The following is a 144,179-nucleotide window of genomic DNA, read 5'->3' as shown; positions in this document are numbered from 1 at the left end:
ATGTCTGTAAAAGGAGTACAGAGTTTCCTAGGGTTTGCAAACTTTTTTTTTTCTCTTGATGATTTAGTTTGTTTGTAAACTTTCTCATCATTTACTTCTCTTCTGTAAGTGATCAGAGTTCATAGTTTAAAATAGATTTCATGGTGTTTTTTGTTAAGTCCCAGTATAGAGGTTAGGAAGAGAGCAATTGTATATGTATATTTATTGCTATGGCCACTGAGCAGAGCTGCCCATCTTTCTTGCGTGGTCATTTGTTGGGCCGAGAGTTGGAAGAACGTTCCGGAATTGTTTGGGTTGAGAGGAAAGTGATTGGCATTCCATGACCATATTTAAGATGGTTTCCGGAATTGCTTGGTCCTTACAAAAGTGGCAGTAGTTGTTTGTAGCATCAATCTGCTTCGTAATAGCTAGATATGATTTTGTAGGAAGAATGTTCAAGCGTATTCTTGTAAACGTTGTTCTGATCTTCTGATCTGGGAAGATTTGAAGGTATGCTGGTGGTTCATGAATTTTTCTGTTATCTTTGATACATTGAAGATTCTGTTTGTAAGTATTCTTTTTTTGGATGGTCTTTATCCAGTCGTTATGAAGAAGCTTTATTTTTGCATGTTGTGGGCGAAGCGTTAGAAGTTCTTCCGAGATGTCTTCGTTTTCCATTTCTTTCCTCATTGACTGTTTCCATTTTTGTAGTATCGTGGTGCTAAAGGTGTTTGCCTGAGCTCGTAGAATTTGAATAGCTGGGTTTTTTTGATCAGTCAGTATTTTCCGGAAGATGTCTAATCTTTTCCATTGTACAAATGATTCGATTGACTGGGTTGCCAATTCAAAGCGGATTCTTGGCATTGGGTATGTCTGTGGTAGGTGAAGAATTTTGCGCCAAAAGATTGATTCAAATTTCATCCAGTCGATTGTCCGGGCGTTTAGCATTGCTTCTGTTCCGTAGGTTAGTATCGGGATGTATTTTTGTCTGTAATAGGCAATGATGGGTTTAAAGGAGAACTTGCCATATTTTCTGTGAAGTAAACATCCTTGTCTCGATAGTGATTGTGCTGTTTGTTCAATTTTGTCGATCCATAGCTCTTCTGATTTTGATTGATTTATTTGGATGCCGAGGTATTTGAAAGTTATCACGTTTTCTATTTTGCTCCCGTTGATGTAGAAGCTCGGTTGTTGTGGTTTTTTGGTGGGTGGTTTGGTTAGAGTCATTGGGCCTCATTACACGGAAGGCGGTGAGCCATGGCGCTATTAGCGCCATGGTTCATGCCGGTAAAATACCGGCACCGCCTTGGCGGAAAGGGGATTTACCGCCCCATTCCAAGGTTGGTGGGGCGGTAAATCCCCCTTTCCGCCATTGCCCTTCCCCATTCCCATTTCTGCCCCATAGGGCTCTATGGGAATGGGGAAGGCGCTAATTACGGCACCGCAATTTTGCGATGCCGTAATTAGCTCCGAGGTCCCTTAGCGGGTTGGTTTTTAACTCCTGCAAAAAGCAGGCGTTAAAACACCAACCCGCTAAGGGACCTCGTAGTAAGGCGGTAATGGTTAACGGCCACCGTTACCATTAACGGTGGCCGTTAACCATTACCGCCTTCCGTGTAATGAGGCCCATTGTCTTGGTTTTTCCAGTGTTAATCGTTAGTTTGTTTTTTTCCATATAGCTGTTCAAGGCTGTCAGGGAGGCTTGTAGTCCAGTTGGTGTTTTGTCCAGCAAGACGATGTCGTCTGCATATGCCATGGCAGGCACTGATGTCGCATTTATTTTCGGGGGATTAGTTTTGTTAGATCTTAGGTGTTCTTCGATGTCGGCCGTGAAAAGGTTGTACAGTGTTGCTGCTAAAGGGCAGCCTTGTTTTAGCCCGTTTGTTGTCGGTATAGCGCTGGTTGTGACTCCTTGCTTCGATAATCTCACTTTTATGGTGGTTTCTGAGTAGAGAAGGATGATCGGTTCGAGGATGTTCGATGGACAGTTCCAAGCTCTGATTTTAGACAAAAGTTTTTGTCGTGAGATTGCATCAAAGGCCATATTTAAATCAATAAATGCTGCATATATTGTCGTGTGGGAGTTGATAGCTTCATGCTTTATTAATTGAAGTAATATCAGGTTGAGATTTCTTCCGACATTTGCTGTGAAGCCTGTTTGCCTGGTCGAGAATTTGTCGTTTTCTATGGCCCGAGTGGTTAGCTGTTTCAAGAGCACTGCAGCGAATAACTTCCCCAACGGGTCTAGTAGGGCGATTGGGCGGAAGTTTTGTGGTTCTTCTCTTGGTCCTTGCTTGTGGATTGGGACGATTATCGCCGACCTCCAGGAGTTTGGTATTCGGTGGAGTGTATTTACCAAGGTTGTGATGTGACACATAAAGTTCGCCCAAGCAGCTGGGTCTTGTTTAATGTCAGCGTTCGAGAGTCAGTCAGGACCTGGGGCTCTCGAAGTATTCCGTTTTTTGATCAGCTGCATGAAGTCTTCAAATTCTGCATTTACTTGCCAGGTTGCTTCGGATGAGGGGAGTGCGGTTTGTGAGTCCATTCGTTTCGGCCCGTATATGGTCGAGAAGTGCATTATCCAAGTTTCTTGCGCGACATTAGTTTATGTTCTTGGCTGTTAGTTTATGTTGCTTTTGTTGGTTATCATTGAGCAGGTTCCAGAGCTCTCTGGTATTGTGGGTTTTATGCAATTTCATTATGTTTTCTGCGTCTGCTTGTTGGAGGACTTTTTGTTGAGATTTTGTCCAATTTGCATGTTTTAGTTTCAGGTTTTTGATCTCGTTCTTGTTCTCCGCTGATGTTATTTTCTTTATCTGTCGTATTGTTCGGTTTAGGCACTTTTTCCTCTCGGCTATTTCTTGGTTATATGTGTGGCGATGATCCATATGAAGGCGGTTTTTGGTGGTTTGACGAAAAGGAAGAAGAATCCATTCGTAATTAAGTTTCTCAGAGTCTGTCAAAGTGGCATCATGGAGTTTCTTCTGTAGTTTTGCCATAGCTGTTTGTGGAATTCTTAGCCTTGATGCTGTACCGTCACGTTCCATGGGGGGCGATGGTCTTGGTTCACTTCGTTGGCTTAGTGACTCGGATTGGACAATGAGTTGGTTATGATCACTTTTGTCGGTTGATACCGTTTGTGCTTTTGTGACTGATTCATGTAGGTTATAAGATAGAAATATATAGTCAATTATTGCATGTGATGATCCTCTGGTCCATGTTGGCATGTAAGTTGGGGAGTTGTTCTTTGAGTGGTTCAGGAGGATAAGATTGCGTATCGTAGTTTCCTTTATCCATCTCTTTGCTTTTGGGGACAGATCTGAGATTGTTTGAAGGGAGCCATTTTGATTATATAGTTTGATGTTTAGATCTCCGCAGATTATAATTTCTGGTAATTGGTGTTTTGTCATGGTCTGTCTATTGCGAGAAATGCGCCATCGATAAAGGCCTCCGTTGATATTGCTGCAGGGTTCCAGTATAGATTTAGGATTAGAATTATTAGATCGTTTTTACTTTCGTCGTTTCGATGTGTCTTGGTACAGGTTACTTTTGTAAGTTGAGTCCAAGTGTTGATATTCTCAGAGCTTAGTACTGTAAAGTGGGGGCTTATCTTAATTAAGGTGAGGAGGCCAGACGCAGGCCTTCCTTGTTTTTGAACAATAGCAGGGTTGAGAAATGTGAGAAAGCCATTGCAGGCTGGGGGTTCACTAAGCAAGGTTTCCTGCAGGCATATGATTTGGTATTGTTCTAGGTTAGGGGAGGGGTTTGTGAAAAGATGCATGTTTCCTCTGGGGTTCCACGAACAGAGTGACCACGTTTAACCCAGGTTCGTTGATTGTTATGAGTTGGATATCGTTGAGTCTTCTATGGATGCAGTTTCCGTGAAAGAAGATTCTGAATCGTAGGTTCTTCTGATCGGTCGTTCGTCTCTGTCTGGTTGGTATGATTGTGGCGATTGGCTTCGGCTTCTTTCAGCTCTGGTGTGGTCGGAGGTATAATTGTTCGTATATTGTCTTGTTTGATGTTGGCTGTTTTCCTCTTTGTCTGTGGTTAGTCTGTGTTTCGGTTTGTTGGGTAGTCTTGTGAATGTTGTGGCCCAGCACGTGAAGCCAAGTTTTTGAAGTTGAGCGCGTCTTGATAGAATGAGTTCTTGGTTGTTAGGATCAGGTAATTCTATGGCAATCTTATCTAGATTTAGATCATCTTTGAATGTTACAAGGTTGATGTCTTTTGTTGTTATCTTTCTCAGCAGTGGTATTGCTCAAAAGAGACGTAGTAGATTGGTTCTGTTTAGGATTATGGGTTCAGATCTGTTGGTTTCATTTTCAATATGAATTTCTCAGATTTCATTCTGTCGTAGTGGGTTGACAAATGTTGGGATGGTGTGCCTGTGTTCGGTTGATTCTTGTAATGTTCTTGTTAGCGAGTCCGTTGAGATTTGATCATATGTTTCATCTTTTGTTTTGTCTATTGTATCATTTTCTAGCGATGCATCTGAGATTTCTTCTAGAGAGAGATCTGATGTTTCGTCTTGGTTGTCATTTATACATTGTTCCTGGTCTATGGAGTATTCGTCGATTATTATGAAACTCGTATGAGTTCTTGGTTCAGTAGTTTGTGGTCTAATTGCTGAGATTTGGTCTTCGTGGGTAGATAGATTGAGTAATTCTTCGTCAATGAATGGTTCAGGTGACGTCCTTTGTAGCACTTGATGGTGTATCTGATTTGCGGGTTTATGGTCTCTCTGGATGTTGGTAATTGATGATGTTGCCGGGGTTTGGGGTTTGATTGTTGTGGTTATAGTGGAATGATCAGTTATTTTTACAGTTCTTAGGAATGCTCTCGAGCCCGTTTGTCGTTTTTTGGTATTTTTTGGGTGTACTAGTTTTGCCTCCTTTGTGGTTTTTTTCTTTTGTAAATATGTGGTATTCTTCGGTAGCATTCTTAGTTAACTTTTTCGATTCAGTAGACTCCGGTTGTGGAATGGTGGTAATATGAGCTCTGTGTTTCAGCGTCTGTTGTCCGTGTGTCGGGATTGCAGCAGTTGGTTGTTGTGGTAGGTTTGTGACGGTTGAGGTGGATTTTTCTTGATCGTTTGGTAAGTTCGCTTGTTGTTGGTGGTTTGCTTTAAGCATCTGTATTAGTTCTGCTGTAAGTTTAGTTTTTTCTTGGCGGTCGCCTCTTGCAATTTCGGCCAATCTTTGTTGCCAACGATGTGATTCTTCAGCTTCAACGGTCAGGCGGGATTCGATTGCCGAGACAAAGTGTTCCATGTGAATCTGTTTCGAGTGAATTAGGGCGAGGAGGGTGGCTTGGTCCTTCATGTTGTCTTTCATGTCTTCATGTAGTTTCAAGAAAGGAATCATTGCTTGTGAAAGTATGGCAATGAGATCTATCATCGTGGTCGGGATTCTCGGGTTGTTGATTTCCTCCGAGTGATCATCTTTCTGTATGGTGTTGACGTTGTTGTCTTGTGGGTTGGTCGGTTTTGAGCTCTTAGTTATCGGGTCTGGAGTATAATATGATTCATCTGAATCAAAGTAAAATCGTGCTGTTGCAGTTTTTTTCTCAGTGAAATCGGGTTGTGGCTTTTACAGGTGGATTCATACTGCGATGCGGAATACACGGCGTTGATGTTAGTTGAAGTTGATGTATCTCTGTTGTGTTTCCACATATTTCTTTTCTTTTTTCAATGTTTGTCATAATTGACTCACTTTCAGTAATGTCCATTGAGAGTCTTGCTGGTTTAGTTTTTGGTTTAGGGGCTGTGGTGTCCAAAGGCTGTGTGTATTTTATGGCGTTATGGGTGTGTAGCCACGCAAGTTTCGCTAGTCTTGCTTTTTCTTTCTTCATTTGTTGGGATGTTGTCCATGCTGATTTTTGAGAGTTTGTGGTCTCTCTTGGCTCAGTTGTTTGGTGTAATGATGTGGCTTTTCCAATGGAGTAGTTAGTTGAGTCTTTTTCTGCAGGTTTGGTGTTGGTTTCTTGCGTTATGGTGGTTGGTTCACTGGGCAGCGTATTTCGTTGGTCGTTTATTGTTTGCACTTCTGGTTTTGTAGTTTTGGGGTTACTAATCGAGTGGTTCAAGTTTTTTTTTGAGGTTTCGATATGTTCCAATTTAGTTGATGTGGATTCTTGTTTGCTGGTTGCGGGTATTAGTATTGCTTCTTTTGTCGAATTATGAGGCATATTTTGGCTTAAATTTCGCTCCTTTTCGGTGGACTGAGCGAAGATGTCATGGTTTTCAGAAAGTAACTGGGGGTGCATGTGATTAAAGACAAAGGGTCTTCTTGTTGGTTTCTAGTATGGGGGTTATGAACCTGTACTTTAGTTTGAGAGGGTATCAGTTCTTCCGGATTAAGTTGATTAGTGTCCTCAATATTTTGTTTCTCATCCGCAGGTTGGAGGGATTCATGAAGGGTTATGTTTGTGCTTGAAGTATCTTCTATGATGAGGTGTTCTTCTTGTTTGAGTTCAATATTTGTTGGACGGTCTTTTGGATTTTCTTTGGATTTTATTGTTCTTTGGAAGGATTGTTCCATGGTTAGCTGTGATGAGTCTTGCTTGGAAATGCTAGTCATTGCAAGTTTGGTTGTTTGTCTTGTTTTGGGACGTTGGATGATTTGATGTTTCGTGGTTCGATTTGTTGACATCTTTCGTAAGTTGATATGTGTTCCGTTGGGATCCAAGGGACTAGCCCTTTCGGTCTCCCCAGCCGAGTTAGCTGAAATTTGGTATGATATACAGGCTCCAAGGGACAAGCCCTTTCGGTCGCCCGGGCGATGATAGTTACAAGAGTTTGTTTATCACTTTGGTGTACAGTTGTGGATTTTCCTTTTCTTTGGCTCCAAAAACTTCCTGGTGCACCCCAGTGCGCCTAACAGTCGCTCAACAGTCACCGGACTTTACTCCTGCTAGGCTTAACGCCGCAAGGGTGGACTGGCTCTGTTTTTATGGCCAGAGAGTGTCACGTGAGCAGTCACGTGAGCGCCACAATGCTCCGCCCCCTCCTGGAAGCGAGCGAGCGCTCGGGAAGCGCGAGTTTAAGAAAACTCCCAGTGCTATTGCACAGGCAGTGACACAAGGTAAGGGTCTTGCTTTCCTGGAAAAAACAGCTTCAGAACAGGGAACAGGTCCGCGCCGCTCAGCTGCACTGGCTCTGTTTTTATGGCCAGAGAATGTCACGTGAGCAGTCACGTGAGTGCCACAATGCTCCGCCCCCTCCTGGAAGTGAGCGAGCGCTCGAGATGCGCGAGCTTAAGAAAACTCCCAGAGCTATTGCACAGGCAGTGACACAAGGTAAGGGGCTTGCTTTCCTGGAAAAAACGGCTTCAGAACAGGGAACAAGTCTGCGCCGCTCAGCTGCACTGGCTCTGTTTTTATGGCCAGAGAGTGTCACGTGAGCGCCACAATGCTCCGCCCACTCCTGGAAGCGAGCAAGCGCTCGAGATACGCGAGTTTAAGAAAACTCCCAGCGCTATTGCACAGGCAGTGACACAAGGTAAGGGTCTTGCTTTCCTGGAAAAAACGGCTTCAGAACAGAGAACAAGTCCGCGCCGCTCAGCTGCACTGGCTCTGTTTTTATGGCCAGAGAATGTCACGTGAGCAGTCACGTGAGCGCCACAATGCTCTGCCCCCTCCTGGAAGTGAGCGAGCACTCGAGATGCGCAAGCTTAAGAAAACTCCCAGAGCTATTGCACAGGCAGTGACACAAGGTAAGGGGCTTGCTTTCCTGGAAAAAACAGCTTCAGAACAGGGAACAAGTCTGCGCCGCTCAGCTGCACTGGCTCTGTTTTTATGGCCAGAGAGTGTCACGTGAGCAGTCACGTGAGTGCTACAATGCTCCGCCCCCTCGTGAAAGCGAGCGAGCGCTCGAGATGCGCGAGTTTAAGAAAACTCCCAGCGCTATTGCACAGGCAGTGACACAAGGTAAGGGTCTTGCTTTCCTGGAAAAAACGGCTTCAGAACAGGGAACAAGTTGCAAACTTTTATCAATGCTTCATACCAGGATTCTCACATATTGTACATCCAATAACGTCCTTGCTGCGTAAACACCGAAAGTTTGAATGGACACCAGCGGTGGAAGAAGCTTTCCGAGCTCTCAAGGAAAAATTCACCTCAGCCACAATTCTGCAACACCCACAGTTTGCTCGTGCAAACGGACGCTTCATGCATTGCCATGGGGGCCGTATTGTCTCAACAAAATCCTGAAACCGGATTCCTTCAACCCATTGCCTTTTGGTCAAGGAAATTTTCCCCAGCAGAATTAAACTATGCAATTTCTGAGAAATAACTCTTAACAATCAAAAGCACACTGTGTGAATGGCGACATTACTTACTAGGAGCAAAACACACGCTCACAATAATAACAGATCATCGGAACTTGCAATACTTACGCTCAGCAAAAGCTCAGTCTTCTAGGCAGCTCCGTTGGGCCCTATCCTTATTGGAATACAACTTTGTAATCGCCTACCGCCCCGGAGTTAAGAACAGGAAAGCGGATGCTTTATCCCGCATTGGCACAGGAGAGGAAGTCTACAATGCCCCTAACCCAGTGGAGATCATACCCAGCCATAAACTTCTCAGCCTCTGTACCGGCCCATCTCCGTTAAATACTCTGCAGGAAACAATAAAGAAAATATGTCTGAAGAAGACCTACTGGCTTGGGACACGAAGGGAGATCAGTTCACTGTTCAAAACAAACTACCATTCTACCAAAAACGCCTCTACGTTCCAACTAAGGATCTGCAACAAGCAATCATATCAGACTACCACAACTCGCTGTTAGAAGCCCATCCGGGTATAGCCAAAACCATGAAGAAAGTAAGCAAATCTTTTTGGTGGCTAACTAGGCGAGAAGATATTGCCACCAACATAGACACCTGTGAGGTGTGTGCACAATACAAAACATTCAGGCAAAAACCAGCTGGCCTCCTTCAGCCAATCACCATTCCGCCAGTGCCCTGGCACACAGTATCATTGGACTTTGTCACTGATCTACTTCCTAACTCAGGCTATAATACCATCCTTGTAGTAGTATTCCCTCAACTCAGACCCTGGCGCAGGTTTATCTAGACCGAATCGTCAAGTTACATGGATTCCCTACCATAATCGTTTCTGACAGAGGCAGCCAATTTGTATCTCGTTTTTGGAAAAAATGTTGTGCCCTGGCAAGAGTAGAAGTCTGTCTGCCTTCTAGTCACCACCCTCAAACGGATGGCCAAACCGAGCACACAAACCAGACCATGGAACAGTATTTGTGCAGTCTATTACACCAAACAAACCTCAAGCTGGACAGAAATTCTATGGATGGCAGAGTATGCCTATAACAACTCAACACATTCATCAACCCAAGCAACACCCTTCTTTACTATATATGGTTGAAACCCCAGAACGTCGGTCTACGATCCTCCAGAAAAGATTGAAATGCCCGCAGTAAGGAATCTACATGCCAGTATCATGAAAGCAGCCAGAGAAGCCAGCAGGAACCTACAGTATGCCAAAGAAACACAGAAAAGAAACGCTGATCACCATCGACGAAAAGCCCCAGTTTATCAAGTGGGAGACTCGGTCTGGCTGGCAACTAGACACATTCTTTAAAGAGTCCCAAGAAATTTCAGCCTAGATACATCGGCCCGTATACAATAGAAAAGGTAATTAATCCAGCAGCCAAGAGACTGGCGTTACCTCAACATATACGTGTCACTATTAAAACCAGCACACCAAGGAACGCGAACTTCCACACCTCCCGCACCCATACAAGTGGGTGAAGAAGCACCAGCATATGAAGTAAAGAACATATTAGATTCCAAACAAGTACGAAAGACCCTGTATTATTTGATTGACTGGATTGGGTACAGACCCAAGGAAAGATCATGGGAACCCAGTATGCACGTGCATGCCCCCCGATTGGTGCGGAAATTCTATCGGGACCTGAGAAACTAAAGCCCTCATTCACACCATTGGGAGGGGTCTTGAGGGGGAAGACTGTCATGGGTATCAGGCAGGTAGTTGGGGCAAGCTGGGTGGAGGCTTGGCAGGCCTGGCATAGGCACACAAAGAACCCATAACAAATCCCTCCTTTCATTCCTTCCTAGTGTTTGTAGTAACTTTCTGATTACCACTTCCTGTTGCCAAACAGGAAGTGCATGATAACTCATGAGCTCTCTAGTGTTTGGGTGTGGCTGGCAATAAAAGCCACACCCAATATTCTTCCAGTGCTTTGTGTTGCTTATTGTGAGCTGTATCCTCAACACACTTGCCGTGCTCTGGATCAGCCAGCATCTGCTTACCTGCTCCGGATCACCCTGTTTCTGCTTACCTGCTCCGGATCATCCTGCTTCTGCTTACCTGCTCCGGATCATCCCACTTCTGCTTAACCGCTTTGGATCATTCAGCTTCAGTTTACCTGGTTCTTACTCCGCGACGCAGCTATCTCCAGTCAAGTGGGGACTTCTACACCGGCACCTGTAAGAAGAAAGAAGAGCAGCGTTAAGACGCGCACATCAGTAATGCTGCGCATACTCACCTAATCTTCCTGCGACGCTAGAATCCTGGTTAGTTGCAAGAGCGCACAAATCCCTGTAAGAAAGAAGATACATTATTCATTGGGCTCGCTCCAATAACGCAGACACTTATTTCACTGCGCTCTCTCTCTCTACGTGGTGCATACTTACCAAAAGCCTCTGTGCAAACTTAACTAACCACCAAGTCTCCAGTAGCGCTGAACCCGTAGTGGCGCTAATACCACATAATTGCTTCTGCAAGGGAAAGGGAGAGACATTACCAGGTGCGCTCGAATTGAAGGCGCTGCGCAAGCGCTACTCACCCACAAAAAACCGGCAAACAAAGACAATACAGACAATTTTGGACACTCGAGCGCCAAGGGACCACTCCGGTGGTGATAGTGCACGGTACAAATGTCCTTTAACATTAACATTAACACTCAACATTCTCCGCGCAACGTTCACTTGTGGGAAGGACTTTCTAGCCAGTGAAGAAACTGGCGTCTTGAACTCTCGGCCTTGCTGTGAAGGCATAGAACAGAGTTTGGTATCTGGACTCAGCCTACAGACATAGGCACCAATCACATGAGTGAATCGTGCCCCTGCAAATGCAGGATGGAGTGCACACCCTACTAAAGATCAAGGTAAGCCCATAGGGGGACATCACAGCACAGAGTAAAGAGAAGGGAAGGAGCCAGGGGAATAGGGTGAATTCAGGTCTGAATGTACACCTTGTATTTGACAGGTGTTCCTCCGGGTGAAACAGGGGAAGTGAAGACCCGGGGTTAAGGGAGGCTCGTCCATTGCTCCTGCAGAGACACAGGTGAGTGTGAGAAACACGCTGCTAGAATTCTTAATAGACACCGGAGCTATGGTCATCCTAATCAGTGAGGAGGCATACAACACCCTCACAAAGACACCGAAGTTCAAGAAGTCCACTGTTGACATGTACCCATACAGCTCTAGCTGCCGTACAGGGGCGTCATCTCCGCCATGTGCACGCCATGTGCACGCATAAGGCTCACGCAGAAAATACTCCACTGCACGTTCTCAAGATGGAAGTGAACACTGGCTGTATCCTCAGCTTCAAAACGGCAGTGGAAATGGGGTTATTACACACTCTATACCAAATGATGGCCCAAAAGTACTTTGCAAGATCTGAAGACATTGAAGCAGCATTTCCAAATTGTTTTAAAGGGCTGGGAAAGTTGAGAAATCACAAGGTCTAGCTCCACATCAATCAGGAATTCAAGCTCGTCGCCCAGCACTACAGGGGCATACCCATTAATATTCAAAGACAGGTAGAGGAGATCAACAAACTCCTAAAGCAAAACATCATTGATCCAGTGACAGGGCCCACCCAAGGGTATTCCCTACAGTAGCCATCCCGAGGAAGTCCCCGGACGGCTCCATCAGACTATGTATGGACATGAGGAGCAGGAATGAAGAAATAGAAAGAGAACGGCACCAGGCACCCCGAATAACGGACATGATACATCTACTGCATGGTGCCAAGTTATTTTCGAAGTTGGACCTCACAAACGGATACCACCAGATTGAAATTGCGCCAGAGTTACAATATATCACCAGCTTCATCACCCACATGGGCCTTTTCCAATACAAATGGCTCACTTTCGGCATCTCGTCTGCTGCAGAGATCTTTCAGGAGGAAATCCACAAGGTAATCCGCCATGTCCCAAACTGCCTGAATTTTACGGACGATGTGCTGTTTTTTGGAAAGTCAAAATAAGAACACGGAGCAGCCCTACATAAGGCTGATGCTGTCATGATCTCTGCTTCCAAAAGGTCAGGGTTTTCCCAACTCCCTTGGAAGCAGATCCATAACCCAGGTTCCGAGTGCCAACCAGTCCCAATTGGGACCTTTTGGACCCAGTCCTGGTGCCAGTGGCACCAGGCTCATAAATATGCCCAGTCCCAGCGCTGGAAGCGCCGGGCTCATAATGCTTGGGTGGACTTACCTGCAGCAGACCATGCTGCTTACTGCCTGCCAGTTGAGCCTCTGATCCTCTTCTGTTTGGAACTACTTTTCCTGTTGGGTGGGGCAGGAGCCACTCCCTAGATTCAGAACACTGGAACTCTTCTGGAAAGCAGGAACTCTTTTCTTACCTAGGCGTGGCTGTGGAAGGAGAAACCTAAGCACTACAGGAGGCTATTTAAACCACACCCGATGGATGAATCTTGCTTTGCGTTATTCTGCATCCCCTGCAGCAGAACGCTCATCGTGTCTTCTGCATCTGATCCTGGGCCTAAGGAAAAAGGCTTACCATCCTGAATCCAGTCTTCAGCAACACCTATAAAGACAAGAAAGAACAGGTTAGCATTACGGTCTTCAGTGACAGCTCTTCACTTACCTGGTCCATCGGCTGTCACCAACGCCTCGCGCTGCATTCCGGCATCTGAAAGACAAAGGCTTACCTACTCTTCGTGCGCTCCGGAGGTCTTCACACTGCATTCCGGCATCTGAAAGACAAAAGCTTACCAACTCTTCGCACGCTCCGGAGGCCTTCGGCGCTGCATCCCGCATCTGAAAGACAAAACAAGGTGCGTTTAAAGACATTAGGGAACTTTAATACTCACGTGCCATTACTCCTTTCCACATCTAACCCAGTGGGTATTCCGGCACCCTGCAGCCGCTCCGAACTTGTACCTGCAAAATAAAAAGACAGTTAGAGCGCATCGTGAAGCAGGCAACAAGCGCTTACTTACGTGCTTCCAGGCGCTTCTATTCATCACAGGAGCTCCATCTTCAACTCACTTCAGCCCGTCATCCGCCATCGCCGGAACCCTGCAAAACAAGAAACATCATTACTAAAGACTTTAAAGACATTAGAATTACTCGAAACTTACCGTTCGTGCAGTAAACGACGGACAGCAGTCCTCTGAAGTCAAGAGGCCTGCTCCCCTTATCCAGTGAAGAAACTGGTTACAGCACCCTGCCCCGAGGCAGATGGAGAGCATGGCGTTCACTTACCTAAGGTGAGAGCGTTAACCTTTGGGGTTCTACAGGAGAAGAGAAAGGGAAGAAGAGAGAGACATTCAATAACCCAGTTCCTTAATCCCCTATTTTCTATCTGCAGACATCTTACCCTTCGAGTCAGACATACAGTGCACAGAGGTCCAGCCCAAAGAGCCAGCCGTGTGTTACACATCACCTTTGAAGATACGGTATACGCCCAGTCAAGACCGGCGCCTCTACGGGAATCAGGTGAGCGTTACAGATGCTTACATCAATTATGTTATCCACCACCTGCAACCCCAGCCTGCGGATTGGGCCACCCTAGGAAGAGCATTGGAAAACGACCCAGCCTTGGAAAAAGTGACCCACTTTATCAAAACGGTTAGGATGGCGCATATCAAACAGCAAGCCAAACTGGAGCCGGAATCTGTGAGGGATGACATAAGGTCCCTGGAGCTGGTAAAAGACGAACTGACAGTGGTGGATTATCACATCGTCATGAAGGGCTGCAAGATTGTCATCCCATCAGAGCTGCGAGAAAGTCATGCTAGCACATGAAGGCCACAGGGGGGTGGTATCCACAAAACACCTTTTGCGTCAAAAGTTGCGGTTCCCCAAGCTGGAGGCCCTAGTAGAGTAGGTTGTCGGCAGGTGCAACATCTGTACGCTGGTGGCGCAACCGCCTCAACCCAACCCACTGCAAATATCCCTACTCCCAGAAGGTGTCTGGGAAATATTGGCTGTGGACTTCATTGGACTGTTAGGCAACGGAACATACTTGTTGGTGCTGATTGATGAGCACTCTCACTTCCTGGATGTGCAACTGATTGAATCTGCAGCCGGGACATGAGTCATCCCAGCACGCATGTTATCGACCTACGGTATACCGACTATAATAAAGTCTGACGATGGCCCACCGTTCATGAGCCATGATTGCGAGAACTTTTCACACTACATGGGGTTCCAACACAGAAAGATAACCATGTGCTAGCCCCAAGCAAATGGCATAGTGGAATGGTGTATGGCCAACATCAAGAGAACCCTGCAGACAGCCAACCTCATCAATAAACCGTTTGAACAGGTGTTATACCAGCTTCTATGTGAATACCGCCACATGCCACAGAGCACCACAGGAGTCAGCCCATCTGACCTCATGTTTCGTTGAGTCATCAGAAAGAGATTGCCTCAAGTCCCCATTCCAACTCAGACCACATCTGGTCAAGGCACAAGATCAGGAACAGAAAGAAAGAATGAAGGATAGAGCTGACACGCAGCGGGGGTTGAAAGACTAGGCAATTGAACCTGGAGACCAAGTGGTGGTATGCCAGCCAAAAGCAAGAAAGGAGGATCTGACATTTGCACCTGAACAGCTGGTAGTAACCAGCCAAAAGGGCACCATGATATCTGCCAGCGGAGAACACCAGCACTCCATAACAAGGAACTTTAAGAAACTGGAGGTGGAAGCAATCGCACACCACGACAAATGGCCTGTTTTCCGATGATCCTTATCAAGGTGATGGCGAGCAGTCAGAAGGAGAAGACGACAATGGAGGCGATGGGGACCCTGCCCAGGAACTCTCTCTCCACACAAGGCCTCAGTGATGCTGCATAAAAACCCAGAGACTAATTGAAGAAATGGGGTGACGGCCTAAGTGACGCTGAACATAAAATGGGGGGGGGGCGATGTCACGCCGTGGCGTGACGACCCTGCACGGTCTCCTGCATCGTTATGTGGGTGGCCCAGGTTTGGGCCCAATTGTTGGGGAAGTCACGTTGGGCTAGGGAGGTGGCGGGCAGAGAAGGGGGATGTTAAGTTCAGTTACAGTTTGGAAACCAACAAAGAAGGTTCTCCATGACACGCTGTGTGTGTTGCCTTCATTAATGTTGGTGTGTGCTTGGCAGTGGAAGCCCCACTTGCCAGTGAGCTTGGTCCGCTCACATCAACAGTATGTAATCTAATTTCAAAATGGTTTTGGGAAACTAATTTCTTGAACATTTTAGTGTTCCCAAACCGTTCATAAACATGTATCACTAGTACAGTGTTTTAGTAACTGTGGTGCTCTCTAATACACCTGAACACATCACTAGGATCACCCTAATTAGCCAGTGTTCTTATATAGATGAAAACCTAAAGACAGGCCTCCTAAAGAAGAAAAAAAAAAAAACCTGTGCATAATCTGAATTTAGCGACACTGTTTTATGTGACAAATTCCTTATCCAGCTATTGCGAAGAGATGGAGAGGCTGTGACTGCTCGGCAGAGAACCTGCCTGAAAGTGGCGTTTCCAGAAACACATGGTGCGGAGCGTATAGCGACTGCTTCCTCCACTGTACATTTTCCAGAACACCAAATGTAAGGTACAGCAACATAAGGGAGGAGGGGTTATAGTCATTCCACCGACAGCCAAAGCATCGAATGCCATACCATCTAAAAAAAGCATTAAAGAAAGCATCTAATGCATTTTCTTTTCTTTTTTATTTTTTAACGGGGGTCCCCCTTTACCCCACTTATTCTAACCTTTAAAACCCATTTTTATTCAACTAAACACTTTACCATCTAAAAAAATCCATTAGATGCTTTTTTTCAGCACATATTTTAGATGGTATGGCTGTCGATGCTTTGGTTGTCGATGCAATGACCGGATACCGGGAGGAGTGGTTTTCAGTTGTTCTTTGATCATGTTTAAGGCCAATGACATTTAATGCAACAATTTGCATTTGTCAGTAATGAAATGGGAACAGCTGAAGATTGGTGGCTTTTATTAATAGGAGGAACTCAAATCCCTCTATTAATTGTGATGGTTCAATACTATTTGAATATATTGGAGCCACTGCTGTAAAGGATGTAAAATGTTTTAATTCAAAGGAATGACTAATCCAAAGGAATAAAATAGACAAAGTTATGAATTGTATTCAGAAAGAATATTGGCTACTGATGACTGAAGATACTAAGATGGTTTTGCTAAAATGTTTAATTTGAACATAAATATGCAAATAAATAAATACATTAAAAAAATATGAAACAGCTGATGAAGGAAAAAAGCCTCAGCCTAGCAGATGACCATTAAAAATTGAAATTCTCGGAAATTGAGAATCCAGCCTGACACATTGCTGACTCGCATGCCATTTGTTATCAGTAAATGTCACTATTAATATTTCAAGTGCATCTGCCGAGCTATAGAAAGTATGTTTCTTTATTTTATCAATGTCTGCATTTTGTCGTACACTGGCCTCGTTAAATGATTAACAGGATGTTGGGAAGTATGTGCAACATCTTAATATTTACGGAGCATTCTTAATGATTATCAGCATTGCAATCGGCACTACTCATTTTCCGCCGGCTCCCAAGCAAACCTGCACACCCTATAACTGCACACACGAAGATTAATAGAGTGTGAAAGTAGGGCCGGTAGAAGGATGTAATGCAACAATTAAGCAATATGCCCCGAGCGGCATATTGCTATTAGTACCCCGGCCCGCAAGATCTGGGTAATCAGGGGACTAAAAGCATTTTTTGTCCCGAAACTCTGCAGGGTTTCGGGACAGAAAAAAGAAAAAAACAAAACCAAGAAAATGGCCATCGAGAAAGGGAAAACGGAGTTCCTTTTCCCTTTCCATCACAGCCATCGGGACTGGACGCGCTGGGAACAGAAGCGTTTGCAGCGCATCTGCTCCCGAAGAAAAAGAAGGTAAGTGGGGTTGGGAGGGCGGGAACAAAATAAAATAAAAAAAATAAATGTAGTCGTGTGGAGACTCGGAGCAGGCTGAAGGTAAGTGGGGTGGGGAGGGCGGGGAGGTGGGAGGGAAGGGAATACAAAATAAAACATACCTGAGTCCCCGGCAGGGGGCAAAGGCAGCTTTACAGCCGAGGGGAGGGTCGCAATGGGGATGGCCCCACTTCAAGCCTCCTCATTGGCTGAGGGGCTACCACGCCCCGCCGTGGAAAAGGGGGCTGGAATCCTGGCAGAAAATCGAGGGATTCTCGGCCGGGTAAAACCCTGGCGAGGGCCACTCAGATTGCTTGTTTCATTCTGATTGGCCCTCGCTGGGTACTAATGTGAATTAATGATAACACACCAATGCAGGTGGCTTGCAACAGCATCATGTTGTCTGTATTGTTTGTGGGTGCAGCAAGCGGGAAGATGGGGAAGCAGGGATGAATAGCCTGACAATGCTGCACAACAGCATCCCATAATGCAGGCAGGTGTAAAGCTTAATGACTTTAATGAGTACACAATTAAGAAAAAAGTCATCAACATTTTTTGGGGGGATTCCTTATGCAACCCCCACTACCCCCACCTATTTTTAACTATTCCAGACCCCCCAAACCCCTTATCTGCCTTTTCCCAGCCACCCCCAAAATTTCAATGAGCTTTTTTCGTAATTCTGTACTAGTAAAAGAGGCAGTCTTAAAAATGACTGTCGATGAAACGACGGTATACCGCCAAAAGAAGCTATAGCCCCCCGTAAACAATGCCCAAGGGCACTGCCATATTTGGGGCAGAGTTCGATGTTGCTAAACTAGTGAAAGACTTTCTCTTCTCCCACCTCAACCTCACTTGCTACCTCCCACTTCTTCTAATCCACAGACAGCAGAAAATACCACTTGATTCTGGGTTTGTCAGAGGGGACATGTCAAATGCTGTCAGCATTGCTATCGCTGCAACATTATTTATATTTTCGGCAAACTCCTTCACATACCTCACTCGTGCTCTAAAAGGCACTTTAATAGAGGCCTAGGTTGGTGAAATAAATGCACAGGATATTAGAAACACTCAAAGCAATATGTTCAGATTGAAATTATTGTGGAATGTTTGCACAGTTAAACCCACCCTTCAACAATGTTATTCTTAAAGTCGGCGTTTGCCCGTCTACACTCCTGGTTAATTGGTTGCAACCTTCAAAAGATAAGTGGGGCGTGTTTGTGTGAGAACCACAACGTACTATTGGTCTGAGGTAGGGACTTGGCAGAAGCATTTCCGGTCCACCTCCATTCCACTAAGAGGTGGAGCTAGCACCGGATTCTGACAGAGGCACCAATGGTGGCCGAAATGCACTAATCCACCTGCCATAAGTACTCAGCCAGGGTGGATTACCTGCACCATCAGATGGCGGCCAGTCAAGAAGACATAACAGCTCTGCGGTTTGTCACTTGAGACACCTCCTGAATAGTGCTTCCAGGAAGGAGCACATATGCATAAGTGGCAACATCACATTACTCTTGCAAACCGCTGGAAGTCACCTGTTCCAATAAGACACCTATGCTTAATTACATTATGCTGTATGCACTGGAACTGCTATGGCTGAGTTCCAATGAATCAGCATCATCTATCCTGTATTTGATGGGTTTATGCTACATCTGAGAGGGTTTAAGTTAAAGGGACACATGCCCATCCTTCTGACAAGTCATTTGCTTCTTCTTGTGCACTGAAGACATATATGTTTTCATACACACGATGCACGCGTGGTACGCAGTCTCCACAATGCAAATGAAATGCTGTGCAACATGCCAGCCAGCGTTTACTCACTTTGCACTGCAAAGTCCAAAAGACAGCATACACGCATGTACGCCGCCTTTTGCTGTGCGAATGATGAACATCTGGCAGCGCAGAGCCGCCTATGTTTAAATGTTAATGTAATGGCTTTCCGCGTCAGATTATGTTGTAGAGCAAAATGAGCCCCAATGTCTGAAAGGTGAGCTCACCATTCACTGGCTTGTCCGTATTCATTTCCAATAGAAAATCAAGGCAAGCCTGCCCCTTGCCTCTTCCTTCCTTAGGGATACCATACTTTCCTTAGCACCTGGTCTACTGACCATCAGGCCAGCTCATACAATGAGGCAATTAGATGGATAAGGGGGCATTTCAGCCAGTGGATGTCTTCAATGATTATCAATGAGCACTAGAAACAGCCTTCACTTTCAGTGCCAAGTATGGGGTGAAGAGACAAAAATGATGTGTGTTTTGAGAGCAGAGCGAAAGTGGTGCAGACACAATGAAAGAAACAAACATTAATGCTGCAGACTGATGTGGCAGCGTGCAATGTAAACACAAAAGCGCAAAGCTAGCAGTCAAGGGCAGCTCCATTTTACAATGTGGTCCTCTTGATAATGGCTACTCTCGGAGCCTCGGACTCCGCCTGCGAGCCCAAAGTTAGGCAGCTGAAAGCTTGCGAAGCCCACCATGATGCCTATTCTAATGTGGTGTTGGGAGTCTCAACCATATGCCCGGGGTCGGACTGGGATAAGAAATAGGCCCAGACACCCCAAAAAAAGTGGCCCACCTCAAAAAAGTGGCCACCCATCGCCTCACGACCCTTGCCCTTTGATGACATCACCGGAAGTGGTGTCATTTGACCCCACCCCAAAGTGACATCCCGGGAAGCGATGAAACACGACCTTTCAGGCCCTTGACACAAGAGGAAGTGGCATCAAATAGCATTGTTCCTAAGTACACTATGAAAAATATGGTTATGATTTCACTAATGTGATATACATTTCATACAAGAATGAATCACCATATGTATCATTAATATATTTGTGTGTAGATCCATATTGTACGTTGCAGGTTTTATTTATTTTTTTTAATGCTTTTTTTTTTTTCAAAACCGGCCCAGGAGTGGCCCAGAAATCGGCCCCCACTCCACAGGATGATTTCGGCCCGGCCACGGGCCGAAAGGCCGAGGGGCCAATCCGACCCGATATGCCCCTCCAAATGGCTCAGTCCAGCTGTGCTCATTCAGCAAGCAAGACATATGTTGTATGCAATGGATTATGTCCGACAAAATGATCCTTGAGTCCCAGAACCCTACCCTGTTCAACGTCTCTACAGCAACAAACCTGCATCTGTGCAATATCAGGCCACCTTTAAGGGGAAACATCCTGCTGCCGTAGGTGCCATATGCATCCCTGACACTGGATGGTAGCTAAACCTCCAGAAAGAGATGGGGCACTCAGGACCCAGTCATGATCACTGCCAATGTGCGTGAGCCGAAGGGAGGCCACAAAGGATGTGAACATCCTGGAGAATGGGTGTTTGGTTCCCCTCGGGCACTAGATACTTACATTATTTCATGCCACATGTGATGGTAATATGCCCCTGGCATGTTTTAGGACTAGTGCGTCTTAATAAACATGCTCTTAATAAACTTGATGGCAGATTTAATCATGATATTCTATCTGAGGTCTCTCGTAGTGCCTTTGGATATTGGCCTATATTTGACTATCTGTGTTATTATAAAGTATTGGACAAAGTTGAATCGTTTTGAAACAGTCTTTTAGTTGGCTGCAGATCTAGCATTAGGACTGATTATCAGTATACCTGTGCCTGTTCAATGCTTAACAAATAACTTAAAAATATCCTAAAGACTTGGAGAATTGGTTGTTTATACAAATCCATCAAACCCATATGTGATGTTTTGGGACATAAAGGAAACTCGTCAAAAACGATTTCACATGGGGTGAACAGTGGGGTTGGGGCGAGGGCGAGCAAATCCTTTCTTCTGGGAATAACTCAAGGTTATCAAATTTAATTATTTGCATGTGCTCCATGTATCTCTACTCTGCACCGTTGCTTATGGACTCTTTCCATAGCACATTCGGACTGGCACTGGTGCATAGACCAGCACCAGTGGAAAGCATCATTGCTGTGGTACATACCTGAAAGAGTGGTGGTATCGCAATGTCCGGCTCCTGCATCTTGTAGATTGGCGCAATGGCCTGCGTTTTCAGTAAGGTAGAAAGCCACTATTTTATAGATTAGCCTGAGACCCATTCTTCCATTTTTGGTACCCATTAATCTCATCCCTTTAATACAGGTCAATGACTGCTTAAATTATTTAATTGTGGCCTGTCAGGCTCTGCAGTCACACACCATCACAGTCTAGCTGATAAATACCACTCAGTTGATACTACATTGGAAGTCATTGGGCCTCTTTATGATATGATAGGTTATTTAAAACACGCTTAAGACCCAGAGGTTTCTAAGCGTGGACCCGGGGATTGCTTCGTGTAATCTTGCTTCCAAGGCGAGCACGTTGGCGCTGAGCTATCCTCCCAAGACAAGTTTATCCTCCCACTTTACAAGTTTGCCAGTCCGGAATTAGTGTGCTGGTATTTCATTTACCGGCACGTTTCTGAACCGCCAAACTCCAGGTTTGCTGGCGGGGTAGCATGATTTACCTCCAGCCAAGAGCTGGAGGTAAATCAAGCACCCCACTGGAAACAAAACAACTGGTATTGCCAACACCAGTATAACAGGGGCCTGCAGTGCCTTAAGTGGCACTACAAATCGAGCCGGGGCTCATCGAGGGAGCGTGGCCTAACAGCGGGGGTCCTGCTGGCCCATGAGGCCACGCCCCCTTGACAAGCCTCGGCTCAATGGGCTACTGGCATCCCTGCCAGGCAGCCTTTTGTAGAGATCAGCACCCTCTCCCCATGGGGGTGAGGGTGCTGATCTCTGCATTTATTTTCTATAGGCTTGCCTGGCAGGGGACAGCGCCTCGCCTATTCAGCCTTAATGGTGGCGCTGCCCTTCGCCAGCTGGGGAGGGGCAGCGTCACCATTAAGGTTGAAAGGGTGAGGCCGCTGGAAGCAGAGGCCTTTTTCCTAAATACTGAAACTCCCGCGAATCCGCGGGAGCTTCAGTATTTAGAAAGCAAGGTGATGTAAATCCACCGTACACATGTAAGTAGGTTATAATGTATTTATTTACGAGACCCCACAAGCCTGCTGCCCTGCCACCTCCAGCCAACGGCCACCGTGGAATGTTGTCCTCCGAACCATCATAACATTCCACGAGTGTCCCTGCACGAGCCCGTGCACATTACGACATATCCTCTTCCCTTGCATAACACAATTGTTAATAACCTGTGACACATACATCGCGAACATTTTGAACAATGGAAACATGAACATAACTATATATATATAACTCATCATTAATACCAATTGCATTCATGGATAAAGAAAATATTGACCACAAAGATGCATTGCAACATAACATGTAAATTTCATGTTTAACAAATATAATCTCTAAACCTTATAGGGGGGCCACACCTCCTGGCAAGACGACCCCCTTCTTGTCCTACATCAGGTTGTTGATCAGAAGCATTTTGACCCTCCACATTGCTTTCGGCACTCACAGGACCTGGAAGTGGAACACCCTCTTCCTGTTCAAGGCTGATCCCTTTTGAACTCACAGGATCATAATCCAGCCCAGTCCCGTGACACTCCCAATCAGACTCCACACCTGCCCTCTCCCCACGTTTGCAACCATCCACCACCACCCATTTCTTGCTCCAAACAGAACCATCCTCCAATCTCACATGGCCTTTTCCAACCTTAACAACGCTCCTTGAGGGCAAAAACTTGCTGTGACCTTTATTTCGTATGTACACCTCATCCCCAAGCTCAACATTCAACTCCTTTCTAAACTTTTGTGAAGACCCCATGGCCTCCTGTCGCGCCAAAATACTGTGATGAATAGCTTGTAAATCCATATCACATGGCCCACCACCACCCGTAGCCAGGGTTCTCAACATAGTACCTGCTTTCCTGCCCTTCATAAGCTCAAATGGAGATCTACCCGTAATTGTGGCTGGCGTTCTGCGATATGCAGCCAGATATTGTGTCACCACTTCCTGCCAATCCAAACCATTAGCCAAAGCTAACTCTATAGCTGACTTAATAGTACCATTGGCCCTCTCCACTAATCCATTTGCAGAAGGATTGTACAAAGCTGTTCTAAAATGGGAAATAGCATGTTGTTCCAAAAACTCTCTCATCGCTCTGGAAGTGAACTGCACCCCATTATCTGTGACTAAGGTTGCAGGTAATCCCTCACGATCAAAAATTTTCCTCAAAAAATCCATGACAGAATCAGTTGTGACGCAAGAACACGCCGCCACCTCAATCCACCTGGATGTATAGTCCACCAACACCAACATATATCTGCACTCAGGCTCTAAACACTCAAACGGACCCATGATATCTAAAGCCAATTTCGACCACACTTGTTCTGGAACCTCTACAGGATGTATAGGTTGTGTATGGAGTACTTTGCTTTTATCGCTAACAGAGCATGCCTGACAGTCTTTCACCACCTGTTCGACATCCTTGTCCATAGCCGGCCACCAGTACTCCTCCCTGAGTCTCCTCTTAGTCAAAGATCGACCCAAATGACCAACATGTGCTAACGTGACTATTCTCCCTCTCAAACTCACAGGGGGTATCAACCTACTTCCCCTAGACACACCCCATGGACCCTCGGCTAATTCATGTAAAACTTGGGCATAACCTTTCCCTTCAGGCCTGTCCTTAACCGTGTGCCACCCTTTCACTAGACCTTCCTTAATCCACTTTAACTCAAGATCGGCCTCAGACTCCTGATCCCACAACGATTTCTCCACCGCAGACGTCACATAAGCAACCTGACATTCCTGCCAGTCTTCATCTTTCCTTAAAACTGTCTGATTGCCCTCTTCCACCATAGGCAAACGGGACAGGCAGTCTGCCACAACATTCAACTTCCCCGGAAAATACTGCAATGAAAAATTGTAATCCTGTAGTTGTACTGACCATTTCGCAATCCTCGGGGATACTGCCATAACTCCCTTGGTAGAGAACACTTGCACCAACGGTTTATGATCCGTTCTGACAATATAAGGAATGCCCCACAAAAATGTCCTAAAGTGTTTTGAAGCCCATAACACTGCCAAAGTCTCTCTCTCAATTACCGAGTATCTAGTTTCAACATCTCTCAAAGTCCTCAAGGCAAAAGCCACTGGCATCCATTCACCACTTATCCACTGCTCCAGCACTGCCCCCAAACCCACTTCACTTGCATCCACAGTCAGGGCCGTTTTATTTTTCGGGTCAAACGATTTCAGGCAAGGAGCATTTTCTACATCCCTCTTAACCAACCCAAATTCCACTGCACACTCCTGAGACCATGCAAATCTTACACACTTCCTCGTGAGCGCTCTCATGGCCACTGTTTTTTCCGCATAATTGGGTATAAACTTAACATAGTACTCCGCAAGGCCCAAAAAAGCCCTTAGCTGATCCTTATTGACCGGAGCTGGTGTATCCCTCAACACCTGCACCAACTCCCTTTTGGGACTCACACCTCGTGAACTCAATACTTGTCCCAAATATGTGACCTCTTCCACACCTACCTGACACTTGATTAACTTTACAGTCAGACCTTTGTCCTTAAGAATCTGCATGACCCTCCTTACCCTGGCATCATGTTCCTCCCTGCTACTGCCCCAGATTAGAATGTCATCTTGAAAATAACTGACTCCCACCACCCCACCCAACATCTGTTGCATCAAGCTCTGGAAGACTGCCGAAGCAAGGCCAAATGGCATGCGACAGAATCTGTATGCCCCAAACGGAGTCACAAACGAAGTAAGTGGTCTAGAGTCAACATGCAGGTCAATTTGATGGTACGCTGTTGACAGATCAAAAGTTGAAAAATACTTGGCATCTCCTAATGTCAATAACAACTCATTAATATTCGGCAATGGGTGCCGATCCACCCATATGCTTGAATTCAGCTCCCGGAGATCTACACACATTCTGATGCTCCCATCCCCCTTTTTAACCAAAACCACGGGAAACAGTCACTCTGAGGACTCAATGGGCTCAATTATCCCTGCTGACTGCAATTTGGCCAATTCCTCCTTGAATGCCTCCCTCGCCGCTACTGGCACTCCCCTCACTTTATGTACTTTGGGAACCGCACCCTTCTTCAAAACAATGCGATGTGTAAAACCTCTGAGCCTACCCAGAGTGTCAGAAAACACCTCAGGAAATTCACTCATAAGCACCGTAGAAGTAACCATTTTATCATTCTGTCCTGCTCCCTCCGTGACACTGAGAACCGGTTCCTTCTCACCCGGGTGAATCTGTATTTTAAGTGCAGCCTGCTCATCCCAACCCAACACATTTGTGCCCTTTGAAGCCACATACAGCTTACCCAAGGTTTGCCTCCCTTTGAAGGAAAATTTCGACCAATTGTAGCCCAGGAGGTCGATGGGACTCTGCCCATATGCACATGGTTTGATATCTGCAGCCAATAAAGTAGAAATATCTTTACCCAACACTTCTTGATACACATCGGGGCCACCAGTATATAGGGTGACCCCGAATCCACCAGCATATCCACAGGGTGCTGATCCACCAACACCGACACCGATGGACCCTTCCGCCCACTTCCCTCCATATGTAATATGATGCTTTGATTAGATCCCCCTCCTGATGTCCCTTCTAATAACATGGTAGAGTCTTCTAATGCCACACTAGCAACCAACTGCCCCTTACACATACGTGCAAAATGGCCCAAACGCTTACACTTCCTGCATTCAACATTGCAGGCAGGACAAGATTTAGACTCAGCCGTGTGACTTGACCAGCCACAATTCTTGCACCCCTCCTTACTCTTAGGTGCTCTAGTCCCTTGCACCCCAGCTCTATCCAAACATTTCTTGTTCTTTGCTACTACAGCATGCACCATCTCCCTATTCATATCCCTCTCAGTAAGAATTTGTACACTGGTCTTAGAAGCTTCAATTGCTCTTGCAATCTCCAACACCTTCTCAAGTGAAGGATCACTCTCTATCCATAACCTTTCTCTTATTTTCTGATTAGATGTCTTCATCATAACCTGATCCCTTATGTGTTCCTCACCATTGCCAGGAAACCCACATGTAGCCATGAGTGCACGTAGTGCCGTAACATAAGTATCTATGCTTTCCGTAGAGCCTTGCGCCCTAGAGAAAAACTTATACCGCTCTAAAACCACGTTAACTCTTTTACCAAAACGCATTTGTAACTTCTTCAAAGCTGTCTCATATGCACTAATAACCATTTCTCCCTCACCTCCCCCTTGAACCATTACGTTCTCCCCTGGCAGGTGCCGAAAAACTCTCAAGCCCTCAGTCCCAATGCAATTCAGCAATGCAGCCTCCTTTTCATCGTCGTTGAACTTTGCCCCGCCAGCAGCCCTCAAATATACTTTGAAGGCATCCACCCACTGCTCCCAAGGAGCAACAGGCTCTCCAGGATTTGGCAGAAAAGCTGGTGGAGGCCTTGCAGCCGTATGTAACATTGCTGGCGGAAATCCTTGTTCCTTAAACCCCCAACAGGAACCTTTCCCCCACCCTTGTGAGAACCTCCAGACTTCTTGTTCCCTTGAGATGATCCCTCAATGGCACCTTGTGCACGTGCACCCACACGTAATTGCAGTACAACCGTCAATAGGCACCGGGTGAGTCACAACCAATCAAGAGATTTAAACTCCACTTCCAGATCACAGCCCAAACCGTATGCACAGTGCTCCACAGCAGTCATATGCCCGACCTTACCACCAATATCCTGTCTGGTGGCACGTAGAATAACTCAGTTCCAGGTGCCCGTGTACAACGTTTGTATGAGGCTCCTGCCTCCTGCGAACTGAACAACAGCAGTCAGCTGATACTTAATATACGCCGCGCAGCGCTACCGCAGCCCCTCCTTCCTCCCTCAAGCAGGCAGCAGTGATCTGCGCGATGCGCATGCGCTGCCGGGGGGGGAGCTGTCAGCCGACGTACAGTCTCTTACGCCGAACACAACACAGGGATACAGACCTCCGTGCAACGTACCGCTAGACGAGTGCTCCTCCTCCGAGACACCAACCGGATCCCCAACAGCGATACTTGTTGGCGACTTGCCAGCGCAACGATGTCGCCCTGCTGCCCCGGCTTCTTCCCCTTCGGGACACAGGAGGGCCCGTAGCCGCCTTCCGAATGGCTTGCAATGCCCCTGGTGAGCTCCTGGCCGCCAATCGCCACTGGGAACCACACGCCCACCAACAGAGCCCACCTGTGGCCACTTCCGCCCCTAACGACACAGGGGTAGGCGGCAGGCGGCTCCAACGAATTCCGGCCTTAATCCGCGTCGTCAGCTGCAACGCCAGGACGGGCAGGCAGCAGCACCAAACAGCCGGCCGATACACACGTGGAACGGGGTCACGTAAAATCCTCGTCGCCACTGATGTAAATCCACCGTACACATGTAAGTAGGTTATAATGTATTTATTTATGAGACCCCACAAGCCTGCTGCCCTGCCACCTCCAGCCAACGGCCACCGTGGAATGTTGTCCTCCGAACCATCATAACATTCCACGAGTGTCCCTGCACGAGCCCGTGCACATTACGACACAAGGCCTCTGCTTCCAGCGGCCTCACGTTTTCTCTATAATGGTGGCGCCGGCCCACAGGCATCCCTTGATTAAAAGGATGCCTCGCAGGTGCGTCGCCACCATTATGGATTAAAGGCATTTTTTTCTGAAGCCTGAAGCTCTCGCACACGAGCGAGAGCCTCAGGCTGTAGAAAAAAAGCGTTTTCGTGTAGTGGCCGGGGCTGCCAGGGGACATTAGTGGAGCCCGGCAGGGCCCCGCCTCAAAACGAAATTTCAGAGCCTGCCGGGGCTGAGCCCCGGCAGGCCCCGGCCCACTTAAAGCCCTGGGGGCCTGTAATACCAGCGATTCACACATGCAGTCTCACGGGACTCCATGGAATGGGGATTTTCTGCTATTCCTGCCAGCTTTAATATGCCAGTAATTCCGCAAATCAGGCAGCCAGATGGCAATATCGTTGGCCTTTATTCCACCAGAATTACTGTCGGAATACCAGAAAACTTGTAATGAGGACCATTGTTTTGAAATGCAGTTTACAAAAACGGCTTTTACTACATGAGATAGCAAATATTGGCAAAGCTAATGGGGAGAGCTGACATCTTGTTCGTATCTTTCTGATACCCCATTATGAGTGTGATTTGCATCTGCAAAGGTCAAAAGTCCCATTCCATTTATATTCATCTTAAACAAACTGTCCAGGCAGTGGTTGTCAGGATCAGAATGGAACACCAGTAAATTTGTTCAGATTCATTATATGGAACGGTGGTTCAGCGGCCCTCTGGAATCCTCAAGCCGATGAAAAAAGAGTTTTTGGGCCTGATTCATGGAAATGTGCGCAGAAATCCTGCTAGGGCCACGCTCCGAGAAAGACACTGCGTGAGCCTGCATGCAGAATAAAAAATACGCGCCTTGCATATTCATGGCATTCACTGTCAAAGTAACTTTATTTGTATATCGCGCCAGGAATGCCGCTGACACGCCCCCACGCTAAGCAAAAACAGCCAGAAAAGTTACCTTTGCGTGATCCTCAAGATGCAATTACACGCACCCTTAAAACAGTGTGTGGGGTCCCCCGCTAACAGGCCTACATCTTGGGGACCCCTGTGCACGGCCCCCCATATCTGTTGCCACCACCACAAAAATATGCATATGACAAATCGTAACTCGGTAATTACTCAAGAAATGTGAGTGTGAACTCACGTAAACCATTCCTGCACCCCGCTGAACTGCATACGTGCACCCCTAAGTCCGATCGAAGACTGCCTGCACACACCCCATAATCCGACTTGCGATTTTACCATCGCACAGCGATTCCACGCGCAAGTGCCTGCATGCATGTCTTCGGGTGGCGGGTAGTATGAAGTACTTGCACGGCCAATTTCCTGCCGACAGGTTGCATGCCCAAATTCATGAATACTTCTTTTGCTGTGCAATTTAGGACGTGTGAGGGACAGCCTGTGTGCCGTCTCTTGTAACGCCCAATTTTTTGCATTTTGTTTCCCATTTTCCGTGTTCCACCCCCTACTACGCTCTCTACACAGGGCTCGCCCACGGTCCGCGTGGTGTCTTGCGTAAGGTACTTGACGGCTCGCAGAGACGTGCCGACCCTGCGCAAACTGCATACAGTCCTGGAAAAAGTGCAGCGAATTCGATTCCATGAATCAACGAACACGTATTTGCGCACAGTTTGGTGCGCAAGTACCCTATTTTCCAGCAAATAATTCCATGAATCGGGCCCTTTGTGTTTGCAATGAGTTCGTCCTCGCTCAAGAAGCCAACGCATAATGATAATACTCAATCAGCAGAAAAACACCCGAGCACCGTGCTGTTGAAGGATTACAGGCATTTATGCAGATGATCAATGATCAGCTCACTTAATTTGAAAGAAAGTTGTTCAGATACAATCTCTTCAGATTATAGAAATGGAGGCTGCTGATCTGAAGAGCCACAATAAATGCATGGAAAAGAAGAAGTGTAGGAATAAGCAACAGCTTTACTGGCTACTGGGAGGAAATTAAGGCTCTTATGCAACATCTTTTCGGTGCACTTTCTTGCTTGAACTGTTTCAGATAAACACAGTCTCAAGCTTTGCTCTCCACCTTGGTTTGCCCTACTATTTGTTTAGGTTGTACAAATTCGAGGTGGTCAGCAGCCTGCACAAGCTACCTGCTAAGTAACTTTGAACTGCCTTTATTTGTCATAAGAATTCATCATGACACGGCACATTTTACAATGAGGCCTGTATCCTCCTTTCATAAAGATAAATCACCCGCAACCATGAGTTAGCGAGCTTTGCGTACCTCAGTTCCTTGGAAGAGCGTGTGAAGTCTTGAAGTAGGATTAGATGGATGGCTCAGCACCTGAAGGACTTTAGAAGTGTTTAGCCATCACTTCAAGCAGTGAGGTGGTCTCTTCTCCTTGAGGTTTGGGCTTGTGGCTATTTAATGTTACTTTATGGACTAGAGTCTTAGAGGGGAAGACTTTAGACCAGATTATTCAAACCTTTTTGCCGCAGGTGACGAGATGTGCTAGCGCATCTCATCATTTGCACCTAAAAAAGGACCAGACCCATTCTCAAAGGGCATCTGAAGGAGAACATTAAGGATGCGCTCCTTCAGATGACCTTCTTCACCACTTTCTGCATTCACACACATCAGAGTTCTGCTCATTTAGAAGTGCATGTCAACCTTCTGAGTCTGAACTTCCCAAAGCTCTGACTTTCCCTCCTCCTCTTACCCTTCACCAGACAAACAGGAGTCTAGAATTGAAGATATCTGGGGTCTTCGGGTTCGGTAGTCCTTCTTCTTCTTCTTTTCTTTTTTTTCTGAGCAAGTGTCTCGCTCCCGGAAGGAAGCCAAGTGTTATGCTATTAAAAAGCACTACCTGCGGCCCCTCTCCCGAGAGGGACAAAATGGGGAAAAAGTCCAAAGGGCACTAAAAACCCCAACAGCAGATGAGCAGTCTCAAGCATCAGACCGCGTAGGTGCAGAGTGGAATTTGGGTTCCATCGGCTTCCGGAGGATGTTAATACAAGATAGCCCAATTGGCTAAATCCCAGCACAGAATAAGGAATTGATCAGAGGCAGTGTTAAGGAACACTGCGGCGCACAGACACAGGGTAAGGCAGTGAGATAATGGCAATAAGGTAGAACGTATGGTAGAATGCAGTAGAGGCTAGAAAATTCTTAAGGAAACATGGAGCGAGGAAAGGCAACAGAATGCAAGGAGAGAGAGAGCAGGTAAGAGTTAGCATGCAGAGAAGAGGCCCCGCAGAGGAGATAACAGAGAACGTGGTGCAACGTGAAGGCAATAGCACAGAGAGGCACCGGGGCGGAAACAAAGGTAAGAGAGGTAAACACAGCGTTGTAGCAACCAGAGAAAAAGCACAGCAGTAGCCGCGAGGCTGACCGTAGAGGGTTGCAACATGCAGGGAGGGCGTGGCTAATAAGCCTCCCTGTTCATTGCTACAGCAACGCTAGACCGCTGGTCACAAAATGCTGGGAAACGTGGCAGATCCCTCAATGGCGGCGTACAAGCCGTGATCGGGACCACAGGGTCCATGGCAGGCGGCACATGACAGTATGCCCCCTGCCAACTCCAAACCTCCCCCGGCTTGCCGGGGGGGGCCCTATGGAATTTCCTAAGTAAAACAGAGGCTCTGAGATGGGAAGAAAGTTCCCATGAATCTTCTGCCCTAAAAATATCCTTTCCAATGTACCAGATATTCCAGACGACCCCGCCTATAGTGGGAATCACAAGTTTGGGACACCTCATATTCATCATCAACTGGAGGCGGGGGACGTAGAGGAATAGATCTGGCAGAAGAGCCCTGAACTGCTTCTCGGAGTAAGGAGGAATGAAAAACCGGGTGAACCCGTTGCAAGCTAGGGGGCAATCTTAAGCAGAAAGTAACCGGGTTAACCCCTGCCACAATTGGATATGGATCAATGAAGCGGGGGGAGAGTTTGGACAGGTGGGTCCATCGAGGTAGAAATTTGGTGGAGAGCCATACCCTGGTGCCCACCTTCCACTCTGGCACGTCCAACCAGTGATGATCTGCTTGAGTCTTGTACACCACTTGACTTTATACAAGACTACGTTTGGCTGTCCTGTGAGCCTCCTGAATCTTTGACAGAGTCTATTCCACTGCCGGAAGATTGGAGGTAGCTGAGACGATGGGGAAAATGGTACGAGGATGAAACCCATAAGTACAGAAGAACGGCGTGAGACTAGATGCAGAATGTCGAGAATTGTTATACGCAAATTCCGCCGTTGGAAGACGTGACACCCAATTGTCTTGTTCTCAATTGATATAACAGCGTAAGTACTGTTCGGGTGTGCCATTTAGTCGCTCCGTCTGCTCATTGGTCTGAGGGTGAAAACCCAAAGACAGTGCTCTTTCAATACCCAAATGACGGTACAAGGCTTATCAGAATTTAGAGATATATTGGCTGCATCTATCAGAAGTGATTTTATCTGGGAGGCCGTGAAGACGAAATATATCTCTAAGAAACACCTGTTCCATTTCAGTAGCTGTTGGCAATCCGGGAAGAGGAGAGAAATGTGCCAACTTTGACATGGTATCTATGGTTACCATGATGCAGGTACAGGCTTCAGAAACCAGAAGGTCCACAATGAAATCAGTGGAGATATTACTCCACGGACGTAATGGCAGGGAACTCTGTTCGAGCAAACCCAAAGGCTTGGTAGTGTGGTATTTAGTAGCCCTGGCCAATAGAAATATATTTTAATCAGGTCCACAGTACCTGATTGACCCCTATGTCCGGCTGTTTTGTGATCATGACACCACATCAAAACTTGCTGTCAGAGGGAAGTTGTGGGTTTGTATAATCGATGATCATATAACAAGAGACCATCTTTTTCTGTGAGTTTCTCCTTTTCTTCTCCTTGCTCTGACAAAATCGTAGCCTCCTTAAGTTGTTGGAGGAAGCTGGCAGCTTGGATTAACACCCGATTCCTGGGAAAAATCTTTCTGGGGCTGTAGATGTAATCCTCCCGGCACCCCCTTCCATGATAATGCATCAGCTAGTAAATTCTGATTATCAGGAATATATGGGATCCGAAAGTCATACTGGGCAAAGAAGTGTGCCCACCGGGATTGGCGTGAATTAACACAGTCCATAGTTTGAAGCACCTGCAGATTCTTAGGGTCTGTACGGATGGTGAATGGACAACTACTCCCTTGTTATAAGTGACTTCATTCTTCACATGCCAGTTTCATGGCAAGAAGCTCCCGCTCTATGACTGAATAATTCTTACTTGAGGAGGGTCCGTGACAAATAAGCAATGGGATGTTCTTCCTGATCTTGTTCTTGCAGCAATACAGCTCCCACAGCGGCTGCCGAGGCGTCTGTTTCAAGGATAAATGGTTTACTTTGGTCTGGATGGCGCAAAATGGGAGCTTTACAAAACAATTCCTTTAACTGAATGAAATTCTCTTCAGCCTTGTCATCCCAGCAAAAAGGACCAGAGGTTTTTTTCAACAGACAAGTAATTGGCAATACTACCTCTGAAAATGAGGGTATGAAACGTCTATAGAAAATAGCCACTCCCTGGAACTTCTGCACCTCCTCAACAGATGTGGGCGAGCGCCAACTCAGGATTGCCTCAACCTTACTCTTATCCTTCTGGATGCCCTGAGGTTATAGAATGTACCCTAAATAGGGTACTGATCTGATCCCAAACTGACTTTTCTCCCTTTTGACCAGGAGCCTGTGTTTCTTAAGATGATTTAGGACTTTGGTGAGATGAACCTGATGTTGCTCTGGGTCTTTGGAAAATATCAGGATATCATCCAGGTATACGATTACTGAAACAAACATGAGATCTGAAAATACATGGTCCATAAACCTCTGAAACACGGCTGGTGCATTGTCCAGCCCAAATGGCATTATGTGATACTCGAACAATCCAAACGGAGTACGAAATGCAGTCTTCCATTCATCACCAGAATGGATCCGTAAAAGGTCGTAAGCACTGCGCAGATCCAGTTTTGTGAAAATCGTAGCTCCTTGTACTGCTTCCAGGATGTCTGTGATGAGGGGCATGGGATAACGATCCCTGATGATAACCTTGTTTAATCCGCGATAGTCAATGCATGGTCGAAGATCAAGGGAATTTTTTTTCGGAATAAATAACAAAGTTTGCCCCAGTCAGAGATTTCAACGGACGTATAAGTCCATTTTGTAAGTTTTCATCCGAATAAGACCTGAGAGCCTTCTTTTCAGATTGAGATAAGGAGAACATTCGACCAAAGGGAACTAAAGCTTTAGGAAGGAGGTCAATAGAGCAATTCTCCGGCCTGTGTGGGGGTAGCTCCAGGGGGTTCCTTTCCGCAAAGAACATTTCAAAAGACGAGATGTCCATAGGAAGGGAATGTACCCCAATGGTACTGACTGGCGGAACAATATGTGCCTTTGCTTCCATGATAAAAGCAGATCTTTTAAACAAGCCTTTTGACAAAAACCTGAATCAAAACTGATACTGTTCGTGGATCAGTTGATCTGTGGGTTGTGCTTACGTAACCAGGTAATGCCTAAAATGAGTGGAAAGTGTGCTGCACAAATGAAATCAAACTGAATCGCTTCAGAATGTTGCTGTATGGACATCTTCAAGAATTCTGTAATCTGTGTGATGGGTCCAGAACTAAGCGGACTATCATCAACCCCTTCAACCTTCTGATCTTCTTTCCGGTCGATTCAACGTAAGTCCACTTTGTCTGCCCATATGGTATCTATGAAATTGCCGGCTGCCCCACAATCCAATAGGGCCAGAGCATCAATTTTGCGCTGATCAACAATCAATAGTACCTTGAGTACCATAAGTCGAGAATCCTCCAATGGGTTAGCTGGGCCAACAGATAATGACACATAGGGACTGGCAGTACTCCCTCGGCTTCCCGTCACTCCTAGGACCGAGGGTTCTCATTTCCTGATTTCCGGGAGGGAATCTTTGTGCAATTCCGTAACTGATGTTGGTCTGAAGGAAGGATGAGTGGTACCGATCTGCATGGGTTCTTCAGAGCGCATAGAAGCAGAGGATGAGGAAGGAGGGAAATTGATAGGAAGAGTCGGATTGCAGATTCTTTGTCTTTCTAGTCTTTGTTCATGAAGCCTATGTTCGATCTGTAAGGCGGCTGCCAACAATTCGGAAAAAGATGCTGGTAGGGGAGACCTGGCCAACTCGTCTTTCTTATGTCTGCACTTACTCTGCACTTGCCACCAGCTGGCCATACTTTTCATTAATTGTCTATTTTATTTATTTTACTGTTATCCTATGTACTGCACTGCCCTCCCTCCCCCACACTATTCCCCTCCCCCCTGCACTTGCGTGATCTCAATGTCATCTCGCTTAGTAAGATTGTTGTCTCTGTCTTCCCTCTGCCCCACCCCCTTGCCACGTCACTCCTTGAAACACTTGTGTACAGGCATGTTATAAATGCCATATCATATCACATCATATTTCATCAATCTCTCAACCATAAATGAAGACCAGCGTATCGGAATGCATTTCTGGGAAATTGGGTGCTATGAAAATATCTAAGGATGAAATTCAATATGGTTGACACCTACGACATACTTGGACTTAGGGGTAATGTCAACAGATCTAACCGGACTTGCCATCTCTGTGGTACACTTGAGCTGGAAAAATTCAAACGCCTTGTACTAGAGTAGTCTTTTTGCAGACAGACGGTTTTGGCCTTCGGAAACCTGTACTATTTATTGCATCCAAAGAAAAAATGGGAGGCCTTTTTCCATGGCATTGACTTTGGAATAATTTATCTTTTGACCAAAAACAGGATGTCAATCAAATCTGTACTAACAGTATTAACTAAATAACTTGATATTATAACTTATATTTTCTGCTTAATAGGTGTTTCATTCCTTTTCTTTTTTTTTACGATTTCATTTTGTTATCCTTGCATCAGGTCATAGTGCAATGGAACACATACGTGCTGCTAGAGAGGTGGTTCATAAGTGCAGATACAGTCCTTAAGTGGTTGTGAGGCCCGGAGACAGTGCAAGGGAAACTGGTTGTGCCGGAGCCTGGTCCCGTAAATTCAGTGGGTGACCAGGTAAACCAGACTGCGCAGCAGACAGGGGCATCAGCAAGGGAGAGAGAAAGCAGAAGTGAAAAGGAAGGTCTTGAGTTGCTCCTGGAACCTTAGGTGGTCCTCCTCAAGTTTGAGAGAGGCAGCAAGGCTGTTCCAGAGAAGGCCCCAGCCGAGGACAGAGATCTATCCCCCACACTCTGCCTAGAGAAGCGTCTGACCCTCAGAGAGCTGGAGGTGGATGAGCAGAGGGCTTGAGAAGGAAGATGCTTAGAAAGAGAAAGTTGGATGTAGTGTGGTCCCTGGCCCGAGAAAGCCTTGTGGATGATGCAAAGGGTCTTGAACTTGATTGTTTCAGCAAAAGGGAGCCAGTGGAGAGATTTCAGGGCTGGAGAGATATGATTCATGGATTTGAGGCCAAGGCAAGTCTTGCCGTCCTGTTTTGGATAAGTTGTAAAGGGCGAAGAGTATAGGCAGGCCAATTTAGAAAGAGGCTGTTGCAGTAGTCCAGCCTAGAAAGAACCATGGATCTGGAGACATTGAACTTCTGGGGGAAAGTGAGAAAAGGAAGAATACCTCTGAAGAGGTGTAGCTGATAGTGTGACTTCTTAGAGACATCACAGATGTGTGGAGAGAGGAAGAGGGTTGATTCGAAGATGACACCGAGGGTCTTAGCCCCACAGGTAGGTACATGTAGAGGGCCGAGGGAGGGCGGACAGGATGAGAGAGGGAAGGCTGGAGTAGGAGTCCCAATGTGGAGGGTCTCAGTCATACTGGCATTAAGGCTGAGATCATTGGAGACACACCATTCCTGCATTGCAGACAGACAGTCAAGTATGAAAGAAGGAGCAGAAGAGTCTGAGGGGATCCTGAAGGAGAGCTGAGTGTCATCTGCATATCACTGAAAGTTAGTACAGAATATAGACATGTGGTGTGCCAGAGGTGCCAGGTTGTGGTTAAAGAGCCAGGGAGAGAGGATAGACCTCTGGGGAACACTGCATGTAGAGAGAGAGAGATAGAAGAGAGGATGGACCCAAGTTGGACCTGGGAGGGTCGATTGGAGAGAAAGGAGGTCAACCAGACTAGGGTTGACCAGTGATACCCAGGCTGTCACGTAGAATATTGAGCTGGATGGCATGGTTGGCCTTGTCAAAAGCAGGGGATAATCAAGGGGAACGAGGACAGAAGGACGTTTAGAGTTTAGATTAAAGAGCAAGTCTTCATGGGTGTTGAGGAGAACAGTATCCATGCGACTGGGTGCTCTGAAGCCAGACTGACGGCCATGGTGACAACCAACAGATTAATTATGTAGATTAAGCTTTGAGATGGCCATTTTTTTCAAGAGTTATCCCAGGAAAGGGTTGATGGAGATCGGGCGGTAGTGTGCCGGAGAGGAAGTATCAGCAGAGGGCTTCTTAATAAGGGGGTGCACAAGTGAGTGCTTAAGGGGGGAGGAGAAGGTTCCAGTGGCAAAAGAAGGATTGCAGAAATCGGCCAAGGCTGGAGTAAGGGTGTTAATATGGTCCTTAATGGTTCTGGAGGAACTGGGGAGCACCTGCTTTGATGAGACTTTCATAGATCAGACTTGTCTTGAAACATTGTCGGGAGTGAACAGGCAGAAGGAGGAGAAAGGAAGAAGCAAGTGTATCTAAGAGATTCATAAGCAAGAGGGCATTGTAGTCAATCCGAAAGGGCAGTTCCTGGTGGGGATAAATAGCAAGACTCCTCTGGTGTTAAGGCACCAGTCAGACTTTTAATTTTATATCTGTTAATGAAGAAGGTATGTATTTAGTAGCATTTCTCTTGTAAAGCCGTCACTTTGGGGATCTGTGTGGGCCCCATGCAGTGTATGACTACTTTGAATAAGGCTTTGCTGTTTAGATTATACCTCATTGGTGCAGGCATATTAAGCCGACTTTGCCTCAGAGAAAATCTGTCTGTGTTGGGTGCACAGGGATTTCAGGCATAAGAGAGGTCGCTGGGATGTGGTCTTTGCACCTCTGTTTTTCAAAGGATCTGACTGAGCATTTGCTCACAACAAGTTTGGGTGTGTACCAGGCTGTGGATGGTTTGGCTTTGAAGGGACTAATCTTTAGGGGCACATGAACATCCACTAGGTATTTGCCAAAGTGGTTGAATGTATCCAGAAGGACTGAGGCATTCTCTGCAGTGGGAAATGTTGCAAAGATTGCCTGTACTGCAGGAAAGTTGTGCTGGAGCAATGCTCAATCACAGGGCATTTAGCCTTTGTGGGAGAGCATTGTGTGTGAATTCAACCTATGCTTCAATTACCCCACAGACCAAAAGTCTGCTGTGCTCACCACAGCCTTCATTGAAATGAATCTTACCCAAGCAGTCTCCACCCACCCATTCCAAAGCCAGAACCCTAGACTTCATCTTATCGACCAATATACCCACCCTAGTCACCGCCAATAACCCAGTATCATGGACAGACAACTCCATGATCCAATTGTCCATCACCCTAATGCACAATACTTCCCAAAAAACTGATGACCCACCACACTGGATCTGTCTGCAGCCTTCGACTTGGTGGATCATGCAGTTTTATGCAACCACCTTATATCTGCCGCCAACTTCACTGGAGAGGCTATAGCTTGGGTCCAATCTGTTTTAGCTAACCATACTATGAAAGTCTTCTCCACCTCAGCCTCCGCTGACCCTATCAAAATAACCTGCGGTGTTCCACATGGATCCTTTGTCTCCCCTACCATCTACAGTATCTTCACCAAGCCTCTGTTTGACAAGTTGGACAGACTGGGTGTCACCTACACTAACTATGCAGATGACACCCTGATCCTCATACCCCTTTTGGGCAACTTTGAGGTTGACTCAGCCTTGGTGAACAAGATCTACACCATCATTCAGGCATGGATGGCATCACATGGCCTCTGCCTGAATGATGATAAAACTGAGATACTAATCCTAGGCTCTGAAGCTAATACCAAAAACTACACATCCTTCAACATTGATAATAATATTATCAAGGTGATGTATGTTGTTAAAACTTTAGGATTCTATTTGGACTCCTCTCTCACACTTAAAAAGCAAGTCAACTCCCTTGTCTCTGCAACAACCTATACCTGTTAACTAATCCGAGCATGTAGACCGTATCGCTCTAATGCTAGCTGTATCACCCTTCTCTTATTATGTTGAGATTAGATTATTGCAATGACCTGTACTCAGGAGCTAACAAATATATCACAGACAAAATTCAAAGATTGCAGAATAATGCCCTGAGAGCATCGTTGGATGTCCCCCATAGAGCGCACATTACCAAATTCAGAAAAGAGGTTAACTGGCTGAAAATAACAGAGGGAATCCTCCTTAAAATAGCTTCTCTTACTTCCAAATGCCTGAACAACCTAGCACCTCCCTACTGAGCGGAAAAATTCACTAGTAGAACAGCTGCCTGCCCTACGAGATCTGCTAACACATTTATGCTGGAGATTCCCAGGTTCAAACGATCGACAGCGGGAGGAACCAGCTTCCCTGTTAAAGCTGCGCAATGCTGGAATAAGCTACCACTTGACCTCAGACTAGAACAGCCTTACCCTAAATTTAGAGATAAGGTACTCAAATGGCTGCGTACCAATGACACTTAACCTGATTTACCTTACTCCTACCACCACCAGCCTTCACATGACCTTTGCACCGTTGAGTCATACTGTAATGTAGGCGAGTATGTATCTACAATTATATATGTCAATGTGTCCTTAGCCCTCTAAGGTTACGCTCTGTATTATATGTACTTATGCACCTGTTGTACTTACCTGTATGCACCCGTTATGCACCCGTTATGCACTGTAACCAAGCTATAAGACTTCTTGTACTGCTGCGCCCAGCTACCTAAGGGTTTGGTGCACATTACCAAATAAATAAACAAACAAACAAACTCATCACTGCCAGACACACCCGTAATCTCACCAAAGAAACATTGGAACCCACCATTCTCGCCTCCCTTGAGTTACAGCCAGATAGTACCGACCCTGAAATCATCCTCAATGCCTACAATTCGGCTCTCCTCACTGTCCTAGACATGTACGCCCCTTTAAAACCTCATCTCGTAAAATAAACTCTCACCACAATTGGTTCACTGAAGAACTCATCACACTCTGCAAAAGGAAACAAGCTAAAGAACACCTCTGGAGGAAAGATCTGCCCCCCCCCCCCACAACAAGGAAGTCTTCTCCAACTCGGTCTCCTCACACAATATAGCCATTATCTCCACCAAAGCTAGCATCTATAAAACCTGCATCAGCGAAGCTAGCTCCAACACCAGAGAAATTTTCAAGATTCTCAAGGAATTCGAAACCCTATCCCCCCCATCCACCAGATTTTCCAAAGACAAAGCCTGGTGCTCCCTGGTTCAATCTGCCCTTATGAACAAAACTCGCAAACTCCAACCCAGCGCTTCACTCAACCCAAATACTCCCCCTTTTAAACTCTTCCCAGTCTCCCCCGATGTACTCAACACCATCCAATGCCTCAAAGCCTCCAACTGCGTAGGTGACATCTGTCCAGCCAACCTCATCAAAATCTGCGCAGAACCACTCGCTCCCACTATCACTAAATGTATCAACACGTTCTTCAACAACCGCTCAATCCCCAAGTCCATCAAAGAAGCCGGGGTCACAACACTCCTGAAAAAATCCACCCTGGACCACACCCTTCTCACCAACTACCATCCCATCACAACCATTCCCCATCTCCTGAAAATCCTCGACCGCACTGCATACTCCCAACTCCAAACTCATCTAGAAACAAACAACCTACTTGGCACCAGACAATATGGCTTCAGCCCAGACACAGCACTGAATCTGCCCTCCTCCATCAACTTGATCACATCTGCGACACAGGAGACCTTGCCATCCTCCTCTTACTCAACATTTTCTATACCTTTGACCTCGTTGATCATGACATCCTCTGCCACTACCTCACAGATTTGTCCAACCTCTCAGTCGAAGCAGCTCACTGGATAAAGTCTGTCCTTAGCGAATGTACCTCAAGAGTCTTTGCTGGGTCCAAATCTGCAGATCCCACCCCTTCTTCTTTGGTGTCCCCCACAGATCTGGCCTTTCACTCACACTCTATAACATGTACACCAAGCTACCCTTCGACCAACTGGATAAATTAAACATCCCTTACACCAATTTCGTGGATGACACCCAGGTCCTCCTCAAACTCAATAGCAACTACAAACTTAATTCTGACAATGTCATCCAGACCTTTAACATCATAAAGGCATGGATGGCAAACCACCACCTGTGCCTCAACGATGATAAAACAGACCTACTCATTGTCGGCCCTCCTTATTGTCTCAAAAACCAGGACTACGCCTTCACCTCCTTCTGCATTGACAGCAACATCACCCCTGTTTTCGCCCATGTCAAAACTCTAGGGGTGTACCTTGATGCCGAACTTAACATGCACAAACACTTCAAGGCTGTCGCCTCATGCGTGGCCTACTCAACGAAACTCATTAATCTATCTAGGAAATTCCTCACCTGCGACAACTGCCTCACACTGGCCAGGGCCATCATAGGAAGCAAACTTGACTATTGCAACTCCATCCGTGCAGATACCTCCTCAAAAAACCAAAGAAAAAAACTGCATCTAATAAAAAAACAATGCCCTCAGAGCAGTGTGTAGGAGGAAACGCTCAGACCATATCTCCAATGTGAGATGTGAAGCCCACTGGCTTTCAGTTCAGGCTTGCATAGAGCTTAACATCCTATCCATCACCCATCGCTACATACATAATGCTACCCCACCATACCTCACCCATTGCATCTCAAAAATAACCATCTCACGTAGCTTGCGCTCCTCCACCTCCACTAAATACCCCAGGGTCTCCAGAAAAAGAGCAGGAGAATCTAGCTTCACAGTCATTGCTCCCACCCTATGGAACATATATCCCCCAACATCAAAGAAGACCCTTCATACATGTCCTTCCGAAAAAAAACATCAAAACATTTCTGTGCAACAAGTATGATTGACTACAAGTACTTTCCCTGTATTATCTCATGCCTGGATAAACACTGTATGATACAATGCCTGTACAAGATGTCTTTAATGTACCAATTACCTTGTATCCTCTAGCACCATGATAACTCTGGGTCTTGGGCGCTGTCACCAAATGTGATAATAAATAAATAAATAAATACATAAATAAATAAATAAATAATTAAATACATACATACATACATAAATACATAAATAAGAGAAAGGAGATTGCGGCCTGGTCAGTCAAGTCAAGAGATAGATAGCTAAAGCATGAGATCAGTGGGGTGGAGGTGAAGGGGAGGTTGGACATCTGGCATGTTACTTGCTTGAGGGAAAGTACAATACGTTTAAAGTCCATGGTGTCAATCAGGGTGAATAGAGAGTCACATCTGATGTTTTGGACTCAGGGTTGTTTACGTATATGATGAGGATATTATTAGAAAAGGATACTGTGCTCAGGGAGGGAAGATTGGATGCATAAATCCAAGGGAGGAATACAATTCCCTGTCATTAAACCATATCACATGATATTTACTCTGAAACAATTCAGTTTTAGGTTCACACCTTAGATAAATTCCATATATCCTCTATCACTGAAAGTCAGGTCAAAACAGCTATTACATTTTGTTGTGGATTAAGTCTTTAGATATGAACCTTTTAATGGCATGTACTACATTAATAATATTATGGCAGTAAAGGGCGATACCATACTGATGTGTTTGCAAATTACCAGCAAGTATAATCGGTTTTAACAATATATAGAGTGCCTAGAGTTGATCATTGCTGAATTGATTCATCTCAGATCCAAGATGAGTGATAGAAAGACTGAGATCTTTTATTATTATTATTTTTTTTTTATTAAAAAAAGCAGTTGGTTATCAGTTTGATTAACACACTTTTTTCAACTGTTGTTATAAAATTTCTACATAATCGTTAATAAATAATTTTACTTAACATACTAACTAATTACATTCAAAATTTGAGTACTGTATACAAAATTAAGAAAACTTAAAAGCATAATGCAGTTATTCATTCAATCAAGTTAGGAGCCTACTTCTAAGTTGTAGGATGTAATTCCTAATTCTCTAATTCAAAAACCAATTTCTCAAGGAATCTACACAATAAGACAATCATTTTAAATGAGTATCCCCACATGAATTTACTCCAACACCATTCTCTGGATTATAGTGTCATACCTAACAAATTAGGACCAATAAGAGTATAACTCAAGGCTTCAAAGTTACTGCAATACATGGTTAGGTGTTTTAGAGTTTCTATAAACGGGTTACCATCACAAGATCAACACCATGGAGTCTGACACATCAGTGTTTGCTTGTTCCAAGTATTAGTTTTTTCCAGAGTGTGGAGTTGATTGAGCTTAAATCTCATATATAGATCACGATATGGGCTGGAAGGAAATTTTAACAAATATGCTCTACGAGGATTTCTAAGAGTAGCACATTGTGCTGCTTCAGAGTATTGTTTTTTAGAATGCATCTCATTCAACATACTTAACCAATCATGTTCATGTAATCGTTTCTTTACATGACCCACACGAAATTCGAGGTCTATTGGTTTGAGGCCACATTCACCGAGTTTGTTGATCATAAGATTTGAGAAAATAACCAATGAAGCAGGCGCTTGATTCTTAATTATAATTAAGAATTCCTGTAGAGCGATTGCGGAGGAGGCATTAACATCTTTCCATAATTTGTTAATTGTCTCCAATGGAATCTCGCTGATAAAGCTGAGATCCCTAACTCCTGTCATAATATACAGTTTGGTAAGGAGTTTGATAGCCTCAATGTAGATTTCCATAGATATCCTTGGGTTTGGTCTAGAATTGAATCAATATTGCACAAACATAAGTCAAGCCGATATAATAAAATGGCTTCTACTTTCAACATATAAAATTGTAATAGTGGTTGAATCGAAAATGTGCAGTATTTCATAAATATTATCCGCATCTGTGTCACCAAGACAGCTTTTTTCGCATTTAAATTTAGTAACCAGTTTTTCCTTGACAAAGAATCTATGACATCGTATCCCAGATATCTCATATTCAAGTTTATGGGAATAGGGATGGAATTTATGGACCAGTTCATCGTAGAGATACTCTTTTTCATGTTTTCCAAGATAAAGATACTGGATTTCTCAACATTGCTTGTTAAGTTGTGTTTGAACAGATATTCTCCAAATATTACGAGAATTTTTTGGAGACCGTATGGTGTGCGCTCAAATTTTAGGACATCATCCGCAAATGCAATCCATTGAATGTGGAGATGTCCCAACATTGCAGGGTAAGTAATCTCAGTTTTCCATATCTGTTCAATGTCAGAGAGGTAGAGATTAAAAAGGGTAGTTGCTAAATTGCAGCCCTGTTTAACCCTCACCTCAGTAGGATTGGGAGTAGTTGTCGATCCATAATTGTTGATACGAACCAAATATGAAGTGCCTTAATGTAATTTGGCCAACATCGCTATTAAGGACTGTGGGATCCCCTTTGCATCAAGTTTTTCCCACAGTAAGTTCCTGATTACACAATCAAATGCTGCGGATAAGTCGACGGATGCCATATAAAGAGCACCCGAATTTGGAATTTTTGAGTGAGCTATTAAATGTGCTAAGACAGTTGCATTCAGTGCAATTCCCATACTAGCACGAAAGCCAATCTGAAATGGTGATAGAATGGCAAGCCTATTTACAAAATGTTTTAAATGCTGTAATAGTAATATAGCAAAGGTATTTGCACTTGCATCAATTATTGCAATGGGCTGGAAATTACTAGGATTTGTTCTATCTCATTTCTTGTGTATAGGAACTATAACAAAGGGTAAATAAAGGGGTAGACCTGCACTCAAGTCCCTGATCCTTCAGGTATACTATACAAATATCTAAAATTGGAATAGTAGAATGGGATGACACTAGCTAAATTTCAATACATATCAAATTGTATTCAGTAAATTCATCACAGGAAAAATTCATCTTAATATCATAAAAAACGATAAGGAACAATCAATTCGTGCCATCAATCATAACCACATACAGGACTTATTCAGACATTTGAATCTAAAAACACCAAAGTGTTTAATACATCAATAAGCATTGGCAATATTGTTACACCAAATGTTTTTCAATTATCACATCAGACAGTGACCCAGTCCATAATCAGGTGTTGTTGTGTATCTGGTGCCAAATATCATTTTGGACTTCAAACTCGCACTATAGCCAGGGGAAAAATCATAAGGATCCGCGCCACCCAACTCTGTACCTTATGTTGCCTCATGGCCTACCTAATGTTTACACACATAAACAGAGTGTCGTGATAAACTGCTCACGCATTTGCTTAACTGGACTCTATCCTATGGAGTGATTACTGCCCGGCTTCAAGCTATTAGACAGTTTGCTCAAACTGCTTGGAAAGATTTCCAGACGCTAGCTACCTCAGTTATTTCTGCAGAGTACAAGCTAATAATAGACAGAAACCAATTGATCAAAACTGATGACCATCTGCAATCAGGTACTACTCACCACTGGTGGGATATATTCACTGGATGGTCTCCCTCCTCCACTAAGCTGCTCAATATAATACTGCACCCATTGCTGTGGTTGCTGATTTCCCTAATATTCATACTTATCGTCTTCATTGGGCTCTTGCGCAGAATGTCTTTCCTTTATACTAGAATGACTGCGCTAGAGAAACGCTTAATTGGCCTACAGCACACTGCGCATGCTTCCAGATCATGTAACTGAGTCAGCATTTTCAGGCCTCACTTCGAAAGAGGTGGAATGTCGTGATAAGCTGCTAGGCGCTTGCAGTAACCTGCATTTGCACTAACCCACTGAGCTATCTTGTGTGTATTAGAGCCTATTCGAAGCGTGGAGGAAAATGCTGACATCAACCAGGACTCTCGAACTGGGTGAGCCTGCATGCTTGCAAGGGGTTAATTGCGAAGGCCTTTTCTGAAGACATAAAACATCTAGCATTTGCAAGAGGCTCTATGCAGCCCTTGGGAGCCAGGCACAGCTTTGCTCGTCTTCGCTCTGCGAGTCAGGTGCACTGATAAGGCAAGAATGTCTGATCTTTTCAAAACACAGTGCCCGAAGACTGGAGCCAAGACTGGCTGTTTCCAGTCTTGTAACTTTCCAAGCAAAAACATGTTTACTGCCGGGAAGGGAGAGCCTAGAAGCTTCTCGAAGAGCTGACACGTCATGATGATTGACGTGCAGCTCCTAATAAGAGAACTATACTTGGACCAGGGAAGGGGGGACTCATCCTGGGCTGTTGGAAAGACGCGCGTATCAAGAAGAACAGTGCCTGGACGACCAGCTGTGCACTATCAGGGCCGAGACTCCTAACATCACATCCCCGCTCTGGTGTAGGACTGTGGGGGCTTGGCCAGTCCTCCCCTCCTCTTCTGAGGAGTGCCGGGCACCTGTAGCGGCGAGGGTCCTGGGTGTGATCAGATCGTACCTTCATCTACATTTCATTAGGAGCGTAAGACCAAATAATTGCATATTCATCTGTGATTGATAATTGGCATTATATAGCTTGCACTTTCTATTTCCACATTATTATAAATTGCTGCTTAGTTTTCATTAGCCACTGTAGATAATAAATGCAAGCATCATATATTCTGTGTGATTGGCTTTTTTCCAGACTGAGATCATCGTGTGTCTTAAACCTTTTTGTGTGGGAAGGTAATTAGGAGTGATTTACTTTGCACAAAGGGCTGGATCCCAGGGAGGTGCGGGTACTGCTTATCAGTACGCAGAGTCATGGCAGCTATCTCAGCGTTGCTTTCACAAGACTCCACTACCCCAACAACCTGCACCTTCAACTCCTGGAACATCTACTCAACAAACTATAGAGTGCAGAATATGGTAGCCAGGTTACTCCCACAAAAGAAACGGTATGAAACGGTATGAAAACACAACGGTATGAAAACACAATGCTACTGGCTAACATTCAAAATGAGGACCCCACTTCAGAACGCTATGCATCGTCGACTCCATCTAGCATGCATGGTAGGGAACAAAACCATTCAGAATAAAATGTTCACAGTACCCACCATCAAGGGACCTTTGACCAAGCAACAACAAACTACTGATAGTGTCAGACTTCAATGGCAAATGACAAGTAGAGCCCTCTTTATTCATACTAACAACTAAAGCATGGAACATATTAACTAAACATCTTCACACAGCAGAAGACCACATATCCTTTAGAAAAAAGCCAAAACTATATTTTCCAACTCACATCAATACAAGCACGAGAAACCATCCAACTCTTCAACTACTTCCCTCACCTATTACCCAGAGAAAGGGAATGTTAATTGTTAGAAATTATGAGATACCATATGTATCCTGTCAACCGAAACCTATCACTGAAGGGTCTGCAAAGGTCAGATTCCACACAGCCAAAAAAGAATTGAATTACTATCCTCAACTATACACTTCACCATCTGATGAATACTACCTCACTCATGGAGGCCACCTAATAATCAATTACACTCCTCCACTACTTTTAACCCCATGTGTCTATCCATAAATAACTAACAAAATACCCTCTTCAATTCTTCCACCACCTTGTATTACACACTCACATCCCCAAAAATGGCTGTCACTGGCCTAACCAACTCTACATATACACTATAGAACAATGACTATGCTCCCTCCCCTCTGTACTCCTACTTCACTCCCCCAAATAAGTGGGTATCACTTCTGGAATCATGCTTAGCCTCTCAGAACTTGGTGTCAACTTTTGGATAACACTGAACAAGGTTCTCAACCAAACCCATAGAAGGATACCTGCACATGGCTCAGAGGTACCCATGACCTGCACCGATCAACACCACAGGTTTTTGCATCTGCCTCTCCCACTTTCACAGTAATAAACCTCCCACTCCCACTTGTTTACAGAGGTTTATGCAGCGAATCTCGCAACACATGATAGAAGTGCTCTATACAAGACCATTTTTGTTACTTTAGACACTTACAAGAGGATTAATTCAGGTCCTGTCTTGAGGTGGCAATTTCTGATTGGAGTTCCAGCACATGGCTTACAAGATCATGAGGATGACCATACCATTTTCACTTGCTAATATATTTCTGGTAGGGTTGTTGCTAGAGTCCTCTGGTGGGGCCCATATGGTGTGATAAATTGACTGAACTCCACATCCTGATATGTGAGCAAAATAAACCACCATGGACAGGGTTGTTCTGTCCGCTAGAGAACGCTTATTTGAGACAGTGGATGAGGAAGGATACTGCCAGCTTGTTAGTACACAGCGATACAGTACATTACATTCAGGGGTAGGTATTGGAGGGATTGAACAAACAGAAGCATTGACCGTGACAACAACTGTCCACAGTTCATAATACCAAATATCTGTCATTCCACAATAGACTATACATGAACCCACACTTTTCATGAACAATGGAGGAGAGTCAACAACACCTTACCAGTAGAGAAGCAGTAAGATAGGTAAGTGCCGGTACCAAGCCCCAACACTCATATCACAGTATGCAAGTATGCAGGATTCCAGCTAAGTGAGCCTATAAAATGGCAACCAATGGGAATTGCAATGACATCAGTTCCAAGATGGTGCTGCATTCTGCAGACAGCTTTGAAATATTTCAAACATTTAACAAAATACCATATTTTGGTTAAGATGACTCTAAAACTGGAATATGAGAATAAGTAGATCAGCACAGTAGATTATCCTTTACACTTACCTCTTTATTGGAAATGCACAGACCGGTCTTCCACTCCTCTCCACTCCTCTCTGTTAAAGCCTTTTACCGAATGTGAGGATGAGGAAGTACCAGAATGACCAACGCCTAGTCTTGGAAAGGTAATTTGGAAATTGAGGTTTGAGGCATCTGTGATTCCCGTTTTTGGCATGGTTGCCTTTACATCTTGGCAGGTTACAGTCCTTCGATGGGACCTGGGAACCTGATGTCCACTTTCCAGCTCTGTGTCATATTTGAACTTTCTACAGCCAGCAACCAGTTCCGCCTCCCCTGGTACTGGTACTGGGTATACTTGCTCACATCAGATGTTCCCTCATCATCGGTGGAACTAGCGACCTTTCTGGATCATGCTGCTTCCAAGATGGAATTGTGGAGCTCCGGTTTTTACCAAGACCAAGATGGCGACACTCATGGAATGTTGCTGGGAGTTTCTGCTTCTGTTTCAAAATGCTGCTTTGGATTGCAGCAGCTGGAGCAGTAGCAGGAACTGGCACGCCTTATTAATGCATGTTTCTGCTCTCCTCTGGTTCTAGTTCCTCTTCCAGGACTCCAGTTTTCTTGATCATTCATTGCATTCTCTTGCCCCACTAGCCCTCTTCATCAGTTCACCTCTTTTGCCTCTCTTTGTTGTTCTCATCCTTGGTTTTTGAAATTCCAGAGTTTACCTTCTGCTTCTTCAGTCCTTCCTGCTGTTGTTCTACTTCTTGGACAGTCTTCTCTTTGCTTCTCCATCTGCTTGAAGACATACAGGGTTCTCTAAAATTGGTCCCTTTCTTTGGGAGTACATCATTTGGGTTGTTCTGATTGATAGACAGGGTGGCTTCCTCAGAAAGCAGGCCCTATGTATCCAAACAGAAATTACTCCAAGATGCTGGTAAGCCATACCATTGGCAGATGATGTGACAGTATTATTAGTGATTGAGAGAGATGTGGGGCTGAATAAGAGATCCAAAGAGCTACCCGCTGTGGGTTGGTAGGTTATGGAAAGAGTGGAGGGCACGGTCACTAAGAAAAGACTGACATTCAGATTTCTCAGAAGTGGTTGGAGAGGGAAGGTTCAAGTTAACTATGAGAGCAAGGTGATGTTCAGTTGAAAGAGAATCAGGTAGTTTCTCAAGTTCCACAAAGAATGGTCCAGTGGGACCATGAGGGCACTAGATGGAGATGATGTGAACCAAGTGAGATGGAGCAATAGTAGGGATGGTGAATTCAAAAGGGCTAGGAGAACATATGGTGTTCTAGATTTGTGAAGCAATTAGAAGGGAAAAGAGTAGGTATCAACCCCTCCACCTTTGCCAGTCAGAAGAAGAGAGTGAATGAAGGATAGTTTGAAGTCATGTAGGGCCACCAGTGTTTCAGTGTCAGACAGAGAAATCCAGTTTCAGTTATAGCAAAGAGATCTAGGGAAGGGGAACTGGCATAAGAGTAGTCAGTGATAAAGTAAGTTTTGTTGCATACAGACTGATCATTCCAGAGTGCAATGTTCAGTTGATGTGGTAAAGAAGAGTAGAGAAGTCAAGTCTCAATGGAAGAAATGTGAGGTGTTAAGGGAGAAGTGGTTTGATTGCTGGTATTGTTTGTTGGAAGAAGGATGTGCTAGAGAGAATGAGTATTGGTTGTTTCAAGACATGGGTTTTATGATAGGGATAGGAAAGGAAGAAGTTGTATCTAGATTGGAGCACACATAAGGTAAGGTGAGTAGAAGGAGCAGAAGCAATGCATTTTAGGTGAGTACCACACTGTGGAGAGACAGCACAGTAATTAGCAAGCTGTGGGTATTGACCAGTGCAGCAGCTAGGAAGGCAGAAGCCAAAGTAACCTATATGTACTTCAGCAGGAAAGAGATAAAAACAGGAAACAGTAAGCCAGTCCTCTTCCAAAAATAAAAGAAGCAGCTGAAAGATCACAGAATGCTGATATGAAGGTGAACAGAGGACTGCAAAAGGGCACCAGTGTAGGAAGGAGAATCTGCTCTTCCTTCCACTCTTAACTGGACACTCTAGGGCAGTAGTCCTCTAAGTGAATTGTGTGATACATCCTTTCAGTTGAAGCCTATTCTGAGGTTGGAAATCCTTCAAAGATGTTGGTTTTTGGATCAGAGATCAATTATCAGTTTCTAGATCAAACCGGGATGGTTCTTCTAGGTCCCTTGACCCCTGTAGGCAGCCTCAGGCAGTTGTAATGAGTGCCTCTGGTGGTGTTTCGCTAAGCTCAGTATTTCAATCTGCCCAGTTGAAGCACCTTCTGAAGAACAAAAGAATACAATTTTGTAAAGTAAATTACTGACCATACAGATACAAAGCTTACAGGGATATGAGCAGGGACAGGTGTAAAATGCACAGAATACCGCTCAGAATTGGATGTCTACTCAACAGGGACTGGAAGGGCCAGTGGGGGGGGCTCTGCAGAGCAAAGGATCAACAAGGACAACAAGGACCCTGTGACTGCAGGGGCCATTAGGGCCACTAACACATCCATTAGTCTGCAATTACTGTACGCATGTGGGGCATTAAAAGAACGAGTGCCCTTATAGACCCCAGCTACAATATTTACATGGCAATCAGGAACAAAATAATGCTACAAAAAGTCCCTGCTAGCAACCCTGTGTCCTTCACTGAAACAAACCAGAGATTGACAACTCTATCTGCGAATCCGAATGCTCCAACATTTGCCACTGACCTCTCTTCATTCCCCATAAAGAGGATGATCTGCACTGACTATGTCATGATGGTGAGATCCAAATGGATCTGTTACTCCCAATTGATCCAGATGGTCCATATGTACAGTGCAGTGTATAACAAATATTGATACCTTGCTTGGTAGATACTGGGGCAAGCAAATCAGGCCGGCACATAGACTACTTCCCGAATGCACCAGTATCAACTGAACCTGTAAAAGCAGTAGGCATCTCTAACACTCCCGTCATCCACCCAGTTAAAAAGAAAAGAAAAAAAAATCATTATTACCCTAGGACCTAACACTGTCATACATGCCATTGTATGAAGGACTTCAGCCCCTGTCCATTTTCTAGACAGAGATTTACTATTCACACTGAGGTACACCATGTACTTCACACCTGATAGGGTATATCTAAACAGTCCTAGCGACACTCCATGCATAGCAGGAAGAAGAGCAAACATGTGAGGGAGAATTGCCAGATGATTTCAAGTGCTTGCAGAAATTGGAACTGACTACCAAAAGCGTGGCACCATACGTCTCCAAAACAATGCGGGGAAGGCTGTACCAGCAACCCAGTAGGCACAACCTCCCCCTTATTGCCCATCTGTAAGCCTTCAGATAGACTTCCTCCTGCTTCCCCATGGTAATATGTAGTAACTGGCAATACCTTTTTGTTATTTTAGATGCATTCTCAAGGTGGGCAGAGGCTTACCTCTGCTGAAGAATGGATGTTGTGACAGTTGTAAAAATACTTTTGAGGGACTTTGTACCCAGAATTCGGGTGCTGAGTGAAACCTCCCCTTTTTTAAACAGTGTGATGAAAACCTCTTGTCTACTTTAAACGTACAGCACAATTTGCACTTCTCACACCACCCCCATCAGTAGGTGCAGTGGAGAGATGCAATGGAGTAATTAAGAATACATTGGTTAAGCTCTACCAAGAAACTGTGTTAAATTGGCCTGACGCCCTTCCCATTGTATTGTTCAGTAGGTGAAGCACCCAAAACAGAAAGACTTGCCGGGGCCCCTATGAAGTGCTCTATGTTAGATCTATGAGTTTACCTTGGCCCGCAACTGTGAACGTTTTTGATGACAACTTGCACCTGACTACTGATAGATTACTGGGGTATGTGAGGTCCCAAATATACAAGCTCTAAATTGGAATATGAATCGTCTCGATTGCAGATGGAACTAGTAAACCATAGCATAAGTGTTTGATGGGAAAGAAGGCATGTACTGGAAGAGAATGCTTTACTTTGAATTGAAGGCCTCAGATTTGACATACGTGTGTGGGAAGTACTCCTCATTTTCTACTAAGACTAGAGACTCTCTGGGGGTCATTACAACCCTGGCGGTAGGGGGTTAACAGGGCCTGTAGAGCTGCTGGCCCTGTTAACCCCCTACCGCCTCATTACGAGGTCTGCTCGCGGTACCCGCTAAGGACGCCTGGTGCAACCAGGCGTCCTTAGCGGCTCCCGCGAGCAGCCCAGCATGCTAACAACGGGCCCGTAATTAACGGGCCCGTTGTTAGCATGCTCCCAATTCCCATTGTGCCCTACAGGGGCTCGAATGGGAATGGGGATAGGTTCGTTGAATGGGGAAATAACAGTGCCTCCAATGTCGGAATGGCCCGGTATTTCCAAATTTAGGGAACGCATACCCCGTACCCGGTATGGGGGTAGCCATGCTGCAAATATCGGCATGGCTACCTCCTTTGTTGTAATGACCTCCTCTGTCTTTTTGAAACCTACCTTGGGGCAGAGATTCTTCTTCAGAAGGAAAATAAATACTTTATTTTCATGGTATGGAAACCAAAGCAAGTGTGAAGAAAAACTTGAACTGCTTACATATTATATAATTTGCAAAACAGTTTATTTTGTTATTTTGATGTAATAAACACATTCCTGGATATCATTGATAAATGCCTCTTAGAACAACACTGTGAAAAGAAGGAGAACATAATTAGTCAACTCCAGCAGAGAACATGTGGGATCTGGAGACAAAACAGCACGTTTTCTTGCCATCTAAAGTTAAAATATAAAAGCCAACATCTCAAATAATAAAAATTATTATGAATAATGAAACCAACAATATTGTAGCTGATCAGAATAAGATCCAGTTTGCATTTTCGAGAATGTACAAAAAAAAGGTCAATACTGAAGTCAAATTCCATTTAGCTGCTGACTCACACCTACATATCCAATATCCCCCCTAGGAAAATATATCTTGATTATGTTAAATTCTTTCTCAGTTAAACTGATTTGAAGAAAGTCCTTACATTTCTCTCTAAAATAGCTTACAAGACTGTGTCCTAGTTGGATAATGAATATATCTGGCAGGAGGGGCAGGCACCAGTTTCACCTGGCAAGACCAATGTCAGCCTAATCTTGAAGAAAAACAAGTAAGCTAGTAAGTGCAGGTATGGTCGGCCAATATTTTGTATAAAGTCAGACTTCCATCCTTCCAGTGTATTTTGTGTTTGGCCAAGCAATTTGCATGGTCCTGCACAAGTCTTATTGAAGGCTACTAATGTGATGAAAATGATATACCATTATTATTAATCTCCACTAATTCAGAGAAGACATTTAATTGTGTTTGATGGTGATATCTCTGGGAACTGCAAGCAGCCTCGATATACAAGAAGGATAAGCAGAACCATCATAGTACAGTAGCACTACATGCTTATGCTTGAGCAGCCTCATACACCGAGATACTTCCACTTATGCCATTAAAGCCTTACTTTGAACTAAAGTTATAATATGCAAAAAAAAAACCACCCTAAAATGGGCAGCGACTGCCATAATATGCTAGTTGCGGCCCCATATACCCAGTTAACTCCCAGGTGGTGTGCCATAGCCAACCGGTTGGCTCACAAAGTGGGTATTACCTGTTGGCAGTGGGGGTTATTCTGCACTTTAGAAAAAACAATTGCATTACATTTTGAGATTCTTACCGCTGGTATTTACATTTATTTACAGCACTCATGAATTTCCTACAGCAGTAGTAGTGGTATTAGTAGTAGTAGTAGCAGTGGTAAAGATAGTAGTTGCACTGCACCTCTGTTGCCACCATCCTCCTCCTACCAGTTTATCTCTTGGAAGGGCAACACATGTTATAACAGTTTAATATGGCACATCATCACAAGTGATGGAGCTGGGAATAGCTGCAGAAAGAAACACTATGAATCAAATGGGGTTTAACCTCCGTCGTGGAGGGAGATAGAGGCCCAATGTATCTCTTGATCATGTATGAAGGTGTGCTCCTACAAGAAGCGATATTTGTATGCGTGCAATTGTGACAGTTTTATGCACTGTAGATTGAGCTACCCTTCACTGGATGGGCAGGTTGGAGTTACACATCTATAGAAGCCCAGTTTGCAGAGGGAAAATAGTTGTGGCTGGCGGAGTGGCTATAGACTGGCAATCCAATTTAGTGAAGCATCTACAAATGTAGGTAGAGCGGGCTGATTCACAAGAAGGGATACACTCATTTGCTCCTTTACGACAAGTCACAATTAGTATCTTTTCCAAACATCATAAATCAGATCTAAGACACTGTCAAGTCTACAGAGACAACAGAACATTGTTTTCATTCCTTCCTGAAAATGTTCCACCCCCACCCACTTTGTTTTTAAACACTTGTTTAATTGTGTAAATATGTTTTTTCCCTAATGTTCACCTTCCCATCTGAAAGCTTCATGTCAGTAGCAACCTTTCTTCATGGGGATTTGCTCTTTTTTTATGGAATTTGGATACTTTTTACGAGGAATTTGAAGTAGTGATAAATTGTGCTGTTTGCAGGGGAATTGGGAAAAATGATAAAGGGATGGCTCATTTTTAGGGGATAATGATCCATGCGCAAGGTATGGCCCGATACGAAGCTCTGGGCCATGTGCTGGGGAAGAGTCACTATCCCAAGTCATAAGAGCCCTACCAAGGTCCATGAGGCTTATAGGATATTGTGGAAATAGAAATATAGGTTTTAGAGTTTAGGGGCCCGATTCATGGAAAAGTGCACAGAGATCTTGCAAAGCCTGTGCACCGAGGATAAATCTGCGCACTGATGTTTTTCTGTGTGCTTAGCATTTTCATGGAACTGTCTGCGCAAAGTTACTGTATACGGAAGTCGTAGTCTGAATCCCCCTGACACTCCTTCATGCAAAGCAGAGACAGCAGCTACCTTTGCATGCTCACGGGTGCGAATACTTGCACCCTTCAAACAGCGTTTGGCTTCTCCCACAAGCAGGCCTGCATCTCGGGGACCCTATGCGGGATCCCCCGTAACTGTTACCAGCACCCTGCCAACATGCGTATGATTTATCGTAACTCCGGTAAAACTCAAAAAATCCCCCATAAACTGTTCCTGCACCCCACTACACTGTGTATGAGCACCCATAAATTAGATTGGAACCCCAGCTGCGTAAACACACCCCTAAATCTGACAAAGATCTTACCTCTGTGCAGTGAATACTATGCACAAGTGTCTGTACACCTGCCTTCGGTTGAAGGATAGTATGATGGTTTTGCGTTCCTATTTCCCCGGCGAGAAGTTGTGTTCTCAGATCCATGAATACATATCGTTCCATGCAAGAGTCAGCCTGCAATGGACTGCCGGTGGACGTCCCTCGTAACCCCCACATTTTCCTTTGTTCTTCCTCATTTTCCAAAAGTGGAAGAAAATCTCCACTGACTGATGGGTGCTGGACACTCTCGCTCGTGGACACACTCTAGAGTTCCAGGAGAAGTGTCCCCGGATACCTCCGGTGGCCTGGCAGGAGCAGCTCATCCCTCAGCTCGTGCAGGAAGTACGGGCCATGATAAGAAAAGTGGTGATAGAGCTGGTTCCAAAGCGTCTACGGGGCTCTGGAGTCTACTCCAGATAGTTCTTGGTAAAGAAGAAGACCGGGGGATGCAGGCCCATTCTAGACCTTCGGCGTCTCAACAAATACCACAAGTCTCAAAAAACCAGGATGGTCACGTTGCAGCATGTGCTCAGGCAACTGGAGGAAGCAGACTTCTTGGCGGCACTAGATCTGGGGGACGCATACTTCCACGTCCCCATTCACGAGAAGCATTGGAAGTTCCTGTGCCTTGTAGTACAGGGAAGGCACTACCAATTCAAAGCCCTCCCCTTCATATTGAAGTTGGCACCCAGGGTATTTACAAAGTTCCTTGCATCAGTGGTGGCCCATCTGCATCTAAAGGGGATACACATGTACCCATACCTCGATGACTGGCTCGTCTGGGCCAAGTCAAAGGAAGTAGCTGTCGAACACACAGAGGGGACCTTCTGGCTGCTGACGGATCTGAAGTTCTCCATCAAATATCCAAAGTCCTGCTTGATACCATCGCAGAACACACTGTTCCTGGGGGCCAGGCACAACACTGTCTCCTTCCTGGCAGCTCCCTCGGAAGAGAGGATAGCGGCCCTGCTGGGCAAGGTGAAACGGCTGTTGGCACTGAAGACCACCACAGTGCGGACCATCAAGTCGCTGCTCAGCATGATGTTGTTGTGCCTCTACCTGATCCGGCTCTGCAGGTTGTGGATGTGACCCCTTCAGGAATCCTGGGCGCTCTGTGGATCCAGGTGTCCGGAAGCTTTGCAGACAAGATTGCTCTCGACGAGGAGATCTGTTGAGTGATAAGGTGGTGGGGAATGCGCTCCAACATCGTGGGGGGCACAGGTTTTCAGAGCCCCCATACCAGGACACGGTCACTACGGACGCTTCCCTGGAGGGCTGGGGGGCCAACACCAGACTTCTCCTCGCAAGAGACCTATTGCTGCCAGAGGAGAGGGTTTTCCACATCAATGTCCTGGAGCTGCAGGCTGTGTTCTGGGCCCTCAAGTCATTCCTTCCATCCCACGAGGGCAAAGTGGTGAGGGTCTTCACTGACAATACCACCACAATGTTATACATCAGGAAGCAGGGGGGCACCAGATCCCCAGTGTTCTCCAGAGAGACGCAGGACTTGTGGCAATGGGCCATCACCCAAGAGAGGTTCCTCATCCCCTTTCAGCTGATGGGATTCAAAAACACCATAGCTGACACCCTCAGCAAGGCGATGCACTCCTGCCATGACTGGGAACTTTGACAGGATCAAGTGAACCACCTCTTCCTCAAGTGGCACACACCCCAGATCGACCTGTTTGCGACAACGACAAATTCCAAATGTCAGAAATTCACCAGAAGGTTCCAGCAGCTGAGGAGCATGGGGGATGCATTTTCCTTCCCGTGAGAAGGCCTGTTCCTGTACGCGTTCCCTCCATTGCCTCTCCTGCTGTGTGTCATCAAACGGTGCCAATACAGGATGATCCTCATTGCCCCAGCATTGGCCGAGGTAGATTTTGTACCCAGATTTTCTTAGCATGTCAACGTCACCCCCGGTCAAGCTGCCAGTGGTCGTGGATCTGCTCGCCAGAGAAGGAGACACAATCGTATATCAGGACCCAGGGTCTCTGAACCTGAAGGCTTGGTTCTTGCAGCCTTAGAGTTTGGAGGGTATGAGCTGCCAGCGGACTGAAGGAAGGTCCTTGGCAGGGTCAGAGTGTTGTTGACTCTTAAGTGTTACAGGCACAAGTGGAAGCATTTCAAAACATATTTCTGGATGCAGAAGATCAATCCTCTGACCCCGCATATTCTTCCATACTTGTCCTTGGCCAAGGCAGGGCTGGTGCACATCCTTGGCCAAGGCGGGGATCGTGCACGCCTCTATCCAAGGGCATCTGGCAGCTATCTCCGTCTACACCAGGTCTCCTGGATGGTCTTTCTATTTGGTCCCACCGTCTCATCAAGGAGTTCCTCAAAGAACTGTTTCAATCATTCCCACCAGTGAAGGCACTTACCCCAGCATGGGAACTCAACGTGGTACTGACGATTCTCTTGGGCACCCCCTTCGAGCCTATGCATCAGGTCCCTCTCAAGATCCTATCATGGAAAATGGCCTTCCACGTGGCCATCACATCTGCCAGCAAGGTGGGTCAGATCCAGGCTCTATCCTGGTTGTTTATCTGACCTTTCAGGACTCAAGGGTGGTGCTATGGACGCACCCCTCCGTCATGCCAAAGGTTCCATCAGAATTCCACCTTAACAAGCCTTTGGTGTTGTCTGTGTTCTTCCTGAAATCTTTGTCACTAGCTGAAAGAGCTTTGCACTCACTGGATGTGGTTTGTGCTCTGAAGTTCTGTATGGCATACATGAACATTTTCTGGAAAACGTCTCAACTATTTGTAAACCTTGGTTCTGTGAACCCTGGGAAGGCCTTGTCCAAGGAATCCATCTCCAGGTGGTTCTCTGGCTGTATCACACACTGTCATCGGTATCCAAACCGACCGCTGCCCGTCCGTCCGAGATCCCATTGCACCAGAGCGATCGCTGCAACGCCAGCATTCCTGTCTGGTGTGCCCTTGCTGGACAACTACAGGGCTGCTACGTTGAGGTCTCTGCACACCTTCACAAGATTCTACTGCATCAACTGGGATTCCAGGGAGGAGTCCAGGGTTGGGCAAGAAATGCTACGCATCCTGTTTGCTTGAAGGTGAGCCTGTTCTCAGGTAAGAGTAATTGCTTCTGTTGAGCCTTGCAAAAAAACAAAAGGGGTACCTGCGGTAAATCCCTAGTCCTACAAGTCATGAAACAGAGCAAATATGGGGTTTGGACTAGTGGATCGAGGATGAGAGAGCACGTGTGTTTTTAACCTGGTTTTTATTTCCAAGTTTTTACTATTATTCAAAAAAATATTTTTAAAACATTATTAAACAAGATCATAATATCACATAGCTCATTCTCTTTTTCTCACTCACATTCATATTTTCTTTAACACATAGAGTAACAGTCATAAATCTGTTACTTTTCCAATCATTAAAGATTAATAAATGTCCCTTTGTTAGTTCGAGGTGACAAATATCTGTATGTTGTTGTTCCCACATATTTATATGTCGACATGTGTTTCAGTTGCTATGGTCAAGCATCAACAGTCATGCTCTCATGGTATCGCAACCTTCTTCAGGACAAAACAACCAATTTTCTTGCATAAATATCAGGTTGAGCCACATCATCTCCAGTATTCCGGATAGAGACAGTAAAGATGCATTGGTTAAATCCAGCACATCTTCTGTAGACTTGTAAGAGCCCATCTGTGAACATCGGTATGCATTGCTCAGACCCCGTACAGATCTTCAAAGATGGGCCGTGCTCAGGAGACTACAGATCATCATTCAGGAGCGCATAATTAAAAATTAATTGTGGATCCAAAAATAAAGAAGATTGATGAGGATCTAGATACCCTTACATACCCAATGTTAACAAGAGATTGATATTACAGCATACAGAAGAAGATACACTGAAAGTGCGAGAGGGAGTAATTCCTGCCTTTGAATAAGACGACAATAACTCTTAAGGGTCTACAGAAGATGTGCCGGATTTAACCACTACATCTTTACTGCCTCCAACAGGAATACTGGAGATGGTGTGGCTCAACCTGATATGTATGCAAGAAAACTGTTTTTTTTATCCTGAAGAAGGTTGCGATACCACAGAGAGCACGACTGTCACCTCGAACTAACAAAGGGACGTTTAATAATCTTTAATGATTAAGAAAAGTAACAGATTTATGACTATTACTCTATGGGGGTCATTACGAGTTTGGAGGTAGCCATGGCGCTATTCTTGGTCATATTGCCACTTTACGTGCTTACCAAATCTGAAGATGGCTGCCAGAGGAGGGGCTTAGGAAGAGGGCAATCATTGGCTGGGGGCAGTATGACCCAGAGCACAGTGATTGGTTTAGAGGGGAAATACAGTTTGTAAGTGAAACTGTTTTTTCTTTTACCAAGGATTCACGGCCTAGCGCCAGGAAAATTCATGAACATGTGAATCCATGCCAGACCCATGCTGGATAACAGTAGTTACAGGTAAGTAACTTGTTCCTTACCCCTTCTTTGTTATTTTTAAGCATTTTTGCAGCACCTATCAGACCATATTGCAACTACCTTTGGCTTAGGCCTGGGTGCAGCTAGAGGAACCGTTAGCACGTGTTCATGGTTCTTTATGAGCAGTCTTCCGATAAGAATATCTTATTTCCTTGCTACTGTAATGATGACATTTTCCTTGCTGTTTGCATTATCAGCTATGTGTGTTCATGGCGCAAGAGGCATATTATTAGGGGGCACAAGCCTTGTTTGCTGACTAGATCTTTCATTCTCACTCTATGTGCTCTTTGGATCTCTACTGGCTGCATATGATTCAATGGAGTATCGATGGGATCCAATCATGAAAGAATTTTACTGAATTTGATTCTTCAGCCTTCTCTGGAAATCCAAAAATTAAGATATTATGCCTCCTGCTTCTGTTTTCTGCATCAATGCAGATTAATTCTAGCTCCTTAATTTGTGTTCGGAGATGTTCTAACCCCTGTAATCTGTTCTGCACAAAGGCAATGCGCTCGTCTACGTCCATTAGTCTGTCACCCTGGCCTGTCATTTCCTCTCTTAGGCCATGCATTTTGTTTTGCACTGTTCTATGATCAACTGCAGTGGTAGTCAGTTTGATTTGAGTGAGGTCTTCGAGGACATTCATAATGTTATTTTGCCACTCTGAAAGGGGCAGATCCGTTGCAACAGTCATGGTTTGTTGCATTTGCCTGCCATTGTTTTTACCTTTCGTCTTACTTTGAAACACATCTTTGCTTGTTGCCATGCTTGATATGCAAAAGGGAGCTGGGTACTGAAGGGGTGATTTTGTTTTATAGAGACCCTGTGGACTTGGTTAGTGCAGGCAGGCCTTGTTTGAGATCAGGTTGTTTTCAAAATGCAGCTTTCCCTATTTACTACTCCCAATATGGCCACTGCAGTGGTATTGCAGAAATAACTCTATGTTGTGTCTAGTTTTCCCTTTCAACATATATTTTCATTTAATTTCATGCTGCCTTGATGTTTATTTCACTGGAGTCCAATTGACTTGCTTACTGGCTTTGCTCTGCCAGGTTGTTCTATCGTCGCCACCCTTGCCCTGCGCTCCATCTTAATAACTCTTTTCCGTCCCACACTCACCGTTGCGGTGCAGGCTGAATACCTCATGCCTCCTCTCACTGTCAGAATGGTCATGGAAAGACACCTGCAGTGTGCCTCTCCGCCTCTCTCACAGTCCAGCTGTGAATGTCAGCACCAGCACAGCCCTACTCCATTCTACTGTGAATGGTCTCTATTGCCTTCTCCACCACATCACATGAACGGACGGTTGGTCTACTCTTCATGTTACGGTGGGCCACAGTGAAGACTGTCAAAACATCCCGGGTTATTTAGCACCTCTCTTTGCAAGGTTTGAGTCAATCATCTTTCAAATTTGGAGCATTTTGTGTGTGGGAATGTTTAGCCACTTAAACGGCCATCTTCTCTGGCGATTGCCCGCACCCCCGGTTTAGATATCTTCCTGCGCGGATTGTGTATTACCTCACACTCAGGACAAATGGGTCTCCAAACATAGAGTCATATTCTGGATATTAGATAGTAAGAGCGATATTGACTGGAATAAAATGCGTCAGGTTAGGGAGACGTTCTAGCTCTCAAACAAAACTATATGCTCAGGCGTAAGAAATAAAGGACAAAGAAGGGTTTAGACATCCCTTTGGACGTATGACCTAATTTCTCGCCAAACTGAAATACAACCAAAACTCTTCCGCGTTTACTCTTCATCTAAATGCAGGAGCAGTCCAGAGATCAGATTCTGGGAGAGAATAAAGCTGTATCTGCTGGTCTGGTCTGTATAAGAGAATGATATCTTCCTCTGTCGCACCCCACTTGAGAAAAGGAAATCCTATTTGTGACTGGTCACCACCCACCACTTTTTGAGGCACTGCTGGCCCTTCAAAACTTTTACTCCATTTGCATTAAAGAGTCAGTGTTATTCCCCTGCTGCAAAATGGTAAGAAATTTAAAGTACAGTATTTTGTGCATTGCAAACAATGTTCATATAATTAGATTTCTTGATTTTTCATTACAGTCAGGCTTCATAGTATGTACGGCTCAGCGCCAAGCACATTGCAAAATAGGCCCAAAAATAACACTTGCTCAGCACTGTACAGTGTTACAGAGACTTGAGTGAGGGAGGGAGCCCTGTAGGGAAAAAAAATGTTCAGTCTCTCCTTCTCCCTGTATCTCTCAGATTAAAGCTAAGGTTAGAATTAAAATACACGTACATGGGTGGGGATGAATGGAGAATCGTAACACTACTCATCCCTCACTCATGCATCCTACCAGCTTGAGACAAAGGTGGATAGAAACACTATGGAGCTCATTTTGCGCTCTGCAACTGGGAATCAACCGTGTAAAAAGCCTTGGTAGGGCATTTATACAGTTGATTCCCATTGCGTTTGTATGGCAGAGGGGAGGGGCAAAATCGACTTTTGTTTCAGCTGCTCCCTTCCTCAACGTGATACAAATGCTTCAGCATTTGTACAAGCATGCATTTTCATGCCTTTGAAAATTCTTGGGATCCGTATGGAGTCTTCCCTTTTTTTTTGCACCAGTGCAGGTGCACGCTGTAGGGATTCATTCTAAAGTAAAGGCCGCCTGCCAGGCGTACATGACAGACAGGGTTTACACTATTTGCATGGTGCAGTGCAAAGGGGAGGGAAAAAGGCAGTGTACATACATGTACGGTGTCTTTTGCCCTCCCCCTTTTGCCCTCTGCCGTGAAAATGCAGACAATTTTATGGTAAGGAGCCGTTTATGTTGAAGTGTTAATGGAACAGCTCCCTGATGACAAATTACAAACTCATGTAAAATGAGCTCCTATGAGCAAAAAGTAAGTGTAAAAAATGGGTATGTGTATATTTATGTGAATACATGTGTGTGGGGGAGTTGTAATGAGTATGCACACAAGTGTGAGTGGTGTGTATTGTGTGTGAACATGTACATATATAATTGTAGGAAAAGGAAAAGTTGGCCTCTAGATATGAACGCTCCTGTCCTGAGCTCGGTATTGAGTCCGATGGTCTCGATATTACTGTGCAAGATCACAGGTTGGTAGAGGTGAACCCACACCTCTAGTTTAGGGAATAATGAATAGTCCTGGTTACCTTGCAGCTTTGTGTATGTGTCTGCACTACTGTAAATAAAGAATCCCACTTGGAAATACCACACCAAGCGTGAGAATCTTTGTATTTATAAGATTCACTAAGCATTTAAAAACTGCAAGGTACTATCCATCATATATAATTGTACTTTGCTTATGTTACATTGCTAGAGGAGAGGGTTATCTGGACCCTCATTAACCTATTTACATTCTTTTCCTCAAAAGATTGTGATCAAGTCTAATATTTGAAGTTAGAGGAAGTAACTTGAGCCAACACTGCTACATGAAATACTCCCCAGATAAAGTAAACAGGGTCTTCCACAGTTTTCACAGTCCATCCCTAACTTTTTATATTTAACCAGGTTCACCATCTGTGTGTGTTTATTATATATCCTAGTTTCCTTTACTCGCTCTGCTAGAGTGAAGGGGGACCTGGCCAGTCTTTATCTTTTGAATTCTTCTCCTTCTTGGACCTGCAATGGATTCTAGAGTTTGTGGATAGAGGATGGAACTGGAGAAGGCATGCAGGTGGGAATGACCACTCACCACATGAAGTAGACGACATTTTAAGCAAACAGTGGATCCTCAGGCTCTATGGTCCATCCATAACCTTTTATATTTAAAATTAAACAGATTCACTAGTGCCAGTGGCATGCTGCTCAAGTCTTAAAGATGTGAACAAATAGCCCGAAGATGTGGCAATCATGTGCCTAAGATTCATGGCCATGGAAAAGCATCCTATACCACTCTGATCATTCACAGTTACTATAACCCACAGGGTAAAAAGCAGGACCACCGACTCTTCTGAGGACAATGTCATCAGGACACAGACCAACACAGAGGAATTTTACAAGAAGACACAACTCAAAAATCAGGGCTGGTCTAACAACGTCAATGACACAAATTTCAAAGTAAGATGGTGGACCACCCTGATTTAGGCTGGTCTACTACTCTGTGCACAGCCATGGAGACCAATCAAAACATTTCACAAGATAGCTTTGAATCCCATGAACAAATCCCTCTGCTCAGTTCATCAAAACCTTTATTCGAGTTTGGAGTCATTAGGTACAAAACATCTTAACATTTCCACAACACAAAGAACAATTCATAAAAGAACATCTAGACTTAACATCCTACAGAATTGACATCCAATATAAAAAGTCAAAGTACTACAAAAAGAGACTTATGGCCTCATCAGGGGTTGGGAGGTAAGGTAAAAATGCAGCAGTAACACTATTACTGCCACATTACCACACCACCCAATTCTGAGTTTGGGGGGGAACCTCTGAGGATTCACTTCCAGCTCTGAGCTGGAGGTGAATGCACCGACTTTCTGCCCATTTTTGGCAAAAAACTGCACCGGTGTTCTGTTGTTCCCCAAACGCGGAGAATCCAATCTAGCGTTAGACAGTTCTTCAATGACAGAATTCATATAGATACAAACAATGAGGGGGCCAAAACGCATCCTTAATGGATGCATCTACCTACAGTGAAAGGTACTGTTGCATCTTCCGCTAGATTCCATCTCACAACAGCAGAAAAGTTGAATCAGGGAAACTGGTGTTTCCAGGATGTTCTTAGAAATCACAAATCCCAAAGTGATCTCCGCAGTACACTGTTGAACAGTGTTCTTAGGTCCAGAAAGTCTCTCTATAGTTTATTCGTAGTTGGGATTGCATGCTTTTGGATCATCAAATGGAGCCAGAACCCCTGGTCCAGAGTACACAGGTCAGACTTAAAGCCTGCATGTAGGTGGCTCAGTAATACTTCTTTGTCGACAGATTCGTGGAGGTGTCCTAGAAGAGCTTTGGCAAACATTTTCCCTCAGACGTCCAATAAAGATATAGGGCTGTAGTTAGCTGGATTTTCCCTACCACCCTTTTTGTAAATCAGGACAATCTCAGTGGTCCGCCTCAAGTCGGGAATTTAATTCGCAGTGAGCATTGCATTAATAACTCTCCTCAATGTGATTAGTTCTTCCCTTCAGAAGTATGCCAGGATTTTGTCAGGCCTTTTGTGATTTAAATGCTTTCTCTATGTGCTTCAGGGTGAACTCAAGACAGGGGGCACTACCTCTTTTTTCTCCCTTTGGACTCGGGGGAGTAAAATAGACTTGAACCCACTGTTATGTGGGTTTCTATACAGGTTTTCCAAAATGCACAAACCACTGTAGAGAGACAGATGTACACATCATTTATAAAGCGCACCTCCTCACCTCCGTTATTCTGGAAGAACAGCAAGAAAGCACTGTGTTTGACACCTGCTATCATCCCAATACGTCATTGAAGGTATTAGAGACGTTATGCGCTCAGGCAACCATATCGAATGTACCCTCATACCAATGCAGTAGACATGTGCCTGCAGACACCACTGAACACAGACAAACTATTTGAGTGCCTCTCATTGTTTGAGCCTCTCTTCAAGAAGGGACATTGTGTTTCCCTAAATTGATGTTTCCCTCGTAGTTATGTAACTTTCTAGTTGTGTAATCTATTAGGATGTACTTTGGTGGCTAATGGCTGAGTAAAGTTAAATGATGACATAGAAGAACTATAAGTAAAGTTTGACAGATGTAATGTGATGCCAGTAAAGAGAGAAGACACATGGATACACTGAATTAGATGTATGAATGTCTAAAGAATAAAAATGTGATTGAAGTGACGAAGTAAACATATATGCAAATATTAAGAAAACCAAATACGCAAAGAAGAAAAGTGACAAGAGATGTAGTAGATGTATTTACGCAGAAACACAAGGTAGACAAGACAACATAGAACTTTCTTAAGTAGGAAATAGAATGCAAGTAAAGCAGCCATGCTAAGAAAATAGACGTTGGCATCGTAAATTGCTATTTGCTTGGCTCAGAATCCAGTATGTCCCAGCAAGAGCAACTACATGGCTCAAAAGGAATTGAAGAGGATAAGCTATGTACGCAGGACATATTTCTCTTAGATTAAGTAAAGGAGTGAACATATGCAAGTGCCAATCATTGGTCAATTGAAGATGCAGAAAGCAAATGCAGAATGAAGCAACCAAGTCTCTAGAGGCCAATGAATGTAATAGCACCCAGTATAATGAAACTAAATAGTATTAATAGTATCCCCTCAGCTGCCTCTTCTCCTTCTCCCATTCCAGATTGTCTGATCAAAATTCAGGAATGGTGTGTCACCAATGATCTATGTCTTAATGCCAATGAGACTGAGATCCTCCTCATATGAACACCAGCTCACTCCTTTCCTCCCTCTGGAAGAGTCTCCCTGACTCTCTCAAGCTTGAGGAGAAGCACCTCCCGATCCGGAAGCAACTCAAGATCTTCCTCTTCGCTTCTGATTTCTCTCTTCCTCTCCCCTGCTGATGTCCCAACTGCTACACGCACTGGTCACCTGGCTACCCTCTGAACTTGGGCCCAAGCACCTACATATCCAGTTGCACTTCAAAATGCCTGCCGGCTCACCTAGCACTTGTTGTCTGTATCTGGAAGCCAGCAGTCCCTTCTCTCTGCAATTATGAGCCACGTGTTGGCAGCACTTTTTGAGTTACCTGCACTTAGCCACACGCTGGCTGTACTAATGCTTTACCTGTATTTCTCCCCTCCCTCCTCCTTGGCACTTCTCCTCTTCAACTTCCCCACGCTTGTGTGATCGGATTGACCCAGGGATTGGCAAGATCGTTGTTTTGGTCTCCCTATGTTTCCCTTTTCTTGTCTGGTCATGCCTAGAGACACTTGTGTACAGGAGCTTTATAAATGCCATAGCATAACATAAATTAAAGGGCAGAATGGATAAAATCATGGTCTCCTCACACGTGATCCAGGACTGGAAAACAAGGCCTATTCATAAGGCTCCAGACAAAGATAGCAATGTGCCTTCACTCCCTTTAAAGTTCTGAGGAAGAGAACAGCCAGCATGGTCAATTACAAAGAAGAAGCCCTTGCTTAGTGCCTAACTCTGAGAGATGGTAGGCTAATTAGCTAAGAAACGCAGTTGGCTGACATTGTTCCCCTGAACATGGGTTTTGTTGCTTAGGTGCTGCTAACGAGCTGAATGTCCAAGGTTGGTAAAAGAGTGCCAACCAAAAATGAGGGTCTATGTAATGATGGACCATACATTGTTGCAAGGGCCTATGTGCTGCTGGTATTACGTTATTATCTGGATTTTACATAGTTAGAGGTAGTTAAAGGCGTGCCTACCAGATGAGGCGCATCCAATGATGGTACTAACATTCTAAAAACTACATGTATTTGTTTCCCTTAACCCATCCCAGTAGATTTTTACTGTTAGCCACATAGGATGATGTTATAGCTGACGTATGTCAAGGTATAAAACCTTTTGTGTAACCGAAATGCATTGTGAGTGTGTGAGTTGCAAATTCCTTGAGTCTGTCTGTTTATTAGGGCCTGAGATAATTTATTGTGGTAATCCATTTGGCACTTGGAACGCTCCAGATGCTATTGCACACCACATATCAGGTAGAATACAGGCCTGAAGAGAAGTGCCAACTCCAAATTCTCTTTCTGAAATGATCCTCCAGAACCCTGCATGGTCATCGTTTTTGACAGCCTCCCACATAGTGGTCCAAATAGTACCCAATAATCCTTCTTTTTAGTTTTCACCTAGAGGTCGCTCTCGGCTTTTGGAGATGAATCCTATCCATTGGAGATTCCAAATGTGGGTATAAGAAGAAGGCCTGTGTTGCTTCCCTAAAGTCTTTGCCATACCAGGGTTCTTTATTCATTGCATGTTTTTTAATAGAGGGCTTAGAGCTAGTGACAAGTGGCTCTATCAGACTGACTATTTTGTAAAACTCTTGAAAGGCCTGTATGTCTATGCATTCCCCAGATCAATATGCCCAAGAATAGGTTCATACATACTAGGAATCAAGTCCTTGTCAAGCATAGTTGCCCATTTAATCATTGACAGACGAGCATGCCAAACCACAGTAATGACAGTAGAATTGGGACAGCTTTGTTGTGGAGATCTATCAATATCCTTCCAAGTGAGCGCTATAGGCTTATGACCACTTTCATGGCAGCCGATTACTTGAAAGTCTTCAACTTGGTGCTAGTCCCAAGTGAAGAGAAGAACATAGTCAATCCTAGACCTTCCATTGGGACCCTGATATTTCTCCTTGGGCAGCGGATCCTATAAGAGGCGGCCATTGAAAGCTCATAAGCCAAGATTATACAGGGTACGGGTGGTATCCATGACAGTACTGTGGGTCCTCACTGGCAGGGATGTTCCTAGGTCTGGAAAAGATCTGAGGCTATGCTAATATCGGGACTGCCAGGACTTGGGGCTAGCTAGCCTTTTGGTTGTGGCCCCTGAGCTTCTATCAGGGTTACAACCAAAAGACCCAGGTCTACAGCCCCTTCAGCGCCCCCTAGCAATGGCTGAATTTGCCGCGGCCGGAAAGTTCTCATGAGAAAGGTGCAAACCACCAAATGTTTGCACCTTTCTCATGCAAACACACGTACATACCCACACTCCCTCCCACACCCTCAACATACCCCCACCCACACCCCCAACACAAACAAACCCCAGCTACCTTTTTCTTCATGCTGAGTCCCTGCAGTGCCGGTTCCCTTTCACTTCTGTGATTGGGAACCGGCGCTGGAGGGTCCTTTTTTTTTTCTTTTATGGGGGCTGCAGGGGTTTCTCCCATTTTTTTTCATTTTTTTTCCCCGGGTGTGCTGTGGGGGTGTCCCCCGCAACACCCCGCTCAATATACCACACAGTATAGACACACAGTATAGACACCCTCAAAGCCCCCGCAGTCTTTTTTTATTTTTACTTACCTGCAATGCTACCACCAAAGGTTCGAACTTTTGGTGTTCGAACCTTTGGTGGTAGCATTTTTAGAACTTTTTGTTCATGCGACCGTTTAGATACAGTCTTTTTGTACAATACCTCTGCCACTGGTGCCTTTGCTTTGAGTAAAGGAATACCCCCAGGCCTCCTCCTGGTCATCCCATAGACCATCCAATTCTTGCAGGCATTCCCAGTTCACGAGACATTCTTCCAGAATGGCAACAGAACCAAATGTATTTTTTTGGCATTGGGTGTATTGTATATGTTAAATATGAGCAAGGGAAAGCTATTGAAAGCTTTAACAACTAATTGTTGCAAGTCGAACGAGCCAGTGTCAACATGTACGATATCCCAATTTAGGCTAGCATCCACCCAGATCAGGAGACTCCTGCATGGCCGCCACACGCTCCCTTCTGGCATTCATATTAAAGGACTGTTAGCCATGTATGGCCAAATCTTACATAGAATATATTTTTTGAATGCAAATAACATTGAATTCCTCAAAAAATAAGAGCAGGCCAGTGTCAACAAGATACTTTTTGACGCCCGCAATGTTCCAAGATACACATTTGCAGGAGGATCTAACAGTGCAAACAGGTGTTATCGATTCTGGTAGTGGTCAATCAATCTCTTCCAGCCCCTCCCTCTCAGGTCGTGATTCATTTCCAGTCAGCATATTGAAACAAGATTATTCCTTAAAAAATGCTGGTTGCCTGGCAGAAACCCCTCTCTCCCTTCTCTGTAGGTACTTGAAGACATGGTGCTATCCACTGGAATACTAGCCCTCAAAGTGATCCCCAACAACCCCTGCACAAGCCACACTTCCCATAAGAGTATTTATTTGAAATCATCTGGGCCTCTAGACATATGCTGATGTCTGCACTCAACAATATTCCCCCGAATTACGGAGAGACATTCCTTCTTGTGGCAAATCAAATGGATTACTTTATTTAGTAGCGCATCCTGGTCTTCGTAACTCCACTGTACCAAGCTTGGAAGATTGTACATAACAACAAAGTGATCATTTGGGCCTCTCCCGCTGGGCCCTTTAAGAAGATGGAATCGATCTGGGCCCCTATACTGAGCGGAATAGTTGTACCCATCCACTTGGCCTCTACTTGATGCATCATAGAGTGGGGCACAGTGAGATCTGTCCTGCTTGGTGAAGGCTTTCAATTCAATGTGCTTCTTAAGAACATAAATATTGGTTTTGGACCAGTTTGTGTGCTCCCCAGGGTTCCTAGGTTCTGCGGTTAGACCTCAGGTTGCTGCAGTTGAGGTTACCACTATCCATACATGTACTATCTAAAACCTTGCTGACTGGTGGCAATGTATGATTACCAAACCATTACTTTGTAATGGCGGGGGCCTACAGCGCCAAATTGTTTACTGCATGATTTTTCCATCTTGGTTCCCCAAATGGTTAACAGAAGCCGTTAGCTGAAGGACACCCTCTGAATCCTATGATCAAATCCCTCTGCTCAGTTCAGAGGGAGACACAGCTGAGAGTGGTGCGACATTCTGAGCGTGGGAGTTAGCAGACTGATTTTTAGCAACAGAGAGATGTGAAATTGGTGCAGCAAAGAGGTGATAGCCGCGAGTGAGGAGAAGGGCAAGCAAAAACAGGGTTTATGCATTAGAGCAATAGGTTGGAAAGATTAGGAAAGAGATTAGCAGAAGGAGAAAGATGAAGTGGAGAGAAGGTATACAACACGAGTGCTTGGCACTGTAGAAGAGTTTCTGGAGCAAAAGGAGGAGGAGGTGTGGGAGAGAAGAAAGCATGAGTGGAGGAGGAAGGAGATGAATTACTGGAGCAGAAGGAAGAGGGGAGATAAACTGGGAAACTGATCAGGTTCAGGAGCATCTCACTTCCCCCTTTGTTTGTGCTTTTAAAATGCTTTTAAAATGATGACCTTTTATCTTTGCTTTCATTCATTTTATTTTATTTTAGTTTTGGTTATATTTGATTTCCTTATAGTAACTTCGGCTTTGACAGTCAGATGTGTGCGACTGGATCCTGCTTTTTTCACTTTGCACTCAGATTTCTTTTATTTTGGTGGCCTTTGTTGCCTTAACTATTATATGCAAAACAGAGGGGGGGTCTGGGAAACTCTCTACCAGCACAAACACAGCCCATTGACTTGTTCTTGGGTGGGTGGCCCCTGGGAGAGTCTCAACCAAGTCTTTAGCTCACTGTTCTTTTCACAGAGACGAAATTTCCCCGCATATCAGTCTTTGTCCTCCCCAGGGGCAGTCCAGCACTGAAATAATAGGCAATTCTCCTCTGAACAAGAGTACCACAGCAACCCCATACACGTGTTTCAGCCTAGTTGGGCATCATCAGTGAGTTGAAGCTGTGCCTTTCTAAGAGCAGTGAGCAAGGGATCCACGTCTGGATTCCCCTGGTAACTTAGGGTGAGACCCAAAGTTACTTGGTATGCAAAACAACCATTCTTGGGTGGGTGGCCCCTGGGAGAGACTCAACCAAGTCTTTAGCTCACTGTTCTTTTCACAGAGAAGAAATGTCCTCTCATATCAGTCTTTACCCTGCCCAGGGGCAGTCCAGCACTGAAATGCTATGCAATTCTCCTCTGAACAAGAGTACCACAGCTATCCCATACACGTGTTTCAGCCTAGCTGGGCATCATCAGTGAGGTGAAGCTGTGCCTCTCTAAGAGCAGTGAGAAAGGGGTCCACGTCTGGATTCCCCTGGGAACTTAGGGTGAGACCCAAAGTTACTTGGTATGCAAAACAGAGGGGGGGTCTGGGAAACTCTCTACCAGCACAAGCACAGCCCATTGACTTGTTCTTGGGTGGGTGGCCCCTGGGAGAGTCTCAACCAAGTCTTTAGCTCACTGTTCTTTTCACAGAGAAGACATTTCCTCACGTATCAGTCTTTGTCCTCCCCAGGGGCAGTCCAGCACCAAAATGCTAGGCAATTTTCCTCTGAACAAGAGTACCACAACAACCCCATACACGTGTTTCAGCCTCGTTGGGCATCATCAGTGAGGTGAAGCTGTGCCTCTCTAAGAGCAGTGAGCAAGGGGTCCATGCCTCGATTCCCCTGGTAACTTAGAGTGAGACCCAAAGTTACTTGGTATGCAAAACAGAGGGGGGGGGGTCTGGGAAATTCTCTATCAGCACAAACACAGCCCATTGACTTGTCTCAACAAAGTCTTTAGCTCACAGTTCTTTTCACAGAGAAGACATTTCCCCGCATATCAGTCTTTGCCCTGCCCAGGGGCAGTCCAGCACCGAAATGCTAGGCAATTCTCCTCTGAACAAGAGTACCAAAGCAACCCCATACTCGTGTTTCAGCCTAGTTGGGCATCATCAGTGAGGTGATGCTGTGCCTCTCTAAGAGCAGTGAGCAAGAGGTCCATGTCTGAATTCCCCTGGTAACTTAGGGTGAGACCCAAAGTTACTTGGTATGCAAAACAGAGGGGGGTCTGGGAAACTCTCTGCCAGCACGAACACAGCCCATTGACTTGTTCTTGGGTGGGTGGCCCCTGGGCAGGACAAAGACTAATATGCAGGGAAATTTCTTCTCTGTGAAAGGGACAGTGAGTTAAAGACTTGGTAGATTTTCTTCCAGGGGGTATTCACCCAAGAACAGGTCATTGGGCTGTGTTTGTGCTGGTAGAGAGATTCCCAGTCCCCCCCTTGTTTAACTATTATATGGTTAATTTTATTTTGGTTTTCTTGTACTTGCAGCGGTCGGCAGAGGGTGCCTGGCCTCTTAGGCACCCAAGGGTCTCATGCCTGGTTGCTGCCATTGTTTGTTGTTTTATCTCCTACCGGCATGCATATTTTGAGTGTGTTCTTGCTGGTTATTCATTTGGCAGCTGGGAGCGGATTGGCTTCTTCCACTGACATGTGTCAATTTAGCGGAATACATATCTATGGGTTCAGCGTAGGTGCTTTTGCATGCCAAAGTCATGCCAAAGTTTAGCCCATCAGTGCCCAGCCGGACCTCAGATGGGGTGTGGACATCTTCTGATCCGACTCATGGATTGATTTCACGTGATCTTTTATTCAGCTTGAGGTCTTCCGCTGCTATCTTCCTTCCTGAGTGAAAGCTACATTGTTTGGGTCATACTGATCGCCATCCCGCAGGTGAAATGCTTTAATTTGAATACCCATTCACTGACTGCCCATGCTCTAGCATGTTATGATCTGCTTGAGGATTAGTTACCTGATTTGGCTTTTGTTACCAAAGCATGGCTAGAAGATAGTTCAGGCCCTTCTCTACTTCAAGCATTACCGTCTGGAAATAATATCCTGAGGCTAGATAGACCAGCTAAACACCATGGCAGCAGTGTTGCTTTGATTTACCGTGCTGCTTTAAATTGTGTGACTCTTGCACTGACCCATGATCTTAAAATGGAGGCCTTATTAAGCCGAATTTCCATTTCAGATTTTATATTTTTATATTTTTTAACAATGCATTGTCCACCACTTTCAGACCCTTCTTTTGTCTTGGCTTTCTCTGACTTTGTCTCTGATCTGAAGTTGTGGGATGCTGACCTTATTGTGGTCGGTTATTTCAATCTTGATGCCAACAACACTTCCGACATTAACGCAGCCTGACTACTTTCTGATTGCTGCATATGGACTTATGTCAGTTCATTACTGGACCTACTAATCAGTCAGGAAAACCCCTCAATTAGATTTTAGCCACCCTGCCCTAGTTAGTTCCTTTTCTACATTGCCCGTAATTTGGACAGACCATCTGATTGTTCCCTTTCAAATATATATTTTTTACCATCTGTGTTACTGGCTGTTCCATGCAATCTTTGTCGTAGATGGCAGAGCGTTCAACAATCTGAGATTTTGGCTCATATTAATGAGAGTTGTGATACAAAGTCACCTACTGAACTTTCTTCTCTTTCTGCAGTTTTTTACTTGCAGACTTACCCGCTTCACAAAAAGCCACCATCCTTCTGAGTCGTGGTTTATGGCGTTAGCAAAATAACATATGGCCCGCAGACAGGCGGAACGTAAATGTTGCGTGTCTTACTGCCTGTCTGTAAAGTAAAGCCACTGCAGTTTATCAAGAGGCTATTATCGCTGCTATTCACCTATTTTATTGAAACCAACTTGAGGTGGCTATAATCCACTCTAGACAGTTATTTAGGTTGTTTAAGACTTTGTCTTCGGATCGTTCACTCCTTCTCAAACTTTATGTAATTCTCTCTCATCTTTCCTTGTAGAAAAGATTGATACTGTTCGCCAAAACAATACTTACCTGTTGTCAAATTACTCCACTAATGCTGATGTGACTTCTATTTCTTCTGATTCGTGTTGACTCTTTCCAATTTTTACTCCTCGTGATATATTGAGAGCCACAAACACATTAAAATTGGCTTCTTCTCTGTCTGCCATTTCTCTTTCTTTTCTTAAAGTTATCATGCCTGACATTGCACCTCTTGTTACTGCTGCTGTCTAATCATTCCTTTTCATCAGGTCTGATTCTGGTGATTTCTTTATTGAAGAAACCCTCTCTTGAGCACCTGATTCCAGCTAATGTTCACCCTATTTCACTGTTACCCTTCCTGATGAAACCTGTGGAATCTCTGGCCACCCTCCTTCTTTGTTCTTTTATTGAAAATTCTCAGATTTCTTACCCTTTCCAATCTGGGTTTTCGGCCAGGCCGTGGCACTGAGTCAGTGCCGGTCACAGCCGTTGATGATATAACCGGGATAGTTGATCAAGGTGGTACTGCTCGCTCGGCTTTCTCCTGCAGGGATTTTGGGCCCTGTTCTCACATGGTTGCACTCTTTTTTATCTGGCCACACTCAATCTCTTTCATTACCTCCTTTCATATTGGACCATCTGTATTTATTGTGTTGTCCCTCAAGGCTCTGCACTATCCCCTCTAATACTTAATGTTTACTTCCAGCCTCTGGCCTCGTTAGTTCACTCTTTTGTGTTTTGGTGTTACTCCCACGCGGATGGCACACATATCCTCATGCATCTGCATCTTGCACATCATGACACTGCAGAACGTTGTCACTCTTTCTTACAGGATATCAATATATGTTGATGCCTAAATGGTGACAAAAGCCAAAGTCCTTTTGGCTGGTTCTCTCATGGCGGCATCTTTGTGGATACTGGCCATTTGACCCCCTACCATCTGGCCTTTACCTAAGCCAGCTGCCATTGTGAAAAGTCGCATTGTTAGATTGTCTGCCTCCCTATCTGTTGAGGCTCAGGTCAGTGCAGTCTGCCAAAAGAGTTATTTAAAACTCAAGTTACTGAAAATAATTCTTCCTTTTCTTGCTGCTTATCTTCATGTGCCGGTTGTTTCTTCATCTATTTCTGGTATTCTTGATTATTACAACTCTCTTTATCTCTCTCAACGTGACCATCTGCTGCAGTGTCTCCAGATATTACATAATTCAGCTGCCAGAGTTCCTACTTCTACTCCTGTCCGGGCTCATATTTTACATGTACTTTGTCATCTACAATGACTTCCCGTCATCAAGCGGGTGGAATTCAAAGCACTTTGTATTGTTCATCATGCTTTTTATCAGGCTGGCCCAGAGTACTTTGAACACACATTTTGCCATTATACTCCATCTTGTTCTCTCAGGTCTTCTGAGCAGCTCTTGATTCAAGTTCCTAGGTTTAACAGGGCAAGACTCGGCGGCCATTCTTTTTCCTTTGCAGCTACTTGGTTATAGAATAAATTACCTTTGTATATTTGTGCTATCGAACATTATTTATCTTTCCGTCGGTTGTTGAAACATAAGTGTTTTAATGAATCTTATTTTTAGGTTTCTGCTCCCTGTCTTCAGTTTCTAGTGCTAAAATGACCTTATCAGTGGTTTTTGTGCAGTAAAAATATGTTTAACATAACATAACACAAGCTAGAGTAAACACAGAGGACATTGGAGAAGAAGTAATGAAAATAACAAGGAGTAGAAGGAAGGCCAAGAGGAGACTGAAACATTGTTAAGGATTTTGAGATTAATATTAAAAGTGAGAAGTTAAAGAATAAACATCTGGAGAAGAGCAAGTAGATAACAGGGGAGGTTAAGTATGACTGATCACGTCAGGCACCAAGAGGGAAACCAAAGAAAGACAAACAGCAGAGGAGGGGGAATGTGAGTGGAATGACAAAAGAAGAAGTAGCCAACTCAACAGACACCCAAATTGTATGGTGCGCAACAATCCAATCCTGATGGAGTCTTTGACAGAGTCTGCCAACAACTCACAGGGGCCTGAAACCTGCTTGTTTCAGGCCTAGGACATATGGCGAACCTTAGTCCATGATCCAAGGACCACTTGAGTTAAAAGTGGCAGAATTTACTATAAAGAGGAGCAACATCCTAACCTAATAGGTACAAAGAAAGACATGTTGGGGCACATACAACCCCAAACACTGTGAGTTTTCTTGACCACTATGTAGCAGAGCTAAAAGCAAGAGTTTGGGTGTTTGTATCCTATGCCTAATGTTTCTTACTTTTTGAATGGTAAGTACCTATAGTCCACCTCAGATCTCTAAAAACTGTTCTATAAATCACTCTCCTTGACCCTGATCAGCCACTAAACTAGGTTTAAGAAATGTTATACAACCCCCATACTGTCATCATGCCAAATTTGAAGAAAAATCCAGATGTGTTGTTAAACTGTTACCTTACAAATACATTTTCCATCCCTGTTCCTTTAATTGATTTCTGGTCTGGTATTCTCTGTATCCCTGAGACATGAATCAATGAAGATTACATATTTGCAATAATGTACCATCCTTTCAAAATGTGTTTACTCAAAATTGGAAATGTAGGGAAGGCAGTCAAAAGTGCTAAATAGTAAAGGTAATCTATTGATCACATAAATCCCCACTCATACCTGCTGAAAATTGTCCTACTACCTACCAAATGCCTTGTTTCACTGAACTGAGCATTTGACATTATTGACCGGCATAAACTACCATTCTATAATTCAGCCTTTGTTGAATTGTTTGCAGATTATGGGAGTCATTCCTAGTTGGGCGGTAAGGGATACCGGGCACCGTTAAGGAGACCGGTGCCATTAATCCCTTACCGCCCAATTCCGAGGTCCCTTAGCGGGAACCGTAAAGGACGTGCGGTCTCACCACACATCCTTTACGGGTCTCGCTAAGGGACCAGGGCTCTAATAACGGGTCTGCTATTTGCGGGCCTGTTATTAGCGCCTTCCACATTCTCTTTGAGCCCTATGGGGGCTAAAATGGGAATGGGGAATGGTTGGTTGAATGGGGACTTATCGGGTCCTCCAAGGTCGGAATGACCCGTTAAGTCCCCATTCAACCAGACCGGACCCAGACCCGATATGGGAGGCAGCCATGGTGCTAATAGCACCAAGGCTACCGCCCAACTCGGAATGACCCCCTATGTCACTACACTCTCCCTCTTCTATTCTTCTCCCCTAACTACCTTCCATACTCTGTTTCTGCTCACAACCTTGGTGTTGTTGTCGCACCATCTCACAACTTCTCGCCAAATCTTCTCTCCAAATCTGCCATTTCAGCCAGATTTCATCTCGTCAACATCAGAAAAAATAAGACATATTCTTCCCTTCAACACTTCTTACCACCTAATCTCCTCTTTAGTACGCTCACAATCCGACTACTGTGCCAGTATAATCTTTGGCCTTCCAGCTATGCTTATTCACCTCTTGACCAAGTCCTCAACTTTACCGTCAGTAAACTCTTCAACCTTTCCTGCTTCACCTCCATCTCTCCAGCCCATCTTCAGTAAGGCTGGTCATCAATGAGACAGAGGGCAAAGTCTAAACCAAAACTTACCATCTTCAAAACATTACACAGACTTGCATCACCATACCTATCAGTCCATCGTATTCCCTACTGTCCCCCTCGCTCCCTGCAATCATCCTTGACTTACCTCCTTGCCACCTCTCGACCCCCTTGTGCTCCTTCTCTTTTTTGTTCCACTCTCTTGCTGTCTTCACTCCCTTACTACACTAGAATGTTCTTCCTCTCTGCACTACTCCCACTCTATCTCTATTTAAACCTAACTCCTAGCTCCTCTCTTTTCTGAAGGAACACTTCCATAGTATTCTATGCGACCACATCTCCCTGTTTCCCTACCTCTCTACGACAACCCCACAGCACTTATCTTCACTCCTTCGTCCTAAAATGTATCACTTCCTCCGTTATCCTGTTCCTATCATGCTCTACTATCCTTTTCTCTGGTTCATTTTTCTACCTCCCCTGTATCATCTGGTCTTATATCCACATCCCTCGCACCCATTGTTAAGGACACCAGTCCTCTGCTTTTGAAATCAATGCTAAATGGTTTTGTAAGCATTTTTGTTTTTTAAAATGCATTGTTTTCCCTTTATTTTTATTTACATAAACAAATAAATGAAGTTTTCGGATTCCCATTAATGTATATGTCTGCATCGCTGGAGACTTTCAACTGATCTGAATGACAATCTTTTTTAAAATTAAATAATAGATAGGCGTCAGGCTTCCCTCAATTTGTTGGAAGTCCCACACACTGATCATGTCCCCCTGCGCAGAGTATATTTTCTTTTAACCCTTCTGCCTTAGCTGATCAGCCACTGTCAAAATGATTAGCAGTGTACACAATATACAATAGCATCTTCACCTGGTCTCAAGTGCACCGTACCATCCACGTCTCTCACTCTTGTAAGATCATATCAACATAGTTGACTATCATTCATAACAATATGGGATATTTATTCAAATACTAGTGTGTGTGCGTACTTGCTTCCCCTTACGTGGAATGACCCCCCTTATTTTGGGAAGCACAATTAATTCAATCAAGCACTCAATTTTAAACATATTGTTTTCTTTCCATTTCCCTAGAACAACATTTTCCAACCACCAAAGCTTAACACATGCATAACTGTTCAGACTTGAGTAGTTCTTAACAGTCGGTGTAATTCTCTTTTTAGAGGTTTAACATTTAACTGGGTGCCAATTAGACATGCATAATAACATTGCTCGATATTGTCACATAAAACATAATTTAACACTGACAATGCTGTTGTATAATGTGTAGCTGCGAGCAGCATGACAGTCGGACAGCACTATCATATTCTGTTGACAGTCCTCGTGGAACTGCTTTGGGCACAAGCAGCATGTGCATTTTGTTCTGCAGTGTGATTACTGGCATACATAGCTGGGCTGTGATAGCAGACCAAGGCAGAATAAAAGGAAGCTGACATTGTATTGGGGGAATCAATACAGGATAGGCCAAAATATAAAAAGTGATGATTGATTATGAATTGTCAGCCACTTCAGATTTCTACACAGTCTGAAGAGTCTTGGAAGGTTGGATATTGGGAGACTGTGTGCCCTCTGTTTGCACCCTCTTTTTACTTCCAGTCTTGAACTTAAGGGTTCACTCGCACTACATCCTCCTTTCTCTCTCTCACTCTCTCTGTCTCTCTCTATCATTCTCTCTCAATCTCAGGCTTGAAGTTTTCCCACACCCTTCTTCAGCTATCTCAGGCTCAGGATGAAAGGGTTTGCACACCTTTTATATCTCCCCCAGTATAAAAGTGGGGTATAAGGCAGTCTGTACTCTTCCATGTTCTCCCAGTCTCAGACTTAAGGGTTTCCTGCAACCAGCTTCTTTCTGCTAGTCGCAGGATATCGCGTTTTCTCTCTTTCTTTCCTTTTTTTAGCCTTGTGATTCAACTTCTAGCACCCTCTGTTGGCTTTCAGAAAACTGGGTGATCTTACCATGGTGCATAAGGTAGAGCAGAGGAGCCAAGAATAGCCTTACCCTTCTTAGTGGTCTATAAAGGTTTATCCAGTTTCCAGAACTTTGAGTGTCTCACCTCCTGGTTGCCTTCATATTCTGATCTGGGTACTTGTCAATTTTTCAACATGCTCTTTTTCTTCCTGCTGTCCTGACAGCAGGTCCTTTGACTTAGGGCTTTACACTACTCCCTGCTTTGGGCACAATTGGACTCCTCATATCTTCCTCTGCTGTTTATCACATTGCCCCTTCTATTGTTATAATTTTGCCTTTGCTTCTGCTATCACATCCGTCTGCCATAAACCAACCTTTGCACTTTTTAACTCCCTCCTCATTATGATCACCAACCTCCTGCTTATTTTATTCTGCTACCTCCTCCAGATGTTCTCTAACCTCCACCTGATTCTATTTGTTGACCTCCTGTTGATGTTCACCAACCTCCTCCTTGTTCCCTTCTACCACTTCTTCCTGATATTCAACAACCCCATCCTGATATTCACCTTCCCCCTCCTTTAATTCTATTACCCCACCTGATCTTCAATAACTTCCACCTGATTCACTCTACTTTGCCCCATCTACCACCATTTCCCCAAGCTCTGTCTTCTCTTAGAAATTAACCCCTTTAACATTCAGTCCTTCCTTGTTTCACCCATCTTCAAACTTTCACTGGTAGCATTATGTTCAAATACCCACAATGTCTGAGCTTATAAATCCCAGTTCCGCTCACCCAGGCCAGCCAGATTTACTGTGAGAGCCTGCAGTTGTGATGGAACAATTGTGAGAGATTGGGATTGGCTGGGGTGAGGAGGTTTGTCTGGGCTCACTAATTGACTGGGCATGGACCAAGGATTTTAATGCCGGTCTAACGTTGGGATTGCACACATATTTTAGCAATAGTCTGCAGGGAGCCATGCGACCTGTGGTGTCCTGCTTTACTAAAGCTTTATTTGAAAAAGCTGGTAACCATGAAGTTTAGCTTTTCCCACATACCCTTTGTTAGTTCCACTCATGCAGAGAGTGCCTCTGGCATTATCACGGCAGTCATTGGTCTTCCATGAACTCACTCTGCAAGCTGCACAGGAGATTTCTCAGTATACCTGGTGCGAGCTTGCATTAGAGATTGTGTAAGAAGTCCTTGAAAAGATTCTAATGAGGTTGATCATGTAAACATTGCATAACATCCCCAGGATCATCATCCTCTAACTTAGGGAGGTACCTGGGCCTCTTATTCTCCCTACTAGATGTCCCCATAGTTAGGTAGATGACTTTTTCACAAGTGATAATGGTGACATCTATTGCCAAGCCCTGGCTGTATAACATTGTGCTCTACGGAGAAATACTGCATATATTCTTTGGGCACTGTCGACATGGAACCTTTACAGAGTAATGTTGGCATATGTTATTGCATGAAAACCTGTGCTACAGGGTTATGTAGTTGTAATTTGCCATGACGTTGGGCATCACAGTCCTTATGATTTTGTTGGGGCACAGGCCTCAGGACTTTCTTTTTACAAAGTCAACAATGACATATTTTGTTTGAGCACAGTTAAAGTTGAAACATGGTTTGCGCAACTATTCTGATATATATTATTGGTGCAGTGAGCATGAAAATGTGTTCATGGGCAATACTGGTATACATTGTTGGATGCATTGAAGGCAGAGTAACTCTTGCATACTGTATTGAAAGGCCTCACGATCGGCTTTGGGCAAAAGCAAAATAAAAATGTGTTTTTACAGTGTCAATGAAAGAATATCTTTCTCAGCAATAACAATGTGAAGCCTGTTTATCGGGTTTAGTACACAAACAGCATGACAATGTGTTACAAAATGTTTTTCCATCTGCCTTTGTACTGCCATTTCCCTATCATCTTTTGGAGATTTCAAGGTGTTGTATTTTTTTCTGAAATTAGTGGTAGTATACATTGTACAATTCCAACTAACGATTTAAGAAGAACAAATCTTCCATGCCAGCTCACTGCACTCACACAGGCCAATTTAGGGAATTATTTACTCCCATCCACCGCTGGTAGGGTTCTGACCCTATAACTCCAGACCTCGGCACCATTTAGCCAGTTTAGGAAGGGAACTAATGCTCTTTGACATCTTAGAGAATATGTTCTTAAAGTGTGTCTTATGTTGACTATTTGGTTTATTTAATGTGTAATAATAATAATAATAATAATAATAATAATAATAATAACCCTCATAAAAAAAATATTATGTTGTCAAAATGTTCATTCTTTGGAATTGTTTTGGAATTGTATATAAAGATTTCGGACCTGATTCTCAGAAATGTACCTGGAGCAAATGAGGAGATGTCTATGAGCATCTTAGATTTGCTACCACTACTCTGTAGCTTATTCTCAATGCATAAAACTGAATATTCAAGGCACATCTTTGAGTCATCTTAGAGTCTCATGCGCAAATGAGATTCACAAAGATGTCAACAAGAGCATCTCAGTGATGCTGCAGCTATTTCCATATTTGCTCACATTTTTGGCTTTGGGAACCAGGCCCAGTATTTGTAGTTATTGGGTCATATTCTCAAAAAACGAGTGCAATAAAAAATGGACACAGTTTCTCAAATCCAAATCCAAAAGTGATGGCCCTTCCCTGGCCAACTGAATGGAAGATTCCGAAAGAGTAGCTGAGAGAATACCATCAGGTTTCTCACAAACCCTTCCCCTATGCATGTTGGACCGAATTGCTTCACTGGGGAACCTCGAAAGAAAAACAAAATGTCCTTGTTCTTTCCCCTTTCAATGTTCCTTTTGGTATTTCAAGAATACCATCAGGTTTCTCACAGCATCCTCTGCCTCATCCTGCAACTCATCCAGAGTACCCCACTCTCCTTCCCGCAGCTCCCTGTCCGCATCCCTATACGACCTTCCTGTCTCATAACCTACACTTTCTGCTATGCAATCTCCTCCCTTTCTCCTCTCCATGTGCACATCCTTTATCGCGGTGCTATCCAATCTGAACAAAATGTCCCCAGTCCTCCAATCATCGAGGTTGCATCCCGGTTTGCTCTCCCCTTCCTTTATTGTGCTCAAGCCGGCCAGCTCTGCTTGCGTTAACTCTAGTGCCTCCTCTAACTTCTTCTGTAATTTACTGTCTTGTGGTGCAATGCTGTTTGCTGCCAGTAAATATGGGGTTGGGACAGAAGCAGACATAGTCACATATGTTGGATTGGTGTACCCTGTGGCTGGGAGGGAAGTAAGTGGATACAGCCCCTCTCTAGGAGCAGACTGTGGCACTTCCTCTGGCGCTGTTGAATTCACAATGCTTGAGGTGGCACTATTATCTCACCGGGATGTACACCCAGATGTGTCCTCTATGTCCTCCATCATCTTCCACAAATTTAAAATCTCTTTTCATTTCTGTAGTTGTTTATCTTTATATTTATCCAATAGGTGTGTACTCATGTGCTCCAATATATCTCTATTATTAGTCCCGTGATCCGGCCAAGGGCGGGGCATCCCCTTTTGGGTCTCTGCCACCCATTGACTGTAATATTTCTCTATTCTATGCCTGTACAATGGTAATGCACTATAAATTTCCTCCATGGGAGTCTTCAACCCCATATTGACAATCGTATTTTCAAAAAACATTTTATTATACGACATGCCCAATATTCGTACAACTATCACTACAAGTCCTCCAATCTCACCTCTGAGTCACCCCCTGTCCACTCTCCCCCCCTCTGTGAACATTTCTGCACTCCTCACGCCACACACTTGCAACACTTGCACAGGCCCTCCCTTGGCCTCCACTAAATTCACAATAATCATTCACTACACTAAAACAATAAACTAAAATAATAGGCTAAAACAACAACCACTACTCTGCCTCCTTCCCCCAACCAAAATATATTGGGCACAGGAATCCAAGCTCTCTAATTATACTGAGCTCCAACTTTTGTATCCTCCTTATCACAATAAAAAAGGGCTCCACCTTCTCCCCTCACTTGGGCAGGTTCCCACACTCCTGTTTTCCTCTGTCTCATCTCCTCAATAATAATTACAATAAAAACAAAACCCCACCACATGGTTTTTCATACTCTCCTTCCATGCATGTATATGTCACATCCCCACTCATTCACATCCCTGTTGTTGTCACTTGCAAGATGTGTACTTATATCATTGTGTTCACTAGAGCTCCTCCATTACAGGGTCCCAATAACGGCTTGTACCCTCAGAGCCACACCCTGCTCCAAAGAGCCAACAGTAATTCTGTGAAAATGGCTTCTGTACACCACTGCGCGTTGCACACTTGGGACTTGTCACTCTAGGTGGGCGCAGCCCCTCCAGAGATGCAGCCTGGAAGCCTCCATCTTCAAGGGGGAGACTGGGATCACGCGGGGGTCGCCAAGAATGTAGAGATACCCCTCAATGCTCACATCAGAAAAAATACATCCCACTAGGGAAAAATACCCCGCACACCTCTCGCAAGGAAAACAAAGTATTACTCCAACACAAATTGAAATGCGCCAGCAAAGCACTCTGGTGCCATGGAATGTTCTGGCAAAATCAGAACAGCAACACACTTTATGAAGGCACACAGAATCATCAGTGACATAAATTACATAATATACACATCAAAAAGGCTGGTTGGCTGAGACCCTATACATAGAGTACCTGCTCCATAAGGTATCTCAGGCCATTGATCCCATGTCCTTCTATCCATCTACATCCATGCGGGCTCCTCCTTGTGCATCATCAGGCATAAAGCTACAATTAATTGGTGATTATGTGAAGAAAACAATACAGGATCTGTCTCCAACCTGATGTGTACCTGGTACTGCAGACAAGGGTTAAGAGGATACTTCAACGTCATTGCATCTAACGGACTACAGCTTCATTCCAGCCACGGCGGTGCCCATCCAAAGCTCCCCACCCTTGTTTTGGCTATGTTGTTTTACCAATCCCGGCACCTCACAGCACAAATCAAGTGACCTATGGTGAAGACAACTGATCCCTGTTTTCAGATCTTTTCTGATCGATTGGGGGCATAACAGTTTTATGGTTTGTGGTCTGGGACTGTCTGGTACCTTGGAATGCTAATAGTTTTGGGATGGGCATCTGAGTGCTATTACTTAGAGCTGGGACGTGGAAGGTCGGAGGCTTGTGCCTTCCTTCTCGCTGGGATCGTTTTTCGCAGAGTGCTTGCAACCCCCTCGTGGCCTTGCAGGACACATTCCTTCTGCGATACAAATGCTGGCAACATAAGACAATGATGAGTCTATGAATCTCTGTAGCCCTGGTCTATCTCACTGGTGCCCATGCTACAATCTATTCCCTATTCTCGCATTCATACACGTATTTCCATGTGCATGTGGCTTGAGCCACGACCCTGGTTGCAGCGCAGAGCTAGGCCTCAATTTCAAAATGGCTGCTACTACCTAAGATGGTGTTTGGTTACCTGTGTACACTAGAGCAAAACCATACACCACCATGCCCGCGCTATAGCCACTGTCAACGCCCACCTCACCCCTGTGCCCTCCCCGAGTCCCTACTACATACTCCCAGGCCTCTGCCTCATTCAAAAGTGCTGGGGTGCCTGGGACGATGGTCCATACTCCCCAACAAATGATAGACCCTAATTAGGCCTGTCACTGTAAAAGAAACAGCAAAGAAAAAAAATGAAACATATCTCTACCTCTTTATCGGAAAGCAATCTCTTAAAGAGGTACCCCATCATCTCAAAGCCAGCACTGTGAAAATATCGAGTACTCCCACAGTTGCAAAAATATTTGAGGGTGCACTCCTTGACTGTTTTTAATCATTAACGGGAAACAAAATTGACCTTTGACAGTTTCAGTTCCCCAGTATCCATGAGCAACGCAGGGCCGAAGGGGAACTGCAGTGCCACATGTTCATAGGGGTGCTCTAGTACCACCCGACACATTTAGGTGTCCCTGGGCGGCCTTAGAGAGGTGCTCTGGCTCCACAGCACAAGTCATCAGGAACCAAGAAGCTCTCCCTGCTTCCTGGTTCCTAGTGTGTGTGGCACAGGATCCAGAGGGCCATCTTGGCAGGCAGAGCCAGCACAGGCTGCAAGTAAGATAAGAAATGTGTTTATGTGTGTATGTCTGTATGTAGATATACATGTATGCATGCATGTGAGTGTTTGTATCTTTAATTGTGTGCAAATAAATGAGAGTATGTATGTTGAATATGTGTGCAAGTGAATGCGCAAACATAATGGTTATATGAAGGCGTGTGTAAATTAGGGAAATTAATGTATGGATGAATGTGTTTGAGCTGGAAATAGGGCCTCTGATTGTGAGAGGGGTCTATTTTTGTGGTGACTGCCATGGCATGTTTGTCTTAACGTGGCATTGTGTTTTGTACAGGGAATTAGAGATAAAGCCAACATGGTAAGTGTTAATACGTGGCTAGACTGACCTACATCAGTTGGATCAATCTGTATATTTATTTTCTGTTAAAAACGAGAGTAAATGGTTGTGATATGGATGCATTTTAAAGCGCACCCCACATGGGATGTGCTTTAAAATGCGGAGAAGTTCCTCCTGATTTGCACATATGCACAAAAGGCGCCAAAAACATTTAGACAATCAATGGCCTTTGTGAACTGGGCGCATCTTTTTATGACGCACGTTTTGAAAATATGTATCAGTTATCAGGGGGAGAGTGATAGTTAACAGGCCTGGCATAGGGGCTTGCTCCGATTAGACCTGTATCTAGGCTTGCGGGATCAAAATAATGCAGGCCTGTTGTGATCTCTGATGTAATAACAATAATAACAATAATAATAATAATAATACATTATTATGATTATTGCTAGTGTTATTATTGTCATTATTGTTTAGCTCATTTTTGTAATGATTAATATTATTAATCGTATTAGCGGTATTATAATTATATTACTTGTTGACTCAACCGTGCAATGTCATTAATGTACATATACAACGTGCTGTTTGAATATCTCCCAGCCAGGCTTGAGTCAGAATCCTGCAGACCCAGTAAATGAAAACCCTCGTGTCTTCTACGCACTCCCAGTGGGGACGTAATGCAGCTTGTCATAATCTTGGCAATGCAACACTTTAAAAATGCATAAATAAGCAGGCATTTCTTAATCTACAAAGCAGCATATCCTCAGGCACTGATGGGGGGCGTGCATTCAGTGCTGGCACATCAACGTAATTCTAGAAAAGAGATATGGCGCTGCAAAATGGCTGGATTCAGTCTTCAGTCCTATCTGCGCTGTAGACGCTGTCTGAGAGACCGACACGTTCCAGGCTGCTACGCATGAACAAATTGCTATTGTGATATGCTCCAATTAATGTTATGTCTACATTGTGTTTGAAGCATTGATTGCAATTGCAGCACTTTGAATTGAACGGAGTTTTAATAATTAAGGCCCAGTTTTCATCTATACTCACTGGGCAGTACAAAGGCAATCAAATCAGAAGAAATGTTGAACCGTCTTTCAAAATGAGAAACAATGAACGGGAGCAATTGCAGGCTAAAAATGTACAGGCCAATGAAGAGGACAATTTACATGCTGCATAAGTATGGTAGTATATTCAAAGCGGAGTTACTGCAAAAAGAACCTAACAGTAAGCAGGACATTTAGGGAAATTAAAGGTCGGCATTTCTCACCAGCTTTTCTTCTGGTGTATATATAGCTTGGGATAAATATCAGTGGCTCAGCTTTGTTCTGGGGAACAATGGTACAACACTGTCCCTATTTTCTACTTTGCCTGCTCTGTATAGATTCCATAGAAAATAATTTAGACTACTAGACAACAGGAGGGATTGTTAACTTGGTCAAAGTCGAGGGCTGAAATTTGTTGAAGGGTCCTTATCCCAAGCGATAATAACCCCTACCAAGTTGTATAAAGTTATCAGTACATGTAATTGTGCAACTAAAAAGGAAAGTGTCTTTACTGTGTGGGAAAATGAGCACACACATGTAACGGTATCCCGTGATTTTATCGAAAATGGTTTTTCCGATGGATTGTTTAACCGATACAAATCATCAAAAAAACACAGATTTTATTTTAAAGATACATGGTGGTTGGGGGCTAAGGGCTTAAAACAGGTTGGGAGGGGGATGAGGTGAGGTTAAAAACATAGGCAAACAGGGGGCGACAACCCAAATAAAAAGATTTGTTGATTTTCTTCGATGGATTCGAACATATTTTCAGTAAAATCATTGTGAACCCAAGTAATTTATGAAGGTGATTTAATGAACATATAACTAGTAACTTCCTTAAATTGAAATGGACATAACAAAACTGGAAAGGATGGGAAATGTTCGTTTTTCGTTATCTTGTAAAAATGTTATTTTGTAAAATTGAATCAAGTAAATAAAAAAAAAATAACTAGTAACAACACATTGGGCCTCATTACAAGCATGCCATTAAGTATTCTGAGTTTACGGCATGCCAGTGCCACCGTTTCTGGCAATCCGTGATGCCAGAATTTCCAGATGTTGTCATGTTGTCATGCATGCACTGTTGTCGTGTTGTCATGTTTTTGTTCACACGCATTCCGGCATGCTGGAAACAGCTGTACCAGTATGGCAGAAACACCATGAAATCCCCCCAAAAATGCCAACACCATCATCCTACGTGCCGGTGTCTCCGAATAGGGCCACACAGTCCCGGAGCCACCGGCACAGGTAACAGCGGTCCTGCAAATACCGGGAGCGGAAATAAAGTGATCTCCTGACAGGAAATCGGCACGCGGACATTATAAAAACACAATCCATTGCAATCCTGAAAGAACAGGCAACATCCACCCCTCCTAACCACACAAACTCAACATTAACCATGACATCATGAGTTTGTGAGACCCGAAAGCGGAAGCCATGCTTCAGTGAGGCAGAGTTAAACATGCTAGTGGACACCATTGTCTAACATGCTGCAGAGCTTTTCTCCAATGACCAGCGCAGGTAGTCCCAGCTGCGAAAGAAGAGTATATGGTTGGAGGTGGCCAAGAAGGTCTATGCAGTCGGCACAACCCCCAGCACAGTGCGAGACTGCCACAGGCGGTGGGGCGACCTGCGATTGTGGGTGCGTAACCTCCTCTCAGCACAGCTCAGACAGGGCATGGCCACAGGTGGTGGGTGTGCATCTACTATACACCTGCAGCCCAGTGAGGAGACGTGCAGCAGTGTGCTGCACCTCAATGCCATTAAAGAGGTTGGTGCTGCAAAAGCCTGAGCAGGGACACCTGAAGAGGCTGGTGAGTACACCTAACTCAGCAACCACTACTGTACCAACATATGACATGAATGGCAATTGCACCACCCACAACACACAAAAAACCTGCATGACCCTCCTCCCCCAAGAGACTAGAAACCTGGGGGCATAAACCTACAACACCCTGGCCCCAAAAACTTTACACATACATACCACTAATACACCTGTAACACAGCACAGGCACACTGTACTGCCAACAGAACATGCCCCTGCTTCCACACAGAGACACATCACCCTGCCACAGCGTAATGCGTATGTGTCTGCAGTGCTTCTCCTGGTAGAAAGTCATATTGGTGCTAAGCCTCATCTCCACCCACAAATGACCAGCGTCAAACACACAGGCAACATGTGACTCCTTTGTCCCAGACAGCCTGACCCATGAGCAAAAATGCTCAACTATCCCAGTAAATGCTACAGGCAGCAGGCACATGCTGACCACATCCACACCACCCTACTTCCCACCCCAACATCCCACAGCATGAAGGTCCCACCCCTAACACGCAACTGGTACTGTTGCGGTGTACCCAGCCATTGGCAGTACACCGCAACAGTATCACCAGTGCACTACTCTACCATGTATGAATATCACACATCCACCTGCACAGTACATATGACACAAGCATGTGTGCACCATGCCATGTACTCTGCCATGTCCCCGACACAGCACAGATACCACCAAGATAATTCATGCATCTCTGCCTCATCAAACCACACTGTTCACTGACAACCTGACTTTCTGACTGCCTCAGCCACATCATCTGACAATGAAGAGGCCCAGCCAAGCACCTCAAGGGGTACCAGCCATCAACACCACAGGACACCACGCACCACCACCACCACCTCCACACAAGACAACAAAGCCCCAACAGGCACAACTGCCACTGCCAACCCATCTGCACCCATTGAGGCAGCACCAGTCACCACCGCCGCACCTGTTGAAGCAGCACCAGTCACCACAGCTGCACCCGTTGAGGAAGCACCGGTCACCACTGATGCAACCATTGAGGCAGCATTGGTCACCCCAGCTGCACAAATCCAGGCAGCACCAGCTGCTGCAGTACTACCATTACCAGCGCAGCCACATGCGCATGCACATCTGTCAAGTTCAGAGGACATATCGGACAACAGTGAGTGGACATAGGGGAGACCACTCACCACAGCATCTAGGAGCCTTTGGCACTCAGCCCCATAGAACCAATAAGCCCACAATGCCCAACCTTCCCCAGTGTGCATGAAATAGATTGAAGTCTGCAGCACATGGAGGAATGCCAGGATGCCTTGACTGCTCTAAGGCAGCAGCACCTCCAGGAGGCACAGTTGATGCGGGAAAGTGTCCAGGCTAGTGGGCGTCATAATGCTTGTGCACTTGGCCGTTGTACGAATGCCATAGTACAGATGTCTAGGAGGAAACGGGTTGACAACAGTGTGATGTCATCCATTGCTTAGACAATGGCTATGTTCCTTCAGGCATTCCTAGAGAGACGGCCCACGGAACAAGCCCACAAACCATCCACTAGTTCAATTCCTGCTAGATCCGTACCCAGCAACCTAAGGTGGCATTCATTGCGGCTGTCCAGGTGGGCACACATTCGCATGCCAGATACAAAAAGGGATAGTTGGGGAGGGGTATTGGGGAAGGATAGTTTTGGCATTTATAGTTTTTCCACATTTGTTAATCTTTTCATAATGCACATTACCGTTGATGATACATTGAAATCCTGAATGGACTTGCTTTTTTAGTGTAATTGAGTGATTTATGTACTGTGCTGTGCACAGTGCGTTAGCTGGCCTATGCCAGGTGCATGTGTGAAGTGATCAAACATAGTGGCCAATGAGTGCATCGCATGCATCACGGTCATCCATGGCATCCCTGCGATAAGGGAATGGCAGTTCATCATCACTGTCATCCTCCTCCGCCTCTGGTGGGTGCATGTCCATATCGGGGGAGTTGGGGTATTGCACCTTGTACACATGTTGTGCAACATGGCACAGGCCAGGATTATATTGCCCACCTTCACAGGGCTGTACATAAGTGCCCCTCCCCTCCTATCTGCTCAGGCAGCTTAACCTTGCCTTTACCAGGCCAAATGTCTGCTCAATTGTACAACAAGTCCTGATGTGAGCACAGTTGTATCCCTGCTTATGCTGGTTCTGTGGTTGCCTCACGGGGGTCATCAGCCATGGCATCAAGGGGTATCCTGCATCACCTGCACGGGAGCGATAGAAAGGGGAAAGGTTGTTGTTGGGCCTGTATCATGTTGGTACAGTCTGTATAGTGTTCTCTAAGCAATGCAACATGTCATATACAAATTGCTGAAGACATAGCATATGTCATAGTTGAGCATGCTAACATGCACAATGTCAGGGGGAATGGATGTCCATGCATCGTATGGACATTTTTGTGTTGAATCAGGTTGATTTTAGGGATTTATGTCTGCAGTCATCAATGTCAATGTAATGACACATTCAAAATGCAAATGCGGCTTGTCCGGGTGAGTGTGCCTGTGCCATCAGCAGGTGGCAATGTTTCTGGGCCTGACAGAGCTGGTGTGTCCGATGCGGCAGAACCTGCCGGCGGCCACAAACCTGGTAGGTAGGGTTGACAAAGGTATCTGCATTGAAATAACATGCATTCTTTTTGGGGAATTCAGTACATGCCTGAAGGCGTACTTGTGTTTTCATGCACATGATGTGCTGCATGGGTGTGGTTGCACAGCATCAATGGTTTTGGCAAAATGATGGATGTGGATACATATTCACAGAGGGGTACCATACAAGGAATTGAATGGACGGGGAAGGCGATGACAGCCTAATGACTGCCAACAAGCCAAGACGCCTTGTCAAAATACGTGGTGGGTGTGCGGTTTGCTGTTGCTTTTCCATGGCCCATTCACAGTAACTTTTACCTCTGACCCTTTCAGTACGACACACACACAAATGAGACTGGTGTGTTCTCTTATTGATTTCAAATTTAGTAGTCCTATGAATGGCATATCACACATCCACAGATATGTCTGTCTTCATTCTTGCACCTCAGGTCACATGCATATGTGTATGTGCACTTGAAACAGGCAGGGGACCTGGCTACTTGGTGTGCAGTATGCTAGTGGGATGGTGGTGGGCTGTTGAGATGCATAAGACTGATTAGTCTGTGCTGCAGGTGCTGTGGGTTGTGCTGAGTGTGTTTTAGCTGGGGTTTGGGACATTGGTGTGATGCATTCTGGTACATGTAGTGCATTTGATGTTGCAGTACAGAATTGATATTGTTATGCTTGCACATGATCTGTTTGGACATTTTACACACACCAGTGAAGGACTTGAACTCAGGCATGCTATTTCTATGCCGGACATTGCATTGCACACATGCACTGCAGATAGCTTTTGTGCAACCCCCATATAACAGTGCACATGCTTTGGTCTATACACCCACCCAACAGCCTGTTATGCTTTGGTATTTGCTGCTGCCCCAATCAACAGTGCACATTCTTTGGTAGATACACTCACCCAACAGCACATTATGCTATGGTGTATCCTGCCCCCCACCAATCAACAATGCACATGCTTTGATAGATACACTCAAGGTGGAGTTCTGCAGCACCATGGAGTCGTGGGTTGAACCCTGGAATCTGGCACAGCAGTGGGTGATGAGGTGGTGGGCATCACACACCATCTGCATATGCTGTGAGTGGTATAGTTTTCAGTTCCTGTACACTGCTTCAATTGCATGCCTGACCATCAGCTCAACATGTGTGCAGTCCAATACACCTATCACATTGGGCATGCCTTCAAGGGCATGGAATGCTATTTTCATGGCAGGGACTTTCTCAGGTGTTCTGGGTAGGGCTATGTGATCTGCAACATGCCACAAGAGTGTATTAATGATCTGAAACAGGACACGTGAGAAACAGGGTTGCAATAACCCATGCAGTTCACACACAGTGTGTTGGTAGGTGCCTGTGGCAAGGAAGTGTAGCACAGACACCACCTTGAGCAAGGGGGGATGGCAGTACAAATCTGGATGAGACTGGTGAAGTCATCATGGATCAGGTCCACTATGGATCTGATGGTACCCCTGTCTAGCCAGTATAGGGTGTGGATCTGGGATGGCTCAGGTTGAAGGGTGTGGCATTATGCGTGGTATAGGTGGCTACCTGTGGGCTGCAACCTGCTGAACATTGTTGTTTTGCAGGGCCATGATGCCCCTCCATCTTCTACCGCGCTTCCGCCACATCCTCTGCCTCCCTGCCTCTTCAAGTAGTAGGCCTGCATGCAGGGCCTCCTGCTCAAGTCCTGCTACTGCTGCTTCAAGCATGGTAGTGTTGGAAAGGGTATGGGAGTGGTCCTTTAGTGCATTTGCATTGCTCATGGTGGACACCTGGTGGACACCTGGGCTGATTTGGGCCACGTGTGGGCTGTTTCTGCACACCTGACTCTAGTTAACACCTGGTCCGCGATGCCGGTGTTTCTAGCACAGCAATCACAGTGCTACTGGCATGTCCATGAAGGTGTTTCCATATACGTGGTGCGCAGAATGTGAACATATTAATGCCATGCTGGTGTCTCAGGCACGGCCGACATGTTTTCCTGCAGATTCCGGTCACGGTGTTCACAGATACTGTAGGTCACGGGTTTAGCGATATCGCTACTCGAGTATGCTGGCACTGCTAATTCAGGACTGGCATACTTGTAGTGAGGCCCATTGTATACATGATGTGTTTCATTGCTCTTCGTTAGTTTGAGGGAAATTAAACTGGTATGCCGCTCTATGCCTTTACATAACTGAAACAATTGCTTCCATGTGGCTTGTCAGGCTGAAGTCAGAATATTTGGAGTGAGGTCCATACCAGATATTAGAGACTGCATTCCACGCATTCTGATTGTCTTAGAGGAGGCCTATAATCACATCCCTGTGCTATTCTCCTGGTTCGAGTGTCATGACGCATGCCAGGTGTTATGGTCGCTGAAGACCAGAATAAAGGCCTGAGCACTGTGAGGTAATTTAGTTATATTTAGAGTGCCATAACTATCGGTTCAGCCTGAGGGACGCATCTAACAATCTATTAGCACTCCACTGCTCTTTCATTTTCATGAAAACGAGAAAAATGCATCACGACAAACATTGTAGATGCTGTAATGCAATAATATGACTATGCAACAGGCTTAACAGTTTCTACCGCCTGGGGTAATGCACATGGGTAGGTACAGGCCTATTGGTTGTATGAATCTGCCTGCATCGTTGTGGGGCGTTTGCAGCCAGTATTTATGCACAGGCCTATTGATAGTATACAAGTCTACCTGGGGCAGGCGTTATATTGTATTGGCTTTGAGAACACTATGTGTTGCAGGTACACTTTGAATGTGGTGTGCTGCACAATCTGCAGGCTATACCAGTTCGTCCAACACTTAATTCGTTTTCCTAGGCTTTTAATAGACAGTATGTGAGCGGATTATTAGGCTGTAGGCGTCAGGGAAGTACTCCAATGGGATTTGTCGCCTGTGGTCCATGTCCTTTCCTTAACTAAGATTTGTATCTCATCTTGTAGCGGGTCTATATACGTGTCATGTGGTCAGGCATGAGGGTCAACTTTGCTCCAGAATGGGCATTTGAATGCATGGGTCTCAGCTTGTTAGGTGGCATATCCGGGTGGATAGCTCACTAGTAAAGCCTTGGTATCTGACAAAGGGGCAAACTGCACTTCACAAGTGAGTGTGAATCTTGCTGCTGGTCCTACATCGATTTTATGTATCAGAGAACGACAGATTGGAGACCATGAAATGGGATAATAATAACCTGAGCAGGAGGAATCCATGAAATGCTATATGAGAACACACATGATTACGTACTGTGTTTTATAGCAGCAACCTATCTGTAAGAGAACAGAGCACTGCATGTCAAAAGACCACACTATTAAGGATAGTATTTGAAGGGCATCCAGAGAAGGTATATTTAGGGATTTGCACGGGGGCGGGGGCTGGGGGCATATTAAGAAAGGAAAGACCGAACCAGTCTTCACTAAGTCTAATGGTGGACTGGCAGCTGTGCTTAACTTGGATCTACATCACTGATTTCCTCCCTTGCCTTCTGCTATGCATGTTCTGTTATGGAGTGGCATGTATCAATTTAAAACAGCATCTAGAATGTAATCCTTTGCACTTATCTATATATTGTGTTGACCTTTAAACTCATTGAAGAAAGACTGGCTATCCTTTGTATCTTCTAAGGAATTAAGGGCGGGTTCATGCACAGCTGGAAACCGTAGAACTTCCAGAGATCGACCATATAGAAACTTTCAGATGTTTCCAAAGGTTTGAAATAAGAGGTGCCAGTGAGTTTGACATGACGTGTATTTAAAGTCTGGTGAGTAGAATCCTGGGATACTCCGTGGTTGAGTGTTTAAAGAGGCATGTAAAAAAAGCTAGCAGTATTGAAGGGGTTAGGTAAATACAGAGAATTGGGGTGGACTTTGTTCCGGTGGTTGGCTGCACATGATGTTTGGGGAAAGGCGGAGCAGACCATTCCAGTAGAAGTCCAAATCAGTGATAACTCTAAATGCGTTGTATGGGTGAGGGAATAGTTTAAACAACTTTACACAACTTCACAATTGAATTCTGCTGGAGGGGTTGTAGTCCAAAGCAGTCTTAAGTACATGTGGCATTCATGGACCAGGGAGTAACCCAAAGCATTACTAGGCACCTATGAATTCTTTAGGTGGGGGTGTATGCTAAAGCAGTTTTAGACACACGTGAATTGTGTAGGGGGAGGAGTACATCAAAGCTATCGTAGGCAGGCATGACGTTTGTAGGCAGAGGAATTTGCCAAAGCAGTCTTAGGCAGATGTGAATATTTTTTAGTGAAGGGAAAATGCCAAAGCAGTGTTAGGCACACGTGAATTTCATCGGTGGGGCAAAAACAAAAGCAAACTGTGCTAGTAAGAAGTGTATTTTGTAGGCAGTAAGTGCACATAAAGGCAGACTTTGGGAGATCTGAATTTTGTAGTCAGTTAAGTATGCCAAAGCAGCCTTAAGCCCATGTGCATTTGGAGTGTGGGAGAGTGCACCAGAGCAGCGTTAATCACACATGCATTTCATAGGGGGTAGAGTAAGCCATAGGAGTATGCCACAACACCGTTAGGCCAACTTACATTTTGTAAGTGGAGGAATATGCCAACACAGTCTTAGGCATGCATGAAGCTTGTAGGATAGGGTGTTCATCAAAATAGTCATAGGTAGATATGATAAGCAATCTTAGACACACCTGAATTTCATAGATGGGGAGTATGCCGAAACAATCTTGGTTGCATATCAATTGTGTAAGCACTGTTGCATGGCAAAGCAGTCTTGGGCAAACATGACATGTTTAGGTGAGGTGTACGCCAAAGTAGTCTTAGGTACAAGCAGAATGTGTGAATTTTGTAGCATAATTACTAGTGATAGTGTTGCTCAATCTAGCTTTGTTACTACATTCTTAGGCTGGTGAAGAACGTTCAAGTGACCAAAAACACATTCACTAAAGATAACCTCCAAGGACATTTGTGTTGTGTGCTTGTTGTGGTCTATTTTGTCCCCTTCTATGGTTGGTGAGTTAAATAGTGTGTTTGGATTGAGAAACATCTCGGGCACAGTGGGAACTTTGTCTGGACAATCCAGGCTGGGAAGCATTGACAACTGGTGACTCTCCTTATGTTGAGTGAGCCATTCCTAAGTTGTCTTATGGGACCTTCCCAATCGTAGTAGTTATTGGATTAAAATAATTCAGGTAGGTTTGCATGTGAAGTCTCAAAGTCTGTGGTAAAAAGGGACCAGTTAGCAATAGTGGGGATGTTATGCCCTGAGACTGTCTGTGGCTTTGCTGTTTCCCTTCAAGGCAGCGTTCACCTTCCATACATTCTGGTTGCAATGTTTTGATTTCTTTGCCAGATGGTCATTCTCTTCAGATGCTGAACCAGGGTACCATCTCATTTTCCGTTTGACGTATGGCACTTTCAAGTAGATGGCTGTGCCTCAAGTGTACTGCTATTATCTCCTGAGTAAGTTTATTTTGTTGATGACTTAACTATGTTGGCTGGGGTGGAGGTGATGAACAAGAACTAGATAAAACAGAACGTGAGAATAGACTTCTCCCTCAAGAGTGTTCCCTACTTTTCTCTCTGTTGAACCTGATACCCTGAATAGAAGACGCCTCTGACAGCAGGCTAGTATGAGGGTTTACAAGGCTGGGCTGTTGTACCCCTGGGTTGCCCAAAATGGTATAGGTTGGTTGATCTCACTTCTGAAACCACCTGTCGCACAGTTCAATAAGATCAACCTGAATGCAAAATTATAAGTAGAATACAAAATACGGTCTGTTTATGGTGTTTACAGGGATTTGCCAGAGGTAAACTGAGTGGGAAAATGGCAACACAAAGAAACTGGAAGATAACTTCTCCTAAATGGGCAATTCCCCAGAGTCCACCCCCATATGATGGGACTGTCAATCATCCTATTGGTGATTCCTAAAATTCACTCACAGTCGAGTGGTTCTGATTGTCCCCTCACATCTTCCTTAACTCAATAATCTTGTTGGGATGCTGTTTCCTGCTTCTCATGCTTTAGCCCTTAAGTCCTTCTACAGACATGTGGTAACCCAACTGTGCAACTTCAGTCCATACATTTCCTTTAGCATTGTCAGAGGATGAGTTGAAAAAGTGGGAGGCGTTGGTAATCACTTGGCTTTCGATCAGGCCAGCAGCAACCCTACATTCCTCTTTATTCACCTCACCATCTCCTATGCACACTCCCCACATACCTCCTTATTCAGCTATTCACCTCATCTGAAAGTATTCCCACATTTCTCTGTCTTAATGTCTCCACCAATGCCTTCAGCCTCCTTTATCTCAAATGTGTCCTTCATCAACTTTCCCTTCTAAACCTTATCTCATTACTTCAGCTACCACCTTCTAACTCCCTCACCACTGTCTGAATACTATCAATTATATGGGAGGTTGGCCACATGCCTGACAGCCTCTGGCTGTAAAACACAGTCAATCATGTACACATATCGCCTGCAAAATCAGATTGGTGTTCCCATAATTACTCATAGTTATTCTGCAATCCTAGCAACTCCACCCACAACACAATACAGATGCAGTACAAGCTGCTAACTAGATAGTCATCACATTGTATTGGAATGTGCAAGTCTCTGATCCCTAGAGATATATAGCTCAGCTACTCGATGTAATGTAGAGAAAAGCAATGAATCTAACAAATCCTTCTGTCCAAGTTTAGGGTGTTTCCTGGATCACTGCTATCTCTTCACCTTTCTGGCCAGGAAGAGAGGCCAACCTTGAAGGGGACCATGAACACTGATGTGTATTGTCTCAGTATTGCTAACATTGGTCATGGCAGATAAGCACTGCAAGGAAACAGGGTTCACCCTGAAGGGCACCACTCATGTATGAATATTTACAGAAGAAGATGCGGCATTGTTATGACAATCAGGACCATGGGGTGCCAGGATGGAATGAGTGTTCCCCCCCTTGTGACGGACCCACCGTCTGGGCAAAAATAGAGCGTCCCGGGGATACCCCATGTAAATCCACATGACCCTTATCCATGCTGCTGGAAGGGGTGGACAGCTTTTGTGACACCCCACTTGTATGGTACCCAGGATCTAACCACACTTAGGCACATGTGAATATTTGTAGCCAGGGGGCTTTGAAAAATCAGTCTTAGGATAATGTGAATTGTGTAGGCAGTGTAGTACAGCTATGACATTTTAGACAGACAATTTGTATTTGGAGGAGCATGCCACAACAGTCTTAGGCTTTCATGAATTGTATAGGCAGAGGAGTACAACAAAACAGTCTTAGGAAGTTTTGAATTTTGTAGGTGGGGGTAGGCAAAAGTCTTATGCAAACATAAACCTCATAAAAGGGGAGCAGACCATGGATCCAAACACAAATGAGTGTTCATGGTTATCATCAGATGCTGGGTCACTTTGACCCATATTTCATATCAGCAAAGCCAAGAACAGAAGCTATAGACTGGTATTCATCATCAGATCACCTTGCATATGGAAGGGTGTGACAGCAAGTCCCTGTGATCAAAAAAAAAAAAAAAAAAAACTACTGCTGCAAGATTACAGGATGAGTCATGGATAAAACTCCTCCTCAATGCCACACTACTACAAAATCAGTAGTGACCCCAATCACAACGGTTAAACAGGCCATGCTTGACAGGTATTTCTTCTTTTGCCTCTTTACATAACAACAGCTGAGGGCAAGCTGTATATTTCAGGAAGGATGCACGCTAGTACAGAAGCAGACCAAACAACAATAGCACTGACTTGCCAAAATACCAGAATGCCCAGCAAAGGTCCTGAACAAATAGGCTTTTTTAATCAAACTAAAAATACAAACAAACTAATACAAACACTACAGCATATTCTGTAAAGGTAAACACAGAGAATGGACATTTGAAAGTAAAAGGAGCCTTCTGGGTTTTAAGACAGTGGCACAATGTCAATATTTCTAACAGAAATGTCAAAGTCACTGAAGATGTCCTTAAAAAGTTAGAGAATGGTTTCTTTCAAGTGACCAAGCACTTTAGGGCCATGGGGACAGAACCACATCAAAAAAAGTATTGCCTTCAGGCTCAACCACATTGAGCCAGGCTTCTAGACACATTTGATGGGGCCAATCAGCATTGAGATGTTTTGAGTCAATAAATCCCACTGAATCTCAGGTGTTCAGACAGTTGAATCAGTTAGAGATGGTCCAGCAAAGCTGTGCAGCCCTGTAGCATTGATCAAATTGAATGGGATGAAGAAGTCGAGTCAGCATCTCAAATATTTGAGTTGGTTTAAAGAGGTCCAGCTATTTGATAAAGTTATTTACTGGTGATTGGCTCAAAAATGCTGGAACAGGGGAAGGCAATGGATTAAGTCAGTGGTTCCACCGATCTACAGTGATTTGAAAGAGCAGTACGTGTCAAAGGAAGCGCGGGGTGGTTGCAGAGGCCCAGAAAGCATCTCAAAGTGGTTAAGCCAGTTTAGACATGGAATAAAAGGGTCCACAGTTGTTTCTTTACTTCAGGATCCTGGGGACTCCATCAAGAGACACTAGGGACAAGTTAAATCTTTTCACTCTTTATAGCCAGGAAGGTCTTAGAGAGCACATACAGGATTCTGTCAACTCCAGTGAGCATGTTCTGTATACCAGCGGTCTCATCGACAGTAGGTCCTGCTCAGCCAGCAGGTCACCCCAAACATTAACTTGTGATGGTAAGGGGGAGGGCACTCCACTTCTTTGGAGATCTATTTCTTCATGTCGATGGCAGAGGACTGTACTCCCAACCAGTTTCCAGATGACTCATTGTTCTTCAAGTGTCTAAAGATGACTCAGACAAGGAGAGGGCCGCCCACACCTTATGTAGGCAACAGACTACAGAGGAATGGTCACCTTATAGCCTTTTGTAGGGAGATCAGCCCTGACTTCTGTTTATAACCGTCTGCTTGATAATATCATACCCAGAATCCTTTGACTTCAGGGAATGGGGTTGGGGTCATCTGGGAGCCATAGAAAAAACATGATGTTACCTCCCTTCTCAAACTGAAAGGTCCTCTCCTGGGCTACTCCACTCAACCCACTTCCACTGTCTACCTCTGTTAAATCACACCCAGTTAAGACTTCCCTTATCTTGGAAGAGTCTGCTCTTTGAAGATCTGGACCTCTCCCTGAGACTTGGGGGCTGTTCCTAAATTCCTGGGAGGTGGCAGCCATTTCCCATGGAAGACAAAGGCTGTTTCCGAGGCTGAACCCATATGGTTTGTTCTGGGAAAAACCCAGCCCCAGGCAGTGAATACACAGGAACTGAAAATAAAATGACATTAAAAGGTTTTGGCCTATGTAATTGTGAAGTTCAAAGGATCACATTGGGCCTCATCTAAGTTTGGCAGTCCACAAATAAGGATGCCGGTAGCAATGTGGCGGCACCCTTTCTGGACCACCACACTACAGAATGCCTGTAGGGTCTGGATCTCCTGGCAGGTCTGACCTGCTGGTGACTACTGGCCCCTGCAGGCATGTTTCTGACAGAAGTACCAGCATTGTTAGCAAGAGTGCAGTTGTTTCTGTGTCCCCATCCAGTGGAGCCATATGGGACTCCACAGGAATGAGGACTTACAATTCCCACCGCCTGACGTCCCGGGCAATTGCGACTTGTAATGTCCGGGTGGCACCGGGATGTCAGGTGACGGGAACAGTGTTATGAGGTCGGCAGCAACCCGCCGGTAGCATCGGTGGGTTACCACAGACATTGTAATGAGGCTCATGTGTTATCCAGAAAAGAATTATATTTAAATAGGTCATCACCCACCACATTCAGGGGCCCCTAGTATATGATTTATTTTAGGCTCAGGATCACCCACACATAAAAGCAGATACTGACTGCTCTACTCTTGTTCGAACAGTTTCTGGCATGAATGTGCATGTCACTTTGTGACTTCCATGTCAAACTAAAAGGCAGATACTGAGGAATGTTGGTAGGTAACTCAGGAAAGTCACATGTGTGCCCTATGCTTTTCTCACATGGACCATTATGAAAGCTTTCTTCTGATGAGCAGACCTCTCTTTAGGAGACAGAGCTACCCCTGTCATTTTCTTGTAAACATCAAAAAGTTTCAAATAGTTCTGACCTCTCAAATGGCATTCTATTACAGTTCCACAGATGAGTTGATCTCAGGGAGAATGTAAATCATGCTGTGCCACATTGGCTCACAGCCTATTATTTAAAAGTAGGCTTTGTGGCAGCTAACAATGGGTCTAACGAAGAAGCTGCCCTGAGACTAGGTGAAACCATGCATGTGTCATGCTTCGCCAAGTCCTCCATCTTGTGGTGGCCTGCTTCTTTAGTCAGTACGCACAAATGAACAACATAGTAATTGCGGTTCAGATGATCTATGACCACATTAGCATCAACTACAGCACTGCAATTATGTTAGAAAATCCATTGTGCATTATCAATTACTCACAACCATCTGAAAACTGGAATTGAGCCCTCATATGCTGGAGTGCTTTGCGAGAACAGTGCATCAGAGTGACCGACTAATGCAATAGCAATGATCGCAACTGGAGAGTGTCTACCTACCAACTAAGGTCCTGATTCATGGAGCATTTTCCAATGGGATGGTGCCACTCTAAAATGCTTCTGTGAATCAGCCCCTGAGTGTGTAATGTTGAACAATGTTTGTTTTGTACTTAAATGTTTTGAAGAGGCCCCCAGCAGTTTGGCTTGGTTGCTATGTTGCTCAACCACATGGCTGCTTGGAGCGCATTTCTCCATGATGTTAAATGTCCCCCTCAGTGAAATGCACCAGGAACAAAACACATTTCCATCCCTGTGTCGGGGATGGGCATGCTAGAGTGACAAACACAGTTTAAATAGCAGCCGTGACACTTAAAATCATATCAGGGTCAAAGATGGGTTTTATGTGATATTTCTGAATATTGAAAGTCGCCTGAAAAAAAGACTAATTTTTTCATCTGATTTCGTGCAGCCTTCAACAATCAAAAATAACCCCCCCTCCCCCCACCGTCCCTCTTCCTGGCTGGCTGGGATTTGATTTAGAATGGGGGTTTCAACCCCTGAACTCACAAATGATAGCCCTCCCATCCCCCTACATTTCCACACAAATTGTCCTCCTCACCCCCCCAATTTACACACAAATGCAGACAAACACAAGTAGACACACACACTTACACTCTTGTCCACGTGCACCTATCCCTTCCACAAAAACTGCCCTCAACCCCACACAGATATAAAAACACTACTCCCCCACCCACTCCCACTCGCACGCTATAAACATTCCTCCCACAACAGACACACAGTCACATGAACATGCAAACACTTGCCTGACACATCTGTATCTTCCGTCTTCCGGCAGAAGATGGCGGGCATGCAGGAGGAAAAGGTAAGTGAGAGGCATGGGCGTAATTTTAGGGGGGGCAGGGGTGTTTGTCCCCCCCCAACTTTCATGGCACACCATTTTGTCCTCATTCAATTGGCTGGGGCACCTTTTCTTCAGATGTCATGTCCCCCCCAACATTTTCAGCAAAGTTACTCCACTAGTGAGAGGGGGGTTTGGGGTGGGAGCTTATGGAATTTAATGAGGGCAAGGGAGAGGGGTACAAAGGTGTGACAGGGCGGGTGAGGCAGTCTTTCTATGATCTATTTAGAAGTACAGAATATCCAAAATTAAGCAGTCTTTCTAAATCCTTTAATGCTGGTGGCAAAAATTAAACATGAAATTTACTTAGTACCGAAAAAGTACCCTGCCATGATTTGTGCCTCACTTTCTAAAGGCACAGTGGGATACCCTAATTTCTGTGCATTTAAAGCATGTCACATGTGTGAATTTAGTATGTGCTTTTAAATAGCAAGAAATGCTCCCTTATTTGTGCAAATGTGCAAATGGGGGAAAGAGGACATATGAATTAGCAGATTTGTGTTGTGCTCATTTAGATGCCCTTTGAGAATTGGGCTGATCCTTTATTTTGCCAAAGTGATGAGGTGTGCTAGCACATCTCATCGCTTATGATAAAAGCACGTTTCAGAATCAGATTGTCCACATTCATGTTCCTCAATTCATGACATTATTTCAGGGGGCACTAAGAAGAGCTGCTATACATTGGAAATGTATTCTGTGGGATGGTCTCATTCCATTCTGGCTTTCGGCATGCATAAGGGTTCCCACAAGAAAACTGTGGGTCTACAGCAGACCAGATGGATGATGCCTGTGTTCTTCATACATGGCAACTCTGTAGCAGTGACAATCTGCTGCAATTCTGGCTTTGCAATTGACACTATGACCTTTTTTCTTGTTCAAATAGCAGTGGAAATCCTAATCTGCTGCCTGCTATGTTTCAGTGGGAATGGGTGTTTATTGTTTTTGGGGCTATTGTTAAAGACCGCAGTAGAGACCTTTATGCAAAACACACAAGAGAGCTTACTTTGCTCAAAATGAATGAACACATATCACCAAAGAATTTCGCGGGAAGAAACACCAGGTCTGTCACCCATTAGATTATTCAGATGATGAAGATTTGAAGAATTGTGTGAAAACCAGCTGCTGTCGCATGGATAGGGGGATGTTGGGAAAGGTGGTGGTGACTTGGGCACTGACAGTTTAGTTTGATATGGAAACATCCATGATACAGCAACACTCAGTATTGACAGCTAGTGTGAGACACTTTAGTGCATTGTACCAGTAAAGTTTGTTCTTCCATTCAAACTCATCTTATTTGTACCTACCAAGTACAAAACAGCCATCCAGTGGAGCCGCTGTCCTAGTAAAACATTCATAACACTCATAAAGTGGATGTTCTTCTTCAATCTATTTGCCTCTCCCAAAGATTAATCCATTTACATCTAGACACAGGACATAAAGTAGAAACTTTGGGCCTCCTTACGAGTAGGGCGATGAGGGATACCGGCCACCGTTAAGGAGACCGGTGCTGGTAATCCCTTACCGCCCTACTACGAGTTCCCTTAGTGGGTCCCTCCTTCAACGCCTGGTTTTACCAGGCGTTATGGACGGGACCCGCTAAGGGACTTCAGAGCTAATAACGGTACTGCAAATTGCGGTACCGTTATTAGCTACTTCCCCATTCCCATTGAGCCCTATCGGGGCTCAAATGGGAATGGGGAATAGTTTTTTTAATGGGGACTTACCGGTCCCACAAAGGTCAGACTACACCGGTAAGTCCCCATTTAATGAGACCGGTGCGGGTACCGTTATTGGAGGCAGTCATGGCGCAAATTGTGCCATGACTACCTCCAATCTCGGAATGAGGCCCATTGTCTGGATAGTATAATGATCTGTAGTCTCATTTCACTACTATGTTTTATCAACTAGGAAGACTGTATTTAGTTCTCCCAACCAGTAAAACAACTGTCCAAGTCCTATTGCCATGCTCACAGGATGGTCTGACTCAATCTATTTGCATCTATCATTAGGAGCTCACAACAATAAGTACATTAGGAGGTGGTAGAATTGTATCTTGGGTGCTTATTATTGACCATTCTCTAGGTCCAGCACCATTCACCCAGACTGGAGTTCCTGCCTCAATCCTTTTTTGCTCATTCACCTGGTGAAGCCACTTTCTAGGTTCTTGACCAGACATACAAAATAGAGGTTCTCTCCCAATCCTCTTAGCTCTATAAACCAGTTGATCCACTGACTAAGACATGCCTCATTTGCCACAAACTATTTGCCCTTACCATCAAGTGGAACCAATGTCTGAGCCCTAATACTGAGTTCACAAACTGAAGCTTCTCTCTCTACCAGCTCAGGGATATATTTAGGGGACACAGAGCACATGTGAGGCCAGGTAGGGATACATCCTGTCTGCCTCAATATATTTGGCTCTAACAACAAATATAGGCAATTTATAGTTTCCAAATCAATCCATTTCACTCTATTACCTAGTGGAGAAATGGTCTCAATCCTAGTACCATGCTCACAAACTGCAACGTCTACTTCAGTCTAGTTCGATGTACCAGAAGGCATTCATAGATATAATAAGAGCACTGTGAAAAGGTCCCTGCCCGTGTCTGGGGGTGACTCAGATCTACCACTCATAGAGTGATTCTGATGTAGGAGGTGGTAAACAGGTGACCAACCCACCGTATCCCTGGGTTAAGGCAAAGGAGTGTCACTGGTTGCAAAGACATTAGTACCTCTTCCCTTTTAAGGAATTCCCATATCTTTATGTTTCCTCAACATTACAACAGACCTAAATATTATAACCCCCTTATGAAGTGCCCCATGCTGTCAATAGCGGGTCTTACTCTAGTGGAGAGGTGCTTGGTCTTGAGGAATAGTGTCCATCCATCTGATGAAGCCACACTGCCTGTAGTAGGAAACCAGACAGGTTGACCCCCAAAGACAGTGGCCAAGATACAGGGAAACCCTGAAGGAAAAAAAAACAACCTGAAGGTGTTGCAGGCAGCTGAAGTGGTCCAGTAAGATAATATGACTGTGGGAGTATAGCTGCAGAATGACCAGTGCAGAATTCCAAAGGAAGAACCCGGAGGAGTTCAGCTTACAACCAAGTTACAGAAAGGCAAAACGAAGGGAATTGGAAGTGAAGTAGCTAGGGAGAAAGGAGGAAAATAAAAAAAAGAAAATTGCTTGAGGCAAGGGATCCAAAAACAACAGATGGAAACAAGGTAAATTGAATAAGAATCTTCAATCACAGAAGAACCTGCACTTACGCAATAAGGTGCACCGCTGTCTTCCATCTTCAGGGAGAAAAGGGCTGTGGTGCCAAAGCTGCCAGAACCAAGTCACCAGCAGTTGCAGGCACCATCTTGGAATGGATTCAGACACAATGCTGTTATATGTGGGACGTGAGCAAAGTGTTTTATAAGTGTGAAGCAGTCATTGCACTGGACCTCGCAAAGGACCTGGCTTGCTGGAATTGACTATTCTCCCCTGCCTGAACGATGAGCAACATGGTTACCTGGTGTCCTTAAAAACAGCAAGACAGCATGCAGAGAGCATGTGAGCAAAGTGTTTTCTAAGTGTGAAGCATTCATTGCAGTCTGCACAGGCCTGTGGGGGCCATCAGATAAATATCAAAGGCCCACATTTCCTAAGGCCCCGACACCTGTAGCAGGGTATGTCTAGCAATGAACTTCTGTAAGTGTGCCTACTGCTCGCCGTCATAACTTGATTTAAAAACATGCTGAGGAAAGGCCAGACTGTAAAACTACTGAGCCCACACACATTCGGCGATCAGAAATTGTCTCTCTGACATCTAAGCCAGGGACTACCGCCACCAGGGAGCCTGCCAAAACGGGCCTGAATGGAAAAATTACTTACTTTTTCGGCCCTGGAATTGATAGCAACTGTGGAACTCAGGATACGAACACACTGGGCCTCATTACGAGCATGGTGGTAGCCGTGCCTGTATGGCAGGAACGGCTACCGCCATGCTCACTACCAGCACCGCCTCCCGCAATTGGGCAATAATCAGCCCATTATGAGATGAATGGGCTGGTAATTGCCCATTTGTGGGTGGCGGTATTGCCAGGCTCTCGATCCCCATTCTGCCCCACAGGGCAGAATGGGGTGGGAAGCATGGTTGCACCAGCACCGTTGATAACGGTGCCAGTGAAATCACGAGTTCTGCTCGCCAGTGCCGCACAGCCTGCCAGGTAAGACCTGCCGGGCTGTCAGGAACCCACGAGCAGAACTCGTAATGCGGCGAGATGGTATGAACGTTGCCAGTGCCTTACCGGCTCCGTTCATACCGTCACCACCACCCTTATAAGGAGGCCCAGTGTCTAATGAATACAGTGGGCCTCATTCCGAGATTGGAGGTAGTCATGCCGCTATTTGCGCCGTGACTGCCTCCAATAACGGTACCGGCACCGGTCTTGTTCAATGGGGATTTACCAGTGTAGTCCGACCTTTGCGGGACTGGTAAGTCCCCATTGAAAAAACCATTCCCCATTCCCATTTGAGCCCCCATAGGGCTCTATGGGAATGGGGAAGTAGCTAATAACGGTACTGCAATTTTGCAGTACCGTTACTAGCTCTGAAGTCCTTTAGCGGGTCACGTCCATAACGCCTGCTAAAACCAGATGTTGAAGGAGGGACCCGCTAAGGGAACTCGTAGTAGGGCGGTAAGGGATTACCGGCACCGGTCTCCTTAACGGTGCCCGTTATCCCTTACCGCCTTACTCGTAATGAGGCCCAATGTGTCTCAAAATTCAGAATCCACAGTGCTGGATGACAATTCACTTCATAACCTTTGTTATTTGCTGCAAACGAAAATAGCTGGAGACTTCCAGCTGGCAGGACAGATGGAGGTGCACTCGAGGGACGATTGGGGAAGCTCAGGATCCTCCCAGACAAGTAAATGATACTGGAATATCCGCAACCCCTGTTCGCTGACAGAGGCGGTGCGATTGAAGATTTATCGGGTCTTTAAAGCTCAAGGATATCTTCCTCTTCAATTGCTACTCTGCCCTTCACAGTTAAAATGTTACTGAAATTATGTAATAAAATATGTGTTGATTTATGCACCCAAGGCTTTACCACCCAAAGGCTTGAAACTGCAGTAGGAAAGGAGCAACGGGAGCCTATCATTAAGGGCAACAGAGAAGCCATAGGTCCCATGCTCGACAATGCTGGCTTGATCTCATGTTCTAAGTTAATTATATTATTTTCATGCCAGCAACTAGCAATAGTGTAAAAGAAGAAGATCTGGAGTGGTATGCGTGGTGGAATAAAGAAGGTGACTTTAGAAACTGAACATCCAAAAGTCCAAGAAGTGTGCAGTTTAGACCCCAATAAACTCAAGTGCTTCAGATGATAAAGATGGTGGGCTTCCTGTAGCCAGTAATACAAGAAGGGCTGGTTTAAGACCCTCTGTTTGGTTTTTAGGTGCATCCAATGGACTGCCCGAGATATCTTGGGTCAAATATTTTGATTTACCAACCTGAATGTTGCTTGCATTCCTCTAACCAACAGCTCCTGGTGGTTCCCCATTCAAATTCGGTTACATGGGGTGACCGACTGTTTTTACAAACATACAGTCTCTGTTTGAATTCAGGAAAAAATGAAAAAACTCACCTTTTCATTTAAAAGCATTCGCTAAAAGCTGGCCTCTATTTTGACTGCTCTTAATTTTCACCTGCGCACAGATGCGATATTGCCCGGTCCCCCATGGGGGAATGCACTATATAAATTCACAAATACATACCATACGAAAGAAAGAAGACAGATGCAATAAACGGCTTAACAAAAACGAGGGAACCCTTAATAGTTGGCTCCTAAAAACTGTAACGCTATCTGAGGGTAAGGTGTTCATGGATAAACCAGCATCCAGGGAGATTTTCATGATTTCCAAGAGCTGCTCCCCTAATCCCATACAGTTCTGATAATCATATGTTATGTTATGTTGATGTATACAGTGCACCGCTACCATTTTCATGGTCTCCAGGCACTCACCCGGGTCTGCAAGAAAGAGGATGGGGTAGGTTAGTGCGGAAGTGAGATGAGATAGAAGCTGTGCTCTTCTGTTGGTGCTTGCAGAACCAGGAGAAAATGGCATCTGTATGTGGCAGCTTTTCGATTGTCCATGGATTGGGTGCACTGGGGTTATCGTGTCTGTAGGGGCTGTATCTAATGTCTGGGTTGTTGTTTTTTGCGGCAGTATGTTCTTGTGGTCGGTGTGTGACTTGTGTGTTTTGTGTATTGTAAGGCTAGCCCAGTTAGTGTGTGTGCGGGGGTAAGCGTGAGAGGAGTGAGGAGCAGGGGTGGTTAGTAGTTGGTTATTATTTCATTGTCTGTTACAGGATCCGTATTTGTCCCAAGATTGGCTTGGGTACGGGGTAAGTAATGTGGGCACTTGCTGTTTTTATGTTTGTCTCTGTAGGTTGAGTAGCAAGGTTTTCAGTCATTTTCTGATGGTTAGGTGATCCTCTGTCGCTCTTATTTCCTTTGGTATTCAGTTCCATAGTTTGTCTATCAGGAGTACCTGATGTAATATTTAGGCATAACCGTTCCAGAGTTAGACATCTATAAAAGAGTGGAGGTGAGTGGAAGTTAGTCGGAGAGTGAAGAGGAGTATGGGTGAGGAGAAAGGCGGCTGAAGCAAGGTGGAGTGTCAAAGAACACATAAAGATGAAGGGCATAGGGAAGCTTGTCCACTAGTGCCAGAAGGAGAGTGAGTATGAAGAAAGAAGCGTATGGAAAGAAGAGGTAACTAGAAAGGTGTAAGAGAAGACTGGAGCTATTGATATATTTACATTAAAACACACCTGAAAGATGGTCAGAGGAGGGAACAAAGAGGTTCAATAGGAGAACATGGAGAAGTAGACAAGAGGAAGTGATAAGGAGGCTGGGAGATAAAACACTACACCCAAGGTTCTGAGGAATATAATAGGAGATTTCCCAAGGGGGCAGGGAGGAATGGTTGGAGAAAAGTGTCAGAAGGAGAAAGGTGAGAATTTTGAAAACAAATTCTTATAAAATATTCAGATAAAAAGAATTAGTCAAGAGAAATGTGGTGAAAGATTACAAGAGAAGGTTAGATATAAGCATGAAAAGAAGTTGACTGAGAACACCCAAAAGGGGGGTTTGAAGAAGAAGACATGCCCAAAGCCTTTTCAGTGCAAGCTGAGAAGGGATGGAATTACAGATATGTTGAGTGGCATCAAGAAGGAACGGAAGGAAAGACAGGGACTTGGGGAAGAACAGAGGAAAGATATCAGAAGGACTGCTTAATTAAGAGACCTTTGTGAATCACTGAGGCACTACATAAGGATGGAGAATTGAGCAAGGGATTTTGGAACCTTAGACAGGGAGGTGTTGGAGGAGTCAAGTACATTTTGGAGACAGGTGGAGGCTACCTCCTGCCTGCCAGAAGTTCTGAATGTTTACAAATGTTTGTCAGTCCTACATGTTCCCCATATTCATTCCTAGCATTTGGTTACATGTGGGTCCCAAATTATTTAGGACATGTCTTTTTCCATTATTGAGGACAGAAGCTCAATGTTTCTGTATCTCTGAGACAAGAAAGAAGTGCTGTAACACTTGAAAACCCCATGAGAATGAGTGACTAAACTGATCACTTACCAGAAATGGAGCCTCAAATGCAGACTAAGTAATTGTTGTTGATGTGAACCTCGAGGGAGGTTATTATTATTATTCTTTTTAGTTTTTTTTTTTTAGTTTGGACCTAGCTCCGAGAAGCAACAGAGTGCTTTTACATCATAGGGGAAAGAACACAGTAAGAGAAGGAGAGAAAAAAGGAGGAGGGAACTAACAGTGGAGGGAGAGTGTCGGCAAATGGCAGCAAGAGATCTCCAAGCAACTGGGGGAGACAGTGGGGAGCATATCACTAAGTGTCAGGTAAGGTGCGGAGTCCAGGGTGTGTGGACCTAGGTGTTAAGGAGGAGCCATTCCTTGAATAGGAAGGTCTTGAGATCTTTCCTGAACTGTAGATGTGATGGTACGAGTCTGATACGGATGTAAAGGAGGTTCCTGTGTCTTGGAGCACAGCGAGAGAAGGCATGTTTTCTAGTTCTTTCTGTCATGCACCATTGTACTGAAGTCTTCACATTTCCTTACTCCTGCTACATTGGAGGCCTCCAGAGATGCTGAGTATCTCTGTGAGGCACCTTGGGGACTTCAGGATGTCCGCATTGTAGAGGATGCATGAATATGATGCAGGCTTGCAGTGGGAGTGTGTGCAGTTCTGTCCTTTAATGTGTCTTGCTGCAGCATGTAGGCCTCATTTCAGGGGTGCCAGGGTAGTCCCCAGAAGGCAATTATTTTCTTGTTTTGTTGAAGGATGAGGTAACCCTTTTTCACTGCATTGTTGAACCCCTGGAGTGATTATCCATTTGTTTATTGAAGCAAAGGAAGATGCTTTGTTAAAACTAAGGCGAGGCCATCTTGTTGTTTATTGAATGTAAGAAGGGGTCACCATTGTGCTATTTTCGGCCCTTTTTCCGCTACCTGCCTTACTTTGCCACAGTATTCTAAATGACCCTAATACACCCTAGATAAATAGGACATTCTGTGTCTGCCTTGTGTTAGTCCTACTGAACCTAATGGCAGTACACAAGATGCATGTAAGACAGAGAATATAGATAAACCATGCATGCTGATTCTTAACCACTGTCTAAGTACATCATTCACGAAATGGAGGTTCTGTCTCAATATATTTGCATTTTTAAAACTGTATCTCTCAGGGCTCCATGTTCTCATTTGTACTACCCTTTTTCTGGTCACTAACAAGATTGTAGGACAATGCTTGAGTAAATCATGTTCTATGGCAACCAACACTGCCATGGTGCCCACTCTTTCAACCATTGACTCTGGTCAAAGTTGCCCCTTTCCCAACGTGGCTTCTTCTAAAGGTCCAAACTCGTTCACCTTCACCTCCCCATGCTCTGAAACCTCTGTAGTGCTCTCGATAACCTCTACCTTTATTTGCTCAATGAGTATGCAGACCTCATACCAAGAGGATAATGAGTAGTACAGCTCCTCACCACTCCTCACGAAAGGGATGACTCGTCAGGTCTCAATGGGCACAACACAAAACAATTGGCAATAACTGAATGAATGCACGCATTATTTTGGTTAAAAGAAAACGTAGAAGCAATTTACAAATAGGAAGAATAATGATATGTACTTAAAGGCAAACTTTAACATTGCCTTCAGTAACAGTTATAATATGATTTACAATATGTTTTGCAGCAATTCCAGGACCTAATTAAATTGCTCAAAATCACATAGACTCTTGATATACATTTGTCTTTTTTTAAAAAAAACTCCAGATCCCGGAGCACTGTCTTAATATGGTTTGCCATTAGGGCAGGAACAGACCAACTTCTTCTGAGTTGGCTCTAAACTGGACAGAATAAGAGTAAATGATATTCGCTCTCCCTTTCAGCTCCACACATCAGGCAGCATGAATTTGCTTGTGTTGTTCAGTTTTTGGTTTTGAAATGTACTGGTAATATGTCTAAGTGTAGCTTAACATACAGGTTTCATGCACCTATTGGTTTAATCCAGGAGAGAGAGAGCTGATAGACTAGAATAAAAAAAACATTTAACTTTCCAAGATAAGCAGGAACCAGTGATTCAGGATGATACCAAAAAGAACCTAAATCGATTTTTACCATAAAGTTCTTGAACCGCTGAAGCCATATCATACCTATACACCAGAAAAAAAGGTTTTAAATGTGCATGATTATCTATTCGAGCCTGTCCTGGTTCCAGATTGACCGCTATGCTTAGGGTGCTTGTGTGTACACCTAATCATTTTTTGAAGAATTTGTTTTCACAAACCTTTAATTTTGGTGTCTTGCAAGGACCCCTAAATGTCAGCTGCATACAGAACAGCTGACTGTGTTTGAGCCCTTCAAATCTCTACTGCGTAATCGATTATAGAATCCCCACATATATTTGGAAATGTTAGAAATGCCCCAGTATGCCTTTTCATAGCCAATGTGCATTTCATAGTATAGGAATGCCAATCCTGATATTTGTTGCACCCCACAACCAGTTAATCATATTAAGAAATTCTATTTTTGGTCCGTTTAGTTCTAAATTAATAGAAGGTAATTTCTTTTTGTTTTTTCTATGGCATACCATAATCTTTGTTTTTGTTGTATTGTTTTCTAAATGCCTATTTGCGAATTGGGAATGCAAATTCAGCAAACAACTTTATTATGTCCTCCAGGGTTGTTAATAATAAAACTGCATCCCCTGCAAACAGTTATGTATTAACAAGTTGTTTTTTGTTGATAGTGTCGCATCTGTCAGTGATTGCAGAGTGCCAAGTGCCTTAATACAGTTGGGGAACTGGAGTGCAAATTGAAGGTCAGACATGGACAACCACAGCAACCTGTGATAATGTTATCAAAGGCCACCTTGTAGGCAATGAAAACCAAGTAGAGGGGCATATCCTTCTGAGCAGTATATTGATGCACAATTGAGGAAAGGCTGAAGGTCTGCTCTATAGTGCAGGGTCTGAGAAATGTAACCGCTTTCTCTTTTAGTACATGTATTTAATTGAAGTATTTTTTTGGATGTATCTTTTTGTTACTTGGATAAGTTCTTTTTAATAAGGAATGACAGTGATTGATTGTTTATGTGAAAATTATATGATGACTAGCTGAACTAACCAGCTTTGCCCGGGATTTCAATTCTCTGATTTTTAAATCTCTGATCAGTACGTCTCACTTCAGTTTCCTCAGCAGTTTCATTGCTTTGTTTTTTAGCAGCACAAATTCTCAGATCAGTTAGTCTTGCTTTAGCTTCTTCAACAGTTTAATGTCTTCGTTGTTCATCAGCACTAATTCTCTTAACAGCAAGTTGTGTTTCAGTTTCTTCAGCAGTTTCGTTGCTTTGTTTTTAGCAGCACAAATTTTATGATTAGTAAGTCTTGCTTCAGGTTCTTCAGCACTCTCATTGTTCTGTCTGAAAGCATGTTGATTTCTATCAGCTTCATGGTCTTGAGATCTTCCTTCTTCAGATTATTGATCATGTTTCAGCTTTCGATGTTTTGTTTTGATTCAGTCAGGATAATGTCATCTTCAAATTTTAGCAGCATTACATTTGATGTCATGAAGGTAAAGAACCTGTCCTTTACAACATGTTGCGATAGAATTTAATCAGGTGTTGATCATGTTTCAGCTTTGATGCGCGATGATGAGCACTTTCTACAAATGATCTGTAGATGGGCGTGTAACACCACAAAACGTAATGCAGAAAAGCAAAGCCGAAAAACCAAAAAAGATTAATTATCTCGGAAAGGGGATGACCTATTGAGACAGAAATAGGTGCATTCATTCAGCAAAGGAATACAGAATATTCCATGCAAAATTCATGACACCAGACCTCACCGTTTATGAGGAGTTACATCCCCAAGAACTCTGCATACAAACCAACATACAAATACAACTTTGTTTTATATATAGAGAGAGATATTGAGGAATAGTTGTGTAATTTGCTTTCTTCATTTTATTGTGTAAAGTTGGGTTAGAACAGCTGGTAACACAAATAAAACAATAAATATAAAATAAAAATATTTGGTCAATCATCTCATGAATAGCTGTCCTCAGTTCTGTGTTATTGTATTCCATTTCAGACAATGGGCCTTATTCATGGAACGTTTTCCTATGGGAGTGTGCCATTATAAACACTTCCATGAATCATGCTCAATGTCTATTTGTTACATCAATGATGCCTTCCGTTCTAGATATCTCACGTTTACTTTGTAAAACATAATTGAGTGTTATGGCCAGTGCATAATGGTCAGTTTCTAATCGTTCCACCACAGGGGAATCTCAAACCAAACAGTCATACTGTGACTGATAAGTGGATCTGGCCAGGATATCTCGTCCAAGCACCAATTTAGGACTCTGAAACCTCTTTCCACAAAAGTAGTAGCACGTTCAAGACCATAGTGTGTTATTTGTGTAAGGACCATGGCCCTTTGGACTCCACAAACGTCATCCTCATCCTCAAAGATATCCGCCAGACATATCTACGGTTCTAATTTAGCATTAAAGTCCCCAATTATCAAAATTGAATCAGCTGTGGGGTTATTATCTGATTTACTTATCATGTCAAGCCAATCTGTTAAACAAGAAATAGCCTTCACAGCAGATGAACAATCCAATGACTGAATGTAAACATTTAAAAAAAAAGGCAAACACATAGGCCACCAGCAAGACAGATCTTGAGAAGCTACCCATTCGGAAAACCAGCATCGAGTTCCATGATTTTAGCATCAAACCTAATTTAATTCCAAATTAATAAATCATCCAGAGGTCTCCTTTTTACGCCCTTGAAAGCAGGAGCTACATAACTCCCATAACCACACTTAACTGGAGTTCCACCTGCCCAGGTTTCCTGAAGCAAAATGATATGACATTTTTCTAAGAAGGCATGAAAATCTGGGTCAGTGTCCTTAGAGCAAAGACCTGCTATACTCAATGAAATAATTGCCAAGAAGGTGATACCTTCTGTAGAGTTCATAGCTGTACACCGAGAAGGCACAATATAGGGCCTGATTCATGGAAGTTTTTTATAATGGCGCAACACTATAGGAAAATGTTCTGTGAATCAGTTCCATAGTGTCAATCAACGTTAGAGGAACTCAAAGTCACATCCTTATTGTTAGCTATAGAGTTAAGGGGAAATGTCCCACCAGGTGTGGTTGCAGCTACAATTGTGGGAACACATCCCTGTATTCAATCTTTTCTTAACTGTATGGAGGAAATCCAATGGGAGTCTCTCTGTCCAGGACTCATGAGGGCTTTCACGATGTATCAATGATTATCAAAGATAAGTAGCTGTGACATGCCTAAGCCAGTGGGCGCATTTATTTTTATTTACTGGCAACCTCATATTTTCATACAAGCCTTCAATACATCTTGTAACACCTGTTAGATGCACTGTCAATTGTCTCGTCAGTTCTGAGTAGAAGCTCTGGGAAATAAGTTGGGGCTAAATGCGTGATACATTTTTAGTCACTTGGTAGTTTAACCAGTTACTAACATTTGTTCCTAAGATTTTTTTAGCCTGTCTTTTAATAACACTCAACACAGCCTCCAACGAATGTACTTTTGGCTGCAAGACCAGCTGATGTTTCTGGGTATTATAAATGATATATGGTTTAGCACTAGATGGTCTGGTTTGGCTCCCCAGGCTGTTGGCAATCTGTCCATTCTGTCTGCCCATCTCTTTGGCTGCAGATTTGGCCTTATGTACCTTCTAACAATCTTTGGAATTGCCCATTGGAGATGGACCTTTGATGACATTGAAATAAATCAGTTCCCCCATATCATTTTGCAAATCAGCTACAGCCTTCTGCATAAAAGGAAATTCTGCATTAAGAGTCAATAATTAATTCCTCAACAAGAGGCAATCAGGATTCTTTTATTTACTACTGCTTTGGTTTACAGAGTTAAGCAGCTGCAGCTGTTTACACAGCTCCAATAACAACTTAATAACTGTGAGATATCGCCTATCATCAAATTAGACTTTCTTCACCAAGGATAGTATGACAATCATCTAAAATGTTAAAGTGCTTGTGTTTAATTGGTGCTGTACAATCACAGCACGAGAGGAAATGTTTTAGAACTTCTTGGCAACTTTGCTTTTTACAGAGACTTCAACTGCTTTCAGCTTCTGCCAGTTTTATCCTAGGACCAATAAGTTGTAGCATTCGCAATTGATTATGTTTACATCTCAGATAGATGTCTCTGGCTTTGAGGCATAGAAATAAAATGTATCATGACAAAGGCTCTTCTTAAAGAAAAAAACTGAGAATGATATGATATGATATGATATGGTATTTGTAACGCGCCTATACACAAGTGTTTCAAGGCGCGACGAGGCAGGGAGGGAGGAAACAAGGGGAAGACAGACAAACGATCCTACTAGGCCAGGTGTCATTCAGATCGCGCAACTGCAGAGGTAAGGGGAAAAAGGAGAAAAGTGCAGGGGGAGGAGGTGGGGGGGTAAGTGCAGTAAAAGGTAAGTGGCGTAATAAAATAATAAATAATAAATAATAAATAAAAAGGGCCAGCTGGTGGCAAGTGCGAGGTAAGTGCAGAAATGTATCTGCTAATTTGCTGGGCAACAGTAATATTTTATGGATGACATAGCCCCAGCATGTGAGCGATCCTTTCATGTTTGCCTAATGCTGGGCATCCTCACTAGAGCTTGGTATACTCGGGCATGGTCACCACAGAAGTCAGGGCTATGTCCTTTGTGCAGAGTGGCAATGTCCTGTGTGCAATTCTGCAGTATTTGTTAATCTGTTCTGTTATATTGAATTTGAGATGTATGTATTTAAGACCAGTTCTGGAGAAAGAAAAGATCTGACAAGTACATGCTGCTTTGTTGTTTTTAATACATCCTGTTAATAGAAAGGTCGTTTTTGCCACTGCAAGATACACTCGTAGATATTGACTTCAAAGAATGAAGGTCACAGAAAGTGAGCCTACACACATTTCCAGTGTATTTAGTATGATCTTGGCAATACGTTCATGCGCTCATTCTGGTCATAAACAAAAAACTGGTGAGTACTGTCTAGCTGTTGAGCTAGCAGGGTGAAAGTCAATTATAGAGGCTCCGAGTGTGCTCTCCTCCATTGGTTCATTTCTTAATTTTGGTATTTTTACTTGATTCTAACTATTTTCTCTTACAATTATTGTTATGCTCATGTTTTGTATTATCCTTTAGAAATGTTTGAAATCATATAAGTTATTGATGTATTAAAGTGTGCTTAATGTATTATACAGAATAAAAGCTTTGAAAATGAAATAAAATTATGTTTCTAGAGTTAAACAAATGTGACAAATAAAGTGTAATATAATATACAATACTATGAGAAGGAGCCAAAGCATAGATGAGAAAAACTTTATTCCCCTGATGAAAGTCCAGGCATTATAAACCAGGGAAGGGCAGAAGCATGTGCAAGTCAGGATGATGGTAGCCTTTGACAATAATTAATGTTGCCATATGAAAGAGGTGATTGCTATATGGCCTCTACGAATACGTATATTTGCCATGTGGAAGAATGTGTTATAAGTGTGAATTTAAAGAAATGTAATGTTAAAATTCAGTTTGTCATTTCAAGGGGCTTTGGACTTATAAACGATGCATGCAATTAATAAAGCCATCCGTAAGAATGAAATAAGAATGGGAAGTCAATAACATGCAATGCGATCATTAATGGTGCTATTTTTAGGAATGCATTAGAAATGTCAATTTGCAGTCATGTATGTTTGGGGATTGAATATTAGACCCTAATCAATATTTTCAGTATTAAACATCTGATCTTTGTAAATAATTGTCAGTGTCAGTGTCAGTGTCATTTCTAAGAATGTGTTAGTAAAATTAACTGAAATAATTAAATGTTCTGTCTATTCTGAATAAATATGTGAGATTTGTGATTTGATGTTTTTGCGACAATTAGAGTTGAATAATACAATAGATGTCAAAGTTTTTTTTAACAAAAGGTTTTCTATTGTATGTATGGGATGTGGATGTTTTTACACAAAGATAACTATAGAAATGAATAAATTACTAATTATACTTTTGGGTGAGCTGCAGAGATCAGAAATAGACTGTAGTGCAGGTTTTAGTGGCCAGTCCCGCACTTGGTTAAATCATATGCATTACACCAGAGGGTGATTTACAGATTCACTTGGGCTATTACCTTTCAGAGAATCACTTTACAATAACAATGACATTCCCATAACAACATATTGTTTGAGGTTACTCCATGATCAACACAGCTGAAAGCGATCCCGAGGGCTGGGGGATAGTTTATGGTGGGATGGGTTGGTAGTGTGGATAATGGATATAGGGATTTGAATTGCCATAGATAGGCAATCTGGAATAAAAGAAAAATACAAGATGCATGCCACGCTTCCCAACCCATCTACCTCGAATTTGTAATAACATGCCACAATGGGGGCTGGTAAGTAGGGCAAGAGCTCCAACATACCACTAAAAATAATAACGCAACATTAAAACATGAAAAACATCTTAATCTAACTTGAAAAAGAGTGTCAAAGTTTGGTAAAATGTATATATAGGCTAATTAGTCTAATAGATTATAAGTGCTTAAAAAAAAGAAAGAAGACAAAAACAGACTGGGGAAAGGAAACAACATCCCAGTCATTCAAGTAAACATTTTGCAATACAGTACTTGCTGATTTTAGTGAGACCAATGTTTATTATTAGAGCAGTCTGATGCAGCAGAAAGAGTGCGTCTGGACCCACCTGATAAATTGACACATGAAGCTGTCTGACTCCGACAGGAGCTAGAGGTTTGGGGATGAAGAGTCTTCCCTATGAGGAGTGAGGACTGCGTCAACAGAGTCTGGGATAACTATCTTGAGGTCTATGGCTAAGCTACTGAAGACAATTATGACTTAAATCAGTTTCACTTTCCTAAACTAATTAGCCAATTGTCCTCATATATAATTGTGAATATGCTGTTTCTTTCTTTGCCTTTATTGTTTTGAACAATATTATTACTGGAAAACAAGCAGCTATTATTTCCAAAAAAAGATTAAAAATCAAATGTTGAATTTATGTTGAAAAAAGGACAACCACAATTTCTGGAAACTGAACCACTTTCAAGGAAGGCTACTAAAAAAAAGGGTTGATCCTGTGGATTGCACATGTGACTTACGCCGTGTTGAAACGGGAATGATACAACAGGAGCAGATGAATGATGTTTAACATTTTGCATGCATTTGCATTCTCATTTGCATTGTATTTTCATTTGGATTTCCCTCTCATTTGTATTGTTTGGTCATTATCACTCCTCCAGAAACAACCATTTTGCTTATCCAAATCTCTAGTTTCAATATTTAATTTCTTGTTCAGGCATTTTCTTTAAGCAGCAGTATATTTGGTTGCCCTCTATGGATACTAACTAAATATTTGTTTTAGAGTCAATCTTTGGATTCTATGACAAGATCGGAGGCGAGCATTATGCTTATTCTTCTTTATTACTGCTTCAACACAGCACTTCAAATTTATTTTCATTTTCATTTTTTTTTCTCCAACAGTTAATAAAAAACAACACTAACAAACTTTCATCCAACATGGATCTTTTAAATCAGTCCAAGAAATGCCCCCACTACATTTCCCATGACACCTCTGGTGTCCTGTGGACCTAGCCTCAGTCTCAACCTCCAATCGGACTCCTTTCCCTAGTATAAGTCCTCCCTTGACCAGGTGCTTTCCTCTTCTTTTTTGCTGCAATACACAGCTAAGTAGACCATGAAAATTAATGCCATTGTTGTTATGTGTTATATAGTTTTATTGAAATTACTTGTTTATGGGACCACCATATGATCTTCACGCGCGCATATTCAGCATTAGGTTGTCTGTAAAGCGCGCGCGTATCAGTCATTATTTTGGATATTCGTTATTAATGAAATAATGCGTAGGTTAATAGAATACATTGTGTCCTTGTAATTCCGGTACCTTTAGTGATTCGGGGAGGGAGGCGGAGACCTGCGAGCATTATCGCTCGCTTCAGGGGCTCGCCCGCCCCACCTCTAGCAGGTGCGTCAGCCTTCTCAGGACAATTGTGTCCGACCTCCTGAATACGGCGGTGGTGCCGTTCACTCACCAGCGCAGCATTGCGCATGCAGGAAGCAGCGGATTTCCTGCTATATTAATGGTCGGATCTTTGCGAGGAAAGCATATTTCAGCTCGGGAGTCACTGCACCAGTGGCAACCACCGCACCGTAGCGTGGTGTTTTCAAGCCACTTCCAGAGGCACCTGAAAAGGAAAGGAAGTAGCATAAAAAAATAAAAAAGAAACATATTGTCTGCAGTGGCTTTCCAGTTGAGAGGGCTCTGCTCCTCATAGGCACCATACTAAGCCTGGTAAGACTCCTTAGCAGCAAATCAACCCATACTCCAGTGAGCACAGCCCCACAAGTCTGAATTATTGCAAGTGAGAAAGGCGCAGAATACTGGGAGGAGTATGAAGATAGGAGGAAGAAATGCAGGAGGCGGAGACAGACCTATCACTTAGTTTAAAAAAGTGTTAGGTGACTCGCTGGTTAGAGCAGTAGCTCAGGGTGTACAACACTTACAAGAACGGCTCCAGGTACTGGAGAGCTTGCTGGGCACGAAGGCTGGCTGTCAAGAAGATCCAGGTGAAGGTACCTGCGCAAGACCTCTGGAGAATGTTAATAGGGGGTGTAAGGCAGCCTGGAAGAGGAAGCACTCTTCTAGCCTTCCCCCCAGGCTCTGTCAGGGGACTAAGAGAGAAGCCCCAGGAGGCTGCTGATGTGTTCTACAGATTGAAAGAAGCCTTTCTGGCAAAATTAGCAGTGCCCTTCCTCTTACCCCCAAACCCAGGGTCAGATAATGTGGGGGAAGAGCGCTCATCGTCGGAAGAGTACGGACAAGAGGAGGAAGACGATGAGAGCAATTTGGGCAAAGAGAAAGCTCTTGAACAACCCAAAACAGCTGCAAATAATGCCAGCGCATCAGAGGCTACCCCGTATGAGGACATATCGGACATGTTCGAGCCTGACACGATCAGACACGCCCGGTCCACCGAATGGTCCCCTTCACCAAGAGTGGCTATTTATATGGCTCAAAAAATAAGGAAGCGTTTAGAAAAGGAGACAAGGTTCCGGCTCAGATCCGAGTGCCCCAGACCAGAGCTTAATGGGAAAGTCTCTGAAACTCCGGAGTTAGACCCGAAAATCCTTACATTTGTCATCAAATCAAATAAAGATGTTAGAAAGGGAATGGATTGCGCATGGCGATCCTGTCAGGATAAGGTGCTCGACCTAACGGGGCCCATTGCGAAGATTATGGACCTCGCGGAGAGGGCCAAAGATACTGGGGAGAAGGTATACCATTTCATTCTGGCAGGCTGGGCGCAGCGAGCTGTGTGTCTCCTAGGTAACACAAACTCAGCTATATCAGCAGAGAGAAGGCGATCTATGTTGCTAAAGATAGATAACAAGCTGAGTGATTTAGCCTCGTATGAAGCATGAGAAAGCACTCAAGGATTGCTCTTTGGAGTCATGTTTGTGAAAGAGATGAGCAGGTTCGTGGGAACCTATACAGCCCTCGATAAAGCACAGGCCTCAATCAGAAAAGTTTTCCCTGGATGGGTTTTCACCTGGGCCGGTCGATATAGAGGCCGCTCGACCAGCCGCTTTAACTCTAACCGAAGGCCACAGTGGCCGAGAGCCCAGTACTGGGAGTCGCGGCAGCAAGACACCTTTTTCCCAATAGAGGCAGAGGCTATTTTGAGCACCAGAATAATAACTCAGGTGAGAGAACGCAAAGCAGTATTCCCTCCGTTAGGGGGCAGAACCACACTTTTTATGGACAATTGGTGAAAGCTTTCGGCAGACGTGTGGGTACTGCAAGCAGCGCAAGGCTACCGGCTAGATTTTATACATTTCCCCATACAGAGAAATCTCCCACTGCACTTACATTGTTCAGAAGCCGAAGCAGTTTTACTAGACACAGAGTTACAAGCGCTAGCGCAGAAGCAAGCCATAGGGAGAGCGAATTCTCATTCAACAGGTTTCTTGAGCAACATGTTTTTAGTTCACAGGAAGGGCAAAGTTCAACCGGTTATAAACCTAAAAGAGTTGAACAGTTGGCTAGTATACAGGCATTTCAACATGGAAGGTGTCCATCTACTAGCGGACCTTCTCAGGAAAGGGGACTGGTTGGCACGGTTAGATCTGAAAGACACCTATCTGACCGTTCCGTAGCCCACCAAGACCAATGATTTATCCAGTATACTTGGAGGGATCAAAGATGGCAATTCAAAACCCTGCCTTTTGGGCTAGCTTCAGCCCCGTGGGCGTTCCCAAAAATAATGAGGCCCCTCGTAGCTGCTCTCAGAGACAAGGGCATTTGAATGATAATCTATTTAGACGACATTCTTTTTATGTCAGAAGACAAAGAGAGGCTAGTAAGACAAGTCCAATGGGCGAGTTCCCTCATTGCAGAACTGGGTTTCCTGATCAATACAGAGAAGTCAGACTTGGAGCCAAGCAAGAGGATTGAGTTCCTGGGTTTCGTTTTAGACACAAGGAAAGCCACCCTGAAACTTCCCAGTTCCAAGATCAGATGGATAAATAAAGATCTAAGGACAGCTCTGAAGAGACTGGTTATATCACTTTGGAATGTAGCCAGGATAGTAGGCCTCCTAGCAGCCTCGATCGAAGCGATATTCCCAGGACCCCTACAGTATCAAGCTCTTCAGAGACTCAAGATAAGATTCCTACAGCAGGGATGGAGGTATCATCACCTAGTTCCTCTAGAGGAGGACAGCAAGTCAGAGATTCGCTGGTTGCTCAGCAATATGGACGCATGGAATGGAAGACCCATATTCGGGGACATACTAGAGATAGTCATAGAGTCAGAAGCCAGCAGATCAGGCTGGGGAGCAAGATGCGGGCTCATAGAGACAGGCGTGAAAAGGTCCACAAAAGAGCTAGAGCTGCACATAAACTAACTGGAACTACTGACAGGATCATTCGCGGTCAAGGCATTTACCAAGGAGCAAGCGAGATGCTGCATCCTTCTTCGTATGGATAATATCTCAGCAGTGAGATATATCAACAAATTAGGGGGCACAAAGTCCAAGATGTTAGCTGAGTTAGCCAAGAACTTCTGACACGCATGTTTGGAGAGAGAGATAGTGGTGAAAGTAGAGCATCTGCCGGGAGTGAAGAACACAGTGGCAGACTGAAACTCCCAGTACTTAACAGACTCCAGCGACTCAAGGCTACACAAATCAGTCTTTGAGAAATTGCAACAGAAATGGGGTCCTTTCAATACAGATCTGTTCTCTTCGAGACTGAACTCCCACCTGCCAAAATATTTCAGCTGGAGACAGGACGCGGAAGCGTCGGGGACTGATGCGTTCGTGCATAACTGGAAAGGCCCCATTCACTATGCCTTTCCCCGCTTTGCGATGCTGGCGTGGGCCCTAGCAAAGACTTGCAAAGAAAGAGCGGGACTAGTGATAGTGACACCAGAATGGAAGTCTCAAGCTTGGTTTCCAGTTATGATGGAACTTTCTATGGATTTCCCGCAGAGGATTGCCCACAGAGCAGATCTCCTTCTCGATCCGAGAGGCTATCCGCATCCTCTGATTCAGAACAGGACCCTGAACCTCATAGCGTGCAGAATTTCAGGCGCAGGTGGTGCCTGCCGGGACTTTTAGAGCAAGCTACAGAGCTTATCAAAGTATCATGTGCTCCATCCACAATTCAGAGCTATGATTCCTCTTGGCAGGCCTGGACCAGATGGTGCAGGGGGATGAGTATTTCTCCAGTTTCAGCACCTATAGAACATAGTTTGAATTTCCTAACTTCACTCACGGCTAGTGGGAAAGCTTTCAGGACAGTAGGGATTTATAGGTCAGCCATTTCAGCATGGCACGAGATGATAGACGGAACCCCACTGGGGGAGCACCCAGCAGTGACTCGACTTCTGAAGGGAGTAAACATTACTAGACCCCCAATGCTTTGGGACGTCAATAGAGTATTACATTTATTTGAACAGTGGCCAAGGAATGACCTTTTATCGAACAGACAGTTTTCAGGAAAGTTAGCCACTTTGCTCTGTTTAGTTTCCTGCAGGAGAGTATAAGACGTGAAAGCATTAGAGATTGACAAGAAAATATTTTGTCCAGAAGGCATAGCTTTTAACTTGGTGCAGTGCACTAAGACTAATTCTAAGGTTATTAATTATCCCTATTTTCCAGACAATAGCAAGCTCTGCGTAGTCCGGTGCATTAAATGTTATGAAGCAGCAACTGCGGCAGTTAGACCCCAGAATGTCACACAGCTCCTTATTGCGCGAAGGAAGCATTTCAAGGCTGTGGCCCCAGCTACTATTGCGAGATGGGTGAAAGAAATTATGGAACAGGCGGGCATAGACATTTCTGTTTTCGGAGCTCATTCGACCAGAGGATCCATGGCTTCGGGGGCTTTTGCAGCCAGAGTTCCGCTGCAGGAGATCTTGAGGGCAGCAGACTGGTCTAGTGACTCAGCTTTCAGAACCTTCTATTTTAAGCCCGTAGAGAATATTGCATCAGCAGTAGTTCAGAGCTTTGAACAAGCATAATGCTTGCCTCTGGTCTTGACATAGAGTGAACATTGCCAAAGAGCATAGCGAAGGAAGTCTTGATTGTATTAAAGACACGGAGGCAAGAATTATCCCTCTCTGAGGGAATGTCGCTGTATTGAACATTTTGCTTTGTAAAGTCAATGTTATTTTTGCTGTGGAGAGTAGGCAGCAAATTCCCCACCCTAACATATCAATTTTGCTTTTGCTTAAGGGGGGGAGAGCAGACAAATTCAAGAGAATGACTCTATGTTGTATCCAGGGGAGTGCACAGTTCTTCACTACTTATAAAGACAGGAGGAGACGTGCCAGTCAATACGAGATAGACTTGTAAGGCGAGAGCAGCCAGTTTCAACAAAAAAGAAGAGGAAAGCATGTGGTCAAAGGAGGACTTATACTAGGGAAAGGAGTCCTATTGGAGGTTGAGACACTTGTCAGATCTGCATTGTGGATGTTGCCATTCTTAGCCAGTCTACCCGTCCACGGTTCACAAATCCCTGAAAACCTTAGCCTTGGCAAAGATAATAAACTTTCAACTAAACAGCACTCAATTGACTGCCAGAAGGAGCACTGGAATTATACTAATGCCTTGAGAATGAGTGGTACACTGTGGAGTACACTAAAGTAAACACAGCGCTTGTGTAAGTCAAATCAACATTTTTTCACCAATTATACAATTGTGGCTGAACAAAGGCTACACAGTGACTGATTGACAGGTGCACCTGTGGATAACATGGGTATTAGGAGTTGTATATGCCCTTGTGGCTGAGTAAAAGTACTTAATCTGAAAGCCTTTGATGGTCCAATAGTATAATTGATGTCTCTATAGATTTTCAAATCTGTAGTATGCAACCAGAAACAACACATTTTCAAATAATCCACATACATTATGCGAGAACATAGGGTACATCATAACATCAAGTAAAGCTCTCTAAGTGACAGGTGGAATGTTTTAGGTACACGACGTTGAATATGTGGAAACAACTGATAAGTGCCGTCTGTAATCTGTTGTCACATTTCAGTCTTAAATTCAATTTATTCAGCTGCTAATTAATCGTTGTGTAGACTGTGACTGGACTGGTGACAAGTGTATAGCACAAAACCACTTCTTAATGAGGAGATAGGTTTCTGGGGAAAATATCACAGAGTAAATATGGACTCTCCTAATTAGTGCATTTTCTATCCTCTTCCTGTATGGCATCATCTGCTCATACAGGAAGAGGAATCACTTATGTTAAAGCTGCACAGTCCTAAATCTCATATGGTTGGGAAAATAGGGCAGGAAATCAAACAGCAGTGGGTTTTAATTTGGTAGGCAAGTAAAACACCTGTTGTGGGCAAATAATGAAGGGGAATGAAGGGGAAATCGCCAATAGGTAAGGGTCGGGCGAGAGAGAAGTGGAAACAACCCATTAGGAAATACATGGAATAATCAGATTAAGGATTAATCTTAATTATCCTTGACCAATAAGTACAGCCAATCACAGTCGCATGGGGCACTTTATAGTAATAAAGAACTACATGTTTTAAATTGCATTACTGTTGAATGGTATGTACGCTGATCTAGGTTTCTGAATGTTTAAGAATAACTCATTGTATAGTTGGACGTGACACTTTATTGTAGACATTACTCAAATTAATTTGTAGTAGTTATATCTTAAGAGTTATTTCTATGGATTTGATGCTTAGTTATATACAGTGATAATTTATAGTAAATTAAGACATGTTTTATATTTGTTCAGTTGCTTAATGTATAAAGGTTAGATTTCTAACCTTATATCAATACAATAAAAACAATTAAAATACAAAATAATCAGATCAAACATTCACATTATAAAATAAGCATCAGGATCTGTAGTTAGTGTCGCAGAATGGCTACCATCTAGGAGGTTGAGGGAGGAAAGAAGGAGATCCCCGAAGAGAGCCATAGTCAAGGGGATTACTGAAGAAAGACATTGAGAGAGAGATAACCACACTTCTGCTGAGTGCTGTATCTCAGGCCATAGCAACGGATAGATTCAGGATGAGAGAAAGTGAAACTCCTGTTGGGGATTTTATGTAAGACCCTGGGAGACACCAGCGACAGAGAAAGAAAGTGACTAGTAAGCTTGTTGAGGGACAGCTGTGAAGAGACCAGGCATTGTGATAGAAAAAAAGGGGACCTTTTCCGTAGGTGGGCAACCTATGTTTGCAAGTTTAAAATAACAAAGTGGAATGCAGTCCATTGCCTGTTTCTTGGGGTGAAGTGTGGGGTACCCACAGAGTTTGGGCCGCTAAGTGATGCTGGAGCATGAGACAGTCTAGAGAGTATCCCTTGGCTCACCCCACCCCATCTGCATGGCAGGGACGTGTCACCAAGAGAAATCCTGTTAATTTGTGCATTTTAAGGGCACCTCAAAGTCTGAGTATGTCCTGGAAATGTACCACCCTCCACCTTTCCCATATTGCCCAAATCAGTACTAGTCTAACTGTTTCATCAGGGGTAGGAAAGAAGAGGTTGCTCCTGCTAAATCGGAGTGCTAGGTTTGGGCTGTGTGGGGATTGTGAGGCACTTAAGCAGTGTCAGGGAAAATGGTTTAACAGGCCCAAGCTTCTCTTCACTGAAGAGTTCTCCAATGCACTAGATCATTCTTTTGAGCGGGTGAGGAAAGGAAACATTAGGATAGGTTGCCTCTGCTGTGGGGACCACTTCCTGCTTTTGCATTGTCTGACAAACGCATTTTTTGGACAGCCTATTTGAAGGCTTTCCCTATGGTTCTGCAGAGGTGAAGGGTTTGGCCTCCTTCACATCAGGACCGGTGCAAATAAGTATTCAGTAAACAATCACAGTTAGATGGTGTACATGCCAGTCTGAATGTAGTTGAGTAGGGGAAGTCCACAGAGAAGGCCCCAGAAACCTGCACAAGGCCAAAATCTAAATAGCAGACTATGGGCAGGGGATTTAGCAGTGCATGTTGGAGTCAGAAGTAGTATATAGAGGATCTGGTCAAAGGAGATGAACGTCTCGAAAATGAAGGCTGGAGATCAGAGTGAGAATAAAGAGTGGGTGATGGTTAAGAGAGACGTCCCAGCAACATACAAGACATTTCAGCAGGTGGAGGAGGAAGAATGCCCAGAAAGAGAAAAGTTGAATAAAACACAAGCTGGATGAAGCTTTCAGGAAGGAGAAGTTGGAGAGACCTATGAATGAGGGAGAGAACAACATATAGGAAGAAGCTAGAGGGGATAATATTCAGTCACCGAAGAGCTGGAGTAAACAGATGATGTGTGGCTCACAATACACTTAATACTAGAGCTATGCTGGGGAGGAGATGCAAGTAAGTGTCAGAGCATTGAAGAGGTTTCAAAAGAGGACATAGTGAAGAGAAGAGAAGAAGTATGGAAGTGTCTCTTAAATACACACATATCCTAAACTGTCAAGGAGGATATGTGTTGGGAGCTAGTGCCAGGTCCCTATGGTAAGAAGCAGTTGGGTGACATTCCAAACAGCCTGCCAACCTGATTATATTGTCTAACCCCTGTTGGGAACTCTGCGACTCTGGCTTGGATGCCCAAAGCAGCTGTTATACGTCTGGAGTTCCGGAGCCTGCGACCGTCATGGAGGATGATGAGAAGCAAATGATGGAAACAAGAATTAATTGCAGCAACACTGACATCCCAGACTGTGAATAACTGTGGAACTAACAATTCTTTCATGAAGGAAACCTGGAATGAGAAGCTTTTTGTTGAATATAGAATATTATTAAGAAAGCCAAATATTTTTCTAATTAGAAGCCATACCGCTGTTGTAATACCATTTTCGTTAGTTGCCACAAATGTATGGCTAACCCGAATATAAATATATGATCAAATCACAGTTTTTGGTTTGCTCCACTCACTACTTGCCACTTGCCTTGAAGATGTAAGAAGTGGGATCAATGCAAGTTAATCAAGAGACCAAACACATATGGCCAAGTTCCCCTTTAAATTAACCGCAGGGTTGACTAAATAGGATCTATTCAGTATCAATGATAGTGATATCCCAACTGATGGCTGGGCCTTTTGTATGGGCCTCAGGGTTTAACTTCCAAATGGAATATATTCTGCTACTGAACTAGCCTCAGCCAATGACAACATGATGATCTTAGACGTGAACTGCCTGACTCGTTTGAAACAAAGATTGGTGAAGACAAAACCATCCAAATGGCGGTACTCATCAGGAATTGCTAAATTAAAGTCTCTTAAACGTAAGGCTTGTAAGAGATGGACAAAGTCCCTCTCTCTAGATGACAAGGACCGTTACACCCATGCAGTTAAGGCACAAAAAACAGCTATTTGTGAGGTAAATAAGCTGTTCTATGATAAAATAATCAAGTGGGCCATTTTGAACTCTAGGGAACTGTTTATTTTATGATCCTAAGAGAGCTGCAGGACCCTTGTCCTCCATCCTCCTCACTTACGAAAGACGACAATTGGTGTATGGACATCCTGAATTCTTTGAGACTCAATATTGAGAACATCAAAAGTGACATCTCTGGTAACCTGAACTCCCTGGTGGACAATACCTTGTACAGATGTTTGGAAGACTGATTGCTCATATGCCTCGCTTTGTCTTTTCTGCAGTGGCTGATGCCGACATCAGGGAGACTCTGGAAAGATTGAAGCCAACTAACTGTAAGGGTGGTACTTGACCTGCGTCTATTGTTAAACCTTATGCTTCCATCCTTGTCCCTTTGTTTAGGAAATGTGTTAATCACTCTTTTGCAGAGAGCCATGTTCCAACAACTATCAAACATGCATGGCTCTCACCCCTGCTTAAACACCCCTCCCACCCGGATCCCAAAATGGCTGGTAATTATCACCCCATAGCTAACACGCCGTTTCAACTGAAGATCATGGACAAGGTTGCCCACCAGCAAAACAAAGACTTCATCGGCCCAAAACAGTCAGGTTTCAAAAGCCATCATAGTACAGAATGCACTTTGTTGGATTTCAAAACAAACATCTTGCAGTACTTTGATAAAGGACATACCGCTCACATGATGTTTCTGGACCTGATTGCAGAATTTGATCTAGTTGATCGCGCCACATTGATTGCCATGCTACAAGATTATGCTGCCTTCTCTCATGAAGCCTCTAGCTGGGACCTCTCTCTTTTGTCCATTCGAACAGCCAGAGTATACTTCCAAGATGTTAACACTGAGGGCTATGTCTTGCCCTGTGGTTTTCTGCAGCGATCATGTGCATCCCCCATGCATTTTAATATCTTCACTCTGCCTCTTTTTAAGCTGTTAGAATCAGAAGGCATAATTTACGCAAAATATGCAGATGACACCCAGTGTCTTATTCCCCTTACCAGTAATCATGCAGACGATTCCGTGACAATCCGCATCACCTACAGTCTCATTCATAGGTGGATGCTACACAATGGTTTGGCACTTAACAACTCAAAGACTGAAATCATGATTGTTGGCACTGCACCTAAGCTTTGTAATTTGAACTCTACATATTATACTTTTCTAATGGATATTGCTTCCTTAAAACTCTGCTCATGTCAGCCATCTTGTTTTGTGGTCTTCCTACTATCTTAAGCTCCTAGCACAACTCTGCCTTTTTCTTGCCGGAAGTAGCTGTGCCAACCTTGCTCAGGCTATTATTGGATCCCGTCTCGATTACTGTTTGAGCTTGCTGCTGTGCCTGGCGAAACCACCTTCAGGTTGTTCAGAACAACACGGTTCGACTGGTCTGTGGCCTTTGCAATCAGATCAGAGGAGGTCCTTGCACTGGCTTCCAATTGGGAAATTAATCATTATTCATACCCTTTGTATTGCACACTCCTGCCTCTTTGGGATAGCCCCATCTACCTTTCCTATCTATTGTCTCGGCTCCCAGCAAGGCACACTTTGAGGTCTAACAACTCTGGCCTTTTACTAACTCCAAAAGCCAAACTACGTTTGCATTGCAGTGCCTACAAAAAAATGTCAATTGCGCTTACACTGTTCCTGCAACAGATGGAAAGTAAGATGGCAGAAAAAGACTGATAAAATGATCAGCTAAAGTACATAAGCAGTATCCAGGTCGCAATAAGAAAAAGACATGAATTCTGTGAAGACATAAGGAAGAAGTCATGGCAAGGGCGGGAGAAATTTAAGAATCAAGATTGAAGAATTAAGGAATTCTAAGAATTTTAAGAAGTTGTGTATGATTACTTATTTAGTTCAAATGTTATGTTTGTTTTTCAAAAGTTTGTATAAACTAAATGAAAAAAAAAGCCAAACTACTAATTCACAAAAAAAGTCACACATACACTGAATCAGTGTGGTTTGAAGAAGGCCAGAGCAGAATTTTGCAGTGAGCCAGAGATGAATATCAACATCATGAAGTTGATTTTGCAATCCATGAGAAGTGCTGAGTCGAAAGATCTGTGAGACTACCTGACACATTTGGAAATTATGTTTCTGGATATGTTAGAGTGAGTTAGTGGGCTTGCTAATTGCATTGAAAGGCTCAGAGAATATGTGTGTCTCTGCAACCTCAGGTTGCCTGAAGCCCTGTGCCATATGGTCAGAGACAGAAGTCAATACAATGCTGGATCTCAGCAACGTCAATCCTTCCTAGAGCAATTGGTCATGTATGATTGTCCTAGTGGCCACACCAGATGCAGATGAAGGATCTACTGGTGTATAGATGTTAGAGTTCACTCCAATCTTGCAAATATTGTGGATTAAGAATGACCCGAGGACTGTTAACATAAAAAGAATCTACATGTCCACGTCAAAAAAGTAATAGATTAAAGACGGCAACTGAGGAGAAAAATCTGTCACATCAAAATTATTCCAACAGCATATGTGGATGCCGAAATCAATAGGTTTATAAACAAATAAAAAAATTGGCTCACTGAACATACATTTCTAATGAACCAACTAGATGCAGAAAGAATGCTGAACGCCATGAGTAAAAACAACCAAGAAAGACGTGGACCCTCATTAAATATATGGAAAACTCCCATGAACTGCAGCACGTTAACAGTGTATCTGACACTGAATAAACAAAACACTGTGATCCTTGCCCAGAAAACCAGCCGGGCTGGATAAAACTATCTTCGTGGTTGACAGTCTTCGACCAGGAGGATTTAGTTAATTTGATAACGAAGGTACCAATACCTGACGGTTTATTGAATGTGGTTTTAAAACAAAACCCTGAGCTATGGGCTTCATTGTCTTTCTCAATATTGGAAAACATAGTAAGCTCACAGAAAATACCATCAACATGGAGACGGGCGAATGTGGTACCAATATTCAAGAGTGGCGATAGGGACAATCACAACAACTATGGCTCTTCCGCCTATCTGCTCTTGAAAAGATTAAAAACATGGTCCCAAAGAGAAGGTTGCCTTGATCCTTTAAAGACATGCTTTGTTGGGGGCTTAGGGACTACTCCACCTAGCTTCATCCTTTCTGCATTAAAAGATAAAGCACTGACAAAGAAATACAAATTCCTCCTGGCATTCATCGATTTAGCCTAAGCTTTCGACAGTATTAATAAGCAGCAGTTGTGGTCTAAACTGGAAAGTGCCCCTATGATCTGGTTGAGCAGTTGAAACATATTCATATGGACACCACTTTAAGAGTATGATTAAATGTAGAGGGCTTACTAACAAAGGAAATACTGATTTGTAGGGGACATTAAACAAGGGTTCTAATTAGCCCCTGCTTTTTTAATCTATACTTATCTGACTTGGGGCCCTACAAGGAGAAAAACACATGTTTCCCCCAATAAATCAGGTGAGCTACTGTAGGTTTTTTACTATCTGCTGACAACCTAGCTTTGTTAGATCACACAGTAATATGGCCCCTGAGACATTTAAACCGATTGCAAGAGTATGCTGTGGAAAATGACCTGGAAATCAACATGGAAAAAACTAAGATCTTAATCCTGGAAAAAGGACAATGCAGGAAAAAGGCTCTGGCTAAATGGTACCTGGGCACGTCAATCATAAAGCAAGTGGCCTCATTCAAATACTTAGGGGTCTATATTGGCCGGAGTAATGCAGAAGTGAACAACATGTCCTTTCTGAAGGGGAAAGCAGAAATGCTTGCAAACCAAGAATTAATTTTGAAAAAAATATCTGTATGTCCTCGATGCTTCTTATACTTGAGTTCTACACAATTGAAGGTGGTGGCTTTGCTGAAGTATGGAACAGATGCATTGCTGTCTTTCCCTGCAAAACATGGGCGGCTTTAGAAGGCACTTTCTGGAAAAGGGTCTTATGTCTTCCGAAATCCACTCTCATTCAGGTCATCAGAAGGGAGCTAGGACTAATCTCATTGAAAACCATGGCTGAATGGAAGTATCTGGCGTTTTTTGGGAAATGTACTCAAGAATCACCCGTGCCAATCCTGGTGGTAAAAAAAAAGAGCTTGAAGGAGAAACCGAGAGCCAAGTAACTTGATGGAGTACTACTTGTACAGAGATACAAGACCACCTTAACACCTCTGTGGCGGAACTGCGAAGCAACCCAAATAAAGTTAAGTGGAAATTGTGGGAGGCTGACTGGATTTTCATGGATGACGAAGCTAATACATATAAATTGTTCAACTATTTATCTAATGAGATTTGAGTGCTGGGGATATCTTGGAATACTTAAAGACATTTCCAAACCCTTATTATAGAGCACAGTTTATTAGGATTAGACTTAACCTATGCAAAACCAACAAAGTGCTCTCATCAAGATCGTGTCAGAAGGATATAAAATGTAGGTTTTGTAAATAAAGGGGGCATTGGCAAACCTACAGCTTATCTTTCTGTTTTGCACCGCCTTAACACTGACCAGGACAAAGTGTTTTTATCACTTTTTAGAGAGCACAGAAGAATGGTGGACAATATTTCAGATGATGGAATAGACCTTAACGAAGGTTTTGGACAGAAAAAAACCAAGCTCAAGAACGCTGCTGATAATGCTAATCCCTATGTTTATTATACTTTAAGTACAAGTGGGTTGTTGATTGTGACTCGGGAATGGTCAGTTCTTTTGCTAAAAGTTTGTGATAAATTAAAATGCATTAAAGAAATTTTTTTAAAAAAGAAAAGTTAAATATTTGGCCTTGGATGGGATATCACGTTATATTGTAGCACGATTTGGAAATAAAGGAACCTTTGCTTCAACAATATTGTTTAGATGGCGGAGATCCTGAATGAATCTCCACGACCCCGAGTTGATTTCTTCACTTGGTATACAGCCGTGTCACATGAGGACTCATATGGCACCAACATTTCTTGCTTCATTGAAGTGGAAATGGTTTCAAATATACCTTCATCCGCTTTTCTGGACATGGGATATTGTTTTGCTCTTGGCAAAATTGCTCCTGGTTTAAACTTGATTTTACCTGCTCCTACTCCATTCAATAGACCAATGTTATACGGACTGGTAGTCCATAAAATTTTTGCCACTTTCTCTAAATCACAAAAAAGTGACAGTTTATTTTTTTTCCATTCTCTGTGGTATTTCTATATTCTCCACTTTAATCCAATAAGTGTGACTGATGAAAAATACTTATTCATCATCAGAATAATCATACCTAAAAAGCTCCTCATCTGTCAACCTATATGCTTCACTGACGGCTATCACAGCTCTCCATCATCTACCCTCATATGTTCCATGGACAACCACTCTTTCCTCTCTGACCACTGCTGCTTCTAGCTCTAAGGGCATAACCTGGCCTTCTTCATTATCCATAGGTATTTCTGTTCTGAACTAAAACTCTACTGGCGTTCTCAATATTTTACCCATCAACTTGGGTAACCATGATAATAAAACAGTCACTCCATATAAAAATACTTCTGGATCTAAAGGAACTCCTCGTAATTCCTTCTGGCCTGTATGGCTAATATCAATTTGGTCATATTCATATAATGTATCCCTCGAGTGGAGCACAGTATTCAGTCATCAGTAAAAGATATCGTCATGAAACATTTTGTCATTAAGTCACAGCCTAATATGTTAACTGGTGTCTGCCGAGAATATAATCATGGCATTGACATTTCGTGTTCTCCTGCATCGATTGGTAATTTGTCTGTAAAAGGAATTAAGCTCATTGTCTCAGTTAATCCCTGCACATACATGGCAATGGCTGACATTGGGTATGTTTGTTCACGGACACAGGATCAAGTTACTCCAGTGTCTACAAAGAACACAAATGTCTTGCCTCCTATAGTTACCTTGACCGTTGGTTCCTCTTCAGGGTCTGATGTCATTAATCGTACTGAACACATCAGGTCACTCTGTGGTCTGTACTCTTGTGGTTGTAAATTCATCCCTCTGCCTCTGAAAGGATTTCCTCCTACCACGGTCACACTCCCTAATCTAGGTGCAGTTGTTTGCGGTATTCCTACATTCGTATTCCATTGTGGTGCCATGGCCTGTTGTGTCTGCACTTACTGGATTTGTATATGCTTTGTTTGCATAGTGATGTGGCAGGATTGCTATGCTATGTTAAGCAGGATTGATATGCTATGCTATGGTATACTACATTACGCTCTCTCTAATACATTTAGGCATCAGATCTTCCCTCTGCCATCTTTCCTCTGCCTCCCTCTGCATCCCTTTGCACGGAGCACCCTGAACAGGCCAAACTACTCATAGGGCAGAGAACATGTCAGACCTTCCCTTCCACTTATTCTCTACAAGTATAGCATGAGCCCCTTATATGGGAGATAACTGTAGGGTTTCTGCATATGCCGGCTACCCCACATGGCTGTGTCACAAGTTCACAAGTGAGATGTCGACAGTTCTTGCCAAATATCTGCAATATTGTGCAAAGAAACACCCCCCATTGTGAAAGTACTAGCTCTGAGTGCCGACTGCCTGAACACCTGTCCTGCTGTGTTTGGATTTCCCACCAGTCTGTGTCTGATCTCCTTATTTGATGCAAACTGAGGCTGGCCGAGGGGTGGGGGATCTTGGGAATGAGCCTTAGCTTGGCCACCACAGAAATGGTAACGTGATCTCTGGCCAGGACTGCATAGGAGTTGTTCTTGGGGGCTGCCATCTACCCCTACTGCAGACCAACTACGTAAGATCTTCATCATAAAGTCCTGGTATTTTATGTTTTGTATTTGTATGTAACTGAGTAGAGAGCTGCGCAGCAGAGCATTTCAGCTCTGCTGATCACATTCCTTGTTCCTTGTGTTTGTCTACAGTCTTTCTGTTTTGGCTTCTATGCCTAGTTGCTGGTTTCAGCGTAGAGCTCAAATTAAATCCCCATGAATTAGTGCCACAAGCTATCTTGTGCGTAAACATTTTTTTTTTTTTTACATCTGCTGAGTGATCTCTAGGAGTACAAGTCAGTGTACAGTTTGTGACAAGAGAAACATATAGGTGTCCCATATTGTGGCAGAGCAGTGCCCCTGCATTTGTGGAGGCACTGCCAGACTAAGACCCCCTCTTCCCAGTATCAGGAACAAATCCAGATACATAAAAGCGCTGGCAGGCTGGCAGAGCTCAACATTAAAGCCAATGTTTAATGTGTTCGCAAATGTTCTTAACAAACATAAAACAATGATAAAGCCGAGCTCTGAATTACAGAATGTAGCAGGTGTGTAGTTCTATTTTAAGGGGCCTTTCTGGCATACAACTGATCTATCTTGTAAATGCCATTGCTATCTATTTGTCATGTTCTGATTACAACTGCTTTTGTTTCTACTACTGTTATATTTTGTATCGCTTGTTGCATTGGATGTTTGGATTTTCAGTTGGTCAGGTTAGGATTAACAGTTTGTTTTAATGCTCGTTTTGCATCTTACACTGGTTCAAGAGGAGGTTTATATCCTCATTGCATTTTCTTGTGATTTAGGCATGCGCCTGCTGTGTGATGTCATGGTCGATTTCTGGTTTTGAAGCTAATGAGACATTCTGCTGTCTCCACGTTTAGTGAGTTTCAAGTCGCAATGCCTGTGGTTTATGTGTGACACCACATAGACATGGTTTGTGACTAGGGGGTCCAGGTGTGTTGTTGCATGGCCCCCACGGTTGGACAGTGGTTTTGATGCATTTGCCCGAGGGTGTCTATTAAGGGTTCTTTCTCAGAGGTACCTTGATGGTAGATTGTTGTGTATTCTAGTGGGCTACCATTTCTATGATTGCAGCTGACACAGTTGTCTTGTGTTTTTATTTACACCACTGTGTTATTCAGCAGCAGCTTGCCTTGCCACACAATCAGAGGATAGCTGTACCACACATCCTTGGCCAACGCCAAACGCCTTTAATTGTATGCCTGCAGGCCTGCTGTGTTCAGGGAATTGCCGTATTCCCTTGGGGTTACTTGTCATTGTGATTTAGTTTTTTGGGTTAATTAAATTATTTTGTGTTTATTTTCTTGATTACTGTGGGCACTGTCAAGATTTGTCTGCTTCGTTACTATTCACTAACGCCCTCTCCATGCTGCAGACAATTTAGTGCTACAAAATACCCTACATGCTTTACTTTCAGGCACATGGGGGGCCTTGATTGACAAGAATAAAGTTCCTTCATAACTAAATGTCTCCCACCTGCATTGCTTTATAAACTACAGCACTCAGAGCCAAGCAGTCTATATCGTTGTTCTTATTTCAACCCAAGAAGTGATGTTGAGGGCCTCTTGGCCATTCGTCAGTTAAGTATTAAATGTGATTGATGAGATAAAACAGTTGTGGTTCCTCTGATCCTCCTTGTATATGACTTTATCGTTATATTCAGCAAACTCTATCAATCCTTGCTTGCTCCTGTTTCCCTTTGTGTAGTACCTCTCTGGTTTGTCTTTCTCCTCGCACCAACAGAAAATACCAATTGCCGGGAGGTTGTTTCCACCACCCATCTTGATCTGCAGTACATGCAGGCCTACCTCCCTTTGTGTCTCCCTGCTCTTTAGATTTCTAGACTTAACCATGTGCTCTGAGCTTTCCACAACACCACTTATATCTGCAGTAGGGACCAATGCCTTCTTCATGTTTTCAACATCTGGAGAATTCAACTGTGAATATTTGAAATAAAGGAATTTTTTGACTCAGGGCAAAGGGAGTTTAGGTGGTCACTAGAGGGGTCATTTCATGTGGATCTCCTTGTTGTCTTGCGCAAGGCTTTGTAACAAAGAAAGTCTAAGGTGTCTGATGGTCATTGGTCAGCTTATTTCACCTGGTTCAAATTGTCTAAAGACAGATCACATGACTTTCAGACTAGATTGCTGAAGAACTCTCAGGCTAGGCTAGAGAAAGAATTAGAACAGTACAACCACCCCTCAAAGGCCGGCCAGCCAGCCAAACACTAAACACACATGCAAAACATGCATTTATACATGTGTTTCTGCAGACACCATTAGAGATTCCGGTTCAGAAGCACCTACAGCACCACCTGTAGACTTTTTAGATGAACTAGCACCATAAACCCCTAACCTGAGGACCTGCACACTCTGTTTCCTCCACCACCACCACGCACCACACCACCACCAACTGTCACATTCTCCCACCACCCTCCCCTGCCTCTCACACCCTGCTTACTTCCTTGACCTCTCTATCCACTCCCCGAGGAGAGTTAACATCTCCTCCCCCTACCCAGCCTCCACTTCCACTGCCAGCGGCCTCTACCTACATGCCATCCTGGATTCACTCCCAGCTAAGTAGGTTCCCACCCAATCTACATAGACTCCCCTGCCTACCCCCCACCCACATTCCTAGAAATCTGACTGAATCGCCCAGAAATACATGGAGGACTTTCAAGCACTGTCCAACTCCGCCACTTTTAGCTCCAGGCCAGGACAATTCATAAGGCAATATAGTAAATTGTCCCATTCATCCATGTCTGAGCAGCCCTCGCTACACACTGTGCATGCCTCAACATTCTATTTTGCGCCCACCACCCTTCTGACTATGCACACCTTCCATCAGGCAAATCCTGAGGCGGAACCTATGCGCATTCATACTCCCTGGAGCTGCACAGACTTTAAGAATATGGCACAGCAATTCCCCACGTTACCTAACAACCCCATTGCCTTCATGGAACATTTGAACACAATGATTGCCTGTTAAGATCCCACCATTGGTGACCTTAAACAACGCCTACGAGCTGTGCTCAAACATATTCTATACAAACAAATTATGGACAAACTGCAATGGCCTGACACACTGGCGGAAGTTGAGGCTATTATTGTTAATATTAGTGCTCTTACCACCCTCATCAAAGAAAAAATACCCAGTCAAATCTGACGGGTAAAATATTGCATCTTGCAAACAGAAACAGGAGCTTTAACATCAGGTGCATTGAGAATGGGAGTGCCTTGTGCAGTTAGGTAAACTCTCTGTTTCCAGAGGGTTCCATAGTCATGTAAGATACCCAAAGAATAAAGTGAATCAGTGTATATAGTGCCTGTGCATTGTGTGGTGATCATTCAAGCCCGTATTAGGGCAACACGCTCAGCAACTTGTGCTTATCATAATGATGGGAGCTGAAAAGCTGCTAATACTTCAAAGGAAGTGCAAACGGCAAAACCTGCCTGTTTACTCTCTGCTGAATCTCTAAGACAAGACCAGTCAACAGAGAGAATGAGGCCTGCATTGGGGAGGGGATATCCTTGAGGTCTGGTCTTGATGATGATACAACATAAACCACTGCAAGGCAGTCATGCGGTGACCATCATCAAGTGTAGGCAGAAAGGAGGTAGGGTTGAGTGGGGCGCATCTGATGAGAGTGATGTTTGATGAGACATGCAGCAGCTAGGTGTTGTGTTTTAGGCAAGATCAATGTAAGTAAAAAATTGGGTGTGGGGTGGGATAAAGGAAAAAATGGTCAGGGGGGCTGGGACCACCCGATGTGAAGGTATAACTGCTGTTCTCCTAACTTGTAGCCCATGAGCAAAATTAAATTTGAATGAGCACTGGAGAAATGCGCACGCTAGTGTTTTAGTAGAGGATGCCCAGGTCGATGAGGGAAGAGATGACAGGATTTATATTTTCCTCTGCTTGAGGTGATATTCTGTACTGGGCACATGTGGGAGAGACACCTTTGGAGTGAGCGTAATTCGATCAGGTTTAGCAGAGAGAACATGTCCTACCTCATTGGCATGTGATGTGCAGTGGACCACTGGCACTGAGTCAATAAGGTGTTTTACCAGTGTAGCCTTTATGGGTGTGAGTAGTGAAGGGGTCTCTGTAGGAGGCTCTGGGTGTGTGGGCTGTTGGAGGAGAAACACATATTTTGCTTGCCTAGATTGTGGAACCTCCAGATAAATACCATCTGGAGAACAATGAATGGTACAATGCATCGTGCTTAGGAGATCAATACCGAACAGATTTGCAGGTGCGCAAAGACTTAACAGAAAGGCATCGTGATCAGCTATGGGACAAATTGAAACAGACAATTCATTTGATACCGGGTGTGGGATAGTGGTGCCAGATATGCCAACGTCATTGACAGTTCACTCTCCTCCCTTGGATGTCACATTTGAGATAGCGACCTGGCAGGTCCAGTGGTGGCAAAGCAGCAGAGTCCTTAACATAACAGTGTCCTTTTGGCAATGTCATTGTGGACCATAGGCAATCTGAATGTCTGGTGGCTATCCACCATTAGAAGAAGGAGGAGGCAGAAGGGAAGGTGGTGTAGCTGCAGAGGTCACAATTAGAACGGTTAGGAGGAATTAAATCATTGGGAGGAGTAGTGGGACCATATTGCTGTGGCCTGAAAGGTTTGGAAGGACATTGGTAAATGAGATGGCTCATGTTTATGCGCCACTGTTTCTCCTATTTTTGAGAACCACCTAGCATGTCATTCCTTCCTGGCTTTTCAGATTCCATAAACTCTAACAGGGACCCCCCCCCCACGATATACCCATGAAAAATACCAGTTACTGTGCCACCTTGCACTGAACTCCGTGACTTACAACTTGATCTGTTGTGTCATATTGCAAAAAACTAATGCGCGTGTTCAGTTTCAGAAAATAAAACAACTTTTGTATTGACTGTATTCTATGTAGCAAATAATGAAAATATAAACATTCTCCTGACTGAAACCAAATAGATGTTTTTTGTTGACTAAACTGACAAGGCATAGCATGAAACTGTTGAGCGAAAATACATGTTCCTATTGTAGGATTAATCATCACACCAAATTGTCCTTCTGTAGCCCTGGCACCTTCACTCTGCTTCTTAATACACTTTGTAACTTTGGAGCAGCAGAGAGGAGTATTATTTACCAAGCAACATGCCGAGTCAAATAGACCACTTTCCTCCAATGGATTTCAAATTATGTTTAAAACATTCTACCTAATTCAGCCCCCATCAGATCTCCCTGATCAGATCTCTGCAATGCTGCAATGTATATTTCTGTTCTCTTTCTTTATGGATGCATTTTGACTTTTGTGTTTTGAACAAACAGACTGCATTAGTTTAGCACTGATCTCTTTAGACCACATGTTTTCAAGTAAAGATTGACTTTTGCAGCTACAAAATGAGCAGTCTGTTTGTGTCATGTGGTTTCATGTTGACCTGTATTAAGCTTATCACATCAGGGACCCTTTAGAAAAATGAAATACCCCAGCTCCAAAAAACGGTCTTAAATCTACTTTATGGTTGCAGCAGAAGAAAAAACATCTCACAAATCCACAGATATGGTTTCTAGATCCCCCATAAATCCACTGATGCCATTGTAAAACAACCATAACTTTCCCACTGCTATTCACTGCTGATGACATCTCTCTGTATTGTAATTTCCTTGAGAAATGCTGGGCCTCATTACGACCCTGGCGGAATGGGTTAACGGGTGCCGCTAATGGTGGCGGACCCATTAAACCCATTCCGCCTCATTAAGAGGTTCCTTCGCGGGACCCGATGTGGACGTCTGGTTTTACCAGACGTCCTTACCGGGTCCCGCGAAGGGACCAGGGAGCTAACAAAACGGGACGGTCGTAATCGGCCCGTTGTTAGCTCCCTGCACCCATTCCCATTGAGCCCTATGGGGACTCAAATGGGAATGGGGAAGGTCCGGGCCCGGGTTCCCTGTAGGGGGAATTACCGGGCCCTCCAAACTCGTGATGGCCTGGTAATTCCCCATTCAGGGAACCCAGACCCGGTTTTGGTGGCAGCCATGCCCTATTTAAGGGCATGGCTTCCGCCAAAGCTGTAATGAGGCCCGCTGTCTTCTATTTATTTTTTACATTTGTTAGGGTGTTGATTTTGTGCTGTCCAACACATGTAATGTAAACAAACCATAAACATTTTATTTTTATGTTGATAGTAAAACACAGTGATATCATAGACTGCACAAACCATGGGTTATTCATGGAAAATAAATGTAATAACAACTGACTAAATTAATACAAATTCTGAGATGTTTATACTCACCACTGAAACAAAAAATAAATATGATTTAAATTGAACGTGTCATTGTATGATAAGCACATTTCATCTTATGATAAATGCAATTTACTTATCGATAGATATGCTTCATTGTGTCATATATACGTTTGAGTATGTTATATGCTGTTTTCTTATCACAGAAATAAGTGCTGGAAATGCACCTCGTTCGTTTGCTCAGAATCACTGCTTGTGAAGCAAAAATACAACGTAACTGTGCTGCAAATCGATCAAGGGCTACCAGAGGATTGTGAATATGAAACAGAAACACCTGTTCTTCAGAATATGACCTTCTGCTTGTAATTCTGCTGAGGTGCACTGCCTTTGAAATAGGAGCATGGTTGAGCATAAACGGTTACACTCACCTCAGTCAGCTTTGCATCTTGAATGCTCGATGAGTCAACACAACACATGTAACTCTTCTAGAGATGTGCAGAAAAAAAGAGAACTGCTGGTGAATACTATTTTACGATTGGGTCTTCATGTTTTAATGTACTTAATGTGATTTGCTTTTCAAAACCATACACATGTTTCAGATTCTTGTATGCTTTTTGACACAAAACCTGAATTTATTTTATTAAAATAAATACAAATAATAAAACATCTCAACCATTTTCACTGCTTGACGCACAAGTATCTCGTGGAACAGGAGTGTAAAAGAGAGATGTTTTGCATTTGATATACTACTCCTTCTTTTGGGCATGACATCTAAATATGTACTTGATGAAGACCTTGGATTACAGGGGATATATGAGAAAACCGCATGCAATTATTTGCTGCTAGCTACCAACAACAGGGGGTTTGTCCAGCCAGGGTTCTGTGTGACATCTGATAGACACGAAGGGTGAAGCTCCAGTTGCCTATGGTGTCCATTAGATCTCTGAGGTGGAATACCACTGCATTTGAAAGTTACCAGTCCAAAAGGTAATGTTGCATCCCTGTGTCTCTTTTGCATGCCATGTGCTGTCCACTTTGCAATGGGTGTTGTGGGGAGGCATAAGAGAAACGTACACAACATACAATGTGCACTATGTCCACTAAACAAGCTCCTACTCAACCACCCTCACTCACCACATGCTGATGAATCACACCAACATGCATAGCTAGATACAAACCACTCTCCCTAAACCCTCCAAAACCATACACCTCTCTAATCATTGTGCAAACTTCAGCAACCGACTTACACACTCTGACAAGTCAAGTGCTGGACGTTTCCCATCTTGAAACAATACACCTTCGATATACACATCAAGACCCACACAGAAGGCACACTTGCACAGATGCCAAGTTACTCCTGGTTCTACACATCCAAAGCAAAGCACAATCCCTTAGCCTTTCTCCCCTAACCAACGCACTCGCGCTTTCCCCTCTCGAACAAAGAGAGCACCCAGAGACCATGCAAATGGCAGTGGTGTGCGGTATAAATCAACATAACATAACAAACAAAAAACAGAATGTTCCCTCTCCCTGCACCCACAGCAACCCAAAAACAAGCTTTGGCAATGCCAACAGTTTTGGCTTTTGTGTAGACATGTGAAACATATTGTATAGGCATTGCTCTCATGGTACTTAGTGGCCATTAAGAGTAGCAGCAGGACCTCATTGAAGGACACACACACTGCTTATAAAACAAG

The sequence above is a fragment of the Ambystoma mexicanum genome, chromosome 5p (genome assembly GCF_040938575.1).
Source record: "Ambystoma mexicanum isolate Mex_15411 chromosome 5p, UKY_AmexF1_1, whole genome shotgun sequence".
Taxonomy (NCBI): domain Eukaryota; kingdom Metazoa; phylum Chordata; class Amphibia; order Caudata; family Ambystomatidae; genus Ambystoma; species Ambystoma mexicanum.
This window is presented reverse-complemented; position numbering follows the sequence as displayed.